We start from the raw sequence: 118,509 nt of genomic DNA, 5'->3' as shown, positions 1-118,509 counted from the left end.
ACAACAACAATAATAATAATAATAATAATAATAACACCAACACATTATTAATTATATTTATGAAGTAAGTAGCAATAAAAAATCAGAAATTGCATATTATTGCAAATAATAAAAAATCTATTATGTAAGAACCAAAAAAATATGGAAGAACAACACAAGTATATTTGGCTAATGTATATCATCCAATGCATTATGCAATAAGAATTAAAAAAAAAATACCACCAACTATTCACATTAATAATCCAAAAAAAATCAAAGCAAAATTCAAAAAATGCAAAAAATAACAAAGTTTAAGTGATTGCATATTTTTGGTGTAATATTCAACAAAAAACCAACAAAAAAATCATCCATTTGTTCATATAGACCATTATATACTGAACACACATAAAATCACATCATCATTTGGTTTACATCATTAAAAAATTGAAAAAAGGTTTTCAATAAAATATACAAAAAATGGTAAATAGTGACAAAACAACCAAAGTCTAGCGCCTCTAGTCACTAGCGATTTTCTGGTGGGTTTTCCATTGAAAAAAAAAAAAAACAAATCTAGCAAAAAACATAGAGAAGAAGATCTTGTGTTAAAATCGATAAAAAAAACCACAAAATAGAGTTTAGATGCAATAGTAATAAAAGAATATGGAAAACGAGCCAACACTGGTGGTTTTTTTGCTGTCCAAGAAGTTGAAGATTTCCCCTCTAATTGTTGTCACGTTGCACAAGCTCGACCTATGTGAAGAGGTAGTTTGGGAATATTGAAATTTTTTGCAGATTGGCTCATCCCAAATTTTTTGAATAAGCACTTATTGAGTAAGCACTTAAAAAAAGCAGCCTAGGAGTTGCTTATTTTTTAAGCACTTATTTTCGAAATAAGCATTTATTCCTAACTTTTTTGCCAAATAGAAATAAGTGCGTATTTTCCACGTAATGTGTGGTTCCACCACTTAAAATAAGTTCTTATTTGAATAAGTACGAAAATCAAACAATGCCTTGAAAGAGAAAAAAAAAAGGCCTTGGAGTAATCCTAGAGTCGAAGGACATTGCTTCACGAGAAAGAATTGCTGCTACCTCCCAATTGTAAAAACTGAATCGCAAGTCAACACCCATCAAGCTACAAGAGCAAGGTACGCTTGAATCCTTGATAAATTTTCTATTTTCTATCTTCCTATGTGAAAGAAAACACTACATTGACTTTGACTTGAGATGACCCATTAATATTCATGTTTTTTGGTTTTCATTCATATGAGTTGAGACAAAGACAAAAATACTACAAAAGCTTAAAAAGTAAGCATTGAACTCATCTTTTTGTTTTATGGTCATGGGTTTAATCAATTGTGTTTTTTCTCAATGGCCTTGATGGGCTGCACATGCCATGCATCCATAAAATTACACCAATCAAAGCACTTGTGGAAGATTTTGAAAGTTAGTGAAATATGTTAGATTTGGGGTCTTTACTATTTAATTAGTTTGTAATTATATATTATAGTTGAAACATATATATAAAATAAAATAGTAAATGATTTCATCATTCAAACAAGTTGATTTAAGAAGCCTAGCATTTTTAAGTTCATTCCTTTATATTTTCCACTTTGGTGTTTAAAAAAATTAGTATATGGAGTTTTAAAAAATGAAGAAAAAATGGTAAGATCCAAATCTATTTTATTGATAGTGTATAAACACCATCCAAGACAAGCATAAGCAGCTCCATGGTTTGTTGACATGGTTTCATATATTCTTTTTTTATTCATGTACATGTTCTTTTTTTTCTTCAATTGCTTAACTAATCTGATGAGAGATGATTTTCCCTTCCAATTACACCTTGACACATGGCAATACGAATGCTTTATAGCACCTCATCGACATACGTGGAAGGATCTCGCTTAATGACACCTTGTCAGCTCAGCTTATGAGGCTTGAATAATATCTGACCTCTGAATGTGGGGCCACCTAGCACTGCTAGGATCCCACTTCCCCCACTTTGTAAGGAAGTGGGTACAAGGCATCCCCAGATCGCAAATGTTCCGCATGGGCATATCACATGGACGACAGACGTGCTCCCATCAATCACCCAAACGTACTCACTTAGGCTAGCCACCTAACTTGCTCCTCTCGCCATGTCTAAGCCGAGCCTTGAGGACTATATAAGGGTAAGCTGCCACCATTCGAAGGTATGGACATTCTACTCATTCTTGCTCTTTCCTTTCTCATCACCTCAAAGAGCTTGACGTCTATTGACTTGACAGTCAGAGTCCATTACCTAGGACATTTCTTGGGTTCTCTAACATTGTTTTTGCCAATCTTGCCACATTCAAGCTCCAGATCACCATTGCCAATAGGGATCAAAACTTTTGAATTCATCAATTGCTATCGTCTATGGAAACTTCCTAAACACAAAGGTCATTCCCTTGCTCTCACCGTCATGTCATCTTAGAAAAATCCTAAGGACACTCATCATTCTAGTGGAGGATCCTCCTCTAGGGAACTTCCTCTTCACGCTAAACTCTCTACGCCGCCAATAAATATGCGGTGAACACTTAGGGGCAGGTTGTTGGCCTAGAAAACACTTCGACAAAGCTATTACTGGCTCACCATGAAGGAGGATGCCATTTAGATGGTCCAATGATGTGATTGATGTGGAAGTTTTGCCAATATAATGTGTTAGCCTACTATCAACCTGCAATGCCTCACTAGCCCTTTCCCATTTTGCAGTGGGGAATCAGCACCCTCAGACCTTTAGCACCAGCTACTGGCCAAAGAAGGTTCCTAGTCATAGCCATTGATTATTTCACTATGTGGGTGGAAGTTGAGCCTCTCACCACCATTACAGCTCGATACATTCGGAACTTATTTTGAAAGAACATCATATGCAGATTTGAAATACCATGGACACTAATTTCAGAAAATGACAAGCAATTCACTAATCTGAAATACCAAGACTTCTACCTTGAGTTGGAGGTCAAACAAAATTTCATCTCGGTTGCCTATCCTTAACCTAACGGAATGCCAAGGTAACCAACAACATGATCCTCCGTGGGCTAAAAACTTGGCTTGCTCAAACCAAGAGGCAATGGGTAGAAGAACTCCCTAGTGTGTTATGGACCTGCTGAACTATAAGTAGAATGACTGCTAGCAAGACTCCATTCAACCTCACTTTTCCCACTGAAGCGATCATCCCTATTGAGATCAAAGTGCTGACTTTGCGAATAGAGACCTATAACGAGGAAGAAAACAATGGCAAGCCTCAAACTATTATGGGCTTGACAAAAGAAGTGCGTAAGCAACCTAAATTTTGAACTATGACCTAGCAATAATGGGTTGCTTGCTATCATACTCGAGTTTAAAGAAGGATCTTCCATGTTGGCGATCTAGTGCTTTGAAAGTTCGTGGTGCCTGAAGTAAGTTCCGTAAAACTCCGCCCGAATTAAGAAGGACCTTACAAAATTGTTAAGGTATTACGACACAAGACCTACTAGCTCGAAACTCTAGAGGGGAGATCGATACCCTGTACATGAAATGCCAAGAACATAAAATTATACTAAAAATGGTTGAACTTACATTACCAAATAAAGTTCCAAGCTTGTTTTGCCACCTTGATTTATTTCACTGTCTAATTTGATTTATTTCATCATCAGTTCAATTTATTTCACTTAACTCATCCTGCCCTTATGAGTTGGGTCATCTCAGTTTTAGTTAACAATGAGATGGGGAACATGGCCTTGATTTGCTGGGAACTCAGGTGGATGAATTTGAACTACCGAACTACCTGAGATTAGAACAACTCATCCTGAGACCCTGCTTATGTGACCTTGCTTTGCACAACCTGGTATGGAATCATTTGAACTCGACCATCTTGGATCGATACACGGATTATTTCAAGAAAATAAAAGTTCACACAGATCGGTAAACAAAAAAGATATCGCTTTATTGCTTTTGGAGATTTTAGTACATTGTCATTGGGGAGAGAGAGAGAGAGAGAAGCTAAGCACGGAGGCCCATGATACATTGATGTATACATATAAGGTCCAAGAAAAGAGGCAAAAGTTTAGACACCACTAGGGGGCATGTTGTTTGTGACCTCCTCTCTGTCCCTAATCTCCTAATATTCTTTTGTTCAAGTTGTTTCTACCCATAAAAGAACACTTATTGTACTGGGGCATGTGACGCAGTGAGCTAATATGAGATCCAAGGTTTTTAAAACCAATTCGGACAATGAACCGGTTAGGGGTCCGGTTCCCTGGTTGAATGGTTTGATCATTTGAATTGAACGGATGGCCCGTTCTGACAAAAAAAAGTAAAAAATGGTCAAAACCGTTGAATGGTTCAACCGCCTGGGTCAGTGGTTTACTGACCAAATCAACATTTTTTTCGCAAAAATCTGGTTTTGGGGAAAACCGAAACTGGTCACCTAACCGGTTCTTGGTTTTTTTGGTCCGACCATCCAGTCCAGTCCAGTTTTGAAAACTATGATGAGATCCACACAGTACATAGAAACATACCAATTTTACCAAAAACAAATTTATATTAATGTAAGCTTTCTCAATAAACACTAGGTTTGGAAACCATTAGGTGTAGTAAGTTGATTTTGAGCTTGCATTAAAAAAATATATATATAGAATACAATACACCAAGGCCCCGTTCGCTTTCACTAAGTTTTTTCTTAACCAGGTAAATGCAATTACTTGAGTAAGTTTTTCTTGAAAAACACAAGTATGCAATGATTATTTTAGCTATAAAAATCCATTATTAAAAGGGCATTTTTGTCTATTCAAGTATTGTCAATTTCTCCCTAGGTGGAAAAGTTATTTACCCACCTAGGAAAAATACCCATGAAAATAAACTTTTCCTAATCCCCACATAAATCTGAGAGAAGAACATGAGGTTCTTGGTCAATGGGAACCAAAATCGCATTGACGAATTTTCTCCCTTCTCAAAATCCAAAAAAAGAATACCCCCAAGTATAAGAGCTTAACTGCTAAAGGGATCATTGTACAAGAAATATAGGCTCAGTTTGGAAGGAGTACAAATACAAATATGTATATAGTGCAAATACATACAAAATACAAGGTTTTACACTCTACAAATTTGCATTTGTACTCCTTCCAAACTGAGCCATAGGAGATTAACTCTACTTCGACAAGAACAGGGATCCAGTGCAGGGATGTTTCTATTCTCAGTAAAGTCTAAGGGAGTGCCATTTAAAACCATGGTTTGGCTTCAGACCATGAATGAAAGAACCTTTTCTTTGAATGGTCTGCTCTCCTCTTCGTAAATAGACGTTGATATCAAACGTGATTCCAAAGTCTGTCTGGTTGCTTAAATTGATGTGGAGGAGGGTTATCCCTGCTTGCACAAGACCCCAACAAGTATATAACCAAGGAATTAAAAAAAAAAATGACGGTAGTCCTCACCTTAAGTTGATTATGGTCTAACTTGTGCTTGAGGCAGGCCCAACCAAACTGGCTAACCTAATCCAATTATGTTGGATTTGGTTGGGCTGGTTTAGATGCCATTATGATCACATGTACGATAAAAATATGTTGGCACGTTTGGTTCATGGAAATAGGGGCTGGAACTGGAATTGGAATGGCTAACCATTTGGTTGGACGGAACTGAAACTCCATTTTCATTCCTAGTGGAATGACATTCCCCCATTTGAAGCCCCCTCTCTTGTAAATTAAAGGTTTGTTTGGCATGTCTTTCCATGCGGTTTTTCGGATGTTTATAAGCTGGTCAGACCGATTTTTAGTCTATTTTTGTTTGGCGCACGGACGATTTAGCCAGCAAAAGCCAGAATGCCGAAAGGATGCGAAAAGCTCATTTTGGGCTGATTTCGGGAAGCTCCAAATAAAGTTTTTCGCGTTTTATTCTCGTACGGAAAGACACGAAAAGATATGCATCTGCCAAACGTACTTTAGGCTGCTCAGATTTTCATGTAAAAGCTCAATACATCTTTTGACTGTCAGAACTAATAGAAGATCCTCTCAAAAAGATGCATCAAATGGGCCCTAAATCTCATTTCAACTTATTTCAATTCCCATTCCTATTCTGTATGAACCAAACAAACTATGTGAAAAGATCATTCCAGCTAATTTATATTATCAAAAACTTCCCTAATTTACCTAATTAGGAAACTTAATTTTTGGCATATATAATTAGCAAGGAGATGTTGCTGACTTTAGAAGACTCCTTACAACTTCTCATATCCACCCAATTTCTTTCTGAAAACAAACAAGTCGTAGACCTGAACAAAACCTAGATATCTAGCTAGTAACAGAATTTATTATTGTGGATTAATTTGAGCTAGCCATATCTGATCTGGCAACAGATATGATATAGTAGACAGAATCCATTAAGGGTCCCTTTGATTCGTGGTCTATATCAAATCAGAATCGGAATCAGATTCCATAAGATTTGCACAACTCGCATGGAGGATTGGCATCCAGTAGAGAGAAATAAGCTTTGCGTGGAGGGGTTTAAGTCACTTGTCTTTTCTTGCTGGGTGGAATCACATTCTCAACGGAAATCCCAGAATCGCCATACTCACGAACAGCTGGAAATCTGGAATTAGAATGGGCCATTCTGATTCTGTTATTCCTTCAAACCAAATGGGCCCTAGTTATTGAACTTTAATGGGATTCATCACATTAGCATTCTTTTAATGCATGAGTATGATATTGGAGGAACCCTATGAATACAATATGATCAGACTTACTATTCCGTTTGAACAACTAGAATAAACACATAAAAACATAAAAATGGTGATGGCATCACTATCAACATTAAGGACACTTTTCCCATTAGCCAATGCTAGAAAAGTGCACAGTCATAATCAATCCATTCAAATTATTTGCTTGGCATTGCCCTTACTCTTATGCTCCTTGGCATTGCCCTTACTAACGCGCACAAAATATTTGCTTAGTCTAAAAGAATAGGGGGTGTTCAAACCCTGTACCATGGTTTTCAAAACCGGATCGGATCAGACGGTTGGACTAAAAAAATCGGGAACCGATCAAGTGACTGGTTCCTTTTTTCCTCAAAATCGGATTTTTGCAAAAAAATGTTGATTTGATCAGTAAACCGCTGACCTAGGCAGTTGAACTGTTCGAAGCATTCAACGATTTTAATCGTTTTTTATTATTTTTATCAAAATGGGCCAACTGTTCGGTTCAAACAGTTGAACCGTTCGACCCAGAAACCGGACCCCTGACCGATTCGGTCTCTGGGTTGGTTTTAAAAACCTTGCCCTGTACTACAATTTCAGTCTTATTGAAATACACTCTAACATCTTTTGAGTTAACTTATGCCTAATCTACAACTAGGCTTATAACCCCTTCAACCACATAAGATGAGCTGTTGAGCTTTAAACAACCCAACACTAGCAGCCTTTCTATCCTCTTCCTTGACATCAGCAATAACACCAGAGGCCAAACTTTACAAGACTCTTGTATATCTTTTAGAACTTTATTATATTTGGAGAAATCAATAAGAGGCATGTGGCTACCCGACCTCAAGGGAGACGGAGTTACACCTAAATTTTTGGAAATTGGGAATTTAGAAAAATCTAAGATTTTGTAAGAAAAATAGAATTTTCTTGGTGATTCATTGCCTAATATGGATAGAGATTCTTAGGATCCAGGAATCCAGGTATGGTATGGGAAGGTGTTAGGCACCCCACACGTAGTAGGTTAAACCGTCGTCTACTTGGTCAATGTTCCGAGGACATTTTTTATAATTTTGGGCTTAAAAGAATAACAAGAAAAGCTTATGCAACATGGGTGCAACTAAATCGGCCTCTACTTTGTTCCGGATTTTTATAATTTTTATAGGACTCACTTGGGTGCAACTAAGACTATTGATATGCAACATGTAATGTCTATAGTGGTGTGTTTTTCTAGTAGACCAACTAACCATGCTATGGTCTCAACTGAAGGGATGAGAGATTCATCGTATGGACGCCCAAATCTTGCGGAATAAATGGGCAAATTTCAAAAATTTTTCTCTCCCTTTCAAATGGGAATCACATTCCCTATTTAGAAAATCATATTTTCAATGATCAATCTTGAACCATAAATTGAACCAGATCTGAACCAAAAGGAGTAGGAGATGATTATACCTGATACGGAGAAAAAGTATCTCCCAACGAAGGTGTTCACGCCCAAGGAAGGATCCAAAGACTGCTCCCACTGAAGATGGCGCAGTGCAGGATGGAGTAGAATCAGCAGTATTCTTCTCCAAGAATTTTGTCATTCGCAAGAAACAGCAGAATGGCACGTGAGCACAGCTTCCTATCAATTCTTTTTCAAAGAACTGATGTCAAGATCGAATCTTGACTTCTCCCACAACTGGAGATCGAACTGGATGTCTGGAGGCTGCAGGAAGGAGGTGGCAAGAAAGATCTTTGCAGGGATTGCAGAAATTTTTTTTCTCTGATTTCAGCTCTGAAGAGGATCTGATTATGTGATTCTACTAAAGGCTGCCGCCCCCTCCTTCTTTTGTAAACCCAAAAGATCAGCGCCTAATCCAATTAGGAGTTGCTGATCCAAATCATATTTGGATCAGACCTCTCTTTAGGTGATAAGGATAAACCCTTATCTTATCTGTAGATTAGATCAGCCTTCTCCTAATCTCATCAGGAAGTTTCTAGATCTGAATCATATTCAGATCTGGACTCTCTGAGTGGATAGGGTTAAGACCCTATTCTATCTGCTGATCCATCTCAGAATTCGCCCATATTTAACTTATTAAATAAGTCCAGTTCGAAATGGGCTTTAGGCCCATTAAGCTTATGTTCTCACTTAACCTTTCTAACTGCTGCCCAGTTGGGCTTCCTTGTATGGTGTGGGACCCAAGCATTGATCTACACATCAGCCACATGGGTTCGACCCAGCTTTTGTTACAAGGCCTGGCCGAATACACTGTTATGGACAGTGCACCCCCTGAAACCCATCAAATGGGCTCTATGGGCCCAACACTTGCCCTAAGTGGTCCCTGGGCCAAGCCACCTTGTAACACGCAGGGACTGTGGGCAGATGCAAGATTAGCCCATTAGGTATTATCCTCAATGGTCTTACACTTAACCTCTCAGCCCATAATGATCATACATTGCCCAACAAGAGAGGACCTCTCCCTCAGTTGCAAGGAACAGTGTTGCACTCTCTATTTATATGGATCCCGGGAATTAAAACCTTTTGTAAACATTTTAAAAACCATAATATATATACTTTTATATCTCATATAAAATATATTTTGCAAAACAAATCTTAACGATTGAAATCAGCTGCCGGCAGTCTTAGTTTGTATCAGTGAGAGTGCATCCCCGATCATTACCTTTGTCCGACAAAGGGGCTGATCCTGTCACTATGATCACCCACTCAGATGAATTCTCAGACTGTCCCAACATACCCAAGTTTTGACCACCGCTAAGGATCTCACTGATTGGTACATCAAAGACAGCCCAATCCGACACCCAGTGCAGTATCATAATCGAGTCTAGGGGTCGGGTGTAACTTTCTAGTTTTGTCCATTAATCTCCAAGGTCCAGGGCAATACTAAAAATCTGGTACAGTTCAAAGATTCAATTTATCCTACACTGTATGTGCCTAGGGTCTCACCCTGGCAGCTGAGACGGGCCACCCCAACCGACTTGGTGGCACAACAGTGTCAGTTTTATCAAGATAGATCTCCCCAAACCGACCCACTGGCTGTGAACATTCTAAACTAACACAAGTCTCATTAAATGTCCAATTTAAGGGTATTACACAGAAACATACCAAGAGAATATGAATCAAATATGCACTTTTATTCATTTACAATAAATTCATAAAATACATCATTCTGATTGAAGCTAAGGGCATACAAAACTGTCCAACTAACCATGCTATGGTCTCAACAGGATGATCCGAATTATTCTAGTGCATGAAAAGCTCAAAACGGATATTTAGAGTTAGAGTGCATTGTTAATCTTCAACGTGCCTTGTGTTTTTTTTTTCTTTTCTATTCAAGTTTGCAGTTTATTTTTCTTTGTGCTAACTTTCTCACAACTACAATACTTACATCTTGAGATCTTGTAAATCATCACTTTACTTCTCTCTCTCTCTCTCTCATACATCTACAAGATACAAGGTCAGCTAGTGTAGTTTGAGCTCTAACTCAACTAACCCTACTAATTGCATCAAACATTACTAATTGCTATAGGCTTATTGTTTTGTTGTTTACATTTATTGTCCATTTACATTTCAACATTATTTAATTTTCATCAGTTGGATGTGTCCTTGAGATTCTAATAGCAGCTAATCACTACTTGAATCTCAAGTCAATTATAGTTTGGATAGCTGGTCCTCTCTCTCTCTCTCTCCAGCTGCTAAGGCACACACCATCGGGTGCAACTGTTATTCACATTTGTGTTTATTTACTTTTAGTTGCAATTTACAACAATCATTATTATTGTTGCTGTAGTTATTTGCTGACTACTAATCCCTGCAACTCCAACTACTATCTTGTATGCTTACTTTTGTAGTTGCAAGTTTATCATTTTAATAGTTAGGTTAGTTTAAGTTTACTATCTTGATTCACTACTGAACCTAACTGACTAAGCCTTCAAACTTCTGTTGCATATTACTTGTTATAATCTTGGATTCAGTGTGAGGAAAATGGTCTTGAGCTTCATTGCCAAAGGGTCAAATAATTGTAATTGAATTCCACGACAATCAAATTTTTAGAGCTTTACCCAATTCACCCCCCTTTTGGGTAATGCCATTGGTCCCAACAATCTATACAAAATTCTTTCTTCTTCTCTATAATTGTAGCATCATTGGTGACAGGGTGATATATATTAAATTCCTTTCAAATGCTCATCAAGTTAGAATAATAGTCTTCAAGAGACTTATCTCCCTGTTGTGGCTAATAAATTGATTGAAACAATTGGTATATCCTAGTAATATTATTGCTCCTTGAGTACATCCTATTTATTTATACCCAATTATGCTTTATAGTATTAAGAAATGTAAGGGTGATGCTGATTTTTGTCTCAATGAAATTCCATAACCATGTTTTAATTTATGCATCCTCTTGTAACCACTATGAATACTTAGAAATATTAGCCTTAAGCTTCTTATCAGTAAGAGATTTTAATTTTCCAATAGCCACAGGTGACACTGATAACTTTTCCTTTAACGGAATTTTGATTGAATGGCTCAATGCCTTTTCATTCTGATTTCCTTGAATATATAACTGAATATATAGTAATTAAATGCTGATTTGTCTCTACCTACAGCTATACTGATTTACAGAGATTTAAGGTTGATTTATCTTTACCTACAGCTATACTGATTTACAGAGATTAAGGCTGATTTATCTCTACCTACAACTATACAATCTTCTTATGGAAAGATAATATGGATACAAAATAAATAGGCTGTACAAAATAAATGTTTGCTCTATATGGCAACACCCCCCCTCAAATTGATGCTGGTTGATCAAGAAGCATCAATTTGCCAATAAGAAATTGATGGCGTTGTCGAATAAGAGACTTGGTAAACACATCGGCAATTTGCAAAGCTGTGGAAACATGTGGAAGAGAAATAACTTGAGTATTTACAGCATCTCGAATATAATGACGGTTAACTTCAATGTGCTTGGTGCGCTCATGATAGACTGAATTAGTAGCAATTTGAATAGCACTGGTATTATCTGCATGTAGAGGAGTGGGATTAGATTGAGGAAATCCAATCTCAGTCAACAATCCTCGAATCCAAGTAATCTCAGAGCAGGCAGCAAACATAGCCCGATACTCAGATTCAGTAGAAGATTTAGAGACCCGATCTTGTTTCTTACTCTTCCACGAGATCAAAGAATCCCCAAGAAACATACACCAACCTGTAACAGAGCAGCGAGTATTTGGGCAGCTAGCCCAATCGGCATCGCTAAAAGCACTAAGGCGCAAAGAAGACCCAGCGAGAAAAAATAAACCACAACATGGAGTACCCCGAAGATATCTTATGATGTGACGAACTGCAACCAAGTGAAGATGACGGGGAGAGTGCATAAACTGACTAATTTGCTGGACAACAAAGGAGATGTCAGGTCTGGTAATAGTTAGGTAGTTTAAGCTGCCCACTAATTGTTGATACAAAGATGGATCAGTAAGTAGCTCTCCCTCATCCGAGTAGTATTTGACATTCACTTCGAGAGGAGTATCAACCAATGAAGAATCCTGAAGACCAGCCAATGCAACTAAATCTTGAGTATATTTATGCTGATTGAGAAATATACCAGAGGAGTTAGATTGAACTTCCAATCCCAAGAAATATGTAAGGTGGCCAAGATCCTTCATATGAAAGGACTCTTGAAGAAGCTGCTGAAGCTGAGTAATCAATAAAGAATCCGTTCCTGTTATAACTATATCATCAACATAGACCAAAAGAAGGACAATTCCAGTAGAAGTTTTATGAAGGAATAGAGAAGAATCATATTGACTTTGCACAAACTTAAACTGTAGCAAGGTAGATTTGAACTTCTCAAACCATGCACAGGGAGCTTGTTTTAAGCCATACAATGAGCGATTCAACTTACAAACTTCCAAAGTAGAAGAGGAAAACAAACCAAGAAGAAATGTCATGTAGATATCTTCTTTGAGATCACCATGGAGAAAAGCATTTTTGACATCTATTTGTTTAAGTAGCCAACCCTGTGAAGCAGCAATGGCAATAATTGTTTGCACAGTAGTCATTTTAGCCACCGGAGCATATGTCTCCTCATAGTCCACTCCATACTCTTGTCGATTACCAAGAGCAACCAACCTAGCCTTATAGCGCTCTAGAGTCCCATCAGAGCGAAGTTTCACTGAGTAAGCCCACTTATACCCAATAGGTTTAACTTTGGGTGGACATGGAACAATATCCTATGTATGATTATCCTGAAGAATTCGAAGTTCTTCTTGCATTGCTTGTTGCCAACACTCATGCTTAACTGCCTGGGAGTAAGAAGATGAAACCGAAACAAAGGATAAAGTAACACTAAAGGATGTATGATAGGAGCCATACCAATTAGGAGGACGGGAGACTCTAGTGGAGCGTCTCAAGATAGCCGGAGTAGGATCAGGTGACAGATCTGGAGTCGGAAGGGGCGGTGGTGAATGATGTCGTTCATACACATATCCAGGCTTGAGTCATTCAGGAGAAGAAGACGATTCATCAAAGCTAGGAAGAATAGCAATATCGGAGAATGACTGATCACAAGTTGGAAAGAAAAACTGATTTTCAAAGAAAACAACATTGCGAGAAACACAAAACTTCTTAAAAGAGGAATCATAACAAACAAAACCTTTATGATTTGTACTATATCCCATAAATGCACATTTAATAGATTGAGTAGAAAGTTTATGACATTCAAGAGGAGGCAATGAACGAAACAAACACAACCAAATGTATGTAAATGCCTATACTGAGGATGCTGTTGATAAAGACGAAAATAAGGAAACTCAAGGTTTAGAGTTTGAGAAGGCAGTCTATTAATAAGATAAACTGCTGTAGATAAAGCTTCTACCTAGAACTGAGGAGGAACGAAAGACTCAAGTAGCAAAGTACGAGCAACTTCTAAGAGATGACGATTCTTTCTCTCCGCCACACCATTTTGTTGAGGTGTGTGTGGACAAGAACGTTGTGAGAGAATACCTTTTTCATTTAAAAAAATCATGAAGTACATGAGACATGTATTCTCCATCAGAATCAGATCGAAGAACTTTGATGATAGTAGAAAATTGAGTTTCAACATGTGCAACAAAAATCTTGAAGACCGAAAAAACATCAGATTTGGAACGAAGAAAATAAATCCAAGTAAATCGACTATAGTCATCAATAAATGTCACAAAATACTTATAATGTGCATGAGAGATAACAGATGTAATCCCCCATACATCACTATGAATAATATCAAAGCATTTATCTACACGACTACCGGGAAGAGGAAAAAGAAGAATTTTACTTTTTCCCAATTTACAAGTTGAACAATCAAACGAAAGGCTTGAAATTTTATCATTATTGCCTAATAAAACAGAATTCAACAAGTAAGACAATATAGTAGAATTGGGGTGTTCCAAACATTTATGCCACACCTCATTTTTATTACTAATAGCAGAACATGCAAAAGAAACATTACTAGGAATGGAAATGTGCAGAGGAAATAAACGTCCGACTTTAGGCCCCTTCGCGATCACCGTCCCCGATTCCTGATCCTGCACACAACAACCATAACGAGAAAAATGGACATTATAGTTATTTTCTATTAATTGGCCAACTGAAAGAAGATTATCAGAAAGTCTAGGTGATATAAGAGCATTGTTGAAAACCGGAGTAATATCACCAACACCAGTAATCGGCAAATGATTTCCATTAGCAACTTGAATATTTTCTGAACCATGATAGGACCGGACATTTTGTAGCAAATTAGCAAAACTAGTCATGCGATTTGATGCGGCAGAATCAATAAGCCAAGACTTATAAAGAAATACCATTACCTTGGAGTCTCAGAGCTAAGAGGGCTAAAACAATCATTTGTTGCACCATTTCAGGAGTAAGAACAATAGATTGAGCATTTTGATTGATTGCTGACATAGTTGAGGGCCCAGTTTGAATCTGATCTGTAGAAGAATTGCCAACTGTTGCTTGAAAAGCAGTGTTTTGACGATTTTGAGGGCGAGTCAAACATCTTTGATGATGTGCCCATGCTTTTTGCAATAATTGCAAAATTTCTGGGTACAATTTGCTGCAATATGCCCATAATTCTTGCAACTAAAACACTGAACCTTACTCATATCTTTACCCTTGCTTTTTCCGTGAACCGAAAATGCCATGTGTGTTGTATTCATTTTCTCCTGTTCAAGAGTGGTTTGTGTTAGAAGACGTTGTTCCTCACGAAGCAATTCACTGAAACACACATCCAAGGTAGGAGGAGGATGACGGTTCATCAAATTAGAATGAGCATTTTCAAAATCTGAACGTAGCTTCATTAGAAACTGATCGCGCTTGCTAATTTCATAAACAACCAATACATCAGCAAGAGAAACTTTAGACACTGCAGCACACACTATATCAGAAAATTCAACCCATAAATTTTGAAAACGAGAATAGTAATCTTGAATAGAGAGACTCCCCTGTGTATAATCTACAATTTCACACTCCAATTGAAATCTCCTGGCTGAATTTGTTTGATTATAAACCTTTTTCAAATATTCCCTCATAGTTTGAGCACTTCTATAGGGGCATAAATTAAGAACAATTTTAGAATCACATGACCCGGTAATCCAAGACATCACCCTAGCATCTTTGATTTTCCATTCAGCTAATTTAGTAGCATCTGCTGGAGCTGGAGTAGTACCATCAATATGTCCCCATAATTCTTTTCCAGTAACATATAAACAGAATTGAAATTCCCATGCCGAATAATTTTTTTCCCGTAAATTTAATACAAAATTCAGAGTGGTTACCAGCCATTTTCAGCAGAAAACAAGACAAATATAGAGAGATAAACAACCCAAATATGACCGGAAAGAAATTACCAAAATACGTGAGCTTTCTGAAGAAAATCACCCAGATGGAACTTGCAATCTATGGTGGCCTGAAGTTCCAATGTCACCCAAGAATAACCAGAAATTCCAGAACTCTAAGACAATGGCTCTGATACCATGATAACTTTTCCTTCGACAGAATTTTGATTGAATGGCTCAATGCCTTTTCATTCTGATTTCCTTGAATATATAACTGAATATACAGTAATTAAAGGCTGATTTGTCTCTACCCACAGCTATACTGATTTACAGAGATTTAAGGCTGATTTATCTCTACCTACAGCTATACTGATTTACAGAGATTAAGGCTGATTATCTCTACCTACAGCTATACAATCTTTTTATGGAAAGATAATATGAATACAGAATAAATAGGCTGTACAAAATAAATGTTTGCTCTATATGGCAACAGACACCTCCATAGTTTTCTCACAAACATAGTTTTCACTTTTATTCAACATGATAGTGGTCAACATAAAGGTTGTAGAGGCCATAACATTCAATTTTACCTCCATTGTATGTCACTTTTCTTAAAAGAATGGGATCACAACTAAATTTTGCCAATCTTATCACATTCAGAATTTACAAAAAACACCTATCACATCACTATTAATCACCTCACAACATTGTGAGCACCGGAAGGTAGCCCATTGCATGTCTAATTGTTGGAGCCTCCACCCATCATTGAAGAGAAAAAGGGAGTGACAGGACTCACGGTATTCGAATTTGAACAGACGGAAGGTGTTAGGCACCCCACACTCCTTATGTAAATGCCAATTCCCTAAGTTCAGAAAAAATGAAAAAAAATGAATAGCTGATTGGTGGAGTGCATGCAGATGAGTTAAAGATAGGATTCAACAATTGAAGTAGGCAAGAAAAGTGAAAATTCATTAATTAGACGACATGGCTTTATGCAAAAAATAGATCTCTCCTAAGTAAACCAGATTTCATGATGAAAGACTAAACACATGAATGTAACTTACTTCCAATGTTGACAGGCTGAGTCTGAGAAGCATTTTAGACTCTGATGATTAGGTTTCTTCATAGGCAAACTCCCATAATGTGCAAGAATAAATGTAACCAATATGCAATCACTAGATTTTTCTCACCATCATTAGCACTGCTAATCCTTTTATTATCTTTCTTTTTTTTTCTTATTTTTTCTTGTTATATTTTAAGAAGTCTAGCACTAGATTCAGCAATAGTACATGTTTGGATTATTTGGTTTACTGTTTTTTATAGATACTAAATCCTACTATAATTTCAAAGAAAGGAAAAAACAAATAGATAATTAGATAGATAGATAGTTAAATAAATAAATAAAAACATACTACTAAATCTTGCCATAGAATCAAATGAGGATTCAAGCCTTCCCTATTCACAGTCCATGTTTTAGATTGGGGTCCCATGAATGGGACGATTTTGGGATTCCCTTTCTTCACACCTTTCTTAGAACTAGTCATTACACAAGAAGGTCAAGAAGGGCACAAATTAGAATAGTTGTGAACAGAGACAAGCCTGATGCACAAATAGAGAAAATAGAAGGTTGGGGTAGTGTCAGCTTGGGCTCGTTCCTCTTCAAGCTGAAGTCCAACGAGTAGGGTGGTATTGGAGATTTCCCTTCACACCTCTCTTGGATTCAAAGATTTACTCAGGAAGGAAGAAGCACAAACACTTGATGCCAATTCCCCTTATCCCATGTTTGAGTCCTAGACAGAACAAAACAATAACTCTAATAGAAATTCAAAAACCTACCGTCTGAGCTCAGTTTCTTATTCGACTGTTGTTTGAGCTCACTCCCATCATCTTCTTCATCTCCTTTCACGATGATTTATTGGTCTTTGTGCTCACGAAGATAGAGAATAACTGAGTCATCATTTCCATCGAGAAAACTAGTCACTTCCATCAAGAAGTCACAAGTTGTCATAGGTGATGTAATTGACATTTTAACTCTGTCCAATGCATGAAGAATATTTTTAAGAAGTTGTCTTGTTTACTAGTATCAAATGTAGGTGGTAAAACCATTTTTACTGATTATCTTGTTCTTCCTTTTTTTTATGAAATAGGAAGAAAAATGGATGTGGATGGAATTACGATGGTTTATTGGTGGAAAATTTTTGTTTTTGGGGGGTAAAGTCAAGCTTATAGAAAAGATAGATGTAGACAAAATCTCATACTGGTCACTATTAACTATTGTAGAAGACTATGGATATTTGAAGGATGAGGTTAATAAAATATGCTGTAAGGTACCCATTAGGGGAAGTGTTTGATGACTCAAAGACATTTTGGTTGTTAAGGTATGTATCCAAGGGTGAGACTCTTGGCATGTATGTGGAGCACAATGCGTTAGACCTAGCATATAATGCATCAAGGTGCATTGCAAAAGAAACTGGTGGGGGGACCTATCAATAAATAGGCTCCAGGTGAATTGAAATGAACAGTTATAAGAGTTTGAATATCTTGGGGTTAATGATAGTCAAACTAACGTTGGTACATTGAATTGGATGGTAATGTAATTTTCCATATGTTGCAGTGTGATTTAGAGGATGTGTTTGGTTATATGACACAAGCTAGAACCATTGAAAAGGAGGAAATTGGTCAGGCTAGGGTTCCCAATGTTGGAGGAATTGGAGAGGAAGACCCTACTAGAAGGACTAAGGGGGAAGAACCCATTGGAGGGACTGAGGAGGAATGTTGGAATCTACATCTAAGTATGATGTTGTAGGTTTAGATATTGAATGGCTAATAAACAATGAAGATGAAGTGCTTCAATCGGTAAGGCAAAGAGTGAAGGGGATGAGTAGGAAGAAAGGCAAGTGGTGGGTCAGACAATGAAGCTGAAGTAGAACATTTTAGGAGGAAATAGAAGAGTGGTTTTGTGTATGGCCCCACCATTGAAGTCCCCCACTTTGAGTTAGGAATGGTTTTCCTAAATAACAAGCGGAGCAAAAGGGAAGTTATAAATCATGCAATAAAGAGCCATAGGGACATTAGATTTAAGAAGTGAGTCCCAAAGTATTAAGGCTTTGTGCAAGGATGAAGGTTGCCCATGGACATTTTGCTGCATTAGACAAGTGCACAAAGCATTTTCAGCTAAAAACATATGTTCCTATGCACAAGTGCCAGTGGACTTTATAAAAAAGATGTAATTTGTAACTTAGAAGTTGGAGAAAAAGAATTTCCAAACTGGTGCTAAGGATTAGTTGTTTTGTGACGTTACAATGTCATAGTATAGGAGAGCAAAATAGAGAGAAAAGGAGTACTTTGCAAGTGATTCCAGTTAGGAGTATAGGTTAGTCTATGATTATGATGTAGAGTTAGCGAGATCTAACCCGGGTAATGTTTTAATGCATGTAAGAAGGGACTTTTGACAAGTTGTAAACTAGTTATTGGGTTGGATGGTTGTTTCCTAAAGGAATTAAGGTCATAGCGAGCTTATTTTAATTATTGGTAGACATGCAAATAATCAAATGATGCCAATAGAATGGATAGTTATAAAAAGTGAAAGCATTGACAGTTGGCAATGATTCCTTGGTTACCTCATAAATGCTATTGGCATGATAGAGGCAATTTGTGCTAGTTACACCATTATTTCAGATCAACAAAAGGTACGTAGCTGACATGTTTGTCTTATATTAATACACGCGATGGAAGAAGAATGTTGAAATTCTAAGTATGTGTTATTATTATGAATTTTTAAGGGACTGGTTAAAGTAGTTATAGAGCTAATGCCTCATATAGAGCACATGAAGTGTGGAAGAAGTGTCTTTGCAAAATGGAGGAGGAAACACAAGGGTAAAGAATTACAAAGGTAGTTTTAGATATGTGCTACAGCCACTACCATGGCTGACTTCCATAATGAGCTAGAGAAGCTTTAGAGGTTGAAGCCCAGTGCTAAGGAAGATATGATGAAGGTAGATCTAATCCAGTGGTTGAATGCATATTTCATACATTCTTAAAGTGTGACTGTGTTGATAACAACATGTTAGAGACATCCAATGGAGGCATTCTTGAATTCAGACATAAGGCAATAATTTGAATGCTAGAAGATATCAAGATGAAGGCCATGTCAAGGATAGTGAAGAGAAGAAACTTTTTCTCCATATTCAAGGGAGAGTTTGGGCCCAAGATATAGGAGAAGATAGAGGAATATAAGGAAGAAAGTGCCCAAACTAGATTGATTTGGAATGGGGAGTCAGGGCATGAGGTCCAACAAGGTGCAAATTTGACTGAGATACCCTGTCCCCATAAGAAGGAAAAAATAGAGGATTATGTTGCCATTGGTATAAGAAAGATACCCTCTTGAATACCTATCAGTATGCCATGCATCTAGGGGTGAAGTTTTGGCCCAAGTCCACTGCCAAAGCACCTGAGCCACCAACAATAAAGAAGAAGAAGGAAAGGCCTAGGGAGAAGAGGATTCTAGAGAAATGGGAGGCTCCAGAATGACCTGCCGGTATTTCTTTAAATATGGGCATAATCATAGATCTTATTCTAAGAAGTGACAAAGAAAATGTATTAAATATAATTATACTTAATTTTAATTTTATTTCTCTATGTATCACTAGTCTTATTTTGTGTTTGGTGTGAATAGGATATGGGGTGATATGGAACAATGTGTAGGTCTGAGTCAACATGGGTATGGCTCATAATTAGTATTGTGCCAATGGTGTGTTGAGACAAGGTCTAGGTCAGACTATGACTGCTAACAGTTAGACCTACCCATGGGTGGTGTAGAGTTAGGGTAGGGTGGTTTGGATCAAGAGCATGGGTGAGACGGGGTAAAGGTGTGAGCCAAGATTACGGGCTGGTATTTGTTAAGCTAGATTAGGGCTAAGGGTCCGTTTGGTTAGTGATCAGAATCGTAATGGGAATCTCTTGGAATCGGAATCGAAATGGCTTATTCCCCCTACCTGTTTGGTTCAAACAGGAATAGGAATCGGATTCCAGTTGATGCTGTTTGGTTTATCAAGAGGCTGGAATCGGAATCATTTTCAATTTTGCCCCTAATAAAAATAAAAAAGCAGAAAATTCATGAAAATACCAAAAATGCAAAAATTACAATAATTTTGTAACAAATTCAGAAAAAATCATGAAAATATTCAAAATTCAGAAAAAAGCAGCAAATTCAGAAAAAAAATCAAAGTAAAACGCAGTGAAAGTCGTATTTACCTGAGTTGGGATTTGGTATAGACTTGATCAATGCAGCAAGGACGAGTTTTAGTTGATTTTTCACCTTAGGTTGTTTGCTATGAGCCACAATGACAATCAGGAATGTGGACGGGGGCGATTCACAAGAGAAGACAACCTCACTAGCGTGGACTCTGCTTGAAATCTGGAAGAAAGATGGATTCTCTCAAGTGATTTTCGTTATAGATGTTTTTTCTTAACATGTGACAAAGAATAATAACAGGGGAGTCCTTGGAAAACTGATGAAACCGATGGTAGATGAGAGTAAACCCAGAAACGGCGAAAATCGCTGAATATATGCAGGAAAACTGGATAGTTGTCTCGTCGGGGAAGATGATGAACAAGTATCCATAAATGCTGTGCTTTGCTCACCGAAAGAGTGATAGGAATGATAAAGGAAATCAGGAAAAAAATAGGGGAAATGGGAGAATGAGAAAGGAAAATGAGGGAAGAGAGATCAGAAGAGAGGAATTTTGGTCCAATATACCGCTACAACGACCATTGCATCGACAAGGACAGAACAGAGGGAGGGAATGTGAGAAGAAGAAGAAGAAGAAGAAGAAGAGAGGAAAAAGAAAAGAGATCGACCTCCTCACAGTAACAACAACAGCAACGACAATGGCATGGGATTCTTCCTTCTCACCGCAATTCAATCCCAGGTTGGATTGGAGGGGTTTTTTTGTTCAAAAAGAAAAAAAAAATAAAAACTAATAGCGGAATGGGAATCATATTCCGGGGGAAGGGGTCGGGAATGGCCATTCCCCCATATTCTGATTCCTCATTCCCATTCTGGTCGACCAAACATCCGAAATCGGAATGACCCATTCCGATTCTGATTCCAGGGTCCTATTCCCTCAAACCAAACAGACCCTAAATTAGGTTGTGGTGGGCTAGGTGTAAGTCAGTCCATGGCTGGGCTGAGTTTGAGTCAGACTGTGACTATTGACTACTGATAGTCAAATCTAACCATGGGTTGTGTGAGTTTTAGGGTAAGGTGGTTTGCGTAAGAGTGGGTCTGAGTTAGCATGGGTAGTGTGGGGTCAGAGTGTGGGGCTAAAGGTCAAGGACTGGTATTGGTCAGGCTAGGTTAGGTCTAAGCCAGTTCAAGGTGGGCTAGGTGTAAGTCAGTCCAAGGCTGGATTGGGTTTGGGTCAGACTATGACTACTGTTAGTCAAACCCAGCCATGGGTGGTGTGAGAGTCAGGGTAGGGTGATCTAGGTCAAGGTGGGTTTGAATTAGCTTGGGTCGTGTAGGTCAAGGTGGGGTGGTAGGCCAGGGATTGGTATTGGCCAGGCTGGGTTGTGTCTAAGTCAGGTCAAGGTGGGGTTTGGGCTAGGTCAGGATGGGGTTTGGGTCAGGATCAGGGTGGGATTTGGATTGGGTTGGGATGGGGTTGGGATGGGTTTGGTTTGAATGGGTTGTGAACAGGCAACCTACCACAGCCCATGGTTGGGGCTGAGTTAGGGAGGGGCCTAGATTGTGTAAAGGTGGGGGCTTGGGGTCATTGTTAGGGTGGGGTTGGGCTCTAAGTCGGTTCAAGGCTGGACTATGTCAGTTTGTCTACACATAGACAGTCCAATTGGGTAGCAAGGTTTGGGCTAAGCGTCAAGGTTATGGTGGGGCTTGGGTTAGGTTTGGTTTGAATGGGTTGTGAGCAGGCAACCTGCCACAGTCCAAGGTTGGGGCTGGGTTAAGGTGGGGCTTAGGTTGGGCTCAAGGTCAGGGTGAGTTTTAAGTTGGGTTAAGGTGGGTTTGGGGTCCAAGTTAGTCTAAGCTTGGATTGTGCCACGCTGTCTATACACAGACAGTCCAACTGGGTAGCAAGGTTTGGGTTAGGGGTCAAGGTCAAGGTTAGGGTTAGGGTGGGACTTGGGTTAGGGTTAGTTTGAATGGGCTTTGAGCAGGCACCCTGCCACAGTCAAGGTTGGTGCTAGGTTAAGGTGGGGGTTTGGGTCATGGTCAGGTGAGGCTTGGGCTGGGTTTGTTCTGAAAGGGTTGTAAGTAGGCAACTTGCCACAGTCCAAGGCTGGACTATGTTAGGTTGCTTGCACACACGGTAGCTGGGTTTGTTTTCGGGGCCAGGGTCATGGTGGGGGTTAGGTCAAGATCACGATGGGGGTTTGGGTAAGGGTCAGGGTGGGGGTCGGGTTGGGTAAGGTCTAAATGGGTTGGGAGCAAGCAACTTGCTATAGTCCAAGGCTGGACTGTGTCAAGCTACTTGCACATAGAGAAGGTAATTGGGTTTGGGTTATGAGCTAGGGTCAAGGTGGGGCTTGGGGCAAGGTCAGGGTGGGTATGAATGGGTCATGGAGCTAATACAATGATGCATAGAAATTAGTATTACAATAATTTTTATGAAATACACAGGGTTAGGTTGTAAATGGTTCTGAGACAACCATAGATCCTAAGGTACATGAAGCCCAACCTACATCTAATACTGCTATTGAAACTCAACCTAAAGGGAGAAGAGAAAGTAAAAAGAAAGAGGGAGAATCTTCTTCTACATTTTCTAAATAATCTCACAGGCAGAGAATGGAGGGCATGGGAGTTTACATCAATAGTGAATCCAGGTTATGCATCTTAATTCTTAAATGTAAACATCTTTATTGCAACTGATTTTTTTTTTTTTTATTAATTTATAGTCTCCAGGTCTTTTTTTATTCTTTTTTTATTTTTAAGGTGACTTTTGAGGATTGATTTACTTCATTAATGTAGCAGTAGATTTCTAGCAGTATCAAGGAAGGACGAACAGAGCAAGAACTAAGCTTCAGCAACTGGAGATGTAACCTGGGCAGTAGTTTTTTCTTTATCCAAGATATAAAAAACCGCTAGGGTTGACATATGTGAGTGTGAAATAATGAAGGGTTTCAAAACATAAACTTTGGCCTTGAACACGAAAACTCTATACTTTGGAGTATTAATTGTCTACATATTAAATTGTCATATTGGAATCATTGGTCTCCCTAGTATATTCAAATGCTGAATTAATTGAAATAAAACTGATAATTGCACATTTACTTGAACTCCAAAAGACATTCAATAACATTGCATATTGTGTATGTGGACCGAAATTCATTTTTCATTACAATGCAAATGCATCAACTAGATGCCATTAAATATTACAACCCATTCACCACTATAGCACAAAAAGGTATATGGCATACATGAACCCATCATATCCATCTTCTAAGGACAACTCAATTAAACCAATACAGAAAACCCAAGCCAAAACATTTTTGATAGAACCATGTCGCCTTGTACATGCAACTTCTTTGATAACTAGAAATTCTCTCTTTAATAATAGAGCTATTTGAATCCCTTTCAACATGACCACTTCCCAAACTATGGCATGAACACTTTTTCTTCAGTTCTTTAACTTGCATAATCAACAAAGTCTCCCTTCCAACAAGCTCCCTAATCACCTCAGTTGCCCTTTTTAGATACTTTTGTGTCGTGTCACCTAAAGAAATCACATCCATTTTCTTATAAAATCCCTTTTAGGTCAAATGCAAAGGACAAAAAAGTCAACTTTATAACATATAAATGAACCTTAATTAGGCAGTACCCTTGTATATTGGACATTCATAGAACAACGACTTGAGATTGAGGATAAACATCCTTCTATTTGTTTTATAAACGTGGTGTGGATTTAGCATTTAGGGTCTAACCACTCGAAAATGAGATGGAGAAAATAATGACTCAAATGCAGAAGAAAAACTTCAAATATGCAAGAGTACATCTCAAACTTCAAGAAAACCTAATATATAGTTGAATGAGGAAGAAGAAGTCTGCAAGCTCCTTTGTGTCTCTTGGTCGGAGGTGAAGAAGACGAACAAGAGCTCTTAGAAATGGTTTCTTTTCAATTAGGGGGTGACATGTAAATGTTTGTAATGGGCGGGATTAATGTATGGGACCCACCAGTAAATGCATAGGTTGACTAGGCATGCAACGTCAGCATTTTTAACTTTTTTAATTTGGTCTCAAATGGAACATTCAACGGCGTTACAAATATCCTCTATGTTTTGCCTACAATTGGCCTTTTCGCCAAATTCAGGGGTTGTCAAAGACAAAATACCTTTTATTTATTAATGACCAAACTTTATCTAGTCAACTACTAAAATCAATTCTCGTATGTCATAATGTTGGTGTTTCATACATACTATAAATTTTAAATAATAAATTTTTAACTTCATCTTTTCATCTTTTTTGTTATAAGATCAATTCCCATATTACCGTAATAAGATTCAAGTAAAGCATCAGCTTCTTTTTTAATCTTATGATTTAATAATGCAACTAAGCAATATAAAGGAGATTTTTTTTTCCAATATTTTTTTTAATTTTATTTCCATTACATCAACAATATTTTTAAATTTTAAATCATTTCTATATTTTGCAAACATTCACTAATTATAAACAATTGATTAACTAAAATACAAAATATTGGGTAATAATCACCTCAAACTACATTAGTTGCATCATAAAAAAAAAAAAAAAAACTGTACCTTCCCAATCATCATGAGTTATAAAATCATGAGGCACTTTTTTATTGTTTATCCCATATTCTTGACATAAACATTTAATTAAATAATATAATTTTTAATTTTAGAAATATGAGGTAAAATAATATTCAAAACTTCTTGCACACATAAATTTAAAACGTAACATGCGCATCTAATATGAAATATTTTTTCATTTAAAACGTCACATCTCATACCATCAATGTGGGACAAATGGATTGTAACATTCTGCTCTGATACCGACCTCTTCTCGAGGACAAGAAGAGCTTTTGCCCTTGTCGTAACATCCTATACCATTAAGATCTTTATCCATTTGTCCCTCCCTCTAACAGCTAGCTTTTAGGGGAGAGTTCTCTTAAGTCATATATTAAGTGGTATCAAAGCCTACACTGTCTCTTAGTTGCAATCGTGAGGCATAGATGGTGACGTTGGTATTGCAATGTTTGGCCAGGACTAGGTGGATTAGTGCAATACTAACTTGTGTGGGCGCTGAGACTACAAAATGTGGTGGAATGTTACGATCCATTTGTCCCACATTGGTAGTATGTAGCAAGGTTCAAAATATCGATACGCCCGATACGCCGATAGGGGCATATCGGGCAAATCGATACCTTGTTTTTTACTTTTTTTTTTTTTTTCGAAACTGGTTCAGGGGGCCGGTTTAGGGCTCATCCACCCCCTGAACCTATCAAACCCCCGATACACCCATTGTAGGGGCGTATCGGAAGGGTCCCAAAACGATACGTATCAACTGATACGGGCTGATACTTTGAACCTTGGTATGTAGGAGTGGCAATTTTTCACCCAACCCACCCAGTATCTAACCCACCCAACCCGCCCATTTACTTGGTGGGTTGTGTGATCAACCCATCACCCAACCCACCCATTTAAATGGGTTGGGTTGTGGATAACCATTACAAACATAAGTATTAATTCCTTACCCTTTTTTTTAATTTTCTTCATTTAAATTAAGCCTTGAACATTTAGTTGAATGGAGTAGTAGTTACAGTATCAAAATGGTGTCTTTTATCCAACACAAAATTCTTTGGAGTTGAGGATGACAATCATTAGAGTGCTGGGCTTGCCATTCCATTTGTGGAAGGAAGAGATATTTAAGGTGCTAGCTTCTTTTTGTGAGGCTCGTTTAGATGGTTTCTTTGATGTTGATCTCCACTCGGTTGCCTTGAAGTTGAGTGGGGTGAAACCTGAAGACATTCCAAGAAGAGTTCAGGTGGTAGTAGAAGGTTACACGTACTCTGTATGGTTGGCAACCTCCATTGAAGCACAACTGTGGAAGGAGGAAGGCGAAGAGACGGAGGTGGCAGCTTTACGTAGGGTGCAGATAAGAAACTTTGCACAAATTTAGCTAAAAAAATTTTGAAAAATCAGAAACAAAATGGGGAAGGTGACCTTTCAAGTAGGCTGGGGACAGAGGAAGGATAGGCAGCAGATCTTTTACGCAGGCTTTGACAGAGGGGCTAATTGATGGTGTTAGAGTCGTCTGTAGAGGGGTAGTATAGTCAATTTACTTTATGTTATATGCTTGATGTAGTTACAAGTAGATCCTAACTTAAGTGATGTGTCCCACACTTAAAGTGGGGGCACAATAGTCATTGTGCATTGTTTTAGAAACCTACAAAGAAAACTGGCTGACTAGAGAGAACTCTCTCAAGTTCGAACCAGATCTTCTTTTCTCTTCTTCTCTCTCTTTTTTTTTTTGACCAACAACCACAGATTTCATTAATAATGGAATAAAGTTACAAAGAAAGGGAGCTAAAAATTCTTAGCTCCCCAAGTAATGGGAATACATCTGACTTAAAAACACAATAAACTTACAATTGAGCCCAAAACCTAGAAGCCCTATTAACCCCTTGTCTAGCTAATCCATTAGCAAAGGAATTAGCATTTCTTTTTACCCAAGTACATTGGACTTCCATATCCATGATCAGCCATTTAAACTTTCTTTTCTCATTGTTGTAGCTCCACATCTTAGAAGTGTCTTCTTTCAACCAGTCCACTACAATTGCAGAATCTCCCTCTATAATCAGTTTCTTAGCATTAATTTCTTTGGCCCTTTGAATCCCTTCCAAGACTGCTAACACCTCAGCCCTCAAGGAGTCTCCATTCCAATTGGGCCAGAAAACAAAGCTATTGCATGACCTCTCTCATCTCTTAGTACCCCCCCAATACCCGAAGGCCCTGGATTCCCCATGCTACTGCCATCAAAATTTAGTTTGATAAAACCAGGAGGTGGAGGGTTCCAATTGACAGTCGAAATCTTCTTTCTTGAAACTGAGCTAGCAACTTCTTTCCAATTTCTTAACATATCATTTGTTGAAAAATCTATGAACTCATTCATTGTCTTAAGCCAATGTACTACCCTTATATGAATCAGTTCTACCATTGTTTCCAAGCCTCTCTCCTATTCCGAAAAGATCCTTGCATTTCTTTCTTCCCATAATGTCCAACAAACAGCAGCTCTCATGCATCTCCACATAATTTTTTGCCACTAGTTGGGGATATCCACCTGCACCCAAACAAAGAAGCAAACCAATCCCAAATATTTTTTGCCAAAATACAAGATATTAGTAAGTGGTAACCGGACTCACCAGCAGCTTTGCATAAAACACACCAGTGTGGAGACAAACAGCTATTGGGTCTTTTTCTTTGAAGTAAATCACCTATTTTGATTCTTTCTAGGAAAGCTTCCCAACAAAAACTCCCAACCCTCGGAGGTATAGGTTTACACCTTGGTTGTATTAAGGCTTTAAAGAAGGAGGCACAAGTGAAGGATCCGAAGGGAGACAAAGTCCAAATCCTATTATCTATCTTCTTCTCTTCTCTTCTCTTCTCTTTCTTCTACCCTTTCACCATTACTTCTCTCTCTTTATTATTTCGAACCTAAGAGCATCACAGGTCTGAACTTTATCAGATGGCAATACCGTAGGTAAGGTCTTACACGCAAATGGGAAGGTGAACAAAGTGGGAAGGACAGGAGTTGGACCGACCCAGGAATTCAAATTGAGAGACCTCGGTTCAGAACCCCACACGTGCTTCCTCTAGTGTTCATGTGGCAATTAAGGCCTGTCCAGGTATTGTTGGACCAGTCCAACCCATTGAGCTCATTACAAAGAGTCAATGGACCAAAGTGGTGAAGAAACACATGCCTCTTTAAACAGGCACATGACAAGGCAAGTTGGGGAGTTGATGGACAATAACAATGGTCCATCATCATCCCCTTCGAGCAAAATTTGATCGGCACATCTTTCTTGCAACCAGGTGGTGTCTTCGACTTGGGTTTGGGTTCCCAGCAAAGGAAAAGCAGTTTGTTCTCCAGAGTGGTGCAATCCCAAGTTTAAGAAGCAATCCTTCAAGTTCCAGCAACGGATTTGGAATCTAGCGAAGACGAAAGTGAAGCAGAATTGTTTGAATCTTCAAATATTTGTAGCATTGAGGAAAATGGAATGTTATCTCTGGAAGAGGAAAGCTTCCACATGGAGCTTCTGTTTATAGAAGAAAGTATATCAGAGAAGGAAGGCCAGTTCGATGTTGCACAGGATTTGGAACCTGCTGCAACCAAGGATAGTGATACATTGGAGGCATCAGTAGCTTTGGCTGAGATTGATAAGTCTGCTTCTCTCAACAAGACTCTAAGTCAGATTCGCATCAAAGTCAGGATTTCTATAGGATGATGTTGACTCCATGTTCTGCACGAAATTTGAATGCACTGGGAAGGAGAGAACAGGGAGAGGGACCTTCCACTAACAACTGTTATTTGGTTCCCAGCTCTACGGTTCAACCGTTCTACTTTTAAGGAAAGGGCTCCCAATTCAATACCCGATGGAATTCCAGCTCCAGTTCCAGTGAATCCTTGCAGCCTTCCCATTCCAGGTACCCTTGTCAATTCATTTTTCGGTACTGATTGTGCCCCTGTGCTTGTTACAGGTACTTCTGCTACTGTACCTGTTTCCCAACCAGTTGGAAAAGATGGATGTGGGTATATCAAGGAGAGATTAGAAGGTAGACAGGGGTTTGGGGGGGCCGGGGGGGACTTCCTTAGATGAAGAGGAGGCTGATAAGATTTGGAGTCTGACTTGGAATGAGTTGGAGGGGCTTAAAAGAAAGCATATGGAACAAGAAAGCAGGGACAAGTTGATGTTACCGGAAGGGAAAGAAGAAGAAACCTCAAGGGTCAAAGGGTGGTGATGCTCCAGAGGATGGGCAGAACCAGGAAAAAGAAGAACCAAATAAGATGAAGGTCTATAATAGGAAGAGTGAAGAAAAGAGGAAAAGGAGAAGGGAAAAGAGATAAGAAGTGGAAAGACTAAGATCAGATGTCAGGGGTGATTTAGAATTTAGTGGTAAGGGCGAAAGACGGAGAAACCCAAACTAGGGGAAAGCACACTTAAAGGGTTTTAGTGGAGCTAGTGTTATAAAGATAGTCAGTTGGAATGTAAGACGTTTGGGGAGTGTAAGGAAAAGGCAAGCTATAATAGATTTGCTGAGAAGAGAAAATCCAGACATTATTGATCAAAAAAAAAAAAGAAAATCCAGACATTGTAATGCTACAAGAAACAAAAACCTCAGAAATGGAAGGACGTTGGATCCACAGTGTTTGGGATTCAAGAAATCTTAGATGGTCTTGTAGTCCTTCATGTGGGGCTTCAGGAGGAATTTTGACAATTTGGAAAGACGAGGTGGTGGAGTCAGGGGAGGAGTTGATTGGAAGGTATTCAACTTCTTTGAAATTCCGGACCATGGGGGATGGATTTATATGGGCTCTCACCAACGTCTATGGTCCAAGTAGATACTGGGAAAGGAATGAGATGTGGGAGGAATTATTTTCCATTAGGGGCCTTTGGGAAGGGTCATGGTGTGCGGCCGGGGACTTCAATATGACTAGGTTCTCCGATGAAACAAACAACCCCAACTAACAGGTGACCACTAGCATGAGAAGGTTTAACAATTTTATAGAGGGATATGAACTGAAGGAACTGACTCTGTTGCATGCCCGTTTCACTTGGTCCAACTTTCAAGAAGTTCCCCATTGCTCAAAATTGGACATATTTCTCTTTAATGAAGCCTGGGAATCACATGAAGGAAACTTGGTGTCCAGAGCCTTACCTAGAGTCACCTTTAACCACTGTCCTATAACTTAAGTCCAGAAACCTTTCAAAGAAATTAAAGAGGTTGAAAGAGAAAATCAAGGAATGGAACAGGGATCACTTTGGGAGAATAGAGGAACAAAAGACTAACTTGATGTCCACAATAGAGGAGTTAGATGAAAAGGGAGCCCAAGGGACCCTAGTAGGAGAGGAAAAAGAATTGAGATGTAGGGTCAAGAAAGAGTTGGAAGAAGTTTTCTTAAGGGAAGAGATCAGTTGGAGACAAAAATAAGGATGCAAGTGGTTAAAACAAGGTGATGGTAACACTAAATTTTTTCATACTTTGGCAAATGGGAGGAGGAGGAAAAATTTTGTGGCCAGATTGGAGGTAGAAGGGCAAGAGATAACAAATCAAGATGAAATTGTCAGGATTTTTGTGACCACTTCAAATTAATTTTTAGGCAGCCCTTGGATGATAGATTATGACTAGAAGGGTTTGAATGGCTCCAAATGGAGACTGAAGTAGCACATTGGCTGGAAAGAGACTTTGAAGAAGAGGAAACAAGGATGGCCATGTTCTTAATAAAGTTATCGACAACCCAAGGCCAAATGGCTTTACTATGACTTTCTACCAAGACTGTTGGGATATTGTAAAAGATGATCTTTGTAAGGTCTTCAATGAATTTGTAGAGAGGTTTATTGTGAGTCGAGGGGTGAATGCAACCTTTCTTGCCCTTATTCCAAAGAAGACCGGTGCATGTTATCCAAAGGACTTTAGACCCATCAGCTTAGTAACAAGCATCTACAAGATCTTGGCTAAGGTTCTCTCTGTGAGATTAAAAATAGTTCTTCCAACCATAATTAGTCAAAATCAAGGGGGCGTTCATCCAAGGGAGCCAAATAACTGATCAAATTCTTATTATGAATGAATGTGTGGAGGATATGAAGAGATCGAGGAAGAAAGTGTTTGTGTGCAAATTGGATGTGGAGAAAGCCTATGATCTAGTAAAAGGAGTGTGGGGTAACCCAATGCCCCCAAGAGTGGAAGCTTTTTTTTGGCTGGTGGCACACAACAGTATTTTAACCTATGATCTCTTGAAATCCAGAGGCTTGCAGTTAGCAAATTGTTGTTTTATGTGTAATCAGGAGGAAGAAACAGTCATCCATTTATTCTTCTCTTGTAGTGTAGCAAACTTTTTTTTTATCAATAACAATGAATTTTATTGATAACTGAGAAAATCAGAATTACAAAGGAATGAGCTAAAGAATCTTAACTCCCTACCACTTAATGTACACCCTAACCATGAAACAATTACAAAACAGCCCAAAAGATAGAATCTGTTCACCCCTTACCTAGGTAGACCATCTGCCAATGCATTTGCACTTCTCTTTATCCATGTACAATGAATTTCAATGTCCTTAGTGAGCCACTTGAACTTCTTCTTTTCATTGCTGTATTTCCAGAGCATAGAACTGTCCTCTTTTAGCCAATTCACCACAATTTCAGAATCACCTTCTATGATCAAATTTTTAATATGCATTTCCTTGACCCTTTGTATCCCTTCAAGAACTCCTAGAATTTCAGCCCTCAAGGAATCTCCCACCCCAATTGGACCAGAATACATAGCTAGCAAATTCCCTTTTTCATCTCTTATCACTCCCCCCTACTCTGGAGGGCCCTGGATTGCCCATGCTGTTGCCATCAAAATTCGGTTTGATAAACCCATGAGGTGGAGTTGTCCAGCAGGAACTTGAAGTCTTCTTAATTGAGACTGAATCTGCAATCTCCTTCCAATTTCTTATCATCTCATCAACTGAGAACACTGTAAACAATTCCAAAGTTTTCAACCAATGTATCACCCTAATGTGGATAGTCTCCAAGATTACTTCCAAGCTTCTCTCCTTATTTGAGAATATCCTTGAGTTTCTCTCCTCCCAAACAGTCCAACACACTGCAACCCTAACACATCTCCACATGATCTTGGCCCTTTTGGTTGGTTAGTTAGGCATGGAAGTAAATAAGCTTTGCACATTCAAAGGGGGAGTCCACCTGCACCCAGACAAAGAAGTAAATCATTCCCAAATAACTTTAACAAATTAACAAGAAATTAGTAAATGGTATCTAGACACACCATCGGATTTACAAAGGACACACCAATGAGGAGACAAACAACTATTGGGTCTTTTTCTTTGAAGTAGATCCCCTATATTAACTCTTTGCATAAAGGCTTCCCAACAGAAACTCCCAACCTTTGGAGGTATAGGTTGACACCACACTTCTTTAATAGGGAATGACAATCCAACAGGAGAAGGGGGTAAAAGGGCCTTAAAGAAAGAGGAACAAGTGTAGGAACCTAAGGGAGTGAGTGTCCATATTCTATTATCTGTCTTTGATGGCTCAATGAAGAACCCTTCAAGAATGGATAATAAGGCTAAAATACAGGCCAACTCTATGTCCCTGACATCTCTTCTCAAACTCAGGTTCCATCCGACCAGAAGATGAATTAGAAGGTACAAGGAAGGAGGAAACTGGTTCATTTTTAAGGGTAGAGATAGCAAAGAGGCCTGGAAATTGATCTTTCAAAGAGGAATCCCCAACCCAAACATGTTCCCAAAATTTAATGAGGTTACCTAAGTGCAAATAATACCTGATCCATGGAGATAACAAGGGCAAGATGGCTTGAATAGCTTTCCAGGGAGATGTTCTTGTAGTCCTTGCTAGGATCCTAGAGTCCCATCCACTGTTTGCCATCCCATGAATACTTCCCACTATCTTAATCCACAATCTTTCTTTCTCCAATGTAAATCTCCACAACCATTTCCCTAGTAATGCTAGGTTCCTAATCCTTATGTTCCCAATTCCCAGACCTCCCTCCTTCTTACTCCTACATACCACCTCCCACCTAACCCTATGATCCTTCTCCTCTCCCGGCTCCCAAAGAAAATCTTTCATTAGTTTTTCCAGCCTGTTAACCACCTTATCCGGAATCTTAAAGACTGACAAAAAAATAGACAAGAAGGTTAGCAAGAGTAGACCTAATTAGGGTGATTCTCCCTCCAAGAGACAAATAATTTTTCTTCCAGTTGGCAAGTCTCTTTTTAAACCTCTCCACAACAGCGGCCCAAAAATCACCTTTCTAAGGATTATCTCCCAATGGTAAACCAAGTTAGTTTAAGGGCCAATTAAATACTACACACCCCAAAATATCTGCACACTCACAAACCTCCCCTTCCCCCATATTGACTCCAACTATAGAACTTTTCTCAAAGTTCACTCTAAGGTTTGGCATTTGCTCAAAAAGTTGTATAGTGAGCTTTAGGTTTCTAATCCTATTGATATCCCCTCCTTCACAAAACAGAATTGTGTCATCTGCAAAGTGTAGATGTGTAAGTGGTATGTTTTCTCTTCCAACTCTCCATCCTCTTATTAAATCCCTAGAATCTACTTTGGAAATTAGTCTCCCCAACACTTTTGCAACCAATGTAAACAAAAAAGGGGATATGGGGTCTCCTTGTATGATCCCTCTCAAAGCTGGGAAAAAGACCACTACCCCATTCACCAAAATGGAATAATGACAATCCCTAATGCAGCCTATCACCCATTTGCACCAAATGTCTCCAAACCCAAAGTTAATCATCACCTCCAATAGGAAGGACCAATCAACCAAGTCATAAGCCTTTTCCAAATCTAATTTACAGACCACCCCTCTTCTCTTGGATCTCTTAAAGTCCTCTAGACTCTCATTTGCTACAAGAATCCGATCTGTTATCTGCCTCCCCTTCACAAAAGCTCCTTGATTATTTGCTATGATTGCTGGGAGCGCCTTCCTAATTCTAAAGGACAACACCTTAGCAAACTTCATGTGGAAGTTTTTCTCCTTCTGTTTGGAGAGAATGTATTTCACCCTTTGTTCCGGCTGAGTCAGTGTTTTAAAAGCGCAAGGCGTAGGGGTCAATTTGCGCTTGAGGCGCAAGGCGAGGCACGCGCCTTTTTAAGCAAAAATAAAAAAAAAAATCCAAAAAAAATGCAACAAAATTTAAAAAAAATGCAAAAAAGTAAGAAAACTATTAAACATAATATTAATAAAATATAAACTTTAATTTTAAAATAAGTATTTTAAAAAACCTATTATCTAATATTAAAATACACAAATATAACATGTAAAGCATATTCAAATGAGAATTTAAAAATAAAATCAAATATATAAAACATTTTCAAGCATATAAAACCCACAATCTCTTTTTTTGTTAATTGCCTTACTTCAAGTAGCTAATGTGATGTAAAACATATTACATTCCTAATTCTACGAGCCACCTTTGTACCACGCCCCTCGAGGCAAGCCCATACAAGTCCATTTTAGGTCTTAAATTCTTAGTTCTCACACAAAAAATAATGATTTTATAGTTTTAATTGCTTTTTAAGAAGACATTTTATTAGGATGAATGAAAGAACAACATTACCAAATAGGGGTGCGGGGGCGGAGCCCCCGACCCAACCGTTAGACACAAAAAAAGCAAAAAAGCATCAAAGATTCAAAAGGCACACACCTGGGCTGAGGCGCAAGGCGCACCAGGCGTGCGCCTTTTGAAAGGGTTGCACCTAGGACCTAATAGAGGCGCCTACCTTGAAATGCACCTCACCTGTGCGCCTAGGCGCGCCTTTTAAATCACTGAGCTGAGTTATTTTCTAAATGGCCGAAAATCAAAGGAAGCAAGAAAGCCCAAATTCTATGGAGTTGTATTCCTTTTGTCTGTTATGTTGGTTCATTTGGAAAGAGGGAAATAGAAGGATCTTTGACAACAAGGTAAAGAATGTCGAATACTTGTTAGCAGGGGTGAGCAACTCGATTGCAGCTTGAGTTCTTAGTCTTCTAAAGTTTGACCAATTGAACAAGTCAGATCTGATCGAGAATTTTGAGTCTTTTACAATGTAATTTTGTTCAGTAGTTGGTTTTTCAACTAGACAACCATTTTTCTAAGATGTATTGCTTTTTTCAATTTTAATGAAATTTCATTTTAATCCTTCAAGAAAAAGCCTATGATCTGGTAGACTAGACATTCCTTGTTGAGGCACTGAAAAGTTGTGGGTTTGGGGAGAGATGGTGTAAGTTGATTTTGGGTTGTATTAATTCATGTCACTATTATCCTAATCAATGGGGTTGTGAGAGACTTCTTCCCAGCTTGTTAGGGTTTTAGGCAAGGTGATCCTCATTCACCTTTTCTTTTCATCATAGTAGCTAACATGTTTAGTAGAATGATCTTGAAGGCTGATAGGGAGAACAAAATAAAAGATCAGAAGGAATATGGTTTCAATGACACATTTAATTTGCAAATGATATCATAATATTCTATGATGGGAGAGGGCAAGATGTAGCGAGGACAATGTTTTAAAAGCGCAAGGTGCAAAAAACAAACAAGGGCCAATTTGCGCCTGAGGCGCAAGGCGAGGCGCGCGCCTTTTTAAGCAAGGCAAAAAAATAAAAAAAAAAAGATAAAAAATAAAAAAAAGTCAAAAAATTCACAAAATCACCAAAAAAATTTTTAAAATGCAAAAAAATTCAAAAAATATTAAACATAATGTTAATAAAAAATATAAACTTAAATTTTAAAATAAATGTTTTAAAAAACCTATTATCTAAAATTAAAATTCATAAACATAACATGTAAAGTGTATTCAAATGAAAATTTAAAAATAAAATTAAACATATAAAGCATTTTCGAACATGTAAAACCTACAATCTCTTTTTTTCCTTAATTGCATTGCTTCAAGTAGCTAATGTGATGTAAAACATACTGCATACTTGATTCTATGAGTTGCATTTGTACCACACACCTCGAGGTAAGCCCGAACAAGTCTATGTTAGGGTCTGATTCGCCCCAGGCCCAGCCGTTAGACTCAAAAAAAAAAAGCAAAAAGTGCAAAATTTTAAAAAGGCGCACACCTGGGTTGAGGAACCTACACCTTAGAGTGTTCCACAACTAGTTGGCCCTTGACCTACCTTGTAATCACTGGGTGAGGAACCTAAAGGAGGTGGTGAGGAAGTTTGAGCTAGTTTCTGACCTAAAATCAACATTGAGAAGCGTTGTGTAGCGGAGATCAACTTGGAGAAAGGGGAACTAAACTCTATTACCTACACCTTAGAGTGTTCCACAGCTAGTTGGCCCTTGACCTACATTGTCCTTCCTTTAGGAGCAAACCCTAGAGAAAGCAGATTCTAGATTCCAATTGTCGAGAGGTATGCAAAGAAGCTGGCAGCCTGGAAGAGAAATTGTGTCATTGGGCAAAAGAATTGTAGGTGTTCAAGACTGCTATCAGTCTTGACCACTAAGAAATTTCAGGTTCGATGAGAAGAGAAAGTGAAGTAGAAGAAAGAGTGGTGAGAGAGCAGTAGAACACAGATTTTGAGAACAGAATGTCAATATTCTGCCACCGCCACTTTAATTTAATATATATATGTTATGCTAGTTACATGAAAGGACATATCTGCCCTTGGTGTTTACATCATAACTGCTAACACATAACAAACAATATAAAACTGAAAAGTAAATAGCAACTAGGAATAACAGAATAACAAATTGACCACAGCTGTGACTAGATACATTCTACCCTACGGACAGAGTGGGACCACAGCTGTGGGGCCCACATCAATGTTCTCTACAAGAATAACTTTGATCAAATCTACTCTTGCGAACCTACCAATTTATTTTTTGTCAGTCTTTAGGATTCCCCAAAAGGAGGCAAAAAAAATTGAAAAAGACATGAAAGATTTCCTTTGGGAGCCGAGTGAAGGAAAGAAAGACCATTTAGTTAAATGGGAGGTTGTGTGTAAAAGTTTTCAAGAGGGTGGGTCGGGTATTGGAAATATAGATAAAAAAAAAAATTGGCTTTGTTAGGGAAATGGATTTGGAGGTGGCCAAAGGAAAGGGATAGATTGGCATGAAGTAATAGCTAGCATAGATGGAAGGTTGGGAAACAGTTGGGATGCAGGAGTATCTAACAGGGCTACACTGACCTCTCCGTGGAAAGCCATCCGCTGACCTCTTTTACATCGGACTGTCAGGTATGATGTTAACTCTAGAACCTCTATTAAATTTTGGGAGGATATATAGATTGGCTCTTGTCTATTGAAGGATCTTTTTCTACTTTATATTCGGTTTCCTTGTATAAAAATGCATGTGTTGAACTTTATTGTTCCTCCAGTACTCCTTGTGGGCCTCAATTGGGATTTTGGCTTCTATAAAGGTCTAAGAGATAGTGAAATCTTAGCTAGCTTGGATATGTTACAACTCTTTTAAAATGTTAGTTTGGACCCTGAGAAGTCTGGTAAGCGTATTTGCCCCCCCCCCTCCTAACGGTTTGTTCTCCTATGCCTCTTTGTTCAAGACTCTTTGTATTCTGTCTCTCTCCTAACTGGTGTATCTTGTGTAAATCCAATATAGAGTTGCTATCACTTACTAATCTCTTGTCCTTTTGTTGCAGAGATTAGGCTTTGGTTTTTTTCTTTGTTTGGGTGCAGGTGGACTTCATCATCAAAGGTCAACAAACTATTCGACCCTTCCATGATTACGCTACCAAAAAAGGGAAGAATAATGTGGAGATGTGTTAGAGCAGCCTTGGTGAGGACGATTTGGGAAGAGAGGAATGCTAGAATATTCTTAGAAAAAGAGAGGAGCAAAGAAGTTGCTAGGGATTGTGTAATGGTCAGGGTTATCCACTGGATAAAGACTTTGGAATTGTTCTCCAAATTCTCCTTTGATGATGTTTGGAGGAACTGGGAAGCAATTTCCAAAAGCTCCTCTAGAAAGGAAAGTGTGGAGATGCATTAAATACCTACTATGGAAGGTTTTGTGAAACTGAACTTTGACGGGAGCAGTCAAGGTAATCCAGGCCCCTCTGGTATAGGAGGGGTTTTGAGAGATTCTGAAGGTAAAATTGTAGCTTTATTCTCAGGCCCCGTGGGTTTGGGTGACTCTCTCAAAGCAGAGTTGCTTGCAGCAGTACAAGGAGTGCAGATTGCGAATGAGTTATAGCTAGTAAATGTGGTGATAGAAGGGGATTCAAAAGTGGTGGTGAGGTGGCTAAAGGACCCAAACTCTATAATCTGGTGCTACAGGAATGAAATGAAGAAGCTTAAGTGGCTCATTGAAACATGAATATCAGGATACAATGGGTGAGGAGATCTGCAAATGGAATGTCAGATGCATTGGCTAAGCAAGAGGTGAATAAGGATATTTTGTTTTGGGCTCAGTTGTAATTTTTATTTGCTTTTTGTAGAGAGGTAGCATCTCGTGCCTCTCAAAGGGATGCTTGTAAAGTCTTATCTTAAAGATTAATAAAATTTTCTGTTCATTCATAAATAAAAAAAAATTCTGTACTGAAAAGCTTGATTTTTAGTCTCTCCCCTAGCTCTAGCCCAAACAAAGATTTCAATTCCAATCTGATCATGAAAAGAAATGACTTAACTGAAGAATCTAATAACCACCACCACTGAAATTATATTGAGAACAATTGTTCATCATGAACCTTAAGATGAAAGTGATTGTTGCACAAAACGAAATGGCATTGCAAGATTCTAAGATGTATTTTTGAAAATAAAACATCTATACCATCATGACGTCATCTTTCCAAACAAGATCCCAGTAAAGATGATAGCTCCAAACCACTTGTTGGACACAAACCTGTCACCAAAAAAAGAATTGGAAGATAGATGTTAAAAATGTTCCTAACTGAAACTGGGGGATAATTCCTAGAGGGTATGATATACCAATGTCAACTAAAAAAAGAAAAAACGTGCACGGGATGGTAGCATGACTCACAGTAATCAGGATGTGTGCCAATAAAGAAGTTTCAATTACCAATTGAAAATAAAGGTCCCTAACTGAATGGGGAGAAATATATTGATCTTTTTTTTGGATCAGCAAAATAAATTCATTAGTTGATGTCTGAGATAAATACAAGGTTTTAGCTACACAGTATCCCAAAAAACTCATCAGAAATACAACTTGTCCACACTGTTTTGGTTTGTCATCCCCCCTTTTTTTCTATTACAGATTACAACATTGCCGAAAATAATGTGGACCTATCAGCTCCCTGTTTTGCTAGGACATTTGCCAACCTATTTGTTGTCCTTTTTACCCAGACAAAATTAGAGTAACAACTTTTTGCAAGAAAGTCAATTTCCCTAAAAGCAAATTCATATTTCTAAGGGGCTGAGTTGACTTGCTTCACCCAAGAAATAACCAACAGTCTCCCTCTACTTCTAGCTCTCTAACACCTAGTTGTACCATGGTTTTCGGACCGTCATTGACCCAGACAGTTGGACCGTTTGGCCTGGAAACCATCCAGGCAACTGGTTCCATTTCACCTTTAACCCATTCCTTGGCCAAAAACCGTTGACTTGGTCAGCGACCCGCTGACTCAGGTGGTCGAACCATCGACCCATTCGACCCAGACAATGGTTTTGGACCTTTTTATTTTAATTATTTTTTTTAAAATTGGAACGGTCTATCTGTTCAAACTGGATAGTCGAACTGTCATCTCAGAAACCGGTGGCCAAAGCGGTTCTGGTTCCAGGTCGGTTTTTAAAACATTTTGTTGTACTGCTAGTTTTAATCCTTGTAAGAGAGCCATTTTCTCAGCCTTTACCGAATCTCCAAATCCAATTGGCCTCGAGAATAAGGCCACTACTACTCCTTGATGGTTTCTAAAGAATCCCCCTATACCTGTCCTCCCTGGATTGCCAAAAGAGCTGCCATCAAATTTTAGTTTCAGTTTATTTGGCTCTGGGGGTTTCCATTCCATTCTCACTTCTTTGTGTGTATCTGTTTGTACCACACTATCACTCCAGCCCATTTCCATATTAAGTCATTTGTAGAGACATCTATGAAGAGTTCCATTGTTTTTGCCCAATGTGCAAATCTGACCTTTATAGTTTCAATCCTTTAATATCTTTCTTCCCAAATAGTCCATACTAGGGCTGCTCCTGTTATTTTCCACAAACATCTTCCCCTTTTCTTATGTTGCCTAAAGAAATTGGATTTGAATAAACTAACCATATCCTATGGGGTAACCCATTTGCAACCAAAGAGAGAACAGAAATAATAAAAAATACAAGTCACAAAAGAACAGGAGATTAGTAAATGAGGGAGGGTCTCACCACTAGCCTTACAAAGGAGACACACACGAGGAGAAAGGCAATTGTTTGGCCTTCTTTTTTGTAGCACGTCACAAGTGTTAATCTTTCCAAGGAACATTTCCCAACAAAGAGCCTGCACTTTAGGAGGGATTGGTTTGCACCAGATTTCTCTCACCGGGAAATTCACCCCTAAAGGTTATAAAAAAGCAGAGCCAAAATCATATTATTGTCTAGGTCCATACAACTCTTATAGCCCTTTGAATAAGTTCCATGATGGGTCAGTTATCATGCCCATGTTAAATGAACCCAATACTTCAGGCTTTGGCCACATATTGAATCACCAAGAGTCTGTATACAGGTCCCACAAAGGTTTCTTGCATTTAACCTCCATGATATTATATGGAGTAGCTTCCTAATTGTTTTGTTTGGTCATTGTATAGAGATTGCATTTGCATTTGGAAATCATAGAACTTAAGAAGATTGTAGAAAATATTTTGTTTCCTCTTGGTTTAGAAGTCAATATTCTCATGCAATGAGTAAACATTCCATCCTACATGTACATTCTTGAGGGTACAAACACTTGGAAACTACTATGTACCAATTTCTAATAAACTCTAGGTTCTAACTCCAAGATTAGTCTAAGGTTTTCTTTCTTTTCTTATTCCACAGATCTATTAATGTGACACTGTCTCTAACCATCAGATCTGCAGTTAAAACACCATGGATCTTTTATTTTTGATAGTAAACAAAAAAAAAAGAAAACTTCAATAAAATAAAAGAGAGAATACAAGAAAACAAGGTGATAAGGCATAACCCAATACAAGAAAAAAGAAAAAAGATAACAAAAATCTTAACAAGTGACCCCAACATTTTCCAACTGTTAAGTAGACCTAAAATCCAACCCAAAAGAATCCTTAGAGACACCCTTTTTTAATGAGCAAAATGATTTCATTAATATATCAAAGAGACACCCTTAAACTCTGGTAAAATCAAAATCCAATCTAACAAATTGGAACTGGTTCCCAAACATTGATTTTCTTTACTTCTTGATTTACCATCAAAGATTCTTCTATTCCTTTTTTCCATATCTCCTAGCAGACTACCAAAGGTAAACAGCTCCATACAATCTTTGCCTTTTGATTACCATGAAGCACTGGCCAAAGAGCAAAAATGGCATTGGGAGATCGAGGGCCTACAGCTCCACATTAAAAATCTGAAAAAAGAAACCACAAATAAATTTTCTATAACAGTGGATATGACTTTAAATAGAATGGATTGGCGAAACAGGATTCATGTAGCCAACCCCATATAGCTGGGATAAGGCATGGATGATAATAATGATGATGATAACAGCATCCAAAACACAAGTGAAGTATATCCTCCACATCAGTTTCACAAAGCACATACCTGCTATCCATCTGAATACCTTTACTTCTTCGATGATCTTTAGTATATCATCCATAGCAACCAGCCAAGCAAAAGCTTCAACTCTTGGAGGACTTGGATTACCCCTTTACACCCCCCCCAATAAAAAAAAACACCCTTTATTGAAGTTCTTTTAACCTGGTTTCTTGTCAGTGCTTTATATGAGGATTTCACCAACAATCTGTCATCTCTAGATTCCTTCCACCATCTTAAACCTGACCTCTTTGGATGGATCCCCACCACTTGAAGTTTAGACAGCAGCAACAAACAGTCCTCCAACTCCCAATCTAATAGAACTCTTCTGAAAGTAGGAAACCACAGCACAGCCCCTTGCCTCATCTCATAACATTGAGAAATTCTGATATTATTCTCAGGAAATCTGTACAATCTTACAAAGTTTCCCCACTCTTACCCAATCATCCTCCCAAAACTTAATACTAGAACCATTGTCAACCTGCCAAGAAGTGAAATTTGCCAATAACCTGACTTGTCCTGTGAAAGCAATTTGGATGGGTCCATTCCACCCAGGATAAGCGCTTTCCGTTGGGAGGTCTTTCACAACAAAATCCATTATTGCAAGATTCTAGAAAGGAGACCATTGTAGTGTCTCTCTCATGTTTCCCTGATGGGTAAAACTAGCTGTAGAAGCACTTTCCACATGCTAATCTCCTGCATCTATGTGACATCTATCTAGAAACACTTCTTTGCTTTATTTGGATGCAGGTGGTCTGCTCCTGATGACTTGAAAACTATTTTTGAGCCTCCGCTTCTCCAAGGAAGAAAGGTAAAATTCTTTAGAGATGCACTAGAGAAGCAATTCTATCATGCATCTGGGAAGAGAGGAATTCAAGACTGTTAAGGAGGAGCAAAAAAGTGTGGAGGAAATCATTGACAAAATCACTATAAAGGTTGCACATTGGGTGAGGACTATAGATGTCTTTTTTTTTTTATAAGTAAACATGAATTTCATTAATCAAAATAAAATGAAGGTGCAGTCCATAAAGGACATCGAGTCAACACCACACATACAGCTTGACATAAAACTAATGATATACACAAAAATCAACTGAAGAAACAATCAATGTCACAACTTTGTAAAACTAACACCTCTATTGAGGACACTAGACATGCTTTCCCATTTTCTATTGATGATATTGGCATATATTTGAAAGTGGTGGCTGATTCCTCTTTGGAAATTTGGAAACCAGCCGCAGTTTGATGCCCCCATCCTCCTTTGTGCATCAAGCTGAACTTTGATGGGTGCAGCCTAGGGAGTCCTAGAAGCTTGGGGATTGGAGGTGTATTTTGTAATGAGGCTGGTCATGTCTTAGAAATGTTGACCAATAGGAGTAGAAGTTTCAATAAGAGCACAGCTAACAGCAGTACAGATGGGATTAAGGGCAAAATCCCTAAATTACAGAGATACTATCATTAAGGGAGATTCAAGAAGTTATCAGCTGGCCGCAGAATAATTTGGAGGGTCCATCACAGTATAGGAACATGCTAAGGGAAACTAGGGGCTCCTAAAAGGGATACATGCCAGTATCGATTGGGTGTCGAGATCAGCAAACAGCTCAGCAGACATGCTTGCACATACTTGCAAAACAAGGGCTGTTAGAATCCAAATGTATTGGGGCTTGGTAGATTTGGGGCGGGGGGATTGTAAGCTGATGTAAGCTTCTGTATGGTTCATAATTTCAACCAAAGTTAACCACCCCATACTCGCAAGTCACAAGCATGGTTCATAGTATCAATATCGATGAACATTTCACCATGTAGAATTGGAGAAATTTTGGAGATATTTCGCTAATTTTGCTAATATATTTGGAAAATCTAAAAAATCAGGAAAGTTTTCCAAGTTTTCTAGAAACATAGAATTAGTTAATAAACCTTCAAGAAATCTTTAGAAGAAATACAATTGCACATTTAAGGCTCAAAACCATAGCAAAGAACTATCTACATTGGCATTGCCACTCTTCTTACCATTATTGTTGTTCTTGAATCTAGGAGGTATAAACTCTAGATGTAGCTTCCAGCAGGTATCCTTCGTGTGCTTAGGTTTCTTGCAACATTCACATACTACATCTTTCTTCTCAGTAATGACCCTTGGCTTCATCCCAGCATTGGCAAAGTGACCTGTTGAGACTTCTGTAACCTGCATTTGTCTCTGACTCTGCTAACTACTAACCATGGCATAGGCTTGAGATAAGGTCACTTCTGTAACCTGAATTCGAAGACCCAATTTCTCATCCACTAACCTCCTATGAGTCTAGGCATCTTTAGTACACCCCCACACAACAGTCTCCATCAAGTTAATCTCCTGCCAAAGATATTTCAGTATTTTTTATGTATTTAAATAAAATTTTAATTAATATTTTGTTATAATTTAAGCTTTTACAGCTGATTGGTGGGTTTCATATGGTGTTTCAGCTCCAAATTTACAAAAGATTGCAATTAAAGTTCTTAGTTTGACATGCATTGCATCTAGATGTGAGAGAAATTAGAGTGTATTTAAGCATGTAATTAAAACTTCACTTAAGATTTTAACATTATACTTTTATATTTTATAATCCATTATATTTTGATACTTTTAGTTTTAAACTTCTAATTTTATTAATCAATCTTATGTTTTATGAATTTATGCAAATCCATACCCAAAAAAGGAATCGGTTGGATCAAAAGTGATCGAATGACTTAGTCTTCATTAAGTTTAACCAATTGCTTAAAGAGAACGTTGATTAACGTAGTGTCACTGACCCTATATCTTTGAAAGATATAGATGAAAGTAATGAATAGTTATTAGGGGAGATGACACGTGAAGATAGTGGAGCAGAAAATGATCGATGATGATTCTTTAACATGGGGATATGTGGCTTTTGCTTCAAGAGTCGAAGAGCCAATAAGGATCACAAGAATTAGAGGTTTAGGTGTACCTTCAACTTCTCATGCAAGAGCAACAACATCAGCCAATGCAAGAAGGTCTAGAGGGGGTTCAAGTTCTCAACTTCGTTTGGAAGATGAAGAATTTGATGAAGAAGAATCAGAAGAGGCATTGGGAGACTATAATTCTGATGAGGATGATGAAGTTGAACTTCCAAATGAAAAAGATGACGAGGAAGAATATTATGGAAATGAAGACTGAATGGGTGACACTTGGAGAGTAATTTATTTCAGCCAGTTTGTTTTAAAAGCTTGAAGAATGAAGATCTACTCTTTTTTTGTTTGTTTTGTTTAAGACTGACTTGTGTTTTTTTTTTTATGCCAATCACGTCACGCCATACTTGTTTTTTATTAATATTGACTATTGATCTTGAATCTTGATCAATCATCAATGATGTGAATGTCAATTTGTGTCATGTGTGAATTTACTGATTACCACTTACCAGATATTAGATGTAGTGATTTCAGATTTAATGATTGTGATAAGTCGTTAAGTCATAAGTGGTATTGACTATTGAGGCTTAATTGTTTAACTTTAACACCATGGAGAGTGGAGACTTGGACTTGGAGAGGTAAGTTTTCTTTTAATAACTTCTTTTATGTTTGTATTCTTGTTCATTATTTACGAAATTATGATATCAAATACTTTGTCAATCCTCATTTGCTTGTTCATTGTAAATGATTAATTTTAATGAGTATATGACATAACTCATGTGTGAGACATGAATATTGTAGACTTAGAGAGGTAACCATCTTTTTAACTTCTTTTATATTTGTATTTTTTTATCTTATCTTATTCATGATATTTAAATTCTTTGTAATTTATAAGCACATTGGTGACAATGACATTGCTTTAACATCTTTTTATATTTGAATAATATGATTGTTTCATTATTTGAATCATTGATAGTTTGAATTTGATAATTGATACTATGTTAGACTGCTTTTTTTTATAGATGAGAGAAGTTTTATTAATTCAAATAAGAAAATACAATCAGCCAGCCTAGGAAGAGGCACAAGACATTACCTCCCCCAAGGACTGAATCATATACACTAAACAGGCCCAAGCCTGAAACACAAATTACAAAGTAGCCCAAAACAGATCTCCCCTTCACACCCTTTGCTTGGCCAGAGAATTAGCCATTGCATTTGCTGATCTGCTGACCCACTGAAATCTGACAGTCATATTTCTTGTCATCCATTTAACTTTCTTTAACAGGTCCCTATAGCCCCAGCAAGCTGTATCTAGGTATTCAGCCAGCCCACTACTACCTTGGAATCCCTTCTACCAACAAATTGTTCACTCCAATTTGACTAGCCATCTGTATACCTTGTACCACTGCTAGTAACTCTGCCCTTACAGAATCACCTTCACCCACCGGTCCTGAAAAAAGAGACAACATATTGCTGTCTTTGTCTCTCAAAATCCCACCAATTCCGGATGGCCCTGGGTTACCTTGGCAGCTGCCATCAAAATTCAATTTTACCACTCCATCCGGTGGGGGTTTCCAATCCACTTGTGATTTGTTCTTAGTGGATGCTGTAAAAGCCACTACTTCCTGGTTTCTCCTTAAGTCATCAAAGGAGAAGTTTGCCAACAATTGTGAAGATTTCAACCACGAGTGTCCTTCTCAATATGCATTCTTTGATTTCAGCAAGACTTCTTTCCTTTTCTTGAAATATTCTAGCATTTCTCTCTTCCCATAAACTCTACAAAGTAGCGGCTCTGATACATTTCCACATTAGCTTCCCTCTTTTTGTCAATCTCCCAAAAGCAGCCGGAGTGAACAGCAGCTTTACTTCAGAGGGCAAGTTCCACTTGCACCCGAATAAGGAAACAACCCAGTTCCAAACATTGGCAACAAAGGAGCACGATATCAGCAAATGGTTACATTCCTCACCCTCCACTTTACACATAAAGCACCAATTTGGGGACAGACACATAAAAGGTTTCTTCTTTTGCAAGTTTTCCACAGTATTGATCTTAACATAATAGGCTTCCCAACAGAACACTGCTATTTTGGGGGGTATTGGCCTTGACCAAACCTCTTTATCAGGGAAGACCTAAAAGGAAGGGTTAGAGCAAAGGGCTTTGAAGAAAGATGCACAAGTGAAGGAGCCAACTGGGGTTAGGGCCCAGACTCTTTTATCCGAGTTAGTGGGGTCCACACACCGACTCTAGAAGCAACAATAGCTCTGAAACACAATGAAATTCTTCATCTCTTAACCCTCTTCGAAAACCGAAATCTCAGTTTAAAGCCAAAGGGCAAATCGGGGGGGGGAAGGAACCAGGAAATGGGTTCTTTTTAAAGAGAGAGATGGAATAGAGAGAAGGGAAACGGTCTTTCAGGGGTTGAGTGCTCACCCAAATATTTTCTCAAAAAAGAATGGAGTTTCCAGAACAAGCATTGTACCTCACGAAACTGAGGTATTTAGGGAGAATGCCAGAGATCGCCTTCCAAGGTGTTGTAATACCCCCACATCCCAACTTTAGATTGCATTGTTAGTATGTTATTTTAATTGTTTAGAACTTTAGACTTTAGAAATAGAAACTAGAACTTTAGATTGCATTGTCATACTCATATCTTAACTCTTAACTCTTGGAAATTTAGATTGTATTGTTTTTGTATTTTTTCTGATTTTTTTTAATTTTTATATATTTTTTCAATTTTGTTACATTTCCTGAAAATTCTGTGCGCCTTTTTGAAAAAGGCATGCGCCTCGCCTTTCACCTTGCGCCTCGGGCACAAATTGGCCCCTGCACCTTTTTTGCACCTTGCGCTTTTAAAACACTGCCTAGACCAATCTTGTCTATGCAGCTGACATTCCATCTCCCCTCCTCAATATCAGCACAAGCAGCCTCAATCTGCAGTCCCATGCTCTTCTTTCCAGAAAAAGCTTTGTTGAACAACCTTACTCTCCTAACCCCTAAACCGTCATCCTTCTTTGACCTACAGATCCATTCCCATTTTACCAAATGACAGCTGCTTTCTTCCACCTTGATATTTCAAAGAAATTCCCTTTACATTCTATTTCTTCAGCCACTGACGCTAGAACTTTGAGAAGAGAAAATAATAGTTAGGTAAGTTTGCTACACGCTTTTAATAAGTGATTATTCCACCACATAAAAATCATGAGTCTTGTCCAACATAAACTAATAATATCCCCACATAAAAATAAGATTTTCTACAGAGCATTTGTACCAAGTGCAAAGTGGTAAGAATGCCAGATCTACATTTTTTTTTGTAAAAATATTAGTAGTTACGCATGCAAAAAGAAGAAAAAGGAAAAGAAAACTGGAGTTTCCATCTTTTAGCCTCATGCAAATGCTAAGGACCACGGTCAGTGTTAAAAGGACTCTTGTAATTGGAGCAGTATCTGCTCGAGTTAAACATCAAATTCCCATTTTCCCCTTTTCATCATGAAGATTGAACATAGCGTCCAACGCGGTAGGCCAAAAGGACTGCAGTGTGTCACTGTCTTCATAATCAAACATGAAAATATAATGAATATGGATAACCAATAGAATGTTAAATACCAAAAAAAAAAACAGTAAAAAGGTTGAATTCATAATAGAACTGAAAGTCAACATACCGGAAAACAATCCCCACAAGAAATTCTTAGTGTTAATGTGTTAAGTGGAAGGTAGTAAGCACTACGATTTAAGAGAGAGATGGTTCTACATAGACATTTTTTTATCAGCAACACAAAATTGATTCATTAAATTAAAAAATAGAGATACAACAAAGAGTTGTGGGCACCAAAACAAAGCCCACCCAGAAACTATTCACTATTTACAGAATCACCCAGAACATAGATTGTCTTTGAGTTCCTTGCTTTGCCAGACCATCAGCAAAACTGTTTGCAGACCTCCTTACCCATCTTATTTGGATCATCATATCTTTAGAAATCTGCTTGAATCTCCTGAATTCATTCCTTAACTTCCATATGATTCCTTCCCCTTTTTTAACCAGCCCAGAACTACTTTTGAATCACCTTCAATAATCAGCTTAGTAATCCCCATTTCTTTAGCTTTCTCTACTCCATAGACTGCTGCCAATAATTCTGATCTCACCACATCTCCATGCTGAATAGGACCTGAGTACCAAAGCTAGAATGTTTCCATTTTCTTCCCTAATTACCCCACCAATACCCGATGGTCCAGGATTGTCCATACGACTACCATCAAAGTTTAATTTCTTCCACCCAACACATGGAGGAGACCAGGCCTCATGAACAATCTGTCTTCTAGACGAAGAGCCTGCAATTATTCCCCACGATCTGCAGAAATCTTCAACCTTAAAGTCAGCAAAGAGCTTCAAAGTGCTCACCCAATGCACTACTTTGAGAGTAATCACCTCAACCACAGCTTCTTTACTTCTCTCCTTGTCTTCAAAGATTCTTAGATTCCTTTCCTCCCAAATTGTCCAGATCATTGCTGCTCTAGTGCATCTCCACATAATTCTACCTCTTCTTTTAGGGCAGCTGAAAAGGTGAGAGCTAAAAACACCTTCCAAACAATCAGGGGGAAGCCAACTGCATCCAAAAAGAGATGAAAACCACTCCCAAATAGAAGTAGCAAAAGGACGAGATCAAAAGATGAAAGGCAGTCTCACCATACAACTTACATAAAGAGCACCACCTTGGGGACAAACACCAATTTGGCCTTTTCCTCTTAAGCAAATCACAGGTGTTAATGGAACCATGAAACACTTCCCAACAAAAAGCACCGACTTTTGGAGGGATGGGCCAAGACTATATCTCCTTAACAGGAAAAAGAGCTTGACTGACTAAGAGTCCACACTCTAGAATCTAAACCACCCTCCCCCAAACATACTGAACCCAACAGAAGAAGCAAAGCTGAGACATTGGAAATTTCAGATTCTTTCAAATTTCTAGTGAAGCCAAGATTCCAACTCAGGTTTGAAAGGGATGAGGAAGAACTAATAAAATCACAAATAGGTTTACCTTTGAGACTAGAAAGCTCAAAGAGAGAAAGAAAAACTTCCGAAAGGGGGGCTTCCCCTACTCACATATCCTCCCAAAATATAATTTTCTGACCCAAAGACAAATCATACCTTATGTGATTGAGGAACACAGGAAGATTGTCATGGATAGCCTTCCAAGGAGCAGCCAGAGTAGCTCTATGTAAGCAGCCTGCATCCCAACCGTTGTTTGACAGCCCATGGATACTTGAAATAACTCTAGTCCACAGCCTTTCATTTTCTTTAGGAAATCTCCAAAGTCATTTACTCAATACAGCCGAGTTCTTCAACTTAACATTTCCAATGCCCAAACCCCCCTCAATCTTCAATTGCATCACCTTATCCCATCTAACCAAATGATCTTTCTTCCCTTCACCAGGCACCTAAAGGATATCTCTCGTTATCTTTTCAATTCTTTTTACCACAGCTTGAGGCATCCTAAAAACAGACATACAGTACACTGGAAGGTTTGCCAGAGTAGATTTGATCAATGTAATTTTCCCACCCAAAGAAATATAATTCATTTTCCAACTTGCTAGTCTTTTCTCAAATCTTTCTACTACTGGGTTCCAAAAACTAGCCAACCTAGGGTTGCCACCAAGGGGTAAACCTAAATAAGACAAAGGCCAATTTCCTTTCTCACACCCCAATAAATCTGCCATTGACTTTAGCTCATCATCTTCTACATTAATACCAGCCACTAAACTTTTAGACCAATTGATTCTCAAATTTGAGATCCTTTCGAAGAGCTTCACTACTAACTTCAGATTTTCTACCCCCTCTCTTCCTTCTCCATCACAAAAGAGGAGGATATCATCTGCAAACTGCAAGTGAGAGACCAAAATTCTATCTCTTCCTATTATCCATCCTTTCAACAATTGCAAGGAATTAGCCTTTAAAATCAATTTACTTAATACCTCGGCCACCAAAGTAAATGGAAAGGGAGAGAGTGGACTACATTGTCTAAGATCTCGTAAGCCTTCAATGAAATCAACTGCCAATCCATTCACTAAAACAGAAAAATTCTACACAGACAATTGCATGTCCATATTCCATAAGCAGTTACTTCAATGAGAATACAAAACCTGCAAAGAATTTTCCTTTATTTATTTTTTATTTTTTTTCTTTTTTGTTTGTGGTTTCTGGAATGCTTATGGATTTAAAGAAAAATACAAGTGGAGTCTGGGGGTAAAAAAAGCAACATGCAATGCAAACACCAGACCCTCATAAGGTTCAACAGCATACTGATCCAAAGCACTGAAATTTAGAGGAACTTTTATCTTTTTATTTTTTATAAAAATGAAGGTAGCATAAAAAGCAACATGCTAAAAAAACAGAATAGATAGGACACATAACTGATACAGGGGATGAACTAAGTTTTGTAGCCAAGCCACCAATCCTTTCCGTGCAAACCACAAATTTGCTCTTACATGAGTACTCACTTTCGATTGCAATCCGCACGATTTGACAGGTCAACTGCCCAGATTTGCCATGCCAATTGTCCAGCTGCAGCCATCAAAAATGGATAGAATGGCCATCCTGTCCTACAAAAAGAACTAGTTATTTTAAGCCAAGTTGAGTTGTGAACTGAGGATCGAAAAATATGGGAAACATGCACAAACCCCAAGAGTACCAAAGAAGAAGAAGAAAGTGCACACCGATGTCAGCATTAAATCCGCTGATAGCAAGGCTATTAATACATATAATCCCAAATCCAGAAACCCAGTTCTTTGTCAGATCCCCAAACCTCAAGGCTGTAGATTTAACACCCACTTTCAGATCATCTTCTTTATCCTGAAAACATAATAGTTGGTAGCTTAAATTGAGTAACAATGAATTAGTGTCAATCTCTGAATAGTAATCATGTATACAATATTTGTTTTTCAAAATCTTATGATGCAGTAGGAGGGACTAGCAAGATCTGGACTCTATAAAGACAAGAGATATTAATCAATGACCTATTTCTGAGTTACCACACTTTTTGAAATGTATTATCCACTGCACTATTTCTGGATTCCATGTATTCAAAAATAAAAGCTACAATTAGGTTTTTTATTCACATTTTCTACTCTCCCTTGAATCCTAATAATGTTTCTTTGCCCCCTTACGGTACAGTTGAAGGAATTTCTGGATTTTCTATAGGAGGACGATTTTTCTTCTTTTCTTTCTTTCTTTCTTTCTTTCTTTCTTTCTTTCTTTCTTTCTTTCTATTTTGAAGCATGGATGAAGCACATGAGGCAAACCAGAAGTGTATGTGTCTAATGCAAAAGGCATTTGAGGTGTATGCCTCAGATGCATGAGGCATGCACCTTAGGCCCCGTTCATTTACCGGTAAATAAACTTGGGAAAGTTGTTCAATGGGTATCTTTTTCCCATTGACCAACTTTACAATGTTCTTTTTGCATTTACTAATGGGCCCCATGGTAAAATAAGCTCCACTATCCGGATAAAACTTACCCACCTCCCAGGTGAATAAGTTACCCACCTGGGGGGAAATTTTATAAAGCATAATGGGACAACTTTAACCATTTATATTAGCTTTTATGGGTAGAAATGTCATTTTGTTACTTACCTGGGAATCCTGGAAATCAAAAGAACATGGGTAAGTGCACTTACCCAGGTAAATGTTACCCAGGAAACTGGGTAAGTGCACTTACCCGGGTAAAGTTATGAGGCCTTAAAGTCATTCGTGCCTCCAGCACATGCCTCAGGGTGTTTTTGAGTGCCTTGCTTGGAGGCGCACCTTCAGCCTTATGGCGTACACTTCACATGCTTTTTGAAACATTGGAGAGAACTACTTTTTTTGGATGACAAGTCAACTGCCAAGAAATAAAGTTTGCCCAAAGCTAGGCTTTTGATTAAGATAGCAATTCACTTTGTACCTAGAGAGTTGTTGGTTTAGGAAAGTGGGTCAAATTTCAAAAGGACTGAAAACACCATTTGACACAATTGCATCAGAAATTATAAATTGTAATATGATCCTTGACTACAGTCATGGCTTTCAAATCTATCCTATCAACTTAAATGATCCCTGAGCAGTAATGATACAAGATCAAACAAACTCTAAAATGGTAAATCTGATGATATTTCATTCAGTTGGAATCATTAAGCTCAACCAACTCTCATTATGTTGGGACATAGTTCAACAGTTCTTATTGTTCTTTCCTTGGAAGATGAAGCAGAATATGTTGATCGGACAAAATTTTAAGTTTCTTGCTTGCTTATTGGTTCAGGTTTTGAACTCTTTGAGGGTTCAAGACAACATAAACCAACAAATGTGTTGATTGGACCCTAACAAATAGAAAAATAATAAAAGGAAATTAATATATATAAATCCACTAAATGAATAATTTAGTTTGATGATTTTTTTTTATTATTGTAGCCTAAAAAATAAAGAAAATAAAAATATTTCACGTGTCATGTACAAATTAGGTATGCACTTAAGCAAGAGACCCTCCATTGGTGCTTGTTGCCTATGCATCACCTTGACAACTATGCTTCATGCTTGGGTCCATTTGAGTAGAGCATGGTTTGAACATTGGCATTCTTAGTCTCCTCAAGTAAATCAAGAACATAGTTGTATTCTGACAAGCAAACTCTGTCAAGTATCAATATACTTCACTTAAACCTCTATATTACTTATATAGGTGGTGACTTCCTCAGTTATGAGGGACCACAACTTAACGAAGAAGCGAATGACATCAATACCCCTGATTAGTAATTTGCCCTAACTGACAAATCTGCCCCTATTACACATAATAAATAATAAAACATAAATTCATAAACTCCTTAACACATCCCTTTACTTTAGGCTGGCTTTAGCTACCTAACCCTTTTCCTCATCAAGATCCCAAGATAATTGAACCTTGTTCATCGCTTCTATGGCCATTGCATCAATCAAACTCTTTTGGTAATCTTTGGACCTAAGAGAAAGTGGTTCCAAATTCCCTCACCAAGTATCTTATCCCTCATGATGTGTTGGTATTGCCATAGCCGATCTGTTATTCTTTAACCAGCCCACAACCACCATAGAATCCCCTTCGATAATTATATTTCTATAATTTAGCGATTGCCCATTCGCAGTCCCTTAGTCCCACTAGCAATGTGGTTGTGGCCAATGTGATGTTGCATCTGTATTTCTTGCAAGCACCCTCTCAATAAGAAATTGCAACATCTTGTAATTTAAGTTGAGAAATTAAGTCCTACAATAAATATCTAGTTTCCCTATACCGAAGCAAACACAAAAGTTTAAATCTCAGGACACTGTTGCTACAGAATAACCCACATCTAGCTTCACTGGTACATGGAAGAAGCAACAGATAAAACGTTAAGGATTTTATAATTGTTCTACCTGATGTGCATAAATTGTATCATATACAAGTGTCCAAAACACTCCAGAAACATATAGTGGAAGGACAACAGTGGGATCCAAATCTCCTTTGACTGCAGCCCATCCTAATAAAGCTCCCCAGTTGAAGGTTAAACCTAAATATGCTTGAGGCTGCATGCATGAGAGAACACATCATTAAACTTTTATAATGAGAGAGAAAGAGAGATGACAGCACTGGCGTAGATTCAGTAAGTCATTACCCAAAATGTCAGCCTCTTCATGAGGGGATAGGAGAAGACTAGAAGCAATGATGATGCCCCCAAAACACGGCTGATATAAAACATGGAATCTATTAGCTCCAACTAATTACAATTAAGAAATATATACTTGCTCTCAGAAATTGATTTGACCAGATTCATAAACTAAAAATTTTAGAAATATTTCCAAAGAAACCTCATGCCTGCGTCACCCTCCCTCCACATGGCAGTTTTGCTATGACAATCTTCAAAAAAAAAAAGCTATAACGTGGGTTTTACCATCCATACTAAAAAGGGGAAAAGATAATCAGGAAATGTTGAGAAATACTGATAAATTTAAGTGCATTTTTGTACTTTTAGTGATAGAAGGCATACTAACAAATTCCTACTTGTATAAGGGTACACTTGTAAATGCCTCTTTGAAGTCTAATATGAATAGCACCTTTGGGTTGAGAAGTTGACATTCCATTGTCTTGTAAATTCCTACTTGTATAAGGGTACACTTGTAAATGCCTCTTTGAACTCCCTTGCAAAGCATAGTTCTCTTCTGCTTTCTTCTCATACAAGAACTCCCTTGCAAAGCATAGTTATCTTCTGCTTTCTTCTCATACAAGAACAGTCTACAGCATAGGGCTGCAAACAGTATGTCGATATTCCATTGTCTGAATTCAAATCTAATCCATTTAGATTGAATATGAACCCATCCCTATCCGATTTGATTCGACTTAAATATATATACTCATATATATAAAATTTATGTTGTATCTAGTAAAGTTGAGTTGAATGTTGAGTTTTTACTAAATTTTCATAGGTTCAAGTTTTATACAAGTAAACTTTAATAAACTTTGTTCAAAATATATAATACCAAAGTCATCTTTAGTTCATTTCATTAATACTATATAATATGTTTAATTTAACTTATATCATTCAATGTCCAATTGCAATATGAAATCAATTCAAATCCAACATAAATCCATTGGATACATTTGATTCAGATTTGAATATCAACGAATCAAATTTGGATCTGCTTGTATTTGATCCGGTTCGATCTGTTTGCAGATCTACTATAGCAGTCTACTTGATAATAGAGCCAAGGGGTCGAGTTGAAGAAGCTCAGTTGAAGACCTACACCCTAACTTGGTCATGCGGCTCTGGCCATCAGCTGTATAGACTCGAGGAACTTGGCCAAAAAATTATATAAGTAGTTACAAGCTGTCAAATTACATGATTTTTGACAACACCAATCCAAATGTCCATGCATCTCAATTGAAACAGCCTATCATACCTGCTGATATCTCAATTCATGGTGGGCACAACCACTACAGAAAAGTTACAAGGTTATTAAGATATAGAATGTCATATGACGGCAATTCAAAGTTCATATGTTCAAACAATTTTCCAATTTTGATCAGAAAAATTCCAAGCAGTTCAAAAAGGGTGGTTGTGTAAATGGTTTAAAATGTCCATATATCTCCTATATTTCCACAACATATTCCCATTTCCATGAGCACCAACATGAAATATTATTGGAATCAATTTATTCCCCAATGAAAACTACCAGTGCTTTGTTAAGAAGAAGAAATAGTATTATAGCATAAGTTGACAATAATCTTTTAGATATGTTGAGTAGCAGTGCTGTTGCACATAATGGACATGATCACATGATTACCACTTTGAGCCAGCTTGAAATTCATTTCAAACATGATGTTAAATCTTAGCTATTATTATATGATAAATTATTTGGTTGATCTATTGGAATCATTTGCACTTTCTATGAGTTTAGGTTTTGCTTTAACTCATTCTATCATATCATGTAGTTTTGACTCTTACAGTTTATAGGACAACATCGTAGCATATTATTTTACCTATTAACCCTAGTTTCTTATCTTTGTTGGATGATAATGTAAAAGGGTCTACCTATGCACCTTTTATCATTACATAAAATAGTATTTTATATTTTTTGCATATTTCACAGTATGTCTACCATGTCTATAATTTTTACAATATTTCCATACAACATTTCTGACATGTTTCCTGTATTTGGATGAGCGATATTTCCACCAATGCTGACATTTTAAACCTTGGTTGTGTATGCAAGAATTTTTTTGATTGGGTCAAACTAAGTTACTAACTATTGTAAGAGCTATTTGTATCTGGAAGAACCTTGTAAAAGAAAATAAAGACAATATTCACCTATAATTGTTTAGTTGAAGGAGAATCCCAAGTCCCAAAAGCAGTTGACACCCAAGAAAGCTAAGGCCCTGAAATGGTGTCAAAAGACCACTTGCAACTGGCCTCAACTTTGTGCGCTCAACCTGCAGGGCAAAGTAATCTCTTATAATCAAGTCTTCCTAGTTCATAAGTTCATACACATATAGAAAGATATCAAGCATGCATGCCTTTCCAGATTCACTTTAAGTTGAAAGTCAAAAAGTCCAGAGTCAGGAAAATAATATTATATTATTATAAAAAAAATCGGTTATATAGACCACATAAAGTTATATCCAAATTAACAACAAAAGGATGCAGAAATAAGAAATAAGACGAATGAATCTCTATCCTTTGAATTCTACATGTGCATCTTACCAGGACATTTCTCAATGTAAGTATCCTTGTAAAAAGTAATCGAGAGAATGAATCATCCTCTAATGAAATATGCTATAAAAACATCCATAAAACAAGAGGAAACAAAATTTATCAAACATGGCTGCAATATTAAGATGGAAATTAACATAAATGGTACACAACCAAATTGATGACAAAACAAAGTGAGTTACAAAAGTATCCGCAAGTATATTAATCTACTTATCTCAAAAAAGAGTACATCACACAACAGAAGCATTTTAGCTTTAAGGAAGAAAGAAGTTGGTAACAAAATCATGTCTTAGCAACCTTAAAAAGTGTTATCATATAATACTGTTAGAAGTATTAGGAGTTTGTTTCTGTTATATTTAAGTGGGCCATGTAATTCTTTTCTTTCTTTTATTTCCTATTTACTCGAGAGTGACGTTAATGTAATTTTAGTTTTATTATATAAGATTAATAAAAGAGGGCGACAGTTGAGGTTAGTTATGTTCATTCTCTTCTGTTCTCCAGCCCTAGTTTTTCCTTCTGTTCACTTCTTCTCTACTTCTATTCATCTCAGTTTTAGATATTTTTTCCTGCTATTATTCCTTTTATTTCAGGTATGATAACAAATACAATTAGAATTTTTTTATCAGTAATACAATTAGAATTTTCTCATTTATTTTTGTTTTACTTTCTATTGGCAACTGAAAATGCATGGTATTGATGAAAATTTAAAATGCTTTACAAAACCTCAACGTTAGCTACAAAAGTCAGAATCCATGGCTACCCCAATATCAAAAAAGGGGGAAAAGGGGAGGAACTACCTTTAATTTGTCAGAAATATCCCCATAAACTTTTTTTCTTTTTTGATAGGAAATAGTAACCTTCATCAACTTTAAAGCAAATTAGTACAATTATCACCTTCCAAAGAAGGTGATCCTCCAATTCACAGTAGACTTACAAACATACCCAAAATAGAGTTTCCCTAGTAACCCATTGCTTTGCCAAAGCATCAGCCAAGGTGTTTTCTGACCTTCTAGCCCATTTAAACTGTACTCTAAGCTCCCTTGTTAGGTTCTGTTGAGGTTTTAGACAAATCATGTAGTCTATAGTGTTGGTTTTTGATTATTTATTGTTTAGATAGGAAGTGGGGACCACATCACTCTTGTTGGGTCCTTTTTGAGCAGTTATTTTAATTGTTTTATGTGTTAGCTGCCCTATAAGAGCATATTTGTCTTTGCAATCTTTATTATTTCAGACTATAAATAATAGTGAAGAGGGCGGTCAGCATTATTGATCTCTTTTTTCTCTCGAATCTCTTCTCTTCCTTTTCTCCTTTCTTCTCTTCTTCTTCAAGAAATATTCTTTTCTTTTACAGATTTTTTATTTCAGCACCTTTCTACTTGGTACCAGAGCAAGGTTAGGATTTCTTGAAGTTTTCCATGCAGTCCTAAATCAGCCAATTGCATGAGGAGATAAGGGCTGATCGGTCTACTTCAGATTGCCCAGTTCTTGGATTTTTTGGTGTGATCTAATCATCAAGAGGGTGATCTATGTTTTGGCATCGAAATCAGGAAGAATTGGAGTGCGGGGAAGTCAAGTTGGACTCTTCAATTTTGATCTGATCTTGGGTGCTCAGGTATTGTTGGACTTCTCTAGGTATTCTATAGGGGCGGTTAGGTTTCTGGAATTTTTTGGGCCTTCTGGAGTGGCTGATTCACTTTTCTCTCCGGTGAGAGACAGTGGGAGGAGAGAGATTTCTCTCTAGATAGGGTTTTCTTCTTCCGAAAAGGTTTGTTACCTTTGTGTATGAGATCGATTTGATCTTGGAGGCTCTCTACCTAATTTTTTTTCTGCTTTTGAACTGTTTAAAGTAAAATGGAGAGTTGGAGTACCAAGCAGAAGTCCACCAGTAACATGAGTCTGGTTGTTGGAGGTAGTAGTAACATTTTTGAGTTTGGAATTATTATTACAGTGAAGTTTGATAGTACAAATTATCTAGAATGGGCACAATCAACCAAGATGGCCATTGGTGCTCGTGGGAAACTAGGGTACATCACTGGGGAGGAGAAGAAACTTGATACAAATCCCTCCCGGTGGATACAGGACAATACATGGTGATGACTTGGTTGTGCAACTCTATGTTACCTCACATTGGTAAAAATTTTTTGTGGGCTAATACTGCAAAGGAGATTTGGGATGTAGTGACTAAAACCTATTCCTAGAAATAAAATGTAGCTAGAGCAAATCAGGTGATTAGTACAAAACAAGGAGATAGACCTCTTGCCACCTATTTCTCCATGCTGAAAACTTTGGCAGGAGATAGGCCACTTAGAAACTATGGTTTGGGAGAGTATGAAGGATGCAGCAACCTATTAGGGGTTGGTAGAAAAGAATTGGGTTTTTAAGTTCTTGGTGGGGCTGAACCTTGAATTCGACATTGCCAGGCAACATCTTCTTTCTAGAGAAAGTGTGATTCTTTCTCAAGGCTCAAACTTATGCCTTTGTCTCTAGGGACGAGTGCAGGATGAATGTCATGTTGAGACAACCTGGGATTGATCAGTCAGCTATGGTTAATACAGTTAAATCTAAGCCAATGGAGACAGGGGGAGTAGTGAGGCTAGGAAGGAGGACAAGAAGGATTTGGCGTATGACTATTGCAAGAAGACTAAGCATACCAAAGACACCTATTGGAAGCTTTACCCTCATCTCGTACCAAATCGGATCAAGAACAAGAAGGGAAATGCAAATGTGGCAATTATAGGAGACCCTTCAGGACCCCTCTCCCAGGCTGACCTGGAGTCCATTACAGCAAAACAATGAGGATTGAATTGGAAAAGTATGGACAGCTTATGAGTAAGAAGGATTCTGCCAGTTCCAGTTCTTCAGATGGACAGAACAGTGCAGGAGCCAACCATACTACTTCCTTTGCTCATAAAGGTAGTTCATATGCAGTTGCAAATCATGTATCCACCTCAGGTAAGGAGAGACCTCCCTGGATTATAGACTCAGGAGCATTTGAACATATGACCAATATATCTACCCTCTTTAGTTCTTACCAATTGTGCTCTGGTAGAGATAGAGTCTCTACAGTAGATGATTCCCATATTCCCATTGCTGGAAAAGGGACAGTTAAAGTGACTAATGACATTACTTTATCCTCTGTCTTACATGTCCCTAAACTCCACACTAATCTTCTTTCAGTAAGCTCTCTGATAAAAAAATTTGAACTGCTCAGTGACCTTTCTTCCTAGTAATTGTGTTTTGTAGGATCTAGAATCAAAGAGGACGATTGGGAGTGACCGTGAGGTGAATGGAGTCTACCTTCTGGATGAGATTCCGAGACATCAAAGCCATCATGTTAGTAGTAGCAGTAGTAGTGGATCAGAGAGTGAGTCGGATTATGCTCTGGCATAATCATTTGGGTCATCTTTCTTTCATTTCATTGAGGTCTTTGTTTCCAAAGTTATTTGAGTCTGTTCAGTTGTCTAGTTTGGAATGTGAAAGTTGTCAGTTGGAAAAGCATTGTAGACATTCTTTTAAACCAAGTAATAAAAGAAGTTCCTTTGCTTTTGATATTGTTCATACTGATGTATGGGGTCCTTACCACATTTTTTCCAGGGGTGGTTACCATTATTTTCTCTTGTTTGTGGATGACCATACATGGTATTCTTGGATATATCTAATGAGGTCACGTAATGAAGTACCCATTTTGGTGTGACAATTCTACCAAATGGTTCTCACACAATTTGGAGTGAGGACTAAAGTCTTCAAATCAAATAATGCTAGAGAATACCTTGAGAAGGACTTGTCCTCATACTTTTTAGAGCATGGTGTGATTCATCAGAGTAGTTATGTATACACACCACAACAGAAAGGGGTAGAAGAGAAGAAGAATAGACATATTGTGGAGGTGGAAAGGTGCCTTATGGTGTGTGCCTCACTTCTTATTCGTTTTTGGGGGGATGCAGTTCTCATAGTCGTGTATCTAATTAACTGTGTTCCTTCACGCACTTTGGGGTTTAAGTCACCTTTCAGCTTGCTTTTTCCAAATGAAGAGATATTTCATATACCTTTGAGAGTTTTTTGGTGTATCCTTTGTTCACATTCTTGATCCTCATTGCAAGAAATTGGATCCTAAGGCCAAGAAATGTGTTTTCCTTGGGTATTCTCAAAATCAAAAGGGGTATTGTTGTTGTGACCCAGTGTCAGGGAGCGTGTTTGTTACTATGGATGTTACATTTTTTTAGTCTACTTTCTTTTTCTTGAATGGTTCTCCTAAAGGGGAGTGTTTTAGGGAAGAGAACTCACAACCTGTCCCTCTTCCAGTGTCATTTGTTCCTTCATCTGATCCACCTATTCCACCATCAGCAACTATAGTCCCACTACCTGATCCACTACGGCCAACCTCATAGGTCTATCAACGCCACCAAAAGAGGGTTGACTCCACACATACTCAGATAGAAGAACCTACACCACTCTCTACCATTCCATCTGAGATTCTAGGTTCGGCTAATACAATTCTAGGTATTTCCCTTGAGCCTAAGCCTATTATTTCCCTTGATAATGATGTTTCTACACCTAACACTATTGTGGCAGCTAATCTCTCTAATCTTGATCTTCCCATTGCATTCCATAAAGGGAAGAGAAAGTGTACATCCCATTGCATTTCACACCATCTCTCCTACAAGGCCTTACCACCCTCCTACCATGCTTTCCTTTCTTCCTTGGATTCTGTGTCTATACCCAAGAATGTAAGTGAGACTATCTCCAAACCTGAGTGGAAACTAGCTATGCAAGAAGAAATGGAAGCCTTGGTAAAAAATCAGACATGGGAAATAGTTCATCTTCCTACAGACAAAGAGATAATCGGATGCAAATGGGTGTCCACTGTGAAGTACAGGGCTGATGGCAGCATAGAGAGGTACAAGGCAAGGTTGGTTGTAAAAGGGTATACACAGATCTATGGTATTGATTACCTAGAGACTTTTGCACCAGTTGCTAAGATGAGCTCAATTTGGATTCTCTTGTCCCTAAAAGCTACCTATTCATGGCCTCTATTCTAGCTTGATGTTAAAATTTAAAAATGCTTTCCTTAATGGTGATTTGCAAGATGAGGTATATATGGACATTCCAGTTTTTTTTATGAGAATGCTGGTAAGGGAAAAGTTCGCAGGCTGAAAAATCACTATATGGCTTGAGACATTCACCTAGGGCATGGTTTAATAGGTTCAGAGGAGCACTTACCCGTTTTGGGTACACACAGACTCAATCCGACCATACTCTCTTTGTAAAAAGGAGAGAGGCACTCTTGTCAGTATTGATTGTATATGTAGATGATATAGTTGTTACAGGAAATGATCTGAAGGAGATTGATGCACTCAAGAAGTCACTACAGCAAGAATTTGAGATCAAGGATCTAGGTGAATTGAAATACTTTTTGGGATTGAGGTTGCAAGATCCAAGTATGGGATTTTCATCTCAGAGGAAGTATGTGTTGGACTTACTACAGGAGACTGGGAAGCTAGGAACTAAACCAGCTGATACTCCTATTGACCCAAATCATAGAATTAATGCTTTGGATGGTGAGCTGGCTAAGGATGTGGGAAGATATCAGAGGATGGTAGGTCCGCTACTATATTTATGTATGACACATCCAGACATCTCCTATGTTGTTAGTGTTGTGAGTCATATATGCATGCTCCTCGGGTTCAACACTAGGAAGCCATTGAGAGGATACTTGCATACCTAAAGAAGCATCCTGGCAGAGGGATTCTTTTCTCAAACCATGAAAATTTAAAGTTGGAGTCCTACATAGATGCAGATTGGGCAGGTTGCTTAGATGACAGGAGATCTACATCAGGGGTATGCACCTTTGTGGGAGGAAACTTGGTCTCATGGAAGAGTAAAAAACAGTCGGTTGTGGCTAGATCAAGTGTAGAGGCTAAATATAGATCTATAGCTCACGATGTTTCAAAACTACTTTGGGTGAGATCTCCACTGAGTGAGATTGGAATAAAAGCTGAGGAGCCCATGATATTATATTGTGACAACCAAGCTGCAATCAATATTGCCCACAATCCAATTCAGCATGACAAGACTAAACACATTGAGGTTGATAGGCACTTCGTAAGAGAAAGGGTGACAACTAGAGAAGTCTGGTTGTCTTATGTCTCCTCTAAACTACAATTGGTTGATGTCTTCACCAAATGGGTTGCAAAGAATAAGCTTGAATACAATCTACGCAAATTGGGAATGTGTGACATTTATTCCCAACTTGAGGAGGAGTGTTGAGGTTTTAGACAAATCGTGTAGTCTATAGTGGTAGTTTTTTATTATTTATTGTTTAGATAGGAAGTGGGGACCACATCACTCTTGTTGGGTCCTTTTTGAGCAATTATTTTAATTGTTTTATGTTGTTTTATGTGTTAGCTGCCCTATAAGAGCATATTTGTCTTTGTACTCTTTATTATTTCGGACTATAAATAATAGTGAAGAAGGCGGCCAGCATTATTGCTCTCTTTTCTCTCTCAGATCCCTTCTCTTCCTTCTCTCCTTTCTTCTCTTCTTCAAGAAATATTCTTTTCTTTTACAGATTTTTTATTTCAGCACCTTTCTATTGGTTCAAAATTTCCCTTACAAATTGTCTTAGGGACCAAGTGCCTATGTTATTTGTCTGCATCCAGCCTACTACCAACTTTGAATCACCCTCCACTTCTAAATGCTGAAAACTCAACAACCAATCTGAGTCCTTGCAGTAGCGCCATTACTTCTGCCCTAAGTGAGTCACCTATCCCAATTGGTCCAGAGAATAAAGCCAAGATTCTTCCTTCCACATATCTAAAAACACCCCCAACTCCTGAGGGACTTACCTAAAGAACCGCCATCAAAATTCAGCTTTACCCTATTCTGTAGAGGAGGGGACCAGCTTTCATGAATGGTAGGAGATGAGGAAGAGGAGCCCAGTACTGCACTCCATCCTCTAATCAAGTTGTCTACTGAAAAAGCCCTGAACACAAATTCGACTGAACAGGAAAAGATGGCAAAATCCATCCCAGTAGCCAGGTACCGTTGTCACTTCGTTTATGATATTAATTCTTTCCATGTGCCTGAAGTAAGTGTTCCAGAGTCTGTACCAGCTGTTGTTCCAAGGGCCTGTGAAGCAGAGAATAGTGCTGATGATTATAGTGGGAATCCACCTAGGGATAAAGGGGGTAGGAGTGAGGAAGAGGAAGAGAAGGAAAAAGGTGAGAGAATTTGGGAACTTATTAATATCCTGTTTCAGGTTTTGAAACAGAAAGAGGTAGACACATTGTGAGAAGGTGGGGAAAACAAAACTAGAGAAGTTGAGGAAGTTAACCCGGTCATCAATGGGCAAAATTGAGATGTGAAACCAACTAGAACTAGTGTGGAAGTTGAAGATATGGTAGCAGACTTTGTAGGGAAGGAAGTTGAGAAAGTCTTCGTTCACAAGTTGGAAGAAGGGGAAAAATCAAGAAAAGGAAGTTAAGCAATGCGGAAAGATTGCGACTAGATGTAGAAGAGGAAAAAGAGTTCAATGCAAGAAGGGAAAGGAGAAAACGGGGAAGTAAAAACTAGGTAAAAAGAGGGAAGGTTAAGTCAGCCAAATGAGGATAGTCAGTTGGAATGTACAAGGACTGGGTAGTGCAACAAAGAGAGTGGTAATAAAGGAGGTGTGCAGGAAAGAAAAGCCCGATATAATCCTGTTACAAGAATCTAAATTGATGGAATTTGATAATAGATGGGTGAGAAGTCTATGGAGGAGTAAGGAATTAGTTGGACCTTGGCTCCTTCCTGGGGTTCCTCAGGAGGTGTAATTGTATTATGGAGGAATGAAGTCCTGGAAAATGTAGAAGAGTTTATTGGAAAGTTCACAGTCTATTAAAGTTAGATTGGCGGAGGATGAATTGAATGGGTGATGACTAATGTTTATGGGCCGAATGGTTATAGGGAGAGAAATGAAATGTAGGAAGAGTTAAGTGCCATTAGAGGGTTTTGGGAGGGGCCTTGGTGTATTGGGGATGATTTTAATGTGATTAGATTCATAGAAGAGCCTAACAACCCTAGGCAAAGAATAACAGTTAGCATAAGGAAGTTCAATGATTTTAATAATTTTGAGTTGAAAGAGGTGTCCCTCCTTAATCATAATGTTACTCGGTTCAACATTCAGCTCAATCCAATTTGCTCTAGGCTGGATAGATTTCTTTTCTTGATGAACTGGGAAGAACAATGGGGTGTTTTAGTATCGAAGACTCTACCAAGGGTAGCTTTTGATCATTGTTCAATTACATTCTATAGAGAAGATTTCATAGGATAGGTCCAATGCCCTTCAAATTCGAAAATATGTGGCTTAGCCACCTTGGCTTTATTCAGAAAGTCAACAAATGGTGGGAAGAAGGCAGACCAAGGGTGATTTGGAGAGGAATGTTGTTTCATCAGAGATTGCAATTCTTGAAGATAAAAATCAAGGAGTGGAACATAGAGTGTTTTGGGAGATTAGAAGAAAGAAAGTCTTTGACCAAATTGAATTTTTGGATAAGGAATCTTCAGGTACCTTGGAGGAGGGAAACAAAGAGTTAAGGTGGTCGTTGAGGAAGCAGTTGGAGGATATTCTACTTAAGGAAGAGTTGAAGGCAAAAATAGAGGAGTAAGTGGATTAAAGAGGGAGACAAGAACACCAAATACTTTCATTCCCTGGAAAATGGTAGAAAAAGGAAGAACCTAGTGTCTAGTTTGGACGTTGATGGTGAGGTGGTCACTCGACCTAGGGAGATTGCTAGGGCCTTTGTGGAACATTTCAAATCGATTTTTAGAAGGCCGCTAGGTGAAAATTTTGGTATTGAAGGTTTGGATTAGCCTCGTCTCTCTGAGGATGCTAAAGCTTGGATAGAAAGACCTCTTGAAAGGGAAGAAGATTTAGGAAGCTGTCTTCTCAATGGATAGATCCAAGGCACCGAGGCTAGATGGTTTCACCATGGCTTTTTATCAGGACTGCTCGGAGATAAAATTTGGACTTGTACTCCTTCAGGTTCCTTCTCTTGCTCCTCCTCCTTCAAAGCCTTGTCCTAACCCTCCTCTATCTCTTTGCCTTCTTTTCCAATTAAGGAGGTTTGGTGTAAGCATGTTCCTCCTAGAATTGGCACTTCTTGTTCGAAAGTTGCTCATGAAAAGATTAATACTTGTGACTTACTCCAAAGAAAATGGCCAAACTAGAGATTATCCCCTCATTGGTGTACCTTATGCAAGGCCAATGGTGAGAGTTGCTATCACTTACTTATCTCTTGTTCATTTACTTCTTTTATTTGGGAATTGAATGGTCTCTTGCCATGTTTGGGTGCAGGTGGATCCCTCCAACAAATGTCCAAAGCTTACTTGCTCCTTCTTTCTTCATTTGGCCAAAGAAAAGGGGAAGAATTATGTGAAGATATTTAAGAGCAGCAATATTATGGATAATTTGGGAAGAAAGGAACTCTAGAATTTTTCTAGAGAAGGAGAGAAGAAAGGAAGAATTAATGGAATTAATCATTTTCAGAGAGGTACATTAGCTGAAATCCTTGGATACTTTTTCCAATGTGTCAATGGATGTGTTCTCTGGAAAATGGAAGTGGTTGATTCCTGCTCAACTAAGCCCATCACCAATTACCACTAATCTCCTCCGGGAATAGGGTTATTAAACTTAATTTTGATGGCAGCAGCTTGAGAAACCCAGGTATTTCAGGTATTGGTGGGGTTTTTAGAGATAAGGAGGGCAAAATTCTAGCTCTTTACTCAGAACCAGCTGGGGAGGGGGACTCTCTTAGAGCAAAAGTATTGGCACTGGTGGAAGGTGTTCAAAGAGCAAAAGACTTGAACATTAGGAAGCTGATCATTGAAGGAGATTCCAAACTGGTAGAAAGCTGGTTACAAGGAGAAGGTTCAAAGTTCTAGACCTACAGCAATGAAAAGAAGAAAGTAAGGTGGTTGACAAGAGATATATGGAAATCTCTTTCAATTGGATTAAACAGTGTGCTAACTCATTAGCTGATGTATTAGCAAAACAAGGGGTGGCGAGAGAATCTTTACTCTGGGCACTCTTGTAATTGAAGGAAAGCTGGGGGAGAGATATGAGGTTTTATCTCTCATTGACTGACTCTTCTTTCTCTTGTAATTCTTATATATTGTACACTTTTTTATCTATTAATGAATTGAAACAATGCAGTTATTGATCAAAAAAAAAAAGAATAAGCCTTGAACAGATCCAATGTTTTCAGCCAGTGTATGACCTTGATGGTTATTTCTTCTACCAATTCATCGCTTGATTTTCCTTGCCCTTGGAAGATCCTAATGTTCCTCTCTTCCCAGACTGCCCAGAACCCCATCTGGTTAAACCGTAACCTATGGTCATGGCTTATCTATAAACCAAATGGAACAAGAGTTAAATCTGGAATTCTGGATGTCAAAGATCTAGCATCAGTATCTGACATCAAAATCTTCAGTAGTCCCCATACCGGTTCATCTTATTGACCCATTAAAGATAATGAAAGATTATAATATAAGAAAAAAATAAAATATACAAAATTAACATACTACATTTATAGCATAAGTATTACATGTCATATAATTTATACATGAAAACATAATAGCAAAATGTGATTGTACAAATGCTTTGTCAGTTCAGCACCCAAAACTTAATGATTGCATGGTTGAATGACTTCACCCATAATCACGATTCAGTGAATCTCAGAAGGTGAATATAGATAGGGACCAAATTGTATTTTCTAGGTCAATAACCATCAAATTTGTATTTTCTAAACAGGGACCAAACATCAGTTAAACAAAATACCTTGGAGTCAATATCGTGGTCCAGAAGGTCATTCACTGTACATCCAGCACCTCTTAACAGCAATGCCCCACAACCAAATAGTGACAACATCTTAATATCAGGAAGGCTACCAGGAGATGCTGCCAAGGTAATTGACCTGGAACAATGAACTAGGAGTTAGACGAATAGTGAAAACAAAGAAAATTAAAACATTCATAAAAAAAATGAAGCAAGAAAAGAAATTTCAGGAGGGGCCGAGCCCCTATTTTTGACCTAGGAAAAGAAAGAAAGGATGAAAGAAGAAGAAGAAAATCAACATGTAATGAATGTGCAAAATTTGAAGTCCTTCCTTGCTTATTAATTCAGGCTTTGACATCTTCAAGAGTTCAAGATAGCATACATGTCGATTTAACCCTAAAAAATAACAAACAATAAAAAGGAACTAGTATTTTAACTCACAAATTGAATAATTTAGTTTAACAAAATCTGTTTTATAATTGTAATCTCAAAAAAGTAAGAATGTAAAAGTATATAATAGAACCATGTAGAAAATACCTTGGCAATTAAGTGAGGCGACCCTCCATGGGCGTCTTGTTGCCTAGGAAAGAATTTTAAAGGCATTCCAATGGATCTGATTCTTGGGGGCTAGCTAGAAAGTGGTTGCAAATTGTGCTCCCCCCCCCCCCCCCACTCCCAATCCCAATCCCCCAAATAAAAAAAGGAGACTGCTGCAACAAGCTTGGAGGGCATTAGAAGCCAGCAAGATAAGACTCAATTTTGATAATATCCATAGTAAACGGAGATCCTTCAGGTGTAGGTGGGCTCTTTAGAGATCACACAAACAGCCTGTTTAGCTATTCTAACCCCATTGCCATTGGTAAGGGAATTCACTAAGAGAAGAACATCATTTGGTACTCTAAGACTTGTTCACTCAATAGATTTGACTAATTCTCTTGTTGAGGACTGCCAGGTTGTGATTGGATGACCCTTGGATGCTCAGGCATCAGATTAGAAGAAGGCAAGGTCTTTGGCAATTGGGAGAGAAATCTTTGTTTAGAGGACTCAAAGCCCTAAGGCTGAGCAGTAAGACTGCTTTTTTGCAAATTAGCAACTTATAGTTGTGTACCTTTACATTATTAATAAGCATTCTTTGATGCTTTAATGTTGGTTCACAAAAAAGGTTTCCTTGTGAATGATAATAGACAATAATTAGGGATGCAACTCAGGTTGGATTTAGTTTTCATTTTACAGTACTTCGGGCTCAGGCATTTGGGCCAGGCCCATCAAATTTTGACAAAAGTCTAACCCGAGCCCACCCAAATTGCACCCCTAACAATAATTATCTAGGAAAAAGGACAAGGACAAGAAAAGTAAAATAACAACTCTATATCTCATTTCACCAGTTGTTTCATTAATGCATGTAGTTTATGGTTGTTAGAACAAAGCCAACTTTTCTATCTATATAATCAGCTGGAAGAATATTCTTCTTCCAATCCAACTGCCAACCTAACTGAAGAGAGACTTTAACAGGGAGATTTCCATAGTGTTTAGATATTCCAACTTCTATTGTTATAAAAAGTGGGTTGGGCAACCCATAAATAATAATCTCAAGTATCAAATAGATTAATGTATGCAATACCTTTCAAAGTCCCAACTAAAAGGGAATAAGATGAAAGAGATGCCATATTTGGTTTATTTCTCATTCTTACCTAAGATGAAATTCTAAAATGCACAAGAATGGACAAAAATAGGCTGAATGAGAAAATATTGCTATGAACCAAACACATTTTTTCCTAAAAATGAATTCTTTTAAGACTGACAAGTGTCTTGTATTGTTCATTTTCATTCTTCAAAAAAACAATTGTGCTGGTATTTACAAACCGCCAGCCTAGGTCTCCAACAGTCAATGTTTACTAGTTGGCATAGATGTTTTGTAAAAATACTTTCATAAAAGTGCTTTTGTGAAAGTACTTTCATAAAAATGCTTTTATAAGAGTACTTTCGTAAAAGTATTTCCGTAAAAGTGCTTTCATAAAGTACTTTCACAAAAGTGCTTTAGTAAAGTATTTTTATAAAAGTGCTTTCGAAAAATGATTTTATAAAAGTACTTTCGTAAAAGTGCTTCCACAAAAGTGTTTTTATAAAAGTGTTTTCACAAAAGTACCTTCGTAAAAGTCCTTTAGTAAAGTACTTTTATAAAAGTGCTTTCATGTAAAAGTACCTTTATAAAAGTGCTTTCACAAAAGTAAACATTTATGGCAACAGTTTTGTAGGCAGAGTTTTCTTTTTTGAATGAAAATGAGCAAGATTGGGCATGATTATTTTTCAGGCTGCAGGCTACCCAATTTTTGTGTTATGGGGCTGAATTTTCATTCTAAAAAAAATGTGGCCATGGCAAGAATTTTGTAACCATTAACCAAACACTCTAATGTTATTCGTTCTTGCCTAGAATGAAGAAGAATTAAAAGAATGAGGCCCAAAGCAATGAACCAAACATGACCTATATTGCCATCCTGGGTTCTTCCCTAGATTTTGAATCATCATTATCCAAGCCTTATCCCAACTATGTGGGGCCGGTATCTTCCCTAAATTTTGAATGTTTTGCAAAATAACACCACACATATTTTCGTTTGTATTTGATGAAAACCTTTAAAACCCAGAACTACATTATGGTCTAAAATTTCAGAAAGGCGATATTACAGCCTAAATATTCATTCCTGTGACAATTTACAGTTGATATAAAACCTTGAAAATAAGTAGCAATCATAATAATAGAAAGGAGAGCTTACCACATACATGGCCAGGCAAGTAACCAGGTCCCAATTGGCTTATCCAACCGAGCGAGCCGAGCATAAGGCTGTACTGCCTGAGGAAGATACAGATCGATCCATGACTGCTCGACCTTTGAACCCCCATCCAAACCACTATTGGTTCCCTTCGCCATACCAGAAGAGGTAGATATGGTTGCAATGGATATATTCAAATTACAACGGTCATATTTACTATAAGTAAATCTAAAATCATCAATCAAACGGTATTTGGGTTCTAGAGTTCTGAGATGGACAGGAGGCTTGCAATGGGGCACTGAGCATTTAGGGTCTGTCAAGGAAGCCAAAGAGGAAGGATCAAAGAGCGAGCGAGCGAGTGAGTACGAGAATGGAGGAATCCGTAACCTGCGAGAAGCATGTGAAAGGCAAAATGCTGCCATCTCTCTCTCTCTCTCTAATGACAGGAGACTGAAATACAGAATGTCCACCTCCGTGCTAGGATATATAGTATGGTTAAGGAGAAGGAAATAGCTTAGATTGAGACGTGAAGATTGGTATTTTGATGATAATCTGATAATGAAAAATCCACATAGGAAGAAACGAGAATGGAATGGCTGGAAAAAAAATCAGAAGTCGGCTCAGCTGTGAAGGTACACAAAGCTTTGTAAAGAGAAAATAGAATTTGCAGGAGATGGGGGCGGAAAGACTAACAATTTTTGAGACAGCAAAAGCCACACAGCTTGGTGACTCGGGAGGGCCTCAGCTTTTGATTGAGCTACGTTTGACTGAGGAAGCTACTGGCCCGTCGAGGTGACACCGGACGGGAGGGGTTCACCGTTTGGGTATGATGCGCGCAGAGCGTTTAGGAGCTAGGGCTTTTGACTCAGCGGCTTTCTGGCGTTGCAACTTGCAAGAGCCAAGAAATCCGGAGAGCCCGTCAAACGCACTGCGTTTGGTTGCAATACAAACGCAAATATGTACGGGTGAGCTGTGAGCATTCGTTAAAAACCGAATCCAAAAATTTTAAAAATCGAAATAAAAAAAATGAAAACTGAACCGAAACTGAATTACAATAAAATCGAAATAATAGAAACTAAAGTTTTCGATTTGATTTTTGATTATTTTGATTAAAAACCGAATTTAATTAACATATAATATATTAATATATAAATATATAAATATATAGGATATTATATATTAAATGTTATATATTACATATGAATTTCAGTTAATTCAGTTTTTTCGGTTAACCAAATTTCTAATTCTGAAAACTGAAATTCCTAAAAACCGAATTAACCAAAAACTGAAACTGAAATTTTCGGTTCGGTATTTCGATTTTAACCGAATAATGCTCACCCCTATGTACAATGCATATTTACCCTTTTCGGTTCATGAATGCCAACGGTTCACATTTTAAACCGTTTTTTGCACTCATCTTGTTTGTTTGAAATCAGTGCAAAGTGTGGGCCCATCATTAAATGTTCCAACTATCTTATGCTCCAATGCCTTAACTTTGGTCAAAAAGTTAATTATCAAAAGAACACAAAATTGTATCTGTTGCTGCATAGAATGGGATAGGGGCAACACTATCAATTCGCTCCCGAGCCGAGGTGTGGCTGAATAGTCTGAGGCCTAGGTTGGTCGAGGGCTGGTAGGCCTGTCTTGCGAGGAGTAAAGAAGAGAGAACGTTAGAGGCCTCGGGCAAGTACCCAAGGCGAAGACTCCGACGATCAAGTTAGTTCGGGCTTAACTCAATGTGGACAAGGCCTGAAGTGGGAACACTCAGACAAGGCCACAAGGAAGCTGGAGAGTTCTCAAAGTTCTTAGGTCTAGATTCTAGATGTTTACCTTGAGGGGGTTGCCCCCTATTTATACTTAAGGCTGCAAGGAGGTAGGTGGGCTCAAACAGTCAGGATGTTGTCCTTTCTTGAGGAGCGCGTCCATCCGAGGCTACTGCATGCAGCTATGCCATTGGCTTCGGGTCGCACGTTGAACTCTGCTCCGCGCGTGCCCTCATTGTGTCTGTTCTGGGTGCCGCTGCCTACCACGTGCACGTGTGCTACTGGTTAGGGCCAGGTATGCCTACAACATTTGCCCCTCACTCTCAAATTTGTGGTGGGGGTCCAAGCTAAGGACCTCGACTTCGACCGAAGAGAATGCATTGCATTTGCTGGTAGGGGTCGCTGGGCTTTCTTTATAAGGGTTTCGGCTTCGCCTAAGGAAAATACCTCACCTTCGGTGGGGAGCGCCAAGAAGCTTCCTTTATCGGGGGCCTCGACCTTGACTTGTTGGAGATAAACTTGGTGTTGCCTGCGGTGGCATCAACTTGATCTTTGCTCCTCTCCCTAGGGGGCGCTATGGAGGCTCAGCTACCTGGAGGCCTCGGCTTCGACCTCTGCACCCATGCCGAGCTTGGGCAAGAGGGGCTTTTTCCCCCTTGTCCATTTGTTTATCGACACCAAAGTGAGTATTCGTGAGGCCCTCAGCTAGGGACACCAAGGGTGTCACCAATGGTTAGGAGGCTATGACTTAGTACACCAAATGGGTCTTGCTATTGATGAACCATAGCCCTTGAGGGGGACGGGTTCCTGTGACGAGCGTGGACTGTATGTTCCACGGGTTCTCGTGCAGGTGGGGTCGTGGTGTGGCACCCGTAGGAGGTACAAAGCCAGCCAAGCCAATTTGCGCATTCTCCAGTTTGGCGACACTGAGTGAATCGGTCGACGTGGCGAGGGGGCCAGTCGGCTTGCCCGACGTCACTTCGTCTTCCTGAGGTGTGCGATGCATGTCGGTTGCTGGATAGGACCACGAGGGTGGTCGTTGCATAGCCAATGGAAAGGAAGCGATATAGGTCGTCCATTTTCCTTTAAGTAGGGGCCTTAGTTGCGCTTTCTCCCACCATTTGCTTCCAAGCATCTTTGCCTTCGAGTGACCTTTGCTTCCAAGAGACCTCGGCTTTCTTGTTCTCCTTAGAGTTTTCCAAGTTTCATCTTCTTTAGGTAAAGAATCCTCTTGCACCCATGTCTTACTCAGACTCTGGTCTAGAATGCTATGAACTCCCCAACATCTTAGGAGCGAGCTCCTTCCAATTTTAGCGGGGGCGCGTTGAGTGGACATGAGGTCCGACCCTAAGGCCTAAGGTCGAGATGCTGAGTGAAGGACTGCCCTGGTAGGTTCTAAATAAAGCCGAAGGGGCGATGAATCTCCTAAGGACAGGGGCCGAGTACGCAGCCCGAGGGGTGAACATAGGGCGCATGCCGTGTTCGGAGCAAGATAGCATTATTGACTTCAAGCAAGTAAAAACCTTAGCTAGAAAATACTATATCCCTCGATCTTATAGGCTTAGGGTTCCTGACACCAGTGAACAGTCGTGGACTCCAGAGGAGGGGGAAATCTGTGTTTACCAACACTTCCTAGAGTTTGGCCTTAGATTTCCCCTCCATCCTCTGATCACCGAGCTACAGAGGTGGTATGCTATATCGATCAGCCATCTTGCCCCCAATGCTCTTAGGACCATCCTTGCTTTGTTGGTTGTGGCTCGGCTTCAGGATGTGGAGCCCACCGAGAAGATTTTCCACGCCATGTTTGTGTCGAGGACACACCCTCAAGAGGGTGGTATATACTACTTTCAATCTAGGACAGGCCGACCTATAGACAACCCCTCATTCATACACAACTGGGAGAGCAAATTCTTCTTCATCTCCTGCCCCGAGGGTTGGTCCTTTAGGTCAGGCTAGGGGGAGATGCGCTTGGCCGCCGAGAAGCCCATGTCTTTCCTTTGGGACGATGAAGCCGCTGTGGTGACCCATATTCTCGTGTTGGGGAAGATCCAAGCCAAGCCCCTAGTGGAGGAGGAGCTTCCCTTAGTTTTTGTTGTGCTCAGTCCTGCATGCCTCGGTAGGAAAAGTCCTATTGTCGACTTTTAACACGTTGATCTTTCACTTTTCCTTGAAGGTACTAACTCTCGTTTCGCTTTGTTGCAGATATGTCGGTTAATGCGAAGAGGTTGCTGTTGGTAAGGGCCCAAGCCAAGAAGAGGGCGCATCGGGGAGGCAGGCGCCGAGAGGGGCTGCTCCCGCCAAGAGGACACCTTGGCCCTAGGCTCCAGCTGGCACCGGAGCTGACCGAGGCAAGAGGTCGACAGAGGGGAGCTGACCGCGAGAGACTGGCCAGAAAGGGCCAATTGATGCGCCTCAACCCCCTTTGGGGAAGAGGTTAGTGCACATGGACCGCCCAATGGAGGGCGGTTTGCGAGGGAGAGAGGTCATTGTCGTGCCGAGGGGGCCACTGGCCAAGGGGCCTACGACAGGGCCTTCTTTTGCTCCCCCCTTCTTCCTCAGGGCCACTAAAAGAAGGGGAGTTGGTTACACGATGGATGTTCCACCCATAGTGGCCCGTCCAAGAGGGGGATTCCCTTGATACCATGGGATCGGGAAAGCCCTGAATAAGGGGGTGATCCCTTAGGGAGACCGACTGGCCATGATGAATGGGGACCCCCTCAAACTCTGGGACCACAACTTAGACCATTTGGTTGAGGTATGCTCTTCTGTCGTCTCTCCTTGTATGTGTGGTCTTTCCTTTTGGCTTTAACTTGTTGATGGGGGTATTTCTATTGTAGGTTTTCCAGTACTACATCGGCTTGGGTGATTGAGTCGGGATCCTCCTTGATCGCTTAAAGAAGGTCGAGGAGAAGAAGAGCGGCTCAAGGTGTGGGTCACTAAGGCCGAGAGTAGTCAGGACACTGCCGTCTCGGCTACGAACGACAAGAGGGAGGTCTGGAAGACATTGGACGATGACCTCAAGGCAGAGAAGGCCTGGATTGTCGAGCTTCAGGAGGCCTTGAAAAAATTGGAGCTTGAGCGTGTTAGTCTCAATGAGGCCTTAATGGCAGCTCAGGCGAGGGCGATGGAGGCCAAGGAGGAGGCAAAGGACACTGTCGCCATCTAGAAAACGTCAGAGGAGTACCAGAGTTGTCTTGCTGATTATGGGGTTGATTCCTATCTGGAGGGCATTGAGGACACCAAGCTCGAAATGTTGAGGTTGATGCCCAACTTCCCAGTGGACAAGCTAAAGGTCCCCCGGATGTCGAAACTCTTCCTACTGAGGGCCCCATCGCTCCTGCTATTGAGGTCCTTGTTGCTCCTGCTGCTGCCGAGGACTCTACTGCTCCTATTGCAGAGGGTGATGCATAGGCGGCTCTTCTGCTCTTTTTGTTGTTTCTTGTATTTATGTTTACCTTTTTTGTAAAGGGCCTAGTCTCCCCATCCGAGGCCTTATTTTATAAGATCTGAAAGTGAACACTTAATGAATTATATTTTTTGCATATATTATGCCTTTGTTGCTTCTATCTCTCTCTTTTTTTTTTGTATATGAGGGTCTATGCCCCCATTCCAGGAGGTCACAAGTAGCAAAAAGTCACCATTCAAGGTGGCCTGCCACTTAGTTGCTCGCCTAGGAAGTTGAATTTAAGGAGATCGGCCGAGGTTGGCTAAGGTGTCGAGTTCCTTAATTGAAACCTTTGCTAGAAAAATGCATAGGTGAGGCTATTTCATGCTTAGCAGTCAAGGTTTTTAAAACCAAACTAGACAACAAGCTGGTTAGGGGTCCAGTTCTCGGGTCGAATTGTCCGACTGTTCGAACCAAATGGGCAGCCTATTTTGACAAAAAAAATAAAAACCGCCAAAACCGTTGGACGATTCGAACGGTTTGACTGCCCAAGTCAACGATTTGCTGACCAAATCAACAATTTTTGGCAAAATAAGGGTTATGGGGTAAAATGTAACTAGTCACTTGACTGGTTTCCAGTTTTTCCGATCCAACTGTCCGGTCTAGTCTGGTTTTGAAAACCATGATTGATCAATCTTCAATCCCCATCTAACTGAACATAGCCCCGTGAGGCTAGAACCATGATTCAAAGTATCGATACACCTCTACGTATCAGTGCTTAGAAGCACACGGAAATACATTTTTTTAGTTTTTTTTTCAAATTTTGGTTTTTTGGGAGCGAAAAATAGTTTTTTTTAAAAGGGTGGGGTAATAGGTGTTTTGGGACTCAAAAGATATGATACGATATGATATGCCCAATACGGGGCACATCGTATCGATTTTTTGAACCCTGGCTAGAATAGATAAACCTCGCCTTATCAATCTTCAATCCTCACCTTATAACCTTGTGATGCCGAAACCAAACCTTATGAGACTTAGCTATTTCTTGTTTACTCACTCTCCCAATCCAAGGCTTAGCTATTTCTTGAATCTTTCACTCACTTACTCTCCTCATCTCAAGGCATTTTCTGATATGCTTTCAAGACTTTTAAGACTATCCTTATCCATGTTGGCTTACAATTAGAAAAATTGGTTTATTCATTTCAAAGTGTGTTTGTTTCAAACAAACAAATTATAAATATTATTCTCATTGTGCATGAATTATTCGATCCAATGAAGTAAAAGAAAGGCAAATTTGGCATGATGGCTTGTAAATAATTGATATGGAAAAGGCATATGATAAAATTGATTGATCTTTCATAAAAAAAAGGTTCTAAGGAAATTTGGTTCATGAAAATTTATAGAATGATGGGCTTAGAGAGGGATTTTAAATAAAAAAGAAATAATAAAGGGTAAATTACAAAGTCCCCGAGTACTATGGGGTCTGTGACAAAGACCCCCCTGTACTTTGTTTTGCGACAAAGACCCCCTCTTGTACTATGACCGTAAGACAAAGACCGCCTTCCGTTAGCCTTCCGTCCAAAAAGGCCATTACAATATTTTTTAATCCCTATACTACCTTTATAAATATTGTTCATCTTCCTCGACCTTTCTTCACATTTCTCTCTCTCTCCCCGATCTCTCTTTTCATCCTTGTCTGCCAACCGAAGGGGGTATCAGACCCTCATGCTAAAACATACATCATAATATAACAATCAGTATCAACAGTTCATCATCATCTACAATGCACCTTTTCATCTCGTTTTCTATTAATAAAACCTCAACAAACCCTAACTTGTTTTTTTCTTTCTCTTATCATAGTGAGCCACATGGAAACCAAGAACAAGACCAAGACCACGACCAATTATCCGATGATCTATCTGTAATTAAGAATACAAGCTTTTTTCTTACATACGATATGACAACTTATAATGATATGATCTTTTCGTGATTTGGTTGCTTGCTTATATGCTTCAGGCTTTCTCTTTGTTCCTTCTTTTTTATATCTTTTTAGTGGTTATAGGGTTCTCTCATAATCGTATACGTCCTTCGCAACCAATCCAATTTGATTGATAGACAAGGATGAATAGAGAGATCGGGGGAGAGGGAGAGAGAGAGAGAGAGGAAGATCGAGGAAGATGAACAATATATATAAGGGTAGTATGGGATTAAAAATACTATAACGACCTTTTTGGACGAAAGGCTAACAAAAGGAGGTCTTTGTCTCACAGTCATAGTACAAGAGGGGTCTTTGTCACAGACCCATAGTACGGGGGGGGGGGGGGGGTCTTTGTATTTTACCCAATAATAAAAAATGGTTGGGTTTTAGAATTGGGCCAATTGGCAATGGGAGAAAGACTCATTTTGAAATGACAGATGGATTGGTGAATTTACCTTTAAGTAAGATGGATAATGTAGGGAACATAATTAATGAAAGCATGATGGTTCCATACGTGATAAACCATTTAACAAAGAGTTGTTGGGATAGAGAGAAGATTGGCAACTTAATAAATTTTTAGATTTGTAATATAATCAAGACTATAGCTATTCCTCTTTAGGATAAAAAGGACGAATTAGTGTGGAGACTTGAGCCCGGAGGAAAACTTACTACAAAATCAGTTCACTGGATTATTTCTAGGGAGTGTGTGGACTGCCCCCCGTTCCTAGTGGCTACAAAAGGATTTGGAAATTTAAATCCAAAAGTTAATTTTTTTTTGAGTTTATTACTTGAAAGTAAGGGACAATTACATATAGGTGTCCTGTACTTTGGGGTAGTGACACTTAAGGGCCTGAACTTGAACTTTCAAGTGCAACATTTTAGTAGGGGCATAAATGGATCGAATTCGAATTGGATTAGGTAATATCTACATTTGAATCCGATTAAAAATTCTGATATTCAAATTTGACTAATTAATTATTTAAGGTAATTAATAAATATATAAAATAAATATTTTATTTATATAAAGTATATAAATATATAAATTATTTATATAATTTAATTGTCATATATATAAATTATGTAAAACATTTAAACATTTTATATATTATATATAAGAATTAAAAATGGACCGAATTCATATATTTATCAAATCGAATTAGGTTATATTTGAATTCAACTGGTTAGATATTCGAATTATTTGAATTCGATTCGATTATGTTGAATCTCGAATTCGAAATAGGATTTTCAAACATTTTAGTACCCTGAACTTTCTGAAATATACACTTAAGTCCAACTCTAGCATTGTTACAAATGTTAATGTGGCTGGTAAAATTAATATAATGTCCACTATCTACCAATTTATAGGCCCGTTTGGCGTGTCTTTTGGGGAAGATCTTCTGGTAGTTCTGACAGTAAGACGTATTGAGCTTTTAGATGAAGATCTGAGCAGCTCAAAGCTAATTTGGCAATATCACATCTTTCTGTGTCTTTTCGCGCGAGAATAAAACGTGAAAGATTCGAAAGCTTCATTTGGAGCTTCCCAAAATCAGCCCAAAATGAGCTTCTCGCGTCTTTTCGGCGTTTTGGCTTTTGTCGACTAGATCTTCCACAAACCAAATGGGAATAGACTGAAAATCAGACTGCCCAACTTGTAAATATCCAAAATACCGCGTGGAAAGACACACCAAATGGGCCCTTAAGATCTATGCCACAACATTGGAAAAAATAAACAAATTAGAGAGAATTTAGCAGGGTATAATGATAGTACTAGAAACATGGTTAGACTAAAATCATGCACAAAAATTGGGAAGGAAACATACCTTCCATCACTTGAGGCTGCTCTTGGACTTCACCCTACAACTGGATCATCTCTCTCCACCTATCCACATCGAGCTTGTGAAAGCTATATCTTCGTGCTTGCACTCAAAGATGTGTGGGAGAGTTAGGACCTTCCCTTTTATAGAGAGAGATGATAGGTGTTCCATATAACCAACTCATTCACCTTTATGGGTGGGTGTTAATTAGGGTTTTAAAGCTTGAAACTGAATTTATTTAATGTTTCAATACCAAAACATAACATTCTTCCACTTGGTCTGAAAATTAAAATACTTTTGTTTTAAAGTATTTTAAAATAATTGTTGAGTGCACACTTTGATTTGAAAAACAAGCCACCCGTTAAGTGAGAAATGCTTGTAACCAATAGTGACAAGCAAGGTTTTTAAAACCAACCCAAATAACGAACTAGTTAGGGGTCCAGTTTTCAAGTCGAATGGTCTGACCGCCCGTTATGACAAAATTTTAAAAACAGTCAAAATCGTTGAACGGTTCAATCGCCTGGGTTAGTGGTTTGTTGACCAAATCAACATTCTTTTTGGAAAAAAATCGGTTTTGGTGAAAAATGGAACCGGTCACCTGACCATTCTTGATTTTTTTGGTCCGACTGTGCAGTCCGGTCCGGTTTTGAAAACCATGGTGACAAGGTTTGGAATGTAGTGAGAAGAATAATATACGTCATTACATCAATAATAATACCATCCATGCATGGTTACAATGTCAATACACCCAATTCTTGAATCCAAGCTTTACTGCATGGCCACAAATTAACATATTAACCATTCCATTCAAAGGTCCAAAATGTGTCTCAAAGTTAAGACACTACCAAACATGAATTTCCATGCACATGTGCACCAATATGGAACATGAATAAATGAATCAGGACAATATATAATCACAATAGCAAGTGTCAAAACTAAGCTATATACAACCTCCCACTAACCAAGGCGGTGTTTGGCATCGATTCCATTGCCCGAAAAAGTGGTGCCACATCAGTGCCATCTCAAAAAAATGTTGTTATAGGAAATAGGGCATTGTTTGGTTCTATTTTTCTAAAAATGAAGAGAAAATGGCCATGCCTTGAAAATCGGGAAGATGGTCTGAAGAAACATCGAATATAATGTTTTCTTCTTTTCTAACTGTTGTTGCCAATGGTAACATGATGTGGTGGGGATGTGGCATTCAATGTGGCACATTTTTGAATTGATATGGTGCACCGCAATGCACCACATCATTTGTGTATCTGTTTTGTTAAACAAAACCCGATAGATTTTTCAATCGTAGGGTTTGTTGCTTACACTTTCAGTTGACGACGAAGGTCCAATCAATGCGTTCTCAATCATCAAAAGTCAATATGGTGTTTTCTCATCGTCGGACGTTGGAGGTCGAACGGTGCATTCTCAGGCACCAGAGATCAATTTGTGGCTTCATAGCATGCTATAAATTCTGATTACATTGTGAATGAAGCTATTAGTGTTTTTTTAAAACTCTTCCACGATATGGCTGCACCAACCATCATGAAAATATAAACTAAGGTGGATTTCCCGATATCCTGACAACTAGCAAAGTTAGAATTCGAATACCCCACCACTTCAAATTTTTTGCCCTCTTGTATGTGAGCATATAATTATTGGTTTTTGTGGATATTTCATAACCTTCCTTGTTGCTTGCCAATGATCCATAACCGACTCACTCTTGTATCTACCCAGCATCCCAATGACAAATGCAATATTTGGTCCAAGGTTCAAAGTATCAACACATATCGGTCAATATGTATCATTCTGGGACCCCTTTGATATCGGGGGTCTGATCGATTCAAGGGGTGGAGGTGCCCTAAACTGGCCCCCCTTAACCAATTTCGAAAAAAATAAAAAAAAAGTATAAAAAAAGGCATCGATTCTCCCAATACGCCCCTACTGGCATATCGGGCATATCGATATTTTGAACCTTGTTTGGTCATTCACATACCTAAGTATACATTAAGCTCCCAATTGTTGATGTATAGGGAACATTTTCATTTGATCCCACTCTAAGTTATTTCTCGGATATTGGAATTTACCAAATCTATCACCTTTGGTAATAGGTGCCCTTCCACTTTTGCAATTTTGCATACCAGATATTTTCGTAACTCTATCAATATAAGTTCTTTGTGATAAACCCAAAACCCAGGAGACCTATCCCGATGAATTTCAATACCAATGACAAATGATGCATCACGAAGATCCTTCGTCTCTAAATTTTGAGACAAAAACTATTTTGTCTCGTGTAACACACTAATGCCACTACTAACAAGTAAAATATCATTGACATATAAAACCAAAAAGATGAACTTGCTTCCACTAAATTTTAGGTATATGCACTCATCAATCATATTTTCCTTAAACCCATATGAGGTAACTATTGTATCACACGTTAAGTACCACTGTTTGGTGCCTATTTTAACCCATAAATAGATTTTCAAAGCTTGCAAACTAAATTTCTAATCTTCAATCTCAAAGTCTCTTGATAAAACCATATAGACATCCTCAAACATGTCACCATTTAGAAATGTACTTTTCACATCCATTGGATGTAACTCTAAGTCAAAATGAGCTACCAATGCCAATATACTCTAAGAATATGATTGGTTTGAAGGAAAAGGTAGGGAAACATATAAAAGGTTTGTAAAAGTTTTCCCACTTGTTCCTTCTTGTCCCCACTTTTTCCTTCAAACCAAACACAACTTAAAAAAATCTTTCTTTAATACAAGAAAAAATGTCTCTTTATAATCAATGCCCTCTCTTTGAGTAAAACCCATAGAAACAAGTTTGACTCTATATTTTTTTACTTTACCTTTTAAGTCAAATTTAGTTTTGAACATCGTTTTTAAAACCGGACCGGTGACCGAACCGGTTAGGGGTCCGGTTATCAGGTTGAATGGTCCGACCGTTCGAACCAAACGCTCGACCCGTTCTAACAAAAAAAAATTCAAAAAAATAAAAAGCGATCAAAACCGTTCGAACGGATAACCTCCCGGTTCAGTGGTTTGTTGACCAAAATCAACGGTTTGGGGGGAATCCAGTTTTTGGGGAAAACAAACCGGTTCCCGATTTGCCCGATCCGGTTTGATTTTGAAAACCATGGTTTTGAATGCCCATTTGCAACCAATGGGATTGACTCCCTCTAATAAGTCAACAAAATCCTAGTCATGTTTCATTTGCATAGATTTTAACTCATCTTTCATGGCATCTAATCATAAAGAGGCTGCTCTATTATCCCTGACATGAGAATATGTCAGAGGATCATCTTCTTCGCCAAAACCACAATCTCTCTCTTGTAGATAAACTACATAGTCATTTGGCTGAAGGGATGAGAGATCCATCATATGGATGGCCGAACCCTGTAGGAAGGTTGGGCGAAATTTCAAAAACTTCTCTCCCTCCCATCTGGGAATCGCATTCCCTATTTTTGAAAACTGCATTTTCAAAGATCAATCTTAAACCAAAACCGGACCAGATCTGAAACAAAAGGGAGGAGAGGGATATACCTGATACAAAGTAGCATTAACTCCCAATGAAGGTGTTCACGCCCAAGGAGAAAAACCAAAATCCGCTTCCACTGAAGATGACACAGTGTGTAGTGAAGCAGGATCAACAGAACGACACTTCAGCAAGAACCGAATTCTTCAGCAAGAATGGAGTATAGGGCTGGTGAGCACAACTTCAGATTGCTTCTTCTACCAAGAAGCAATAACAAGAACAATTCTTGATCACTCCCACAGGGAAGAACTTTGCAGATTGTTGTGTTGTGCTATGTATAACTGAGGAATTCACCCCGTTTTTTTATAGCCTTCTCAGGATCAGCCTCCTAATCCAATTAAGAGAGAGTTCCTTAATCCAATTCTGATATTTGGATATGGACTCTGGAATGGATAAGACTTATCTTATCCTTCAGCTAATTCTAATCAGATTATAAATCCAATATTGCCTCCTTTTAATTAACTAACTTAAGCCCAGTTCGAATTGGGCTTTAGGCCCCTTAAGTTTATGTGCTCACTTAACCTCTTAACCTGTTGCCCAGTTGGCTTTCTTTGTATGGTGTGGAACCCTTACATCGATCTACACATTAGTCACATGGGTTCAACTCAACCTTTGTTACAAGGCCTGACTGAATTCATTGTATGAGACAGTGAATCCTCGAGTCCATCACCAAGGGCTTTTAATGGGCCCAACATTTACACAAAATGGTCTTTGGGTCCAGCCACCTTATGAAAACCCAAGAACTGTGAGCAGATGCAAGATTAGCCCATCAGGAATTACCCTCAATGGTTTTACACTTAACCTTTCAGCCCTTAATGATCAAACACTAACCGACAAAAGAATACCTCTCCCTCGGCTGCAAGGAACAGTGTTGCATCTCTACTCACATGAATCCCGGGATTTAAAACCTTTTGCAAACATTTTGAAGCCATAATATATACATGTATATATATAAATATATTTTGCAAAAACAAATTTCAACGGTTGAAATCAACTGCCGGTAGTTTAGGTTTCCATCAGAGAGAGTGTATTCCCGATCATTCACTTTGTTTGACAAAGGGGTTGATCTTGTCACTATGATCACCCACTTAGATGAATTCTCGGACTATCCCAACATACCTAGGTTTTGACCCCCTCTAAGGATCTCACTGATTGCCACATCAAAGATAGCTCAATCTGACACTTAGTGCAATATCATAATCGAGTCTAAGGGTCAGGTGTAACATTCCAGTTTTGCCCATCTATCTTCAAGGTCCAGGGCAATACTGATTTGATCTAGTTCAGGAATTCAAGAAAATCCACACTGCATCCACATCAAGTCTCACCCTGGCAGCTGAGACAAGCCACCCCAACCAACTTGGCGGTACATCAGTGTCAGCCTTAGCAGGATAAATCTCCTCAGCTCCACCAATGGCTGTGAAGATTCTAAACTAACACGAGTTTCATATGTGTCAAGTTTAAGGGTATTACACAGAAACACACCATAATAACATGAATCAAATATGTAATTTATTCATTTACAATAAATGTCATAATGTACATCATGCTGATTAGAGCTAAGGGCATACACTGTCTAACAGTTCCCACTTACACTTAGGTCCAATCGGGTACAAGCCGGAGTCCCATACTTTCCACGTGTTTCCCAAACACTTTCTGTGTTAATGGTTTAGTCAATGGGTTTGCTACATTTTCGGCTGATGCTACCTTTTGAATCAGGACGTCCCCTCTTCCAACTATCTCCCGTAGTATATAGTACTTCCTCTCGATGTGCTTTGACTTTGAGTAGGATCGTGACTACTTAGCCTAAGCAATGGCTCCAGTGTTGTCACACAACAGTGGGATGGGTGCTGTGCTAGATGGAACTGCTCTTAATTCCTGAATGAACTTCTTCATCCATTCGACTTCCTTGGCAGCTTCACCTGCGGCAATGAACTCGGCCTCGGTTGTGGAATCTGCTGTGAACCCCTATTTGCTTCTTTTCTAGCTAACTACATAGGTCCCCATCATAAAGATGTATCCAGATGTAGACTTTCTATCATTTGGATCTGACTAGAAATCGACATCGGTATACCCAAGGATTTGTAATGAACTACCATCGAGTACTAGACAAAACTTTTTTGTCCATCGAAGGTATTTTAGTATGTTTTTCACAGCAGTCCAATGTTCTTGTCCTTCGATAAGTAAATTGGTATCTACATACCACACTCATGGCCTGAGCAATGCCTGACCGAGTGCGCAGCATGGCATAAATGATGCTCCCTACGGCAGAGGTATAGGGAACTTCCTTCATGCCCTCAATCTCCTCAGGTGTCTCGAGAAATGTACCCTTGGAGAGAGTGACTCCATGCCTGAAAGGAACATTTCCTTTCTTGGAGTTCTCCATACTCTATCTCTTGACTATCTTGTCAATGTAAGTAGACTAGGAAAATCCTATTATCCTCTTTGATCTATCTCTATAGAATCGAAGCCCCAAGATATAAGGGGCTTCTCCAAGATCTTTAATGGAAAATTGCTGCGAAAGCCATACTTTCATCGTAGTCAACATTCTTATATCATTCCCAATGAGTAGAATGTCATCTACATACAGAACCAATAACGTAACCTTATCCACATTGGTCTTCCTATAAACACAAGGCTCATCCGGATTCTGCTCAAAGTCAAACTGTTTGACAGTAGAGTCAAACCAGATGTTCCAGCTCCTAGAAATTTGCTTAAGTCCATATATGGATCGGTTGAGTTTCCATGTGTTCCTGACCTGCATCTATGAAACTTTGCAATTGTTGCATATAGATATCTTCAGTAAGATCTCTATTCAGGAATGCGGTTTTGACATTCATTTGCCAAATCTCGTAGTCATGGTATGCTACTACAGCTACCAGGATCCTAATGGACTTAAGCATGGCCACAAGCAAAAAAGTTTCCTCATAATCGATTCCCACTTTCTAAGTGTACCCTTTCGCCACAAGACGAGCCTTATAGGTCACAACCTTACCATCAGGGCCATTCTTGCTCTTATAGATTTATTTGCAACCAATTGCTTTTACCCTAGGGGGCGGATCTACTAGAATCCAAACTCCATTGGTCTTCATTGAGTCCATCTCAGCTCTCATGGCATCTACCGACTTCAAGGAATCTATGACCAACATAGCTTCCGTATAAGTCACAGGATCCTCCTCACTGTTCGTAGCTTCCACCAAGTAATTTTCTTGGTCATAGCCGTAACCAACTAGAGGCCTGGAGGTCCGGGTAGATCTCCTAGGTTGGTTATTAACTAGAGCTTGTGGGACATCTCCCACTACCCCTGAGCTCTCCTCATCAAGAACAACTTCCCGATGATGATTGTTCAGGATGTAATCTTCCTCCAAGAAATAGGCATTTCAACTACAAACCACTTTCTGATCTCCTGGGTCATAGAATAAATACCCTACAAAGCCTTTTGGTTAACCTACAAATAGGCAACGACTAGTTTTAGATTCTAATTTGTCAGCACTTGTTCTTTTAACATGTGCTGGACAACCCCAAATCTTCAAGTGTCTTACATTTGGTTTCTTACCGATCCAAAGTTCATAAGGGAGCCTTTGAAATGGATTTGGTTGGAACCCGATTCAGCACGTATATTGTAGTCTCTAATGCGTAACCTCAAAAGGATGTAGGTAATTCTGAGTGTACGAGAAGTGATCGGACCATATCCAATAAAGTCTGGTTCCTCCTCTCTGACACACCGTTTAACTGTGGTGTAGTAGGAGGAGATAGTTGTGATATTATCCCATTTTTCATTAAGTAGTCCCTGAATTTGTCAGAGAGATATTCGCCACCTCGATCTGATCGAATGGTCTTAATTTCTCTCCCTAACTGTTTCTCAACTTCTTGTTTGAATTCTTTGAACTTTTCAAAAGATTCAGACTTATGTCTCATTAGGTACAAGTAACCATACCGTGAGTAGTCATTGGTAAATGTTATAAAATAAACATGCTCGTACGTGTTCTAACATTCATGGGACCACATACATCAGTATGTATAAGGTCAAGCATGCTTGTTGATCTTTCAGGCTTACCATTAAATGGTCGTTTCGCCATCTTACCCAAAAGGCAATGTTCACAGGTTGGAAGATCTTCTACAGTTAGAAAATCCAAATGACCATCATTTACCAACCTTGTGATACGATCTATGTTAATGCAGCTAATTCAGTAATGCCATAGACACGAGGGATTAACTGTATCACGTGTTTTTTTTTAGTGTTATTATCCGATAGTTTTGGTTATATTTATTTCTACAAAGTGATGGACAACATTGAAACCATTCTCAAGTTCTCCATATGCGAGGAATTTGTTATTCCTTTTGATAATAATCACATTACTAAAAAGAACAAAATAACCATCCGCACACAGTTTTGAAATAGAAATCAAATTTCTTCTCAAATTGGGTACATAAAGACAATCTTTTAATATAATTATTCATTCTTTGAAATACAATTCTACAGTTCATATGGTTGTAGCTGCAATACTTGTAGAAGTCCCCAAGTAAAGAATCACTTCTCTGTCCCTCAGTATTCTGCTTGTTCCGAACCCCTGCAATGTATTAATTGCATGAATAGAAGCCTCGAAGTCAATACACCAGGAAGCAGAAATGACCAACATATTGGTCTCTATAACAAAGGATTCAAAATTACCTTGTTTTTGGTCTCCAGGTACTGAGGACAGTTTTCTTCCAATGGCCGGTCAACTTGTAGAAGTGACAGGCATATGATGCCTTGTCCTTCTTTTGCTTTTTAGATTTACTAGTTTTTTTCTAAGGTTTCTTCTTGCCTGATTTGTCACCTTCAACAAGCATGGGTATGGGCTCATCCTTCTTTATCAGTTATTCGGCCCTCTACAACATATTGTTGAGTTCTTGAAGGCTAACATTTAGGTTGTTCATATTATAGTTCATTATGAACTGATTGAAGGAAGGAGCAAAGAGTTTAATATGGCATCAACTTTGGTGACATGATCTAGCCCAGATCCAAGAGTCTCTAGTTCAGTAATGTATCCCATCATCTTAAGACAATGCTCATGAACTAGCTGGTTCTGGGACATTTGTGCGGTCATAAACTGCTTTATGATCTTCTAACGAGTAGAACGATTCTATACTTCATACATGGTCCTTGGACTATCCAAGATATCTTTGGACATTTCGATCTGATCGAACTGTCACTGTATCTGATTGTCTAAGGAGAGTATGATGTAGCACCGGGCAAGAGAGTTTTTCTCTTCCCATTCTTGATATTCCCCCCTATGGGCCTCAGAAGCCCTATCACTCGGACGATCCGGAGCAGGGTTCTTAACAACTTTGTCCAATTTCTCGAATGTCAGAACCAACATAAGGTTACAAAACCAGTCAGCGTAATTTGGGCCCTTGAGCTTATTATCATCCAACAGTTCGGCAAATTGTTTGTTTGCCATTTCTAATAAAAGGCAAAGCAAATATTAGTCCACAATCTAATTTGATTCATATTATCTACATAGATATGGATTTTAATCTATGTTCCATTTCCATTTATTCATCTCTGAGATTTCCCTCCTATCTCAGTGATGGAGACTGCGAACTATGTCTCTAGAAATGTAGGAAACCACATACAGTGCATGGAGCCAACTGTTTTAGCTACAAAACCTCACCACCTTCTATGAAGGACCATATCCACTCATCTCCTGAGTTTTCCCTTTGGCCTCTATCAGACAAGGTTCATTGCCATTTTATGTTAAACATTTCTGTCCAGTAAATGCTTATCCATCATATTCGTGAACGTCAAGGTACCGTGAGAGAGTTTTCCATATTAGGATAGGCCCCTCCGACATCAGCCAATGATTCCCCTATCATCTTATGAAACAATCCAAAAGATCCAGTAGCAAATGGATAGCCCAATTTTATGGTGCATCTCCTCATTACTGAATGACCCATATTCATGCTAATGATGGAAGGCCTTTAGAGAGTTTATCATATGAATCTCCCTATCACATGTACTTATATTTCAGTGGAGAGAACGAAATATTACACCCTAGTTTTATTTAGGTCAAACCAAAATGGCTTTCACTGACTTTCTCGAAGCCAGATTTAAATGGGCCCTAAACAGCTAGGGCCATGGTGTGTGAAAGAGCCACTATTGCAATGATGTGCATTCAGCCATGGTGTGTGAAAAAGCCACAATCGAATTAGCATGGGCCAAGTGCTTACGGCCCATGTACGTAACACATCACACATCCATACATCACATGCATGAAACAAATTGATCCAATCAATTAAAATATCTATAAAACCCTAAATTAATTAAATTAAATCAGTATCAGCCCAACAAAGCCCATAATGTTATCATATAACATTATCTAGGTACATGGGTTGTACTACAAAAAGCAGTTCAACCCATATAGCTAAATCAGGGCTTATGCAGTTTTAACGTATTAAAACTAGGTTTTACAGAGGTGGGTCGAATTTAAAACTTGAAGTGGGCTATCAACCCTCTGGCCAAAATCGAATTTGGGTCAAAAAAATCAACTCCATCGAACCAAGAATTCGATCCAACCAGTTTGGACCAAATCTGGTACAAATCGACCCAAGTTTTGGTGTCTAGTTCAAGATTTAGTTTAAGAATAATGATCTGAAAAATAAATTAATTCAAGATAATCAAATTATCAAAAATTGAAATCAGAGGGCTGCATTGTGATTTTCTTGGACATCCTGCAAGCCTGCAAAGAACAGTAAATCACAGATTGCAAAATCGATATCTACAAAATCGCAGATCGCAGAACTTCTTTCTACGAAGTCTTCTTCTCCTCTGTTGCGCACTCCAGCAATCTCCAAATGGAAATAAAATAGAAAAACCTATTTTTTTCTATTATTAAATCACATTGAATTCCTATACAATTTGCCCAAAAATAAAAAAAAAAATTATTTACAGACCAAGTTGAATAGAAAAGAAATAGCAGGGTGCGCCAATCTTCGCACCAAAAAGATTTGATCTCCATCACACGTGCAGCCCAAGAATTCAAGAAACATTCACAAAACAATTCGATAAATATAACAAAAAAATAAAGATTTATTTTCCAGATCATCCGCCCATAATCTAGGAACCAATTCCCAGGAAAAACGCTACTGTGCAAATCAGATAGAATGCCTTTTGCCCATTTGCGCAGATCTAGATTTGATCTAATTTGGTTCAAGATTTGAACCTGGCTCTGATACCAGTGAAGGATGGGAGATCTATCATATGGATGGCCGAACCCAACAGGAAGGTTAGGTGAAATTTCAAAAATTTCTTTACTCCCATCCAGGAATCCAATTCCCAATTTAGAAAACAACATTTTCAAGGTTCGTTCTTGTAACCAAACCAGACTAAATCTAAAATCAAGAATAGGGAAGGATATACCTGATACAAAATCCACACAAAAAACTCTTCCCAACGTAGATGCTTACACCTAAAGAGTGTACCAAATTCTCCCTCCACTAAAGATGACACAACTTAGGTTGAGGCAGGATCAACAGATAGGTCTTCACCAAGAACTTGTGATTCTTTAGCAACAACCGAATGGGGTAGTGAGCACAACTTTTGAATTGTTTCTTCTGACAAGAAACAATATCAATATCAAATCTTGATCAGATCCAAGAATTGGAGATCAAACAGGGTAGGGCGGCAAGAGCAGGGAGAAAAAGAACTGAAGGCAAAAGTCAGTCAAACTAAGATGTCTTCAGTAATGTTTGTGTGTCTTTTTCAGATCCGCTCTACTCTCTATTTATAGCCTTAAAGAGACAACCTCCTAATATGATTAAGTGATAAAAATAATCCTGTTAGACAGTTTTTGTATGCCCTTAGCTTCAATCAGAATGATGTACATTATGAATTTATTGTAAATGAATAAAGTACATATTTGATTCATGTTCCTTTAGTATGTTTCTGTGTAATACCCTTAAACTGGACACTTGATGAGACTCATGTTAGTTTAGAATGTTCACAGCCAGTGGGTCGGTCTGGGGAGACATATCCTGATAAGGCTGACACTGATGTGCCACCAAGTCGGTTGGGGTGGCCTGTCTCAGCCGCCAGGGTGAGACCCAAGGCACATGCAGTGTAGGATTAATTGAATCTTTGAACCGGACTAGATTTCTAGTATTGCCCTGGACCTTGAGATTAATGGGTAAAACTGGAAAGTTACACCCGACCCCTAGACTCGACTATGATACTACACTAGGTGTCGGATTGGGCTGTCTTTAATGTTTGATCATTATGGGCTGAGAGGTTAAGTGTAAGACCGTAGAGGGTAATACCTGATGGGCTAATCTTGCATCTGCCCACAGTCCTTGCATGTTACAAGGTGGCTTGGCCCAGGGACTACTTAGGGTAAGTGTTGGGCCCATAGAGCCCATGTGATGGGTTTCAGGGGGTGCACTGTCCATAACAGTGTATTCGGCCAGGCCTTGTAACAAAGCCTGGGTTGAACCCATGTGGCTGATGTGTAGATCAATGCTTGGGTCCCACGCCATACAAGGAAGCCCAACTGGGCAGCAGTTAGGAAGGCTAAGTGAGCACATAACCTTAATGGGCCTAAAGCCCATTTTGAATTGGGCTAATTTAAGTAGTTAAATATGGGGCGAATTCTAGAATGGATTAGCAGATAGGATAGGGTCTTAACCCTATCCACTCAGAGAGTCCAGATAGGATAGGGTCTTAACCCTATCCACTCAGATAAGGGTTTATCCTTATCACCTAAAGGGAAGTCTGATCCAAATAAGTTTTGGATCAGCAACTCCTAATGGGATTAGGAGATGATCTTTTAAGGTTACAAAAGAAGGAAGGGGGGGCAGCCTTGAGATTTTCACAAGATCATCAGATCACTACAAGTCTTTAGAGCTGAAATCATAGAAGAGAGAATTCAGCATACCTGCGAAAATTCTCTCTTGCTGCCTCCTTCCTGCCGTCGCCTCACTTGCCAGTCCGACCTCATTTTCAGTAGGAGAAATCAAGATTCGATCTTGATACCAGTTCCTTGTGAAGGGACTGATTGGAAGCTGTGCTCACGTGCCATCCTGCTATTTCTTGTGAAGGACTAGGTTCTTGGAGAAGAACACTACTGATTCTGCTCCATCTGACACTGCGCCATCTTCAGTGGGAGCAGTCTTTGGATCCTTCCTTGGGCGTGAACACCTTCGTTGGGAGATATTATTTCTCCGTATCAGGTATAATCCTCTCTTACTGCTTTTGTTCAGATCTGGTTCAGTTTATCGTTCAAGATTGATCCTTTAAAATATGATTTTCTAAATAGGGAATGCGATTCCCAGTTGAAGGGAGAGAAAAATTTTTGAAATTCACCCACCTAATTCCGCAAGCTTTGGGCATCCATTCGATGGATCTCTCATCCCTTCAAATCCCTTATCTTATCTGAAGTTCAAGATCAACTTATTCCTAATCAAATTAGGAGTTCTCTGATTCAAATCTTTATTTGGATCTGGACTCTTTAAGTGGATAAGAGTTATCCTTTTATCCTTATCTACTTGATGCTGCGCAATCCGGGCACTCCTAGCTAGCAGCTGACTGGCTCTTGGCTGGCGATGGACGGTACCTGAGAAGAAGATGGTGAAGGATTCCCGGGGGACTTTCCCGTTGGGAATAATCCTCCGATGCTTAAGTTAGAACGCTGGAGAAAGTAATAAAGAGTGCAAAGAAAGCTAAGAGTGCAGGTCGCGTTGGATCACTGAATGTTCGAGATTAGCTCGAGATAGAGTTCAAATATGCTCAAGATACCTTTTCCCCTTCGATAATGGGGCTCTTAAATATGAGCATTCTTGTCAAATGGGGCGTAACCGCCACTGGATCTCTGTCGCAGCCGTTATCTGCCAGGCTGCGCAGGTGACCGTGGCAGAGTACTACCCAATCGGATGATTGACACGTCCCGGAAGGACAGACACACCACTATCTGTCGAGAGACGTAGGTGCAGTCTGTCGGGCTGGCAGGACTGCACCGCCAGTTAGGAGCCAATTAGCTGCCAGCTAGGAGTGCCCGGATTGCGTAACATCATTTGGCGTCGTCTGTGGGAAACACTTCAAAAAAGCCTTCCTCTAAGTTTCTACAATTTCCTTTTAAGAACTTAGCATTCATGGCCTCCTCCAGCAATGCCGGATGTGTTGCCAACCAGAACGCTTCTGGGGAGCAACCCCAGCTCCCCACTGTCTGTATCGGACAGTTCACCGTTCCCCTCTTTATGGACGGGGTTCCCAGCTTGAACGTGCCTCTCACAGTGGCACCCGTGATCGCTCCACTCCCTTCCACGGTTGGAGCGACCTTTGCTAAACCTTGGGTTGTGCCCCCAATGACCAACTAGAACCAGTTGGAAGACCTACATGCGAGCCATGCAATCTCAAATGCAGCAGTTCCAGCAGTTCCAACTCTACCAGTAACAAGTGCTGCATCAGAACTCTCAGTACTAGTATCAACAGCAGTTCCCTTCCTTGCCTCAGGCCCAACAGCCGCTTCCCCCTCGGCACCCGGCCACGAAGCAAACCAAGCCCTCCCGTTGGAGCAAACGACCTCGTCGGGGAGAAGCCTCTCAGGCCCAGGATCCTTCCAAGAGCCAAGCCTTATCCCATGGAAGAAAGGGAGGCCATCCACCCCGCCTCGCAGCCTGTGGGCAGGTTGGGGGCCTCCCAGCCGGTCAAGCCCGCATCGCCTCAACACTCTCAATTCGAGCTCCCACTCGCAGAAAACCCGTTTGAGGTCCTAGCCGCAATCTACCGCCAGGGCCCTTCGGTTCAGAGCTACCATCAGCAGTCCGAACCCATCGAGCTCGGTAATACAGAAGCAAGCAGCACCAATGCCGAGCTGACGAAGTATTAGCGAAGACGCCGACGAGCTCGCCAAACTGCTACTCGTGTCTTGCCCGAGCTCAGCGGTAAGCTCAGATGAAGTAAAACCTACTCCTCTCCTTTCAGTTCCTTCCCCGCTATCACCAGAACATCTTGTTGTCCCCATGCCAAGGGACTTCAAGCTCCCTCCCCTGGATAAGTATGATGGATCCTTTGATCCGAGTGATCATGTGGACGCCTTTCAGTCCCAGATGCACCTAGCAAGAGCCAGTGAATCCTGTATGTGTGTGGCTTTCTCCACCACCTTCAAAGGGGTATCCCGCACATTGTACCGAAACCTCACGCCCGAATCGATAAGAAGCTGGGCGCAGTTTGTGCAAGTCTTTAGCTTCCACTTTGTCACCAGCAAGAGGTGCCCAAGAACTCAAGAAAGCCTCCTCAGCATAGTTCAAAAGGAAGGAGAATCCATTCGGAGTTACATCAAGCAGTTTAATGACGCTTGTTTACAAATGCTCGATCTGGACCCCGCAGTTCGTCTCACTGCGGCCAAGCGAGGTATTACCCATATAGAATTCAAGTGGCACGTGGTTGTCAATCAGCCTAAGACCGTGACCGAGTTCCTCAACCTCGCGGATCGGTTTATAGGGATGGAGGAAGAGATCAACCAAAAGGGGGAGCAGGCCCTCGAGAAAAGAAAGAGGGAACCAGAGCCCCCAACTCAGGGCGACAACAAGAAGAATAAGGACCAAACTCGGGGGGCAAAGCCAAATCAGCCTTTCCGAGCTCCAGCAGCAGAAAGGGACTACACGCCCCTCAACGCGAAGCAGCCCGAGATCCTCATGGCGATCAAGGACACCCCGTATGTGAAGTGGCCACCCCGGCTGAAGGCAGATCCTAATGTAAGGAATAAAAACTTGTATTGTTCATTTCATAAAGACCACGGTCACAACACCAAGAATTGTAAAAACCTCCGCAACGAGATAGAGGAGCTCATTTGTCGCGGGTATTTGAGAAGTTTTGTACAAAATATTAAAAATAATAAAGCAAGTCGGTAGGGGGAGCAGAGTATAGATGCTCCTGAGTCCTGTAGGCAGGCAGAACAACCGCAGAAGCAGCCCCACGAAGAGAGACCAGTTCGGGGGACCATCCACATGATTGTTGGAGGTTCGATTGTGGCGGGTTGCACCTCAGCTATAGCTCGGACATCAACTCGCGAGGCTGCCGGGGAAGAATAGAACCCCCCGAAGCGGCCAAGGATGGAAGACCCGATCTTCTTCACAGAAGATGACGCGCGCGGGGTGCACTACCCCCATGATGACGCGCTCGTCATAAAAGTGAAGATCAATGACTTTGAAGTCAGGTGTGTCCTCGTCGACTCAGGCAGCTCAACAGACATCCTCTTCAAAGCAACCTTTGACTGACTTCAGCTCCAAGATTACGACGTGAAGCCCGCAAACACTCCCTTGGTAGGCTTCAATGGAGAGGAAGTCAGGCCCCTAGGAAGGATTATTATACCTATGGAAGTCGGCACTTGGCCTAGCATAATGAGGCTCAACCACGATTTCTTTGTGGTCGCAACCCCCACCCCGTATAATGCCATAGTAGGTCGGCCGATCACCCATGCCCTACGAGATGTGGTCTCCACTTACTACTTGGCCATGAAGTTCCCCACGAACTTCGGAATCGGGATAGCATGAGGTGACCAGCTTAAGTCTTGCAAATGCTACGTCGCCACCCTCAAAGGGAAAGCCAAGGTGGCCGACGACCTCGAGCTGGAGCGACCTACAAAGCAGAGCGAGGAGCGAGCTATGCCCACAGAAGAGACCGTTTCCATCCTGGCATCGACGGAGGACCCAGCCCACACACTTCAGATCGGCGCTTCCATTGAGGAGCCTCTGCGATCTAAACTGGTACGCTTCTTACTTGAAAATTTAGATATTTTTGCATGGTCTGCAGTAGAAATGCCCGACATAAACCCTAGCATTATAACTCATAAGCTTAATACTGATCCTATAGTTAGGCCCGTTAGACAGAAAAAATGCAACATAGCCCCAGAGCGATGGAGGGTAGTCGACGAGGAGGTCGGGAAGCTCCTTGCAGCCGATTTTATCGAGGAAATCCATTACTCGAGCTGGGTGGCCAACCCCATTTTGGTAAAAAAGGCTAACGGTAAATGGCGCATGTGCGTCGACTACAACGATCTGAATCGAGCTTGCCCAAAGGACTGCTTCCCACTCCCCAGGATCGACCGTCTGGTGGACGCGACCTCAGGGCATGAGTTGCTGAGCTTTCTAGACGCCTATTCAGGCTACAACCAGATCAGGATGGACCCGACTGATGAAAAAAAGACTATCTTCATAACCGAGCTTGGCTTGTACTACTACAAGGTCATGCCCTTTGGGCTAAAAAATGATAGGGCAACCTTTCAAAGACTTGTAAATAAGTTGTTTGAGCCATTGATTGGCCAAAAAATAGAGTGTTATGAAGACGACATGGTCGTCAAAACCCAGTTTTCACTTGATTTAATATAAGACTTGCATTCAGTTTTTGAAATTCTGTGTAGATTTAACATGAAATTGAACCCGAATAAGTGTGCCTTTGGTGTCACCATGGGTAACTTCCTGGGGTACATCGTTAACCGGCGCGACATTGAGGCTAACCTGGACAAAGTAAAGGCCATCCTAGACATGAGACCACCCAAAAAAATGAAGGAGGTTCAGAGGCTGAACGGCCGAATAGCTGCTCTGAGCCGCTTCATGTCCAAGTCGGCAGACCGTTGCCTACCTTTCTTTAAAGCAATTAAAAGCAAAGGGTTTGAATGGACTCAAGATTGCCAGCTCGCATTCGACGAGCTCAAAAAGGACCTCGCTAGCACACCGGTCTTAACTCGGCCCGAGGATGGCGATGTTTTAGAGTTGTACCTCTCGGCAAGTGACGAAGTGGTCAGCTCGGTACTAATAAAAGAGGTAGATCAGGTCCAACGACCTATCTACTATGTTAGTAAGGTGTTGCAGGGAGCTCAGACGAGATATCCGAAGATAGAAAAGTTGGCCTACGCACTAGTTATTGCAGCCCGAAAGTTTCGTCCGTACTTCCAAGCTCATACTGTTGTCGTTCTCACCAACAAACCTCTGAGGCAAGTTCTACTCAAGCCCAAGGTCTTTGGCCGATTGACGAAGTGGGCCGTTGAGCTCAATGAGTACGACCTCCAATACAAGCTGCGAACTGCTATCAAGGCCCAAGCCTTAGCAGACTTCGTCGCGGAATGCACTTTCAGCTCCAAAGTCCCCAGGCCAATTGAGCATGAGGCCCCCAGTTCGGGCGAGCTCGAATCTCCCAGGCCGGTTGAGTTCGAGCACCGTGAAGTAGCAACCAGTGCGGCTTCTCTCCTAGTTAGGCCAGCACGAACTGGGATGAGGAGCCCTGGATCCTTCACGTAGATGACTCCTCAAACCAGCAGGGCAGCAGAGCCGGAATCGTTCTGTACGGTCCAAGTGGCACAAAACTGGAGTACACACTATGCTTCGAGTTCGCGGCGTCCAACAATGTAGCGTAGTACGAGGCGTTAATAGTCAGGCTGGCTCTAGCCAAAGAAGTGAAAGCCAAGCATATCGTCATCTGCAGCGATTCCCAGCTCGTGATCTTTCGTTGCTTATCATGATTCAGAGAGAGAGAGAGAGAAAAGAGAGGTACGGATGATAGAAAGAAAAGCAAAACTCTCTACTGGCAACCGCCAGCCTTCTATTTATATTAATCTTTATAAAAAGGAAAAAATACAAGTATGCCCCTGGCGGCATATCCTAGGTTAAGAACAATAAGAAAAGAAATAAAGAAAGGACTAGTAGTTGAAACTGTCCCACTAACATCAGTTACAAGGAACACTCAAGCCTTACAACACTCCCCCTCAAGTTAGGCTGAAGATGTCTATCATGCCTAGCTTGTCACATAGCTCATTGTGCCGCGAACACGGAAGTCCTTTTGTGAGGACATCAGCAAGTTGTTCCTTGGAGTTGACATAAGGGATACAAATTTCCCTTTTTTCCAATTTCTCTCTTATGAAGTGCTTATCCACCTCAATATGCTTAGTCCTCTCATGTGGGACCGGGTTGCTGGCGATGTTTATTGCAGCCTTGTTGTCATAGTAAAGAGACATAGGATTATGAACAACAACTCCAAGCTCACCTAGGAGGTTCTTTAGCCAAAGGACTTCAGCCACCCCATGTGCCATAGCTCTATACTCAGCTTCTGCACTTAATCTTGCTACCACACTTTGCTTCTTGCTCTTCCAAGTCACCAGATTTCCTCCCACAAATGTGCAATACCCACTAGTGGACTTTAGGTGATTGTGTTTACTGAATAGTAGGCCTGTTCCTAGATGCTTCTTCAGGTATCTAAAGACTCTCTCTACTGCCTCCATGTGTGGCTTCTTAGGCGAGTGCATAAACTGGCTCAAAACTCCAACTGAATAGGCAATATCTGAACGGGTCATGGATAGATAAATCAGCTTTCCCACTAACCTTTGGAACTGCTTTACATCTTTCAGAGGTTCACCAATACAGTCACCTAGCTTGTGGTCCGCATCCATAGGAGTGTCTGCCAGCCTTGCACCTAACTTACTTGTATCCCATAATAGATCAAGGGTGTATTTCCTTTGAGAGACAAAGATACCCCTATTTGAACGGGCAACTTCGCTCCCAAGGAAATACTTTAGGAGTCCTAGATCTTTCACTTCAAATTTGGATGCAAGGAATTGTTTCAATTTCTTTATCTCTGAACTCCAACTCCCTGTAATGATGATATCGTCTACATACACTATCAATACGACAACCTGTTCCTGACATCTCTTCACCAAAAGTGTATGATCAGACTGGCACTATTGGAACCCCATCTCTTGAACTTCCATGTGAAACTTACTGAACCAGACTCTGGGAGACTATTTTAAGCCGTAGAGAAACTTTCGTAGCTTGCACACCTTGTTTTCACTTTCCTTGGCAAAGAATCCAGGAGGTTGAACCATGTATACCTCTTCTTCCAAGTCACCATTTAGGAAGGCATTCTTTATGTCCAATTGATGCAATTCTCAGTCAAAGTTAGCAGATAAGGATAGGAGAACCCTAATCGAGTTCATCTTAGCCACCGGGTCAAAAGTCTCATCATAGTCAACTCCATATACCTGTGTGTACCCTTTGGCTACTAGTCTTGCTTTGTACCTTTCAACTGTTCCATATGTCTTGTGCTTAACTGTGAACACCCATTTGCACCTCACGGGTTCTTTCCCCTCTGGACGATCCACCAAATCCCAAGTCTGATTTTTGTAGAGGGCATCAATCTCCTCCTTCATGGCATCTATCCACTCAGGGTATTTTAAGGCTTCTCCAACATTCTTGGGAACAGGGATGCAGTCAATTGCCGATAGGAAGGCTCGGTATGAGGGAGAGATGTGGTCATAGGAAACAAAGTGGGTAATGGGGTGTTTGGTAGTGCACGACCTGACTCCCTTTCGTTTAGCAATAGGGATGTCTAGGTCGTCCACAGTGGGAGAAGGGTTAGGGGTTGGACTTACCTCCTGGGATTCTGATAATGTCAGTTGCTCAGTGTTTGGCTGCTCCACATTTCTATCACACTGTTGATCTCTCCGGCAAGTACACTAGAAGACATAGAAGGGAGTGAGGTCCGGAATAGAAGGAAGAGACACCTGAACCTGCTTCTCCTCTTCCACACTACAGCTCTCCCTCTGAGGAAAAGGAGAGAAGAACGGCTCGGACTCAAAGAAGGACACATCCATAGACACAAAATATTTATGATTGACTGGATCAAAACACCGATACCCCTTTTGAGAGGATGGGTACCCCAGGAAGACACAAGGAATGGACCGATGGTCTAACATACCTCGGGATGGAGACAAATCATGGACAAAGGCCCGACAACCAAAGACTCTCATGGGGATGGAAAATAAAGGTGACTGAGGGTACAGTAACTGATGAGGGGCCATGTAATTCAATACTCTGGAGGGCATGCGGTTGATGACATACGCAACTGTAAGTATAGCATCCACCCAAAACCTTTTTGGGACATTCATGTGGAACATCATCCCGCGGGCTATCTAAAGGAAGTGTCTATTTTTTCTTTTTGCAACCCCATTTTACTGTGGTGTTCTGGCGCGTGAGCTTCAATGAATAGACCCATGGGAGGCGAAGAACTCATTTAGCTCCCCATGGAAGTATTCCTTCGCATTATCGGATTGAAAGATCTGTATTTCAACATGGAACTGTGTAAACACTATCCTCTGGAAGTCTTGCACTATCTTTGGAACCTCGTCTCCACTACGCATAGGGATTACCCATGTATAGTGAGAGTAATCATCAATCAATGTAATAAAATATCGATATCCACCCTCAGATGTTACATTTGGAACATTTGGTCTTTTATTGCTTGAATGAAAGATTGTTCTACATTGTTTACTCAACTGACACATGAACTCTGACACTGAACATGACTTAAATAAAAGTGAAAACAAACATTTTATTACTTCGAAAGAAACATGACCTAAACGACTGTGCCACAACAAAATTTGACTCTTATTTGACTGACTATGTGACTCTGAGGATGACACGGAAAGAGCAGCTTTATTGTCGAGAATGTAGAGACCGTCCACCAGACTTCCTCTACCAATCGTCCTCCCAGAAGTTAGGTCATGAAAAATACATGAGTCAGCAAAAAAGGTTACACTACAGTTTAAAGAACTTGTAATGTTACTAATTGAAAGCAAATTTATGGGAAGTTGAGGGACATGCAATACACAATTCAGGTTAAGGCCATGGGGAAGGGATATCGATCCTTGACCTGCAATGGAAGAAAATGAACCATCTGCAAGTCTCACTCTATCCCTTCCTGACAAAAGGCTATAAGAATGGAATAGGTTAGGCTTACCGGTCATGTGATTTGAGGCCCCTGAGTCAATAATCTAAGGGGAATCTGTGGGAGTGACATGGAATGCAGAAGCCACATTACCTGAAGTAGATGCAAAAGAGGTAGAGGGAGTACCAGTGACTGAGCTGTCCAAATGCCGCAATGCCCTATCATAAGATTCCAGATGCTCTCTGAATGAATTCATTATATCCTCCTTGGGGTCAGGTTTATTAGGAGGGTCCCGGGTACTATCGGCAACCCGAGTGTCTTGGGTTGCCACATGTGTTGCACTTGTTCTTTTCACGTGACATTTACTCTGTTCTTGATTCTTTGCTGCCCACTTGGGTTTCCTGTGGATGTCCCAACAGGTGTCACGTGTATGTTGTGACCTTCTACAGTGGGTACAAAAGAGTTTATATTTATCATCTGCCTTCTTAGGATCACCTTTCTTCCCTGTTGGGCTGTTATTCACCGAACCAAGGCAACTTGTTGCTCCCCCTCGGCTGTAACCATCACACTTCGCCTGCTTTCTTTACATTGGACAAGGGAGTATACTTCGTGTACTGTAGGCAATTCTTTGCTTCCTAGAATCTGCACCCTTAATGGTTCATATACAGGGTTCAGCCCTAACAAGAAAACAAACACTCGTTGCTGAGAGATCATCTTCCTGTAGGCCTTAGCATCATCATCGTGCTTACACTCTATGGCCTGATAAGGGTCCAACTCCTTCCATATGGAGGTAAGGGTTGAATAATATGAGGACAAGCTACAGTTTCCCTGTTTACAGGTAGAGGACTTAGCTTGTAGTTGGTAAATATTGGCATAATGCCTTTGCTCAGAATAGGTATTTCTGGCCTGTTCCCAGATCTCACTAGCGGTGTCTGCCCACATAAAATTCTTCTTCACATCAGGTTCCATAGCTGCGAGGAGCCAAGACATCACCATACTGTTTTCTTGGTCCCACCTATCATGTTCAGCTGTATCACCCTTGGCTTCTTTCACCCTTCCATTGATGTAACCGGCCTTACCCCTTGCTGTTACATAGAGTTTTACACTCTTAGCCCACTCCAGGTAGTTCAGACCATTCAAGGGGGTAATTGGCATGGAAAAAGTCATGGTTTCACCTCCCATACTTGTTGTGTTGCGGGTTGAGGTGTTCCCTAGTGAGGTCAGTTCATGACTTTCCATTGAAAATTACAACCAACCAGTCCAAATGCCACCTAACAGCACAACCGCCACAACTGGAATGTGGCAACTCAGGGTTTACTCCTGGATTGTGAGCAACAAACTATTGAATATTGCTGAGAGCACAAGAACTACTGCTAAGAATGAGAGATCAGTCACTACAACGTCCAAACAGAACAATAAATAGTCCAGTCATCGGTTCAACACCACCAATACAGACATTACTGTCAGTCTGAATGTGGTTCCCCCACTCTAACCATCCAATTATTCAAACTAGTAATCATATAATCAAGGCATAAGCCCTACGCACCATTAGATAAAGAATACTGAGATAAACTGAAACAAAACCACACATGTTCAGCACTGGATCAGAACCTGCTAAGGTTTCATTGCACCATCAACCCCCTCCTTCGACTAGAGTTTCAGCAGAAGTACAGCCATAGGACTTACTAGGGTTTTTGCAAGCACAGCCGCCAGAGAAAATTGAAAACACAAGCCGCCGCTAGGGTTTTTTTTCCTTCTGAAACAAAAGTAGCCACGTCCCCCTTTGGAAAGACTAATGCTAGGATCGTAGGTCTTCTCCAGCCCAGAAATTCCGCTCTGATACAATGTCGTTGCTTGTGATGATTGAGAGAGAGAGAGAAAAGAGAGGTACGGATGATAGAAAGAAAAGCAAAACTCTCTACTGGCAGCCGCCTGTCTTCTATTTATATTAATCTTTATAAAAGGCAAAAATACAAGTATGCCCCTGGCGGCATATCCTAGGATAAGAACAATAAGAAAAGAAAGTAAGAAATGACTAGTAGCTGAAACTGTCCCACTAACATCAGTTACAATGAACACTCAAGCCTTACAACATGGTCAATCAAGTCACAGGTGAATACGAAGCTCGCGAACCAACTATGATTGCCTATTTAGCAGTCACACTTCATCAAGCAAATCCCGAGGTCGGAGAACGCTGAGGCCGACGCCCTATCCCGGTTAGCCAGCACTAGTGATAATACCATGAGAACCGTGTACATAGAGAACCTGCCTCGGCCTAGCATTCTCAGGGGGGCAGAGGAGGTCGCTCCTATCATTCAAGCAGAGCCGAGTTGGATTGGCCCGCTAGCGAGCTTCCTGCTACACGGGACCACCTTGCAGACCGTAATGCCGCCAGAATGGTAGAGTGTCAGGCGGCCAAATACGTCATGATAGATGAACGGTTGTACCAAAGATCCTACACGCTCCCCTACCTGCGCTGCTTGCGACCTTCCGAAGCCAAGCTCATGCTCCGCGACACTCATGAGGACCTATGCAGCGGACACTTGGGGGGCAGGGCCCTCGTCCAAAAAGCGCTACGATAGGGGTACTACTGGCTAGCAATGAAAACAGATGCTATTCAGTTCGTCAGAAAGTGTGACAAGTGCCAGAAGCATGCCAATATCCACCATCAGCCCGCTACTAACCTTAAGTATCTCACCAGCCCGTGGCCTTTCGCATAATGGGGCATCGATATACTCGGACCGTTTCCACCAGCGACAGGTCAGAGGAAATTCTTACTGGTAGCAGTTGATTATTTCACTAAGTGGGTAGAAGCTGAACCTCTCATGATAATCATAGCTCGAAACGTACAAAACTTCTTTTGGAAAGATATAGTGTGTCGCTTCGGGTTACCTCGGGTACTGATTTCTGATAATGGTAAGCAGTTTGAAGACATTAAATTCCAGAACTGGTGCCAAGACATGGAAATCCGACAAAACTTCACTTCAATCGCACACCCTCAAGCAAACGGTCAAGCAGAAGTTACGAACAGAGCTATCCTCCGTGGATTGAAGGCACGGTTAAATCGAGCTAAAGGACTATGGGCAGATGAGCTACCCAGTGTTCTATGGGCTTATCGAACCACAGTGAAGACCGCCACAAGAGAGACCCCCTTTAACCTCACCTACGACATTGAAGCAGTCATCCCAGCCAAGATTGAGGTTCCCTCACTACGACTAGAAGCGTATGACGAGAAGGCAAATGAAGACGAGCTACGTGCCAAGCTCAACCTACTTGACGAAGTAAGGGACCTCGCATATATCAGGACCGCAGCCTTCCAGCAAAGAGTAGCTCGGTACTATAACGCCAGGGTCAAGAAGCGAAACCTCCGCGTCGGCGACCTGGTCCTTCGTAAAGTTATGGTACCTGAGCCTGGTGTTGGCAAGCTCGGATCAAATTGGGAAGGACCCTACCAAGTGAAACAGGTGCTCGGGGAAGGAACATACGAGCTCAAAACCCTAGAAGGGAAACAAGTACCTTGGGCGTGGAATATTGTCAACTTAAGGTAGTATTACCTATAACTACTGAGTAGACCATGAGTCACTCTCAGAGCCTAAGGGCCAAAACGCCGAGCCAACGCGAACCTCGGCATGATAAGACCCAGTCGCCTGTATGGCATGGGCAAACTACTGAGTAGACCACGAGTCACTCTCAGAGCGTAAGGGCCAAAATGCCGAGCTAACATAGACCTCAACGCGACAAAACCCAGTCGCCTCCATGGCATGGGCAAACTCCAAGAGTGGACTATAAGTCACTCCCTCAGCCTAAGGGTTAAAGCGTCGAGCTAACTAAGACCTCAGCACTGTGAAAAACCCAACCGCTTCATTAGAAAAGGCTAAGTATTGCTACTGGAGGCGTATGTAGCTCGGGTGTGAACCCTATGAAGCATAGCTCGTCTCGGTATACTGGTTGAACCCAACAAGGAATGACAGGTGAACATACAGATCGGGCATACATGGTAACTACTTCGGAGTATACTATAAAAATGCCTCAAGCACCAAGGGACAACTCGGGGTAACAACTACCGAAAAATCATACTTCGGGTATGTATCTCTAACAGCTCGAGTGATAAAAACGCTTCGATAGAAAGTAAAGAGCACACCATACTTAGTAGAAAAAGAGAAAAAATTTCATTACTAATTTATATAAATAAAAAACCGGGCTTAACAGCCTGGGAAGAGTTCAACAAAAACAAATAAAAGTAGGGCCCAACCGCCCAAGAGAAAGATATTTAAAACCGGGTTCTAATACCCGGAAAGTCAGGCTCCTCCTCCTCCGCTAGGTCCGCCGTCTCAAGATCCAGACCCTTCATTGTTATGCCGTCGATGTTGAGCCCGGAGAACTTCTTTCAGACCAACTAGCGGCAGAGTTTGAATCCAGAGCGGTAGGAGATCGAGCCATACTCCACTTGGAGGTCGTGGTACTCCTGGGTGTCCTTGAAGTCCCACACCGCCCTAGCCCGCTCAGCCTCCACCATGGAGTCGAAGTTTCGAGTTCGGTCCTAAAGCATGGACTCCAAGTCTCGAACCTGCTGGCAAAGAAGCTCCCTCTCCGCTGTCACCCTCGACGAATCCTGTCGGTAGCGAGTATCTCCTCAGATAGCCGGGCGATTTGCGCCTCCTGGTCTCGGACGAGCAGTCCCTAGGCCTCACTCCCCTTTCAAGCCTGAAGGACTTCACCTCGGGCCCAGTCGAGCTCACCATGGAGCTTCTGCACGGTTAACCTCTGAGCACGAGCATCGCCGGAGTGAATATTGGTCTGGAGGGCCATGGCGTGGATGGCGGAGTTCACCTGCCAACAAAAGACTAAGGTCAAAAAAGAGAAAAGGAGAGAAAAGAAAGAGAAGGAAGAAAAAGGCCACTTATCACCATGCAGTGAGCGAAGGCTAGCTTGGCGAACTCCTTGGGGTCCATCCTTCCCCAGCTGGCGACCTCCTCGTGGCAGACCACCCTTCGGCTCTTTCGTGCAGCCACGATGAAGTCATTAACACCCTCCCAGTTCCCGGTAGGGAACTGCGGGAAGGGGAAGGGGCAGGATGGCCCAGACGAAGGGAACTGCCCTTGCCCCGGGAGCTCGCCTCCTCAAGTTCACCTTCCGTGGAAACTCCCGCGAGTAGGACTGGTGGGACCTCGGGCGGTGGGGAAGCGAAGGCCAGATCAGCAGCCTCGAACTCAGCGCTCCCAGAAGTGGAAGCTCGATCAGGACGCGACCTCTTCGCCTTGCGCTTCTGGTTGTTGGATAGAAGGCGGCGTGCATCTACACCAGACATGATGGCTGCCAAAAATCACAAGGTATTAGTCCAGTAAAAAAAATTCACAAGGCACTACATGACCTAAAAGGCAACCTACCCGGGCTCAGGCAGGCCTACGCGAGCTTTTCCTCGGTCAAGTAGTCCAACCAATGGAAGCCAACTGCTGCCCAGGATTGTAGCGTTTCCCGAACTTTGGGGTCCAAGTCAACCCCCGAATCCCGGATGGCGGCCCTCCAGTGAGTTGGGAAGGGCCACCCTTCGGGGTTACGAACTACAAAATAGTCCCACTTCCAGGCCGGGATCCTGTTCGGCAGCTCGTGTAAGAGCTTGAATCCGCGGCAGGGACAAAAATAGTAGCAACGCCTTTCTGGAGGCGCTCTGGGAGAAGCATTCTTGATGCAAAGGATGGTAGAGAAGATGTCGAGGTTAAGGGGAAGACAGTACTCGTAAAATAAAGAAATAGTCCCAACTACATTTCGGATGGAGTTGGGGTGAAGCTGGTCAATAGTGACGTGGAAGTGATTCAAAACCTCCACTATTAGAGGATGTAGAAGAAGACGCAGATCAGCCACGAGCTGTTCTTGGAAAATCACGATCTCGTCGGTACCGTGCTCCCAGGGATAGTCACCGGAAGGGAGCCTGTAGATAAGGTCTCCAGGAAGGTTAAACTGAAGGACTAAGGCCTTAAGTCTCTGCATCGACATGGAGGAAGGACCAAAGCTATCTGGCTCCCTGCCCCGAGAGGTGGAAGTCGTCTCGCCGGAGGCCTCTCGAACCTCCGGAGCCTGCCCCCAAGCTCTCCCTAAGCTCGAGGGGGCGTCATCCTGGTTACCGCCCAGGAAAAGACGTGGTACGGATATCTAGACATACTGACAAAATGATAAGACTCACCAGGAAAGAGATGAACCAAAGAGACGGTGTGAGCAGAAGAAGAGCTCGGACAGCTAGATGGAGACGCGACCTCAGAATCCGAAAACAAGGCAAGTTAGCGTAAAAGAAAATGAGGCCTGGGAACCTCCTATTTATAGCCATTGTGCCCTCAAATCGACAGCTCGGATCAAGACAGATCTGACGGTTCGCAGTCAAGCTGGCCGCACGTCTTCTAAAACCGAAACGTGACTGGTTGCACGTCTCCCATGATTAAGGTAATGACGGTCGCACGACTTCCGGAGTTAAAAGCCGCTTCGGCGCATTTTCGACATTCGAAAAGTCCAGAAATTCCCTGACTTACGCACGCACATTCAATGCGAGCGGTCAATCAAGTTTGAACTTCGGGTCAAATCCACCCGTCACACTTCATGAACTCCTCACGCTAAGGTAGCACCCTTAGCCCGAGGAGTGGGGGCAATTAATGGAGGGTGATTTGACCCGACCCCTTGAGACGGTAACACGTGGACATGACTCAGCACAAGTAACAGCTCAGCACCATAGCCTGACCGCGACTAAGTAATGAGCCCGCAGGACAGCTCGCTACATCACAGCTCGCGCAGGGGTGAGCTCGCTACAGCGCGATCTCGAGGACCCCCGACGTACTGAAAGGGAATACTCCAAGACAAGTCTATCCCAGCTCGCAAGCTAGGATAACCAGCTCGCTCCAATACTTAGGCAGAAAAACTGCCTCAAGGGCCACTTCAAGAGGAATCACCTCAAAGTACCCCCAGGAGCTCGCTGCAAGGTAGCTCGCAACAGGGTAGCTCGCTACAAGGCAGCTTGCTACTAAGCGACGCGACATTTTCAGGAAGCTTCTATCTGACAAGACCGTACCCGTCAGACTGCACCACGTCTCTTGACTGGCGGCGCAGTCTCTGCCAGACTGACAGACTGCACTCACGTCTCTTGACAAATGGTAGCGTGTTTGTCCTTCCGGGACGTGTCACTTATCCGATTGGGTAGTACTCTGTAACGGACACCTGCGCAGCCCTGGCAGATAATGGCTTTGACAGAGGTCCAATGGAGGTTACACCCAATTTGACAAGAACGCTCATATTTAAGAGCCTCATAGTCGAAGGGGAAAACGTATCTTGAGCATATCTGAACTCTATCTCGAGCTAATCTCGAACATTCAGTGATCCAGCACGACCTGCACTCTTAGCCTTCTTCACACTCTTTATTACTTTCTCCAGCGTTCTAACTAAAGCATTGGAGTATTCCCACCGGGCAACTCCCCTGGGAATCCTTCACCGTCTTCTTCTCAAGTACCGTCCGTCGCCAGCCAGGAGCCAGTCAGCTGTCAGATAAGAGTGCCCAGATTGCGCAGCATCACTACTAATCCAAACCCATATCCGCCCCTATTTAATTAATCCAATTAACCCACTTCGAAATGGGCTTTAGGCCCATTAAGCTTTCAAGCTCACTTCCTTTTAATGCCGGCTAACTTGGCTCTCTTTGTATGGCGTGGGACCCTAACATTAATCTACACATCAACCACATGGGTTCAACCTAGCCTCTGTTACAAGGCCTGGGACTACTGAATACAGTGAACCCTTGAGTCCATCACTATGGGCAATTAATAGGCCTAACATTTACACTAAATGGTCCTTGGGTCTAACCATCTTATGAAAGCCCAAGAACTGTGGACAGATGCAAGATTAGTCCATCAGATATAACCCTCAATGGTCTTACACTTAACCTCCCAGCCCTTAATGATCAAACATTGCCCGACAAGAGAGGATCTCTCCCTTGGCTACAATGTACAGTGCTACACTCTCTACTCACATGGATCCCGAGAATTAAAATCTTTTGCAAACAATTTGTGAAACCATAATATATAAGTATATCTGTATATAAATATATTTTGCAAAACCAAATTTCAAATACTTTTGAAATCCACTGCCAACAGTTTAGGCTCCCATCAGAGAAAGTGCATTTTCCTTATCATTCACTTTGTCCGACAAAGGGGCTGATCTTATCACTATGATCATCCACTCAAATGAATTCTCGGACTGTTCCAACATACCTAGGTTTTCACCCCCTCTAAGGATCTCACTGATTGGCACATCAAATACAACCAAATCCGACACTTAGTGCGGTATCATAATTGAGTCTAGGGGTCAGGTGTTTTGCCCATCTATCTCCAAGGTCCAAGGCAATACTGGAATTTTGGTCTGGTTCAAGGTTTCATAAAAACCCACACTACATGTACCTCATGTCTCACCCTAGCAGCTAAGACAAGTCACCCCAACCAACTTGGCGGTACATCAGTGTCAACATTGGTAGAATAAATCTCCCCAAATTCATCCAACAGTTGTGAAGATTCTAAACTAACACGAGTCTCATATGTGTCTAGTTTAAGGGTATTACACAGAAACACACCACAATAACATGAATCAAATATGTATTTTATTCATTTACAATAAATGTCATAATGTACATCATGCTGATTGGAGCTAAGGTCATACATTGTCTAATAGTTTCGATTTTTAGGAATATTGCTCAAATAATAATGCATTATTTAGACATTTGTTTCAATGTTCTTGCATAATATAGCAATTTATATGCATAATCCGATTTTTTGTTGGACTTTTTGGAATATTACTCTAATAATATGCAAATCCTAGTTTTTTTTTGTTATTTCTTGCATAATCCAATTTTTTTGCATAATCCGATTGTTGTTGTTGTTGTTGTTGTTGTTGTTGTTGTTGTTGTTGTTGTTGTTGCTATTGTTGTTGTCGTTGTTCTTATGGTAATAATGCCACATGGATCCATATGTATAGTTCCACGTGCGTTACATGTGGACCCATGTGTCTCGAAGGAGTAATGTGGTAATTTCCTTGGAAATAAACAATATAATAGTCAAAAACCAACATTTATATGGATTTGTGAACCAGGGGCTAATATCCTAAAATAACCAAAATAGTCTAATATTCTAAAATTTCTCCCACATGGAGAGACCCATATGTGTCTCTCCCACATGCTCCAATAACCAAAACAAACTAATATCCTATAATTTCTCCTAAACAACCTCCCCCACTATCCCCAACTTTCTCCTAAGTTATCTCAAATTTAGTAGAGAGTTTCTCTCCTAAATTATCTCCAATTCTTATTTATCATAGAAAGTTTGAATTAAAAATTTTAAGAATTATTTAAATATTCTAACAAAATTATATAATTACTTTAAAATATTTATTAAAAAGACAAAAAAATTATAATCAAGTTAATAATATTCATATTATTAATAATTATATATTTTTTACAAAAAATCATCATGAAATTATGTACAAACAATACAAATTATGATTTTCTGAATAATTCAATCTAAATGTTATTCAAATAATAAAAATCTAACATTACAAATGAAATATTATTTAAATACTTCAATAACTAAATATCTTAAATAACAAAATATTATAATTAATATTTTAAATCAATTAATAATATATTTTAAATAGTTACTGAATACCTTTTAATTATAATAAATAGATTAAGATTTTAAATAATTAGTTAAATGATGAAATATTTAACATAACTAGGTTTTAAATTGTTAAAATAACAAAATTATGTATAAATAGTACTATAATTTTATGGATTATTAAATTCAACAAGTAATTGATATTTAATAATATTCATATTATTAATAATTATATATTTTTACAAAATTCATCATGAAATTATGTACAAACAATATAAATTATGAGGAAATGAAGCTAAGAGACCTGAGTCAGGCTGCTTCGTCTTTCCGAAAGGTTCGGTCTTCTTCAAAAGGTTCGTTGGAGGCAAATACTAGGCGGCAACAAATTCAAGAGCTTCCTCTGGTACCAGTGGAAGAGACTGGTGGTGGTGACCCCTATTGCAATGTTGGGAAAGGAGGTTCAAAGAGAGAATGAGGGAAACAGTCATGACCAATCCAAAGAGTTGGGGAATAGTGGAGGAAGTCTTGAGCCAATGAGGAGAAGCGAAGAAGATGTCTTGATAGGAAACAAGGGTAAGTCTAATTTATTAGATGTAGAGGGAGGTAAGCATAGTGTGTCTGAAAACAATCATTCTTCTTGGGTGACGTCGAAACTCCTGAGGTTGGTGAATTTCTTGGGAATATCGATGGAGGGGATGGAAGCTGAAACTATCAAATTTTAGGAAGGGATTGAACAAAGAGTGCTTATGGAGGGGGGAAAATTGGCGGCAAAAAAAGGGGGAACAAAAACAAAGAGAAGTGGAGAAATGATGAGATTAACATGGAGTCTAAATGATAAGGTGGGGAGCAATGAAGGGGTAGCAAGGGGGTCTAAGAAGTTGTGAGGTATGGGTTCTTGTTATCAGTTAAATCCTATGGAATTGAAAATCCTTTCCTAGAATGTTAGAGGTCTGGGATCGAGAAGGAGGAGGGTGATGGTATGTGATTCCGTGAAACAATCGAAGTTTAAGATAGTCTTGCTCCAAGAAACTAAGCTAGAGAGTCTTGATGTTGCTACGGTTCAAAGTGTTTGGGGGGAGGGTCAGGTCAGATGGAAGGCCTTGGATGCTTCTGGGAGTGCTGGTGGTATTGCGAGCCTTTGGGACCCTACTTTCTATTCTTTGGTTTCCAACAGAATTGGTAACTTCTCAATCTCTCTAAGGTTGAAATTACAAGATGGAAAGCTTATTCAAGTTACAAACGTTTATGGTCTTGTTGACACAAATCTTCGGGCGGCCTTTTGGGAGGAATTAGCAGACTTGAGAGACCCTCAAAATTATCCTTGCGTAATCGGGGGTGATTTTAATGCAATTATTTCGGTGGATGAGAAGAATACAAGGAGTAGAAGAACTAGCTTGATGAACATGTTTGTTGGCTTCATTAATAGTATGGAGTTAATGGATGTTCCAGTTCAGGGTAATAAATTCACTTGGACTAATAATCAATCAGTCCCAACTGGTAAGGCTGGACAGATTTTTGGTATCTCCGAACTTGGATGAATTTTTTCCAAATTTCATGCAGCTTACCCTTCCTAGACCAGTATCCAACCACAGTCCTATTCAGTTTGTTTGTGGTCTCTGTAAGATAGTCAAATCCCTGTTTAAATTTGAAAATGCTTGGTTTGAGGAGGAAAATCTTATCCCCTTAATCAGATCTGTGTGGAATGAGTTGCAGGTGGAGGGTTCTTGCTCTTTTGTTATGGCATCAAAACTAAAAGCTATCAAGGATAAATTAAAAATTTGGAGTATGGAGAAGAATATGAAGTTGGATATTGAAAAGAAGGCTTTGTTGAACACCATTGTCGAGATTGACAGAACTGAAGAGGCGGGTCCCTTGACTAAAGATCCGAGACTTAAGAGGTCAATTGCAAAACTCAGATATGATAAGATGGTAGTAAAGGAAGAGATGAAGTGGAGACAAAGAGCTAAATCTATTTGGCTAAAAGAGGGGGATAAAAATACGAAGTTCTTTCATAAAATGGCAAATGCTCGTGCTAGGATCTCTTCAATCAGCAAGCTGGTGTGGGAGGACAGGAGTGGTGAGTCTAGGTCCGAGGTTAAATTTGCTGCTACTTTTCATAAGAACCTTTATACAGAGAGGTGGGTTCAAAGACCTTTTCCCTCCTAGTTGCATTTCAATAAATTAAATGAAGAGCAGAAATTCTGGATTGAGAGGCCATACAGAAGAGGAAATTAATGATGTAGTAAAGAAGCTGGAAAGTGATAAGTCATTGGGTTCATATGGGTTTTCTAATCTATTTTATTTAAAATGTTGGGATATTGTGAAGAATGATCTGATGTAGGTGTTCCAGGCATTTCATACTAATGCCTCGTTTCAAAGAAGCCTAAATGCAACTTTCATCACTCTCATTCCAAAAATTGAGGGTGTTGTCAATATAAAGGATTTTAGGCCCATTAGTCTCTTGCATAGTTTTTACAAAATCTTGGCTGAAAGGATGAAATGTGTGTTAGGCAGTGTTATTTCTTGCAATCAAAATGCTTTTGTCCCCGGTAGACAACTGGTTGACTCAATTCTCATTGCTAATGAATTGCTGGAATCCAGAAGAAGAGAGGGGACCCTGGGTGTTATGTGTAAACTTGATATTGAAAAAGCTTATGATCATGTAAACTGGCATTGCTTGAACCTGGTGTTGAAGAAAATGAATTTGGGGCAGAACTAGAGAAACTGAATCAGAATTTGTGTCAAGACCCCTAAGTTCTCCATCTTAGTTAATGGGCAACTGACGGGGTTTTTTGGGAGTTCTAGAGGTTTGAAGCAAGGTGACCATCTTTCTCCCTTGCTTTTCATTTGTGTCATGGAAATTCTAACTCTTTTTAGCAAGAAGGCTGCTGAGAATGGGCTTTGGGATGGCTTTGCAATTGCGTCGGGCAAGGAAAAAGTTAATATTCTTCAATTTTTTGATGACACTTTATGTTTTGTTGATGCTTCCCCAAGTCAGTTGTAGGTGGTGCTTGAAATTTTGAGTTGGTTTGAGGTGGTGTCTGGCCTCAAGGTTAATTTGAGTAAATCTCAGATCATCCCTGTAGGTCATGTTACAAATCTAGATGATTGTGCAGAAGTAATGGCTTGTTAGACTGCCCATCTTCCGGTCAAGTACTTGGGGCTTCCCCTTGGAGCTAAATGTACTTCCTCTAAGACTTGCCAGTGATTGAGAGAATGGAGAGGAAATTGGCATCTTGGAAAGCTAAATATCTTTCTTTTGGGGGGAGAGTTACATTGATAAAAAGCTCTCTCTCTAATCTTCCTACTTGTTTCCTTTCCCTCTTCCCTATTCCATCTTAAGTAGCAAATAAATTGGAGCAAATACAGAGAAACTTTCTTTGGAGAGGTTGGGAGGAGGAGAAGAAGGTTCATATTGTAAACTGGGACCAAGTGTCTTCCTAAGGAAGTTGGTGGGTTGGGAATAAGAAAATTAAAGAACCTCAACTCTGCCCTCCTATGTAAATGGCTTTGGAGATTTGCAAATGAAAGAAATGCATGGTGAAGAAAGCTTATTGTGGATAAATATGGAGTGGATTGGGGTGATTGGAGATCCAAGTGTCCTATTGCAAGAGGGATTAGTTCCATTTGGACAGGTATCTTGAAGATTTCTACTTTATTTGAGGAAGGAATCGGATATAAATTGGGAAATGGGGAAAGAATTAAATTTTGGAAAGATTCTTGGTGTTCTGAAGTGTGTCTGAAAGATGCCTTTCCTCTCTTGTATCAAATTTCTGTGAATCAAGATTCCTCTGTTGTTGAGACTTTCAATGCTTCTGCTAATTCTATTGGTTGGAATCTGCTTTGTAGGAGGAGCCTCTTTGATTAGAAAGTAAAAGAGTATGTGAATATGTTGGGCTTGCTTCACAATCAGAGGGTTGACTTGAACAAGGAGGGTGCTTGGAGATGGAAATGGGAAGTTGATGGTTGGTTCACTGTAAAGTCTATGTACAACAAGTTGACAAGTTCAAGTCATGTGAACTTTCCGGCTAGGCAAATTTGGAACTCAACTAGTCCTTCTAAAGTGAAGTTTCTGCTCTGGACAATGGTTTTAAATAAGTGTCTAACCATGTTGATCTAATGAAACGTGGAATTCATATTCTGGACATGTCATGTGGCTTGTGTGGTGGGTTGGCAAAAACTATTGAGCATCTTTCTTTGCATTGCCTAGTTTCGATTTATATTTGGAGGCATTTCCTTCAGGCCTTGGATGTCAGTTGGGTAATGCCAAATTCTGTGAAGGAATTGTTGTATTGTTGGAGAATTGAGGGTCTCAACAAGAAAGGGACCTTGGTTTGGAACACTATTCCAGCTGCGGTGCTTTGGACTATCTGGATTGAAAGAAACAACATAATTTTTTAGGGTAAAGCTAAATATCCAGAGGAAATGGTGCAGAAAGCTGTGGGCAAATTATTGTCTTAGGTGTCGGTAACAGAGGAATTTAAAAATCAAAACATGCGATTGTTGTTTAGTTCTCGGTCTTGGATGCATTTGTAAATCTGAGGTGGCTCTAGGCAGCCTCTACTGGAGTAGGCTCCTTTGTACTATTATCTGATTTAATAAAATACCTTTCATTTTACAAAAAAAAAAAAAAAAAAAGACTACTGTGTGGCAGAAATGGGTTGAGGCAACCCATATACTTGAAAATAACAACTTTTCAAAGAATATCTCTCTCTAAGGATGCCACGTGAAAGAACCAGGTCAGGTTGACACGTATATCTGGAAATTAAAAAAGAAAAAAAAAAACATTTTGAGAAAATCATCTCTTAAGACTACCATGTGACAGAAACGGGTTGGGTTGACCGATATATCCAAAAAAAATATTTTTGAGAGAATTATCTCTCTCAAGACTGCCACATGACAAAAAAACAGGTCAGGTCAACCCATGTACCTGAAAATGCAAAAAATAGCAAAAAAACAGAAAATACCAGAAAATACAAAAAAAAACTAGAAAATTGAAGAAAATGCAAAACTTTTGCAAAAAAAAAATAGTAGAAAATTGCAAGAATGCATGAAAACACCAAAAAATGCAGCAATTATGTAGAAAAGCACCAAAAATTATAGAAAATGAAGAAAAATACTAGAATTTTTTTTAAAAAATGTAGAAAATACCAAAAATTTGCAAAAACAATTAGAAAAATACCAAAAAATACAAAAAATGCATAACTTTTATAAAAGTGTTTTCGTAAAAGTACTTTTATAAAGTGCTCTTATTCTTTCATAAAAGTACTTTTATAAAAGTGCTTTCGTGTAAAAGTACATTTGTAAAAGTGTTTTTATAAAAATGCTTTTATGCTTTCCTAAAAGTGATTCTCACTTTCGCAAAGTACTTTCATAAAGTGCTTTCATGTAAAAGTGCTTTTGTAAAAGTACTTTCGTAAAAGTACTTCTATAAAAGTGTTTTCCTGTAAAAGTGCTTTCGTAAAAGTACTTTTCATAAAATTACTTTATAAAATTACTTTTGTAAAAGTGTTTGCATGTAAAATTGAATTTGAACACAAAAGTTAATAAAATCTATTTTATTTCGTTTGCAATCACAAAATGAAATGTGACATGGCGGTTTGGATTCATAATGAGATGTGTGCACACTAAGAGACCTAAGTTCGAGTCACTTTAAGTGTTGTATTTTTTAGATTTGGCGAGTATAAACCCAACCCGTCCTGACCCGCACGACCCAACCCACCTTGACCCTAATGGGTACCCTCGACCCAATCCACCCTAACCCTAATGGATTACTCGACCCATATTGACCCGCCAATAGAATGAGTGAGTTCCAAGGTGGGTGGGTCAAATGGGTTGGGGCCAAGATTGCCAGCCCTAATATATATATAGACACACACACAAGAAGCACTGTATAGAATTACAAAAATATAGTGGGGAAAGTGAAGTAGGATGCAAATAAAAAAGAAGTGAAGAAAATATTATGGGTCAAATAGGACATAACTGGGTAAAGTTTATCAATTAAAATTGAATTTTGTTCAAAATTGGATTTTGTACAGAGATATATGCTTATGTGAGTTAAAATGTGGTTACAAGACCTATACCTAACTCCTCTGCAAGCTCATCCCACAAAGGAAGAAGTATCAACACAACAAGCACTATAGCAACTATTATAGCTGTCCTTCTCCATGTTCCTACTTCTGAGACATCGTTTAAGCATGGTTTCTCGGGAGTCCTCTGAATAAATAAAATCCACAAGATTAAGAAGAGAAGGAAGATAAACTATGAACATATGTAAGACCAGTTTAAAACTTTTTTTTCATACCTGACATATCAACACATAAAGCCCCCAAGGAAGTGACAGAGGTCCTCCAAGCTGAAAGAAAGGATGGAAATGAGATTCATGAAAAGCATATAGATTCTTTGGAAGAAACCAAAGTAAACGAAAAAAATAATTTTGAATTTAGGCTCAGTTTGGAAGGAGTACAAATACAAATATGCAGAGCGCAAAACCTTGTATTTTGTATTATTTAGTATACATTTGTACTGTACATATTTGTATTTGTACTCTTTCCAAACTGAGCCTTAGGACAAAAAGAACAATTCCTGCCTGTGCCATACAAATTCAGGGCAATTGGCTTAATTTTGACTCGTCACATTTTTTAAGGTAAATAAAAAAGAAAATTTATTAAAATAAAGGAAGCAACATACATCGCCAAGTGATGATAAAGATGAAATAGGGGAAATTTTTAATAAGGTTATCAGCATATAATGGTCCTGAAAGTTCATCATTCATTCACTCCAATTCTGACACAGGGTATCTCCATGAAAATCCCAAATCTCCAGACATGAAAGTATGCACATAATCATATCTTGGCTCTTCCTTCCCTCCCAACCTTACAGAAAATCCCTTTTTAGTTCAGAAAAGGGTGATTACCGATAATTAAAGGAGGAAGGATAAAGAAATTTAACAAATAAATTCTTGAGGAAGGATAAAGAAATTTAACAAATAAATTCTTGATGAGTAAACTGACCATTTTTGCCTCATTAGTAAACTGACCATTTTTGCCTCATTGGTTTGTTAATTCATAATGAGAAAGAGATTAAAGAAGATGCTTGTGCATATAATTCAAGTGAACTTGATGAGCCAGAGAAGTGGATCTAGAGTGTTGTATTATTGGCAAGCAGCATTCACATCGAAAAGTAAATTTTAAAAGAGAGCTAAAGACCAGCAATGTTATGTGCAGAGAGCTAAAAGGGATGCTGGAACAGAATTTATGTACCCATAACCCCATATAGTTGGGACAGTCAAGGTTCAAATTTCACCTTTACCACCCAATATGCATATTCGTGCGTATCAATATTTTGAACCTTAGGGACAATGTTATTAAATTCTGAGTTGAGAGATCAAGCAGTGTGTCCATAAATTGAGTGCAGGGGAAATGAGTGTTGAGAGAGGGATGAGTGGCAAGAAAATAAATGAAAGAACTGGATATCAGTGCAATCACTAGAACCTAGTAGCCCAATAAGTGACAAAAGGAGGGGAAGATCACCTACTAAACCTAAAAGAAAAACACAGGAAGGTTGTAGAGCTATGGAAAAGTAGAAAAGAAAGAGATCAGCTAATTCAGGTGGCTGGTGTGGGGGATGGAAATCAGGATGGGTTGGGTTAAGAGATCAGCTAATTCTTTAGCTGATGGGTTAGCTAAACAAGGGATAGAAAGGGAAGCAATGTTTTGGGCTAAGTTGTAACTTACTGTAGCAATGAGACATCTTTACAGTCAAGTAATTACCAAAAATAAAGAACTCAACAACCAGTCATTTTTTAAATACTAGAATAAGAAACATATTAATATCAACTTGTTCTAAAGTTGAATTCAACATGTTGTTGAACTTTATTGGCAAAAGAATATGCAGTGAAAAATAAAGGTATACCACTCCCAAACCAAGCAGCGTGTAAGTTGCCAAGCCAAATCCAACCAGTGCATCTTTGCCAAAAGCACCCTAAGAAAACAAATTGAATGTTAGAAAAGTAACATAATCTTAATAAATAGGAAGACATTTAGTTCTTAAATAACACACAGATCTCCACTATTATCCAAAAA

General features: G+C 39.8%; 3 protein-coding genes across 24 annotated transcripts in view; 1 reads left to right on the top strand and 2 right to left on the bottom strand.

Moving 5' to 3' along the window:
• Positions 1 to 11,256: 11,256 nt before the first annotated feature.
• Positions 11,257 to 71,592, bottom strand: LOC104604149 (4-hydroxybenzoate polyprenyltransferase, mitochondrial). 22 transcript variants are annotated; one of them, XR_016082510.1, is made up of 10 exons: positions 70,628 to 71,592; positions 67,860 to 67,995; positions 56,642 to 56,763; positions 54,452 to 54,521; positions 54,213 to 54,362; positions 51,495 to 51,655; positions 51,304 to 51,405; positions 38,983 to 39,054; positions 14,513 to 14,869; positions 13,820 to 14,230 (listed from the first exon to the last, which is right to left on the bottom strand). XR_016082510.1 is itself a non-coding variant. In XM_010268400.3 (9 exons), the coding sequence occupies exons 1-8, from the start codon at positions 71,044 to 71,046 to the stop codon at positions 38,985 to 38,987; spliced, it is 1,230 nt and encodes a 409-aa protein (XP_010266702.1). In that variant the 5' UTR covers positions 71,047 to 71,592; the 3' UTR covers positions 13,873 to 14,230; positions 38,983 to 38,984. The 22 variants fall into 22 exon arrangements, 9 of the variants coding, with proteins under 9 accessions (XP_088754216.1, XP_088754214.1, XP_088754213.1 ...); XR_016082508.1 differs by lacking the exon at positions 13,820 to 14,230 and adding an exon at positions 16,180 to 16,343 and having other exon boundaries at positions 14,262 to 14,869; positions 70,628 to 71,591; XR_016082509.1 differs by lacking the exons at positions 13,820 to 14,230; positions 14,513 to 14,869 and adding exons at positions 15,987 to 16,343; positions 31,729 to 32,425.
• A 39,807-nt stretch (positions 71,593 to 111,399) lies between these two features.
• Positions 111,400 to 113,429, top strand: LOC148802323 (uncharacterized). The gene is made up of 4 exons (XM_088897870.1): positions 111,400 to 111,830; positions 111,986 to 112,043; positions 112,139 to 112,563; positions 113,303 to 113,429. Exons 1-4 carry the CDS (start codon positions 111,400 to 111,402, stop codon positions 113,427 to 113,429), a joined length of 1,041 nt encoding a protein of 346 aa, XP_088753996.1.
• Positions 113,430 to 116,389: 2,960 nt separating this feature from the next.
• EGY1 (Peptidase M50 family protein) overlaps positions 116,390 to 118,509 on the bottom strand; it is a 16,851-nt gene continuing 14,731 nt past the window's right edge. The window contains exons 8-10 of the mRNA XM_010268396.2: positions 118,340 to 118,408; positions 116,730 to 116,780; positions 116,390 to 116,641 (exon numbers count right to left, since the gene is read on the bottom strand). Coding sequence (XP_010266698.1) covers positions 116,483 to 116,641; positions 116,730 to 116,780; positions 118,340 to 118,408 — 279 coding nt within the window. The 3' untranslated portion in view covers positions 116,390 to 116,482. The remainder of the gene's footprint in view (positions 116,642 to 116,729; positions 116,781 to 118,339; positions 118,409 to 118,509) is intronic.

The sequence above is a fragment of the Nelumbo nucifera genome, chromosome 2, assembly GCF_055504915.1.
Source record: "Nelumbo nucifera cultivar China Antique chromosome 2, China Antique-T2T, whole genome shotgun sequence".
Classification (NCBI taxonomy): Eukaryota; Viridiplantae; Streptophyta; class Magnoliopsida; order Proteales; family Nelumbonaceae; genus Nelumbo; species Nelumbo nucifera.
Note: the sequence above shows the minus strand (reverse complement) of the source record. Positions and strands in the feature narration are given on the sequence as shown.

Excerpts from the sequence above, each read along its gene's own strand:
- LOC104604149 (XM_088898090.1), bottom strand. The coding sequence starts at position 12,727 with ATGACTACTGTGCAAACAATTATTGCCATTGCTGCTTCACAGGGTTGG.
- LOC148802323 (XM_088897870.1), top strand. The coding sequence starts at position 111,400 with ATGGTATGTGATTCCGTGAAACAATCGAAGTTTAAGATAGTCTTGCTC. Across the intron at positions 111,831-111,985 it reads AGAACTAGCTTGATGAACAT|CTTACCCTTCCTAGACCAGT; the intron begins GTTTGTTGGCTT and ends AATTTCATGCAG. Across the intron at positions 112,564-113,302 it reads AAGAACCTTTATACAGAGAG|CAAGAAGGCTGCTGAGAATG; the intron begins GTGGGTTCAAAG and ends AACTCTTTTTAG.